Source organism: Sorex araneus, chromosome 5 (genome assembly GCF_027595985.1).
Source record: "Sorex araneus isolate mSorAra2 chromosome 5, mSorAra2.pri, whole genome shotgun sequence".
NCBI lineage: Eukaryota > Metazoa > Chordata > Mammalia > Eulipotyphla > Soricidae > Sorex > Sorex araneus.
The window spans coordinates 109,013,302-109,117,224 of NC_073306.1; the positions used below are offsets into that span (position 1 = coordinate 109,013,302).

The following is a 103,923-nucleotide window of genomic DNA, read 5'->3' on the forward strand; positions in this document are numbered from 1 at the left end:
GGTACATGTTATTACCGAACTATCATTGAATAACTTCATCTGTTATTTAGGTGATAATGATTTACAGGGAACAGAGTATAGATGACCTCAGATTATTATTATAGCTGTTATTGATGGTTGCTAAACTGAAGGGTGGTCATTCTGGAACACTGCCAGGTTTTACCTCAGTTTCCTGGCATAATGCTGATTTCCTGACCCTGAGAACACTGCTCCCCCACACACATACACCCCGCCCCCTTCCATGCTCGCCTTGCCTAGTGCTCTGATCCAGGCTTCAGTCTCTCACCCTTCACTTCTAACCCAGGAATGAGGCGCGGGCTCTGTTGTGGAGAGGTGAGCCTGAGCCCGCTCCATCCCTCCTAGAAGCTCCCGGGGCAAGGTGAAGTTTCAGTCTTCAGAATCCCCAGATCCACGGCAGCTGCATCCCACAATTTCCTCACTGTGCCAGGTCGAGCTGGCGGCCACCTCTCCAACACGTTCCTCATAGTTTCAGAAGTATGCGGGATATCAGGAGTGCCTTCCAGATCCTGGAGCCTCAGAGCGCACTGGACGAAACTGGACCGTAAACTGAGGCTCAGAGAGACTTGGCCAAGTGACTTCTGTCCCTTACGTTAGGTTCAGACTTGGGGCTCCAGGTCCCAGAGACATCCGTGACACCGCCAGGCTGCCCCTTTCCGGCCTCTCTCCCTGGCAACCACCCCAAAGCAGGGGGTGGGGGGTGTGACCGAGGCCACCCGAGCTCTCTTGATACAGGGGACCCCAAGTCGCGTCCCCTGTGCGGAGATCCGTGACAGCTTTGACTCCCTGGGGCTGGGGTGGGGGTGGGGTTCCTCCCAGGGTGCGGGGCCGCGGAGTCCCGGGGGCGGTGCGGAGCTTGCCCCATTGGGCGCCCCGCGGTGGCCCGTCCCGCCCCGGCTCTGCGCGGCCGAGCCTCCGCCCCGCCCCCCGGAGCCGGGTTCCCGGGGCAGCGGGCGCCGCGCGCAGAGCGCCGATGGGTCGGGCCGCGGCGGGGCGCAGCATGGCCCGGCCCGTGCAGCTGGCGCCCGCGTCGCTGGCGCTGGTGCTGTGCAGGGTGGAGGCGCGGGCGGCGGCCGGGGCCGCCGAGGAGCCCGGCGGGCGCGCCGTGTTCCGCGCGTTCCGCCGCGCCAACGCGCGCTGTTTCTGGAACTCGCGGCTGGCGCGCGCCGCCTCGCGGCTGGCCTTCCAGGGCTGGCTGGGCCGCGGGGTGCTGCTGGTGCACGCGCCCCCCGCCAGCCTGCAGGTGCTGCGCGACGCCTGGGGCCGCCGGGCGCTGCGTCCGCCGCGCGGCTTCCGCATCAGGGCGCTGGGTGAGTGCGGGCCCGGGCGGGGGGCGCGGGGGCTCGCAACCGAGGACCTTGCTCTCCCGGATGGGGATGCTCGGGCGCGGGGAAAGAACTCGGGGCTCTGCGCGCGTGCTGTGCCCCAGGTTGCGTCCCCGGGCACATCGTGGTTCCGCCCTGTGCATCCACCCCTGCCTCTTACCCCCCCCCCCCCAAAAAAAAAAAAGGCAAGGAAAGGGGAGCTCTAGGTGTACGGGAGAGGCGCTGCGTCTCAGGAGCCCGAGCGGAGGCCAGGAGACCGCGATTCGAGTTTGGCTTTCCGAGGCGCTTGGGAAGAGCACCCCAGGGCGCTGGACAAAGCCACCCTTATATTGCTCGCATTGCGACCCTTCCAAACCAGCTTTTGTATGTTTTTGTCTTGGGGCCACGCCCGACGATGCTCAGGGATACTCCTGGCTCTGCACTCAGGAATTACTCCTGGCGGTGCTCAAGGATCCATAAGGTACTGGAGATCCAATCCGGGTCGGACGGCTACCCTCAGAGTCGCCCAGAGGGTAGTCTGAGGGACACCTATGAGGGCACTCCGAGGAACACTGTACTCTCCGAATCGCTCCGCTCCCCCCCACCCCTCTTTCTAAATGGTAGACTTGGAGCCCTCAACCGTGTGGTTTTCCTGCCCTGCTAGGGTGTTGTGATCTTGGACCAGGGCCTAGCTGAAATGTAGGGGTCCTTAACTGCGGGTGGGGCGGTGGGGGTGGATAAATGACGAATAGCGCCCTGGACACGCTCCGACGTAGGTAACTAGAGAATCTAAGCAGAGTTCTCAGAGAAAAAGAGATCTGCGTCCCAGTCTTCAGAAAGTGTGAATTTAGTAATTGGACCATATTACATATGGGATGCTGAGGATTGAACTGGGTCCGCCGAGTGCATGGCAAGTGCACTAGCCACTGTATATTGCTCCAGCCCCAGAAGTGTAAGGGCACAAGTGTGTAAGCCTCCGCCTTTTGCCCGAGGAAGTCTCATTGGAGAAACAAAACCTTTGGCCCGTGAGTGGCCTGTGAGCCTCCACTAATGGCTGGGGTCAGCCTGAGACAGCCTACTTGTGTCCATTCCTGGGGAGGCATTTGAGGGTGCTGTTGATGAGCCCTCAGTTGTCCCAGGCCTGAATTTTGGCTCCTACCAAGGACACCTTTCTCTGGATGTCCACTACCTGACGCTATGTGTCCTCTGTCTTTCTCCACTATCTGCTTCCATCTGAGCTGGACCAGAGAAGCAAAAGGATTGGTTTGATTCCCAGGGCAGAGAAGCGCTGAGGGCAGCTGGGGGATAGGAGGGCTGCCCGGGCCAATGAGGCCAAACCTGAGTTTTCCAGCTTTCTGGGGTGTTTTACACACTCCCCACCCCCCACTTCCTACCTTTTCTTCAGGGTAGACCAGAACTCATTGCAGAGACACGTTTCATTTCCTTTGACTCTCCGGAGCAAGGGAGGAAAATTGGTTTCTGGCTGAGGAAACGGGGAGCCAAGTAGCCAAGCCAGAGTTTTCTCTGCGGGAAGGGGTCTGTCTTCCAGACAGACTGCATGAAAAACTCTTTTCAGAGCCATGTCCTTGGCTTTTCTGGTTTGAATTAGCAAGTGTGTTCTCTGGTTTCCCACCGCCTTCCCGCGCGTCAGACTGGACTGCAAAGTGAGAGTCAAATTTGGGGGCCTGGGAGGGGCTCCCATGATGCCTCATCTGGCAGGGGGGGGGCAACAAACCTGAGTGCCAGGGGCCGCACAGTGAAAGCACATCAGGTGCCCCGACTCTGTCCACTGAACGTGCTTCTGCAAGGCTGCAGCAGGGAGCCTGCCTGTTGTGGAGGTGCAGGAGGGCAGGCTTAGTACCAGGTCCTCCGCTCAACTTGGTCTCATGGAATGGTTTGGAGTTTTTAATAGAGCCCTGAGAGAGGGGAGGGCACTTGCCTTGCATTAACCAGGGCCCAGGTTCGATTCCCAGCATCCCATATGGCCCCCCAGGCCCTACCAAGGAGTGATCCCTTGGCAGAGCCAAGAATAGGTCCCGAGGGGGCCAGAGCGATAGCACAGCGGGTAGGGCGTTTGCCTTGCACATGACTGACCCGGGTTCGATCCCTGGCATCCCATATGGTCCCCCAAGCACTGCCAGGAGTAATTGCTGAGTCAGAGCCAGGAGTAACCCCTGAGCATCGCTGGGTGTGACCCAAAAAGCAAAAAAAAAAAAAAAAAAAAAGAATAGGTCCCGAGCATCACCGGGTGTGGCCCACAAACCAAAAGGAATTAAATAGAGCCCTGAGAAAAAGTTGGACAAGGCCGGAGAGATAGTACAGAGATTAAGGTGCCTCCTTGCATTCAGCCAATCCATGGCACCGAGTATGGTCCCCTGAGCACTGCTAGGAGTATGGCCCCAAGCACTGTCAAGTGTTTCCCCACTCCCCCAGCCCCAAAATAAAAGAACTTGGATGAAACTATCCATCAGTTAGAGCATTTTGAGAGGTAAAAATGGAAATTTTATTTGACAACTGTCAGTAGTTAGAAATGAGAGCAGGGTTAGCTGCCAAGTACTAGTCTAACTTAGGGTCCTTGAGTTACATCAAAGGAGGGACTGGAAAGGTAATACGGGAGGTGAGGCACTAACCTTATACTTCAGCCCAGACCTGGGTTCGGTCCCTGGCAGTACATATGGTCCCCTGGAGCACCATCAGGAATGATCCCTGAGCTGGGAGTGAGCCCTGAGCACTGCTGGTGTGACCAGAAACAAAAACCAACAAAAATTGAAGCAGAAGCAACACAGTCACAGCAGCTCTTGGATCATCTCAGGGGCCCAGAAAGTGATGTGGGCAGGAGGTGCTCAGGGATTACTCAGTTTCAGTCCCCTGGATTTCGACCAGGTGAAACAGGCTTCCCAGGCTAGGCGCTGGCACTGTGTGCCACCACCCTGGTTCAGATCCCTGACTCCACCTGGGAGTAGTAGTATTGGAGCACTGCTGGGTGTGGCCCCCAAACCAAACTCTCTCCCTCAGGAAAAAAAAAAAAAAAGACTTCAGGAAGGAAAAGGCAGTACTGTAGGTTCTTACTCAAAAATAGAAAAAAAAAAAAGATACACTTCTAGTAGATTTTAGGCTTTATGTTTTGGTGCTTTGTTTGTTCTGGGGCCACACCCTGTGATGCTCAGGACTTACTCCTCGTTCTGTACTCAGGAATCACTCCTCGCAGGCTCAGAGGACTGTAAGAGGTGCTGGGAATCTAACCCAAGTCAGCTGTGTGCAAGATAAGCATCCTACCTGCTGTTCTAGAGCTCTGGCCCATGTTGTTTGTATTATTATTATTATTATTTTTGCTTTTTGGGTCACACTTGGCAATGCCCGGGGTTTACTCCTTTCTCTGCACTCAGGAATTAATCCTGGCAGTGCTCAGGGGACCATATGGGATGCTGGGAATCGAACCCAGGTCAGCCGTGTGCAAGGCAAATGCTGTGCTATCGCTCCAGCCCCACCATGTAGTTTGTATTTTAAGGCTCATTTTCTTCCACGTAAAAACATTTGGCCATAGCGAGTGTAACTGGCCAGTTCAGACAGAAATGGCAGAGAGTGGGCGGGGCTTCTGGACCCAGAGCTCATAGAGCCATTTGAGCCCTCTATGAGCCTTGTTTGACCTGGGGGTGTAGGTCAAAGGCCTGGAGACATTTTTGCATGCTGGAGACCTACAGTCAATCCCTGGTACAAACTGGCTTCTTGTGCACCACGAGTAGAGTCCTGATGGGTCCTGGGCGTTGCCAGTTCTGTCCCTGCTGGCTCCCAGCATCTCTAGGTCAAGTGGCACCACATCACCAGGTCTGACCCCTCCGAGTAGCCCCCAGGCCCCTGCACTAGTGGGGAGGCCTCCCCAAAAGGAGATAGGAGGATGTACCCTGGGCAGGCAGACAGAGTGGCCTTAGACTCAGGCGCTGGATTGAGTTTCTCCCTCTAGGTTTCCAATTTGCTTCCAGGGTTGTTTTGTTTTTCACTTTGGACCATGCCATTGGTGCTCAGGGCTTACTCCTGGCCTAGTGCTCAGGGATCACTCCAGGAGGCAGAGTGATTTTGGGGGACCCTGTGGAATTCCTGGGATGGAAAGCGCCCCCCTGGCTGTGCAAGAGTCCCTGGCCACTTGCTTATTTTCATTGTCCTTGTGCATGTGCTGGTGGGGAGGCGGCATTATGGTTCCTGCCCTCTGCTTCTCACCCACATCTGTGCTTCCTGGTTGGGGGCCGTGGCTGAGGCTCCATTGGGGCTGTGGTGCTTGAGGGGGTCTGTGGCTGTGCTCACACAGGTGTGCTTGCGGGCACCTCTCTCTAGCTGGGGTGCTTGCTGGGGACCCGCCCCTTTTCTGTGGTGCTTACACACCCCTGACAGTGGGTGGCCGAAACATGGTTTCTTGCAGTGTTGGTGACTGTAGACAGCTGAGGTGCCACATCCATCAGCAGAGTTGCTGGGGACAGTGCTCGGTGTGGGAGGGGAGGGGAAGGGGGTGCCCGGAATGTGTGCCAATGAACTCAGGCTTGCTTACCAGGCAAGTGCGGCGCCTGTGCTGTTTCCCAAGCCCTAACTCTGCACAGAGGTTCCACTGGAGTTTATTTTCTGCCAAGTTTTGGGTCTTTTTTCTCTCCCTCCTCACTTTCTTCGCTGTGTCTTTACTCTGATAAGAAAAATGGTTGTTTTCCGGCTGAAAGCTTCTCCCCAAAAGAGGGTGGCAGTACCATTAGCATGATAATCTGGGGCTCTCTCTGCTTTTGTGCTCCAGCCTGGAGTGAGTTTTTTTTGTTATTGTTGTTTTAAAACTAATGACATTAGCAAATGAAAGGGGAGCTGAGCTGGTGGGGGGAGCCATCTGCCTACCCAGCTGCAGGTGGTGGGGGTGGGGACACCTGTATTTGTTTGGGTGAGTCATTTGCTGCCTGGGACCATCACTGCAGGGAGGTGAAAGGTTAATGATGGCTTCCTGGGGTGAAGAGAAAGACCACTTGTCCAAACAAGTTTGCTCCCTTCTCTGGAATGGATAACTTAGGTGCTCTTAGGGATTGCTCTGCACTCAGGGATCTGTCTGAGGGAGCAGCTGAAGGAAAACCATATGGGGGTGCCAGGGATCAAACCCGGATGGTCCCAGGTGCCCTACCCCCTGTACTATCACTGGAGCCCAATCTTTTTTTTTTAATATATTCTTTTATTGAATCACCATGTGTAAAATTACAAAGCTTTCAGGTTTAAGTCTCAGTTATACAATGCTCGAACACCCATCCCTTCTCCAGTGCACATATTCCACGACCAAGAATCACAGTATACCTCCCCCCCCACCGGAGCCCAATCTTTTTGCCTTTGTTTTTGTTTTGGGGGTTACACCTGGCTGTGCTTCAGGGCTTACTCCTGGCTCTATGCTTGGGGATCACTCCTTGGGGGACCATATGGGGTGTCAGAAATCCACCCTGGGGCGACTGTGAGCAAGGCAAGTGGCTTACCTGCTGTCCTATCACCCCAGCCCCCAGTTCATTTTTTTTCTTTTTGGGTCACACCTGGCAATGCACAGGGGTTACTCCTGGCTCTGCACTTAGGAATCGCCCTGACAATGCTCAGAGGACCATATGGGATGCTGGAAATCGAACCTGGGTCGGCCGTGTGCAAGGCAAATGCCCTACCCACTGTACTATTGTTCCACTCCACCCCCAGCCCCATTTTTAAAAGGAATATATTTTATTTTGGTTAGGGGGTCACACCTGCTCTGTATTTGGGAGTCACTCTGTGGTGCCAATGATTCAACTGAGCCTTCTGCATGTGAAACATGCTCTCCCATCTCTTTCCAACCCAAAGTATTTTTTTTTTGTCTTGGGCATTCCCAGTCTTGTGTGGGGTCACCAGGGCTACACACAATGGTGCTCAGGAGGCTGTGCAGTGCTGAGGATTGGGGATCAAACCCGGGGCCCTTCACCATGGCCTTCTGTTTTTTTTTTTTAATTGAATAAAAATGCCTGTGACTTTTACTATTTTTGTTTTCTTTTTGGGTCACACCCGGCAATGTACAGGGGTTACTCCTTGCTTGTAGATTCAGGAATTACTCCTGGCGGTGCTTGGGGGACCATATGGGATGCTGGGAATCAAACCTGGGTCAGCCATGTGCAAGACAAACGCCCTACCCTCTCTGCTATCACTCCAGCCCTGACTTTTAATTTTTTTAAATTTATGTTTATGTTTACTTTTATGAAAACTTCATGATTATGCTTCAGAAAGTCAAGTACGGGGGAGAATCGAGTATGGGCTCAATCTCCCACACCCCATATGATCCCCTGATTACTGCCAGGAGTAATTCCTGAGTGCAGAGCCAGGAGGAAGCCCTGAGGCATGGACCCAAACCATAGCAAACAAGCAAACAAAAAATTATGTGCCTGGGAATCAGCTTAACAAGAGGTGAAAGACACCCAGAGAAAACTATAAACACTAAAAAAAAGAAAATGAAATCGGGAACAAGACAATAGAAACACATCCACTGTCCATGGATCGGGAGGATTAATAAGGGCAAAATAACAATCCTGCCCAGAGCACTATTCAAATCCAAAGCCTTCCTTTAAACATTCCCATAACATTTTTCAAAGACATAAATCAAATGCTGCTGAAATTTATATGTTGTCATAAACCCCAGAATAGCCAAAGCAATCCTAGAAGAAAAAGATGGGAGACTTCCTTTCCCCAACTTTAAATTATACTATAAAGCTGTAGTGATCAAGACAGTGTGTATGGGAATAATGACAGACTCTCGGCCTGCTGGGGTAGAATCAAGAGCTGGAAGCCAGAGGCCCAGGTTTATGGGCAAGTTAATCATTCCACAAAGGGCAGAGAGTATGAAGTGGAATAAGGAAAAGCCTTTTCAGCTAATGGTGATGAGAAAACTCGCCAGTCACATGTCAAAAAAATGAACTCAGACCTCATTCTCACACCGTACACAAAAGCCAATTCAAAGGGGATTCAGGACCTTGAGATCAGACCTGAGTAGCTTGAGGAAAGCATGCGGAACTCTTCATGGTGCTGACTCTACGGTCATCATCAATGGTCTCATGCCATGGGCCAAGCAAACAGAAGCAAAGAAAACGGAAACGGACTGCAATGGCCAACGTCTTCTGTTTTTTTTTTTTTTTTTTTTTTTTTTTGCTTTTTGGGTCACACCTGGCGATGCACAGGGGTTACTCCTGGCTTTTCACTCAGGAATTACCCCTGGCTGTGCTCAGGGGACCATATGGGATGCTGGGATTTGAACCTGGGTCGGCCGTGTGCAAGGCAAACGCCCTACCCGCTGTGCTATCTCTCCAGCCCCCTGTTGTTTTAATCTGGACTCCCCTTGCATCTAGTGATATTGAGCACTTTTCATGTGCTCTTGAGTTTCCTCTGAGAAGTGTCCATCCACAGTCTATCACTGAACTGGCTTTTGAGGGTATGTGTGGGGGGACGGGGGTTATTCCTGGTGGGACGAGCCTGGCTCTGCGGGCCTCACAGTTCAGAGCATGGGCCACTCATTTGGTGCTGCTACTTCTGGCAGTGCTCAGGCATTGAACTGTGGGATCAAGCACTGCACTTGGGTCTTTGCACGTTAGGCAAGTGCTCCAGGCCTTTCAGTTATCTTTCTGCCACCTAGATTGTTTGTCTTTTGTTTGTTTGTTTTGTTTTTGTTCCACACTCAGCAGTGCTCCGGGGGCTCTTCCTAGCTCCATGCTGTGAAGTGACCCCCTGACAATGATTGGGGGTCCCTGTGTGCTAGGGATTGAAATAGGGTTGCCCCCTGCTGACAGTATTATGTGAGCATTGATCAAAACCCAGGACACTTTCTTCACCTCAAAAAGAAACCCAAGTCCACTCCCCATCTCCTTTTCCCCCAGTCCTTTTGGATTTGTAAATTTGCCAGACATTTCATAAAAATGGTATTATACAATATGGTCTTTAAAAATTTTTGGTGGGGGTGGGGCTGGAGCAATAGTGCAGCAGGTAGGGCGTTTGCCTTGCATGCAGCCAACCCGGGTTCGATTCCCAGCATCCCATATGGTCCCCTGAGCACCGCCAGGGGTAATTCCTGAGTGCAGAGCCAGGAGTAACCCCTGTGCATTCTCCGGGTGTGACCAAAAAAGCAAAAAAAAAAAAAATTTTTTTTTTTTTTTGGTGGGGACCCTACACATCCAGCAGTGCTTGGTGGAATCTCTCGGTAGCAGGGATCAGACTCGGGGCCTGGCTCGCAAGAGGTACATGCTCCTCCTGCCCTCTACAGCTGTTTCTAGCTTGGTGATCTTCCTCCTTTAGAAGCCAAGCGGATGGAGAAGTGGTCCAGTGGGTAGGGTACCAGCCTTGCACATGGTGTGACCCCGGCTTCATCCCCATCCCCAGCACCAGCATCTGATGTGGTCCCCCAAGCTCAGCAGGAGTAAGTCCTGAGCACAGAGCCAGGAGTAAGCCTTGAGCAAGAACAGCTATGGCCCAAAAAACAAAACGAAAGAAAGAATGAATTCAGTCCCCTTCCCAGACTGCAGGCGGGGTCCAGGGCCTGGTGCGACTGTGTTGCTGGGGTTTTTCCGGCCTCCTCTATTCATCAGCGCTGCTCCCCACTTCCTTTGATGCTGCTGTTGCTTTTCAGTGTGGGGCCCTGTGCTCCCTCTCCCTGTGAGGCTATCAGATTGCTACCAGACCTCTGGTTGGTTCCGGGGCCCAGGGAATGGCAGAGACGGCTGCTCTGGCTGCTCTCGCCTTCCTGGGTCCCATTCAGGCACTTTGCAGCTCTGACACATGGCGTTCTCCTCCGTCTGCTGCCTTTGACCCAAGCCGACCACGCAGGGCAGTCTCAGTCTGCAAAGCCAGAGAACTCACGGCGGGGTGCTTGTGGGCATTTGTCTGGGCATCACATCTGGGTGGTTGATGAGTCTCCCTGGCAGGTGTTTTGATTCCACAGTACTGACGAGAGGATACTTTTAATTGCTGCCTTTGTAGTGTTGGGGGTGCTGGGGAGAGCCAGTAACCTGAAAGTCAGCGTGGATCTGCCCCACTCTCCCTGATCCCAGGTTAGTGGCTTATCGGATCTGACAGGTCTTACTGCTGCGCGTCCCTCGGATTCTTCCTTCTGCTCCTTGGTCTCGGACCTCCTGTGAGCTCCGTATCCCACCTGGGTCACGGCTCAGGTTTCCTCCCCGTGGCTGGGGCTTCTGCCCTGCTCTATGCCCTCGGCTTCTCTCCTGAGCATAGACGGATCCAGGACATCTCAGACGCCGCAGCCCCAACCCTGCTCTCCATCTGCTCAGCCCTCCCACTGGGCCCCGTAGCTCAGCAGACAAAGCCCCGGTGCCTTTAACTTGTGCTTCTGGATGCTCCTGCTCCCGCCTGAACCTGCCCTTTCCCCTGCCCTCCTGGAAAGCACCTGCTTTTCTTAGGGTTCGAGAGAAGCCAAAGCAGTGTGGGATCTCGGAAGAGAGCCACCATGAGTTCCCTCAGCATGACCGTGGGCCTGGCAAGTGTGACATCTGCAGGTGTGGCCTCATGCAGGGCATCCTGGTGGGGTTCTCTCAGCCTCTGGGTCCTTGGCCTAATGAAAGATGCCCCTGGATCACGTGAAATCATCTTCCTTACCTAGAGCCTTTAGCCACACCTGTAAAATAGCTTTGCAATCCCGCTGGGTCGGTGTTTGATCACCTAGCAGAGGCCATAGCTTAATCCAGCTGACAGATTTGGGGTTTTTGCATTGCCCCCCACGTGTGCCCACATCAGGACTATCCTTCTATGTCTGTGCCTCCTGGAGGAAAAGCACAATATTCAGAAACATCCTTTCAGCATTAGAAACTTTTTAGACCCCTTCCATTTTCCCCCCATTGGTTTTTGGCTTTTTAACCATACTTGGCAGTGCTCAGGACTTACTCCTGGTTCTGTGCTCAGGATGACTCCTGGAGGTGCTTGGGAGACATTATGGGGTACCTGGAATTGAGCCTGGGTCGTGTGCATGCAGGGCAAGTGCTTTACCCCCTATGCTATCGCTCCTACCCGGGATTCTCATTCTTTTTTTTTTCTTTTTTTTGGGGGATCACACCCAGTGATGCACAGGGGTTACTCTTGGCTCTGCACTCAGTAATCACCCCTGGCAGTGCTCAGGGGACCATATGGGATGCTGGAAATCAAACCCGGGTCAGCCCCGTGCAAGGCAAATGCCCTACCTGCTGTGCTATTGCTTCAAGTACCCAGGGATTCTCATCCTTGAAGTAGCTTCTCTCCATGCATGGGGTTTATGCTAATCACTGCTAATCTAGCGCAAGGCTGGGGTGTAGCTCAGTGATAGGGCACAAGCTTCACTCCTCCCCGTGTTTAGTCTGTCTCCTCCTCCTTCCTGAAAAAGACATTTCTTTCTTTTTTGCTTCTTTTTATTGGGAAGGGGGCCTGGTAATTGGTCCATATTCCACAATGCCCAATAGGGGTAATGCTTGGGGGGCAAAATATGGTGCCAGGGACCCAACAGGGGCTGACCACATGCAAGGTAAGTGCAGTACTCCCTGTATGCTCTCCCTGACCCTTCAGTTTGGCAGCCACTCCCAGTGGTGCCTAGGGCTAACTCCTGGCGTTGTGCTTAGGGATCAGGATCGCTCCTGGTGGTGTTCCGGGGACCAAATGTGGGGCTGGATATTGACTGCGTGCAAGGTTGTACTATCTCTGTGTTATTATTATTATTATTATTATTATTATTATTATTATTATTATTATTATTAGTGAAATGTTAATAGAGACCACATATAGCAGAGTTCAGCAAGGTGGTGGGGACCTGGTTTTGGTGATTGGGCCAGTTCTCTGGGGCCACCAGGACCACACCCAGTGGTGCTAGGAGGCTGGGCTGTTGGGCCCTCTCACAGGTAGGCCTGTGAGCTGCCGCCTGAGCTCTCTTCACAGCCCCGTCTGTTCTTCTCTCTTGTCCTTCCTATTGGGTCCCAGTATTGAGGTGCTGGTCAGGTCCATACCCTTTGTCGTGCCAAGGCAGTCTGATGGAAGAAGACAAATCCTTCCGGGAATCTGCTGGGAACTCATGGATTAGTCGTTGGGTCTCTCAGTCTCCGTGCTCCCGGCTGCGGATGGCTCTCTTTGGATCTGTGGGTGGCTTGGCTCTGTGGACCGGAGGCTGCCCAGCTCTGGGCTTGGCACTGGCCGCCAGCTGGATTAGCACCCAAGTCATGTGTGTCAGGAGATGCAGGAAAATCCATGTGCTCGCACAGACGTTGCTTCAGGTACCTCCAGAAGCAGGGAAGTTGCTCCTGCTTAGGCCTACCCAGAATCTCCATTTCCGAATCGCACCCCTGCTTGCTGAGCACTGAAGCGTTGTTTTGCAGCTGTATCTTCTGAGCCTCTCCTGCTCACATCACTGTGTTTTAGGTCCACCCTGAGCAACTCTGGGTCTGGTGCTGCAGTGGTTGACACAGAGGGGCAGAAGCCTCAGGCCCTCACCTGCGTGACATTGGACAGCTGACCAGGAGTTCTGTTTATGCACATGTGCATGTGTGTTTTCAGAGAAAACTCCCGGGATGTGACCTCAGAGCCCTGAGCTGAGAGTAGGCCCTGAGCACAGCCGGGTGTGATGCAAAAACCACAACAATAATAAGGAAAAAAAAAGCAAAAAAAAAAAAAAAAAAGGAGAAGAAATAAAAATGAGCTTAGTAAGGAGCATATTTTACTCTTTTTGGTGGGCAGTGGGCCACACCTAATGGTGCTCTGGGATCACTCCTGGTGGTGCTCAGGGGACCATGTGTGGTGCCAGAAGTGGAACTGGGTTTCACCCTGTGCATGGCAAGTGCCCCAAGCACTATCGTATATCTCTGGCCAGAGAGGCACATGTGGGTGGGGGTGGGGATGGGGAGTCGTATCCTGACGTCTGTTTCCCTTGCTGGGAACCACAGACAGCTGAGCCTGCTGGACTTGGACACCTCTTCCCGATGTGTGGTTTTAGGCCTATGCCCCTGTCCGTATGCGGATGTGATGACTGGATGCAGGATAGTCCCCACACTGTCATGGAGATTGCTGTCTGCAGTGCTAATACATTGGAGAGGGTCTAGAACCCTCGTGTCCTTTGAGTAAGGCCACAGAAAGAGCCCCAGGGCCATGCCGTGCCTAGGATCTAATCCTGTCATTCATTGCTGATGACACATGTCTCACCTGCCCGCCCCCCCTCCCCACAACTTAAATGGAGGTATCGTGAGTTAGATTTATTATTTATGATAGTATTAATATCTATGCTTTAGGCGAAGGCTCCCTGAAGTGGGCCGTGGGGGATGGTAGTGGTAGCCTGGGGTATTAGTGGGGGTCATTGAATGAAAATAAGGGGGTGGTTGAAGGATAAAGAATTTTGTAAAGCCCTTATACATGTTTTGTCTGTTGTGTGACAAAGTCACAGTGATTATTTTCTAAACAAGCACACAAAATATGAGTCATACTGGCCAGTGGTCACACCTGCCACTACATCTTAGCAAGCATTGTGGGGTAAGCAGGTCACATTTCGTGGGCTGCTCCAGCAAGCAACTGAGTTTATATGCATGAATGCCTTGTTTACAGTGTGAGAATGTAAGTATGGCACTTCATTTAGATTTTTGGTATTTTTGTTTTTGTTTTGGGGCCACACCCAGCAGTGCTCAGGGGTTACTCCTGGCTCTGCACTCAGGAATAATGCATGGCAGTGCTCAAAGGACCACATGGGATGCCAGGGATGGAACCTAGGTTGGCTACATGCAAGGCAAGTACAGCCCTACCTGTTGTATTATTTCTACAACCTTTAGTTTAGTTTTTTTCCCCCCTGAATTGTTTGATTGTTTGCCAGGCAGTTAACATTAGTGCAAGGGCAATTAGTACTTACATTTTTTTTTTTTTTGCTTTATGGGTCACACCTGGCAATGCACAGGGATTACTCCTGGCTCTGCACTCAGGAATCACCCCTGGCGGTGCTCAGAGGACCATATGGGATGCTGGGAATCGAACCCGGGTCGGCCGCGTGCAAGGCAAACGCCCTATCTGCTGTGCTATTGCTGCAACCCCTATTTACATTTTTTATTTTATTTTATTTTATTTTATTTTTGCTTTTTGGGTCACACCTGGCTCTGCACAGGGGTTACTCCTGGCTCTGCACTCAGGAATTATCCCTGGCGGTGCTCAGGGGACCATATGGGATGCTGGGAATCGAACCCAGGTCGGTCGCGTGCAAGGAAAACGCCCTACCCGCTGTGCTATCGCTCCAGCCCCCCTATTTACATTTTTTAATTTGATACTTTTTGCTGTTTTTTTTTTTAGTTTTGGTCACTAGTGGCAATGCTCAGAGGCTCTTTCCAGCCTGTTGTTTGGTGGTTGATTCCTGTCATGTTCAGGGTACCAAGTGGTGTTGGGGATTAACTATGCGCCCCCAGAATGCAAAACTTGCAAAGCAAATTACATTATTGTTATATATTATATATTGTTATTATTAGATCACATACAAAGAAAATTCCATTATTTTTGGTCCAGTATGACAAATAATAGTTTACACATATTTTTATACACTTTCTTCTACTTACATCTTCAAGTGCTTACTAGTAATAAAATCATAGCAGATTGTGTCAGTGCAATATTATTTGAAATGTACAGGAAAATATTTTTAATATTTTCCTATTATTTTGTTATTGATCCATACTGCATGGTGCTCAGGGCTTACTTTTACCTCTGTGTTCAGGACTCACTCCTGTCAGGATCAAACCTGTGTTGACTGCATGCAAGGCAAGTGCCTTACCTGCTGTACTAGCTCCCTGGCTCCCCCTTTTTTGTTGTTACTTTTTGGGTCACACCCGGCAATGCACAGGGGTTACTCCTGGCTCTGCACTCAGGAATCACCCTTGCCGGTGCTCAGGGGACCATATGGGATGCTGGGAACTGAACCCAGGTTGGCCACGTTCAAGGCAAACGCCTACCTGCTGCGCTATTGCTCCGGCCCCTCCCCAGCCCCTTGTTTGAGGCTCTTCAGGGTTTCCTACATGTTATGAGCATATCATATGCAAACAGTTTTGCTTCCTATACTCTTTGAATGCCTTTTCCTTTTTCTTACCTAATTGCTCTGGCCAGACTTCCAAGACTGTGTGGGACAGAAGTGATGAGTGGGTGCCCTTTGTCTTATTGCTGATTTTACAGTTAAAATCTTTCCCTTTCCTCCCCATTGAGTAGGATATGTGTTGTGGACTTTTTAAGAGAAATTATTTATTAATTTACTTAAGTAAATTAATAAATAATAACAAAATAAAATAAAGACTTAAGTCTTTAAATTTTCTGGATTGGAAGACTGTCTATTTTGGTTTGGTTTGGTTTCTCAAGTTGTGCCCAGAAGGCCTGAAACTCCTCCTGGTGGGGGTTCAGTGCTCCGGGATTCTAGGGCTGCTCCCAGCAGTGCTTGAGAAAATATGTGGTGCTGGGGGGAGAACTGGGCTCGGCTGACTGCTGGGCGTGACCACTGGCCTCCTCCCTGGCAACTCTCTCCGGCAGTGCTCAGGGCACCAAACCTGGGGCTCCCAGCCCTTTGAGCTGCCTCCGCAGCCCAGGACTTAGTATTTTTAAGTACTTGTGTTAAGGACTGGAGTGAGAGTCCAGCGGGGAGGGCGCTTGCCTTGCCTGTGGCTGATCTGACTGCTATCTCTGGTGCTACACAGGGTCCCTTGAGTTGCACCAGGAGTGATCCCTGAATGCAAGGAGTGAGCCCTGCAGAACTGCCAGGTCTGAACTTAAAACAACAACAACAACAACAACAACAAAAAACAGGTGCTGGAGCGGTAGTACAGCGGGTAGGGCGTTTGCCTTGCACGCGGCTGGACCTGGGTTCAATTCCCAGCATCCCATATGGTCCCCTGAGCACCAGCCAGGGGTAATTCCTGAGTGCAGAGCCAGGAGTAACCCCAAGTGTGACCCAAAAAGCAAAAATAGAAAAAAAAAAAAAGGAAAAGAAAAGATTCATGCTAGGGTCCAGGTATATGGGAGAGGGGTTAAGACATTTGCCTTACAGTCAGACAACTCTGTTTTTTTGTTTTTTTTTTTAAATTTTTTAAATTTTTATTATATCACCATGTGGAAAGTTACAAAGTTTTCAGGTTTATGTCTCAGTTATACAATATTCAAACACCATCCCTTCACCAGTGCCCCTATTCCACCACCAAAATCCCCGGTATACACCCGCCACCACCCCCCCCAACTGTATGACTGATGAATTTCACTTCATTTTCTCTCTACCTTGATTACATTCCATATTGCAAAACAGAACTCACTATTGTTGTTGGAGTTTCCCCCCAAGGAAGACAGCCCTACTAAGGAAGCATTTGATAATTGGTTTGTCATTAAAAGATTGTATGTTTTCAGTTTTTAGAAAAGGTCACGCGGCTCGGATATGTTCCAGTCCCGCAACCCGGAGCCGTGTTAGTTGCTGCTCAGTGTCGCCAGGGCTCCATCCGGAGAAGGTGTGCCAGCTGTACCTCCTCCGTCTGGATCCCTGGTGTTGTTGGCCCGGATTCGGGTCCGGAGCATTTCTCTGGCCGCGTTGCTCACCAGACTGCCTGGCCTCTTCTCTGTTGAAGGTGGGAAGATGGTGCCGAGGGTGGGTCGAGGGCAGGACTTCCGGCGGCCGGGACCATTTGGAGTTCGGGCAGGCGCTGCCCCACTCCAGTGTCCCCCCGCGGCTCGGACGTGTTCCAGTCCCGCAACCCGGAGCCGTGTTAGTTGCTTCTCAGTGTCGCCAGGGCTCCATCCGGAGAAGGTGTGCCAGCTGTACCTCCTCCGTCTGGATCCCTGGTGTTGTTGGCCCGGATTCGGGTCCGGAGCATTTCTCCGGCCACGCAGACAACTCTGTTTTATCTCCAGCACTACCAGAGTTGACCCTGGCACTGGCAGATACAGCTCACCGCGCCCCACCCCCATGAATAAATGTTCATGTTACTTATTATTATTAGTAGTAGTAGTAGTAGTAGCACTGTAGCACTATCCTCTCATTGTTCATTGATTTGCTCGAGTGGGCACCAATAACGTCTCCATTGTGAGACTTGTTACTGTTTTTGGCATATCGAATATGGGTAGCTTGCCAGGCTCTGCCATGCGGGTGGGGTACTCTCAGTAGCTTGCCGGGCTTTTCGAGTATTATTAGTGTTATTTTCAGGATGTTGGCCGTTGATGGGATTACATGGTGCAGAGGGCAGTCCCTGGGTGTGACCTCCTAGCTACTGGGAAATGGGAAATCTGGGCAGAGGAAGCCTAGTCCCAATCCGAGCAGGCTTGGAGGTCTCAACCCCATATCCCACACACCTGGGTTCCTCTGCCGGTACTTTCATGCATGAGGCTCATCCGAATATGTGGAGAGGGGCCTTGAGCATGGCTGTGGCTAGGCTCTGGAGGTCTTTGACCGCCGGGAGCTCTGCTCGGGGCGGGGAGGGAAGCTGGAGCCCATCCCCTCTGAGGGGCCCCCGGGAAGACAGCCAGGCACGTGGGCAAGAGACTCTCTGTCAGGTAAGGCACTATCCCTTTCACTTACCACTTACAGCAGATAAGGCACTATCCCTTTCTGCCTTGGCTCAGGGAGCTTAGGTTTATTGAGTTACTCCCATCACAGTGCTCCCATTCCTCTGTGTTTACTTGTAATATCTTTCTTTGTGCTCAGTTGACTTGTAAATATTGTTTTTCTCTTCTCCTTAAGTCCTTTGCATAGTTAATTCAGAGCAATGTCCTTTTTGTATGGGCACAAGAAGACAATGCTATCCTTTTGTAACTTGAGAGTTAATTGACTCTGAATGATACTTTCCTCCTGAACATCTGTTCTCTCAACTTAAGTCTCAGTTGCCATTACTTCCTAGTATCCCAAAAGCAGGGTCTCGACGAGGGACTGGATGGACCCAGGGCAAGCTGTGAGCTATGTGCTACCCTGGCATTGAAATGGGCCTGGCCAAAGCACCATAATGCTTAACTATAAGTTAAGAGCATGGTCATGGACAAATGCTGTCATGATCCAAAAAGCAATCACTAGATTCAGACCCTGCTAGGGCTAGGAATGATTAATCCGGCCTGAGCACTGTAGTCTGAGTCTTGGCAAGATGTCCCTAGGAAAGCCACCCTATAAGCCTCAATGTATCTCTTACTGTGTCTATAGAAAATAATGAGTATTAAGAAGCAATATTAAGATGTTAATTAGGGGCTGGAGTGATAGCACAGCGGGTAGGGCGTTTGCCTTGCACGTGGCCAACCTGGGTTCGATTCCCAGCATCCTATATGGTCCCCTGAGCACTGCCAGGGGTGATTCCTGAGTGCAGAGCCAGGAGTAACCTCTGTGCATTGCCGGGTGTGACCCAAAAAGGAAAAAAAAAGATGTTAATTAAGATGTTAATTGAGTTATTGGACTAAGGAGATCAGAAACACCCCTAAGTGGTATTTTGCCCTTGAGCAGAAGAAGAGCTTGTGATATGTTGATTTTACTGCCAGATGGGATGTGGTGTCTACCCCCAATACAGACAGTTGGAGAGAGAAGGGAGAGAGACCAGGGCAGCAAAATTGAGCACTGAGACTAGCAAGGGGGACAGAGGGAGAAGAATGTAGGGGGAAGAATGCAGGAGCAGGCGTGTGGAGAGAGGAGAGACGAGGCTGCGAGAGGGAGCACAGAGAGATGAGCAGGAGAGACAAGAGGAGACGGGAATGAGGGGCCCAGTAAGACTGGACCAGGCGCGTGGGGAGAATGGAATAAACGGCAATTTATCACCAACCAGCTTGGCCCTCGTTTCCTCCTTTGTCCGCCCCACGGCCTGGGTCGCTCACCAAACCCGGGCGGCAAGAGGGAGAGCTGCCCATGGCGTTCCCTAGCTGCCCGGAGATGATACAGGAATGTTTCCATGCTGCTGAACTGTTGCTCTCTTAGGAATTGTTCCTGGTAGGGCTCAGGAACCATATTCAGTGTCAGGAATTGAACCTGGGTCAGCCATAGGCAAGGCAAGCACCCTACCCGCTGTGCTAGAGCTCTGGCCCCTTGACCTTGATTTTGAAGTAGCAATGAGCTGACACATCTTTCAAGATCCCATCACTGTCACTGTCACTATCATCCCGTTGCTCATCGATTTGTTCGAGCGGGCACCAGTAACGTCTTTCATTGAGAGACTTATTGTTACTGTTTTTGGCATATCCAATACCATGGGTAGCTTGCCAGGCTCTGCCATGCGGGCTTCATACTCTCAGTAGCTGTATCGTACTCTTTTTGCTTAGGTAACACGTTTATGGTACAAAAGGGCAGAGGGTGAAAAGTCGCCTTTCCATGGCGCTGGAGAGATAGTACAGAGGTCTAGGTGCTTGCCTTGCATGTGGCCAACCTTAGTTTGATCCCCTGCACCATATAATCCCCTGAGCACAGAGTTGCCCTAATAGCATCTAATATCCTAGTTCTCCCTCTTGGAGAACCTGACAAGCTACCAAGAGTCTATTGTCCGATCTGGAGAGCCTGGCAAGCTCCCCCTGGCACATTCATAGCCCACATACAGTAACAGATATATACATACCTCTCAGAGAGCCTGGCAAGCTACCGAAAGTATCCCGCCTGCACGGCAGAGCCTGGCAAGCTCCCTGTGGCATATTCGATATGCCAAAAACAGTAACGATAGGTCTCATTCCTCTGACCCTGAAAGAGCCTCTAATCCTTTAGAAAGACGAGTAAGGAGAGGCTGCTAAAATCTCAGGGCTGAGGGGGCTGGAGAGATAGCACAGCGGGTAGGGCGTTTGCCTTGCACGCGGCCGACCCGGGTTCAAATCCCAGCATCCCATATGGTCCCCTGAGCATGGCCAGGGGTAATTCCTGAGTCCAGAGCCAGGAGTAACCCCTGTGCATCGCCAGGTGTGACCCAAAAAGAAAAAAAAAATCTCAGGGCTGAGTGTAATAGAGACGTTACTGCTGCCCGCTTGAGTAAATCAATGAACAATGGGATGACAGTGACAGTGACAGTGAGCACAGAGTTAAGAGTAATCCCTGCACACCAAAGGTGTGGGTACTCCCCCAGTGGCCCCCCAAAAGAAAGAAAAGTCTTCCCCCTGGACCTGGAGAGATAACACAACAAGTGAGGTGCTTGCCTTGCACACTGCCAATCCAGGTTCAAAACCCGGTAGCACATACAATCCCCTAAAGCCACCAGGAGTGGTCCCTGGGTACAGAGCTAGGTAGAAGCCCTGCCGAGTGTGGCTCAAAATTAGAAGAAAATAAAAAGTCTCTCTCCTTTCCCTGCTTCCAGCCATTCTTCTTAGCTGTAGTGACCAGTTCCTTACTCCTTCAAGAAGTAATTATATATATAGCTATAATAATCGCTATAGCTAAAACTCCCCCCTTTTTAGAGTACTGTTAGCATATTACATGTATCTGTCTTTCCCTTGGAAACAAAAGGTTTTTTTAGGAAGGTCATTTTTTTTTTAATTTTTATTATATCACCATGTGGAAAGATACACAGTTTTCAGGTTTATGTCTCAGTTATACAATATTCAAACACCATCCCTTCACCAGTGCCCATATTCCACCACCAGAATCCCCAGTATACCCCCCGCCCCCACCCCCCACTGTATTAGGAAGGTCATTTTAAAACAGGAAATTATTAAGGGGTTTATAGCAGCGTAGCTGTAATGTGTAAAGAAACACCAACTGTAGTATGTAATTAGGTACTACATGAAAGTGTTTCCTAGCTAAGCGAGTTCGGGAACCTTTACACAAGTTTCAGGGGCCAGGGATGAGACTCAGGTGGTCAGCCACATGCCTTTGATTCTTGGCACCTTGTACCTTCCCTCAGGTGTCCTCACAGGCACACAGCAGGTAGTGTGACCCCAACAATTCCCTCAACAAAGTCAAAAGATTTCATTACTGGGAAGACTTCTGGGACGCCTGGTGCACTGTTTGCTTTTGTCCTAGAGGCCAAAGGAAAATCTAAGTCCTCTAACGTGGGAACCAACCCTGAGCCAGAGAGAATGCAGTGGGCAGAAACACAAGCCTGGCATGCAGGAAGCCCAGGCTCATCCCCAGCACCACCTGGTGCCCTGAGCACCCCCAGGAACAGCCCCCACACGCCATCACCCCATCTTACTGCCCCAGAACTACCCCTGACAGAGGTTTCTGGAAGGGGTGGAGTTTGACTTCCCTTGAGTTCACAGGGTTCCTAGATCAGAGGGCTTTCAAAGACCCCCTGAAGCTTCAGCTAACTGGTTCTAGAAGGGAAGAAAGACTTTAAAATTTTATGGGGCAAAGAATTCTTCAGATCAGCTAACATTTTTGGGGGTGGGGAGGGGCGAAGGGGGGAGGAGTGGCTTCCAACCAGGCTGGTGGTTCAGTATGAGGGTGTGAGAATGTGATGCAGATTAGACCCTGGGGTGCAGAGATTACCAAGGTCACCCCAGCTGTTCTTGGGGGCTTCTAGGACTGTACCCAGCAGTGCTTAGGAGAATTTGAGCAGGGCTAGCTGCAAGCACCTTACTCCCTGTACTTTCAAGCCCTAGTTCTGGTAATATTTGTTTGTTTGTTTGGGTCACACCCAGCGATGCACAGGGGTTACTCTTGGCTTTGCACTCAGGAATTACTCCTGGCGGTGCTCAGGGGATCATATGGGATGCTGGGAATCAAACCCGGGTTGGCCACGTGCAAGGCAAATGCCTTCCCCACTGTACTGTTGCTCCAGCCCCTAGATCCGGTAACTTTTTACAGTTGATGAAAAGTAGCTGAGAGCATTTGCTATGGTAAAATCTTTACCTAAACTGACTTCAAAGCCATTTTATCTGTTGAAACAAAATGTGCACAATTATCCTTTTTTTGTTAGTGCAAGACCCCTCTCACACTCTTTTTCTTTCTTTTTTTTTTTTTGCTTTTTGGGTCACACCCGGCGATGCACAGGGGGTTAGTCCTGGCTCTGTGCTCAGGAATTACCCCTGGCAGTGCTCAGGGGACCATACGGGATGCTGAGAATCGAACCCGGGTCAGCCGCATGCATGGCAAATGCCCTACCCGCTGTGCTATTGCTCCAGCCCCTTTAAAATTCTTTTAAAGTCAAAGCATGGCAGTTCTGAGTGATAGCACAGTGGGTAGGGCGCTTGCCTTGCATGTGGCTGACTTGGGTTCAATCTCCAACATCGAACACACATGGTCCCTGAGCACCACCACGAGTGATTCCTGAGCACAGAGCCAGGAGTAATGGTGAGCACTGCAGGGAGTGGCCTTAAACCCTAAATAAATAAATAAATCACTGTCACTGTTATCCCGTTGCTCATTGATTTGTTCGAGCAGGCACCAGTAACGTCTCTCACTGAGAGACTTATTGTTACTGTTTTTGGCATATCCAATATGCACGGGTAGCTTGCCAGGCTCTGCTGCTCGGGCTTGATACTCTCGGTAGCTTGCCGAGAGGGGCAGAGGAATCGAACTCGGGTCGGCCGCGTGAAAGGCGAATGCCCAACCGTTGTGCTATCGCTCCAGCCCAAATAAATAAATAAAATTTAAAAATTAAATTAAAACATGGGCGGGGTGGGGCTGGAGCAATAGCACAGCGGGTAGGGCGTTTGCCTTGCACGCAGCTGACCCGGGTTCTAATCCCAGCATCCCATATGGTCCCCTGAGCACCGCCAGGGGTAATTCCTGAGTGAAGAGCCAGGAGTAACCCCTGTGCATCGTCGGGTGTGACCCAAAAACAAAAAAAAAAAAAAAAAAAAAAAAAACCATGGGCGGGAGAGATAGTGCATGGTTCTGTCACCACATACAGCCCAGAGCCCTGCCAGGAGTGGTTGCTGAGCACAGAGACCCCAAACCCAAACCGAACCAAATTCTATTTCAAACCGTTACTCCCACTGCATCCCCGCCCCCATGGCTGTTGTGAGGATAGGGTTAGGGGGGAATGTGGGAGGTGAGGTGAGGTAGTGGTGTGTGAACATCTTGCTGCGGTGCTCTGAGTTCTCTGTGCACCAAGGGGTGCACATCCTGTTGTGGACTCACGGTACTCCTGGAGGACTCACGGTGCTCCCCGACATCTTGCTCCTATAGCGCAGAACTTCCAGGCAACAAGACCAGAATGGGGTGCTCCTTGGGCGTTGGTACAGTGCTCATGCACGAGCTCGCACTTGCACTGCTGTGAGTTGCCCTCACCCGGGCCTCATTGTGTCGGATGGGCAGGGCTCATGCAGCCCTGCGGGTGGACAGCAGAGCTGCTGGGAGTGCTCCAGGAGCCTGTGGACTCGGTACACAAGCTTGCACTATTTCTCCAGGCCCAAAATAATATTATAGAAATATTTGCCTTTTTGGCTCTTTGGGTTTTTTTTTGGGGGGGGATGGGGTGGAGTGGGGTGGTGGAAATATGAGGTGACATTTACATACCAAAAAAATCTGAGTGCAATGGGTAGGATGTTTGCCATGCACACTGCTGACCTGGGTTCGATTCCCAACATCTCATATGGTCCCCCGAGCACCGCTAGAAGTAATTCCTGAGTGCATGAGCCAGGAGAAATCCCTGAGCATCTCCAGGCATGACCCAAAAAGCTAAATTAAATAAATTCTGATCTTTCTTTTTTTTTTTTCTTTTTGGGTCACACCCGGCGATGCACAGAGATTACTCCTGGTCGTGCTCGGGGGACCATATGGGATGCTGGGAATTGAACCCAGGTTGGTCACGTGCAAGGCAAACGCCCTACCTGCTGTGCTATTGCTCCAGCCCTAAATTCTGATCTTTTTATGAATATAGTTCTGAGGGTTTTGTTTTGTTTTGTTTTGTTGGGGTGGGGAGTGAAATAAATTTACTTGGGAAATGAGGGAAGGGAAAGCGGTCTCTATTCTCCAGAGTGTCCGGAGTGGGAGAAGCAAGGTACCCCTCCTAGGCAGACGCCAGCCGTTTGTTCTGAGTCTTGATAAACATCAATGATTTGGTGACCATCTTCACCATTGCTGGAACAAATCCTCCACTCTGAAAGCCCTCATGGCGCCCTTTGCAGCCTCTCCACTGGTAGGATTTCTGGCTCTAATAGTTTTGTCCTTTCTGTTTGATTCTGGGCAGGGGCTGTGTGCAGTGGTGGTCAGGGCTTACTCCTAGCTCTGCTCTCAGGGATCATTCCTGGAAGGGCTTGGAGGAGCAGGTGGGTGCCAGGGATCAAGCATCCTGCCTGCTGAGCACCGCTCTGGCCCCGTGGCGTGCTCTAACAGGTGCAGCTTTCCCAGTCTGTCTTCCTGGTTTGCACCCCTCCCACCTCCAAATGCCATGAAATGCCTTTAGTGCTCATCCCATTAATCTTCTAGAGGTGACTTCAGTCACTCCCTCCAGAAAGACTTTGCATTTCTGTACTGCATTCTGCACTCACCAACAGGAGTCTAGGCCAGTTGTAACATGCCTGTGTAAGTTTTCATTTGTTTTTATTTGGGACCACATCACCCAGTGGTGCAGGGCTCACTTTTGGCTCAGCCTGCAGCCGTGAATCCTGGCAGGGCTTGGCGGAGCACATGGGTGCCAGCACCAAGCACCCTGCCTGCTCTACTGTTCTCTGGCCCCTACATTTTTTTTTTAATTTTTATTTTATCACCATGTGGAAAGTTACAAAGTTCTCAGGTTTATGTCTCAGTTATACAATATTCAAACACCATCCCTTCACCATTCCACCACGAAAATCCCCAGTATACCCCCCACCCCCACCCCCAACTGTGTAACTGATGAATTTCACTTCATTTCTCTTTACCTTGATTACGTTCCATATTTCAACACAAAACTCACTAATGTTGGAGTTTTCCCCCAAGAAATACAGCCCTACTAAGGGAGCATTTGATAATTAGTTTTCCATTAAAAGATTGTATGTTTTCAATTTTTAGAAAAGGTCACGCGGCTGCATTAGCGGCCACGCGGTTAGGATGTGTCCCAGTCCCACATCCCGGAGCCGCGTTAGTTGATGCTCAGTGTCGCCAGGGCTCCATCTGGAGAAGGTGTGGTGGCTGCACCTCCTCCGTCTGGATCCCCGGTGTTGCTGGCCCAGTTTCGGGTCTGGAGCATTCTCCGGCTGCGTTGCTCACCAGAACGCCTGGCTTCTCTGTTGAATGTGGCAAGATGGCACCGAGGGTGCCGGCCCCTACATTTGAAGTACCCTGCCTCAGTGTATAGGTGTGCAAAATGAATTTCGGCTGACAATGAGCTCGTCTAGGCGATGACTCTTTGCTCCCAGCCCTTCTTTCTCCAGCCTTTTGATCCTGGTCCCAGAAACCAGAGTCCATCAGAGTCCACGAAGCATAATGAATTGGTGCCAGTCCCAAGATACCACTTGCTCAGATGGAGCAGAAGGTATTTTTTATGAATGGGAATTGAGGGGGATTGCCGGGGGCCCTTGCTACTGATCTTGCTCTCCTAGTTTGTAATTGAGGCCACTTGGAAAATTGTACTCCCTGGAAATTTGCCCGCACTCAGCAGTGGGATTCTGGTTGTATCTACCTTTCCCACCCTTTAATCTGTCCTTTGTTTTTTAAGAGGGGACAGTCGGTTTGGTTCAGATGTTTTTTCCTTTTGCTGTAGTTTTCTTTTCAGCGAAGTTTGAAAAATTCATTCTGTTATTTCAGATTTAAATAAAAACAGAAGGACACTTCTATTGGGAGGGAAAAAATCGGTTTGTCATGTCTTTTTCATTTATATGGTGCTGGAAATTGAGCCCCAAATTTAGAAGCTTATTTTCAACTGCTAAACTTGTCAATTAAAAAAAAAATTCCCAGAAATCTGCTAGAATTTTTTTTAAAAAACTGTATTGATCAATTTGAAGAGAATTCACATCTTCATAAGGAGTGGTTGTGTCTTGGCATACGAAACAGTGTATCTGTCTTTCCTCTCACTGTGTCTTACAAATGTAAATTCTGACCTTTGATAGGCTGGAGTCTTTGAAAACTGTCTGAGAAACTCAGGGCCTTCCCATTGAGGAGGAGTTAACTGCAGTGGGGTGAAGCAGAGGAAAGTAAACGCCAGAGGATCCACTGAAATCCCCTATGATGAGGGCCACTGAGGATCAGAAACACACATAGGGGAAAGTTGACAGTGTTTGAGTGTTTTGGCTACACCCAGCTGTGCTTAGGACTTACTCCTGGTGGGGCTCAAAAGACCATCTGGGGATTAAACCAGGGTTGGCCACAAGCAAGGCAAATGCCTACTAGAAAGTCTTATCAAACTTATCAACCGTGGACAAAATGTCTTGAAAGGCACCAAAGATGACCTGGGTTGGCCGTGTGCAAGGCAGACACCCCAATTGCAGTCCTGTCTCTCCAGCCCTCCAGTGTCTATTTTTCTAACGTTGACACCCTGTACCAGATTTTGGTCACAGGTGATGATGTGCAGGTTGAGAAACTTTGTTTAAGGAGCAGCTGGGCTGTCTGCCCTTTTTATTTGGGGGAGGGGTGTCACAGCCAGTCAGAATTTTGGGGGTGTTGGCCACAGTGGTGTTCTTGGTGCCTACTTCCGGCTCACTCTTGGGTCTCCTGCATGTAAGATGGGTGCTCAGTCCTTTGAACTTCTCCTGGCCCATCACCTGACTCTAAGAGAAGCATTACACTATGGGCCCCTTCAATACTAATTATAAACGCAGAAAGGGCCCATCTGGGGACAACGATAACACCAGTAACCTGCTCACAGGATCTCAAGGCTGTTCTGTTTTAAATTGGACTTAGTGGTTTTTCCCTTACATTTCTTTTTCTTTCTTTCTTTTTTTTGTGAGGGCGGGAGAGTCACACCCGGCGATGCACTGGGATTATGCCTGGTTTTGCACTCAGGAATTACTCCTGGCGGTGCTCGGGGGATCATATGGGTTGCTGGGAATCGAACCCAGGTGGGCCGCGTGCAAAGCAAATGCCCTATTCGTTGTGCTATCGCTCCAGACCTCCCTTACATTTCTTACAGTTACATCTCCTTCTAAGGCTATGGTAATAAACTTTTAAAATATATATAATATATAAAGAGAAATTGTTTTTCTACACCCATCTGTGCTCAGGGCTTACTTCTCACTCTGCTCCTAGGGATCACTTCCTGCAGATTGGCGGGGCCATGTGGGGTGCCAGGGATTCAACTCTGGTCAACTGAGAGCAAGGCAAGAGCCCGCCCCCATTTGTGTCCCCTCTAGAGGCTACATGAATCAGGGGCAGGGATGTTAGGGGGTGCCAGTGTCCAATAGAGCCATCCCTGTTTGATTCTCCCAAATTATTCCCCTTTTCCCTCTTTAGCAGGGAACGGGGTAGGTCAGGATCAGGAACAGGAGTCCCCAACATAACTAACCCAGACAACATTGAACTAGGAAACTCTGAGTTTGCACAAACCCCAGTCTCTTTCTTCTGCCACTGTAGGAGAGAATTAGGACCTGCTCTCACCCTGCCTGCAATCCACCTTTTAGAATTTTTATTTTGAACAAAGTCCCAGAGCGTCAAATCCAGCCTATACTCTGCAGGCCTGTGTGTGTCCCTAGACCGGGCCAAGGAACTTTTTCTAATCCTTTCTGAGCTCTGTGTCTGGGACCCCTGGATGTTCTTCAGGCTCTCACTTGTCTCTCCCAGTCAACCTGTAATGTGTGTGGGCCCTCTGCCCGCCCTCACCCTCGGACCCCCGACACGTTGTTAAATGTTTTACTTTGAAAGCTCCTATGTAGTTATTGTATTCAGAATGTACACGGAATTTTAGATCAGAGACGGTTATTAGTTATACAATAGCCATGGCACAGTGCAGTGTGAGGAATAAATTACTGTGCCAACACCTCATATTGCCCAGTATTTACTCCCATGCAAGTCAGGTGGGAAATTCTTCTACATGGATGGCCAGACTCCTTCCGTGAGGAAGAGAGCAAAATCCTTTGCTTACATCCCAGAGGAAGAAGCTGTTGCTACCTTCTCTCCTGGGTGCTTCATGCGGCCAAGAGGCATCCCCCTCAAACCTTGGGGAACAGAGAAATTTCTCTGCCTCTCCATGGCTCTGCTTTGGAAGACTTTAGGCCTCCTTTTTTCTTTTCTTTTACTTTCTTTTCTCTTTTCTTTTCTTTTTCCCCCTCCCCCCCTTTCCTTCTCTTTTCTTTTCTTTTTGTTTTTTGACCATACCCAGCAGTGCTCAGGACTTACTCCTGGCTCTGTGCTAAGCGATTACTCCTAGGACCATATGGGGTGCCAAGGATTGAACTTGGGTCAGCAGCATGCAAAGCAAGTGTTTTACCCTCTGTATTATCTCTTCACCCCCAAGGCCTCCTTTCCTCTTGGATATAAATATACACCTTAGAGTTGGGCAGATCTCTCTCTGTAGAGGGCAAGAGAGTTACAAAATGCGCATAAGTGAAGGGGTGTTGGCTGTGTGGCATTTGGGAGAGGGGATATTTTGTATTTTTTTTTGGAGGGGAGCACATCCAGTGATGCTCAGGAGTTACTTCCTGCTCTGTGCTCAGAAATCACTCCTGGTGGGGCTCAGGATACCAGATGGGTTGTCAGGGATCAAACCCAGGTTGCTTTGTGCAAGGCAAGTGCTTACCTGCTGTACAGTCTCTCTGGCTCATGGTAGAGGTGGTATTTTAGGAGTAAATGGAGAGTCTCAGTCTTAAGACTTTCAAAAATGAAGAAGAGGGGTCTAGAGAGGCTGTCCATGAAGTAAGCCTGTTAAAAAGGTCAGTTGGTGGGGCTGGAGTGATAGCACAGCGGGTAGGGCGTTTGCCTTGCACGCGGCCGACCCGGGTTCGATTCCCAGCATCCCAAATGGTCTCCTGAGCACCGCCAAGGGTGATTCCTGAGTGTAAAGCCAGGAGTAACCCCTGTGCATCGCTGGGTGTGACCCAAAAAGCAAATAAAATAAAATAAAAAGGTCAGTTGGCACCCCTTTTCTGGCCTGAAACCCAAGAGGGTAATGGGGAAGTGGGGGAGAGAGAGAGAGAGAGAGAGAGAGAGAGAGAGAGAGAGAGAGAATACAGGTTTGGTTTTGTGGTTTTGGTTGTTTTACTTTGGTGCCAGGGGTTTGGACCATACTCAGTGATGTTCAGGGCTTACGACTGGCTCCACCCTCTGGGATTAGTCCTGGAGGGGGTTGGGTGGACCATGTAGGGTGCCGGGAATTCAATATAGGTCGACCACGTGCAAGACAAAGAGCTTACCACTGTCCTATCGCTCTGGCCCGGGTGCTCTTGTTTTAAGGGAGGCCGGGAGCTGTGACTGTGTGAATGGAGAAAGGGGGAATTCAGGTGACTCCAGCTGATGGCCCTGCCACTTTCCACCTGGACGTGCTCACAACAAATGCACCCAAGCAGTGCTTTGTACCAGAGTATTCCCCAAGATGCAGCCTTCGGTGAGGCAGAGAGGAGAGTGGACTGGCTTCCTGGGGAGCAGGTACTGGCTGGCCTTCTAGAAGCAGAGCTCAGGGGACTCAGGTCACAATCGGAGCGACCCAGACTACACAAGACCTGCAGCTTACATGCGATTTCCGGGGACTTGCTTCATGTTTTCTTTTTCATTTTTTTTTATTTTTTGAGAGGGGGAAGGCCACACCCAGCCATGCTGAGGGCTTACTCCCAGCTCTGCATTTAGGGATCACTCAGAGACCATGTGAGATGCCAGGGATTAAACCTAGGATGGTAGGGTGTAAGGCAAGCACCTTACCCACTGTAGTTCACTCCGACCCTTGTTTTCATTTCTCAGGCAGTGAAAATACCCTCCAGACCCACCTTGGTGGAGTCCACATCTGCCAGATGTAATCGGATGCCTGTATGGCCAGGATGGGGGAATCCAGAGTCTTGCAATCAGAGTTTATGTCCCTCGTGTCTCAGACAGCCTAGAAAGGCTTCTCTGTAAAGCTACTTTGAGGTGAATTGTATTCCCCAACGGCGCTTTTGTCTTCTGAAAGTTAATATTTTCAGGAGGCCCTGAGAGTCTGTAATCAACTTGAAAGCAGCTGGAGTGTGGCAGGCAGTCACAGAGAAGTGAAAGAGCCCCTTGAAACTTCGTGATGTTTTCCAGATAGGGGCTCCAAGGTGGGAGATGGGGGTGGGAGGCAGGGCAGCTCTGCTGAAGGGCATGGGGGAGTTTTCCCAGAGTTTTCCCCCACCTGACCCTCTGCCTGCAGAGGGAGGAAGGAGCAGGCGGGCTGCAGTTTTTGTGCAGCTTTGGGTAAAGCAGGAGGCCGGGCCCCAGATCTGAGTGCTTGCAGCCTCCTTGCAGGCCGCAGTGATTTTCTTCAGCAAATGGCAGGTATTCCCCATCCCCGAATCTAAGTGGGGCTCTTCCTTCCTGGCCTCTTTCAGCTCGGAGTTAATCCTACATTGGTGTTAACAGTGATACTGATTCATTGGTTGCATCTCACGAGAGACTTTCTTTTAGGAGAGATTGAAAGAGGCTGCCTCCCCCCACTCCCCTGGGTTTCCAGGTCTGTAACCTTAGACTCTCCCTTTTGAGAGTGAGCCTGTGCAGCTGTGACAGCGCCTACCTTGTCCCCTGTGACTTCTGCCTGCTGTAAGGAAACCCTCAACCATGGCAGTGCACCTACTGCAAACTTTTTAAATTTCATTTTATTCACTTTGCTAATACTTAGCATTGCTAAGATGATAACCTTTTTATTTAAGTTAATTTGGTTGGGGTGCCACACCAGCAGTGTTCAGGGCTTACTTCTGGCTCTGCGCTCAGGAATTATTCCTGGCATTGATTGGGGGAGATCCTATAGGGTGTGGGGGATCAAATCCACATAGGCTGCATGCAAGACAAATTCCTTACCTGCTGTACTCTCTCTAGCCCCACTGGTAATCTTTTTTTGTTTGTTTGATTGTTTTTTTTTTTTTTTTTTTTTGCTTTTTGGGTCAAACCCAGTGATGCACAGGGGTTACTCCTGGCTCATGAACTCATGAACCTGGTGCTCGGGGATGCTGGGAATCGAACCCGGGTTGGCTGTGTGCAAGGCAAATGCCCTACCTGCTGTACTATTGCTCCAGCCCCTGGTAATCTTTTTAAATAGAGTACCCCCAATACACACCCCCTAACGACCCCCCAACACACACACAAAACACATACACACCACACACATGTACACACACTTTACCCCAATTAGTGAAAAAAAAAAGTAATACTTGCTGAAACTTCTGCAGCTGCTTCTCAGGGTATGTTCCAAATTAACCCTGCTTCAGAAAAAGTGGAAGGCGCCTGCCATAAATGCCCTGCGTGTGGCATTCTGGTTTCAAAGCCCCAGAGGTGCTGAAATCACAGCATCCAGCTAGCCTAAAGTTCAGAGGCTTTCTTTTTTTTTTTTCTTTTTGGGTCACACCCGGCGATGCACAGGGGTTACTCCTGGCTCTGCACTCAGGAATTAAGTTTATTTAATTAAACTTAATTTAATTAAGCGGTGCTCAGGGGACCATATGGGATGCTGGGAATCGAACCCGGGTTGGCCGCGTGCAAGGCAAACGTCCTACCCGCTGTGCTATCGCTCCAGCCCCTCCAGAGGCTTTCTTGGAGCAGCAGTGAACGGAGTAAAGGGAGAAGGGGAGAGGGGCCCGGGCTCCCTGCTTGAGTCTACTGGCTGGAGGTGTGTTTTGTTGACACCCCTTTAGAAAAAAACCTAAAAGTGGAATGAGCAAGTGAGAGGTGGAATCTGTCTCAGAAGGTGGCGCTTGGGGGGAGGGGGAGGCGGGTGGGCCGGCTCGGGGTTTCAGCCAGGCCATCAGACCCCTCCCTGCACTCATGCTCTTCCTTTGCTCTGTTGGCCTCCCAGGTGGCCTGTGACACCAGGCCCATCCCCTCACGGGCCAAGTGCCTCAAAGCAGAAGGTGGAGGCACTTTTTCCTTGTGGGGCTTCCAGCCCCTGGAAAGGTTAGGTGCCCCAATTCCACAGTGATGTCATAGGTCAGGGTTGTTACTGAGGCTCATCACCTTTTCTGCCTAGATTGCCTTTCTCCTGCTCTTTTTTTGCTTTTTGGAGCCAGGCCACTCCAGCGATGCTCAGGGCTCTCTTGCCTCTGCACCCAGGATTCACTCCTGGCAGTGCTGGGACAACCATATAGGATGCTGGGGATAAAACCTGGGTCGGTGGCATGTAGGAAGCTGCCTTACCCACTATACTATCGCTCTGGCCCTCCTTCTGCTCTTAGCCTTTTCTGCTTCTACACCTAAGGGAGACAAGGGAAGGCAGTGGGGATTGTATCCTGGCTGTGCAAGCTCCGACATGAGGCAGAGTCCTGCAGTGACATACAGGCTGGTTTAGACTTCACCAACATGCATTATTTTCTCTTTGCTGAGGAGGTCATAGTCAGGACTAGTCTCTAGTCAAACAGACTACAGAAAATGATAAAACTCAGGATTGTCCCATAAGTACATCTGTGTGCCTAGCCAGCACCCCACAAACAAGTACTAATAGTGACATGGAAAATGGAATGATCTGTAATTTACTATTCCCAATTTTAGGGTCCAGAGAGATTGTACTGAGGGTAGGGCTCTTGCCTTGCAAGTATCTGACCCAGATTCAATCCTTAAACCCCATATTGTCCCTGGAGGTCACCAGGAGTTTTCCTGAGCACAGAGCCAGGAGTAAGCCTGGGGCCTTGCTAGATGTGGTCCCCACCCCAGAAAATATCCCTAATCTTGGAAGAAAAGATAAGAGTCTTGATAGTAAGAAAAGAATGTGCCAGGGGCCGGAGCGATAGCACAGTGGGTAGGGCGTTTGCCTTGCACTCGGCCGACCTGGGTTTGATCCCTGGCATCCCATATGGTCCCCCAAGCACCACCAGGAGTAATTCCTGAGTGCAAAACCAGGAGTAACCCCTGAGCATAGCTGTGTGTGACCCAAAAAGCAAAAAAAAAAAGAAAGAAAGAAAAGAATGTGCCAAATCTTATTGTGGGTATTTGGATGATCTGCCACAAATGCCCTTCAGCCAGCTATTGTCATTCTTGGTGAATCATTGAAGCCACTGGACTCTAGAAGGAGTCCAGTAAGTGGACATAGAGGATTAGAACCCAGCTCTGTATGCCCCTTCCAGAGCTTTCTTTATTACCCTGTGCTGCCACAGAAGTAAGGTACTTCTGCCTTCTGATGGTGCACCCCAGGCATCATCAAACTTCTTTGGAAAATAATATTTAGGGAGAGGGGCTCAAGATTACTGAGCTATCAGTTAGAGCTCTTATTCAGGTGTATGATTGCCTTCAACCGATGCTCTTCCACTGAGGGCACAGGCTGTGATCTTTTCACTGTTGTGTCCTTAGCAGCTGCCATGTAGTAAGTACTCAATAATATTTGCTGGATAAGTGAATAATCAGAGAACTGTGTCATGGCAGTGTCCGTGGGCCATGAGTGTTCAAGGCTAAATCACAGTTGGTCCATGTTCCTGAAGTGGGTGGGCTTTGTAGGAAGGAAGAATATATTTCCAGAGAATGGGATCCGAGAATAACCTGTGGGAAAAACAGTCAGCATTTAAGCTGGCTGAAATGACATGATTTGAAATGACTCTTTAGCATGAGACTCATTTGTAAATGTGAGGACTATATATATATAGAGGATGACTTCATTATGGGGACTGTTTATCACTTCACACAATAAATAGCCTTTGTGCTAAATTTCCCCTAGTTTTGGGACTGGAGAGATAGATTGTTTAGCAGGTAGGGTATTTGTCTTGCATACAACCTACCCCAGTTCAATCTCCAGCATCCCATATGGTCCTTTGAGCATTGCCAGGAGTGATTCCTGAGTGCAGAGCTAGGAGTTACCCCTGAGCACCACTGGGTGTGGTCCCAAAACAACAGCCCCCTTACCCACCAAACAATTAAGTTTCTTCTAGTTTCATAGATCTTCTATTTGTTTCTGTGACCAAGCTGAGATGAGCATTGCCCATTATGGCCTTTGCTGGTTTTGCCCCCCGTGTCTTGGGAAGAAGTACTTACTTCTACCTGAGATCAGCCCAGTTTGTCTCCTGAGCAAAGGAAACATATTCTGCACAACCATTTTTAGGGGAGGAGGCAGTTTATAACCTGTGCCCGTTCTGGGCTGATTCTTGTCCAAACCTGGTCTGGCAGACACAACAGACTCCCAGTGTTGTCCCCATCTGAGTCCTTGCAACCTTACATGGTAAAAGGCACTTTGGGTTATGAATTCTAGGAAGGTTATTCTGGATTATCTGGTTAATCCATTGTAATCACATGAACCCTTAAAAGTAGAGAATTTTCTCAGCTCCAAGCAGAAGTGAAAACCCCAGGGCAACTCAGAGAAGGTGGACATGTGACAAAAGATTCCAGCTGGTTTCTGAGGATGAGGAACACGACATAGCAAGAAGTACAGGTGGCCGCAAATTACAGCCACTTTAAGTTAAGGAGAGTTTCTCATCCAGTAGCCATCAAGGGTATGGGGACCTCTCCTCACTGGTAGTGAACTAAATTCTGCCCAAACTGGAATGAGCATGGGAGCAGATCTCCCCTGAGCCTCCAGGGGGAGCCAGAGAGACCTGGAGATGTGCATTTGGTGATGGAGATAATCCATACTTTGTGAAATTGTGCAGTTGTGCAGCACCATGCTTTAGTGCTGATGGTAACTTATTTTGACAACATTAGGAAACAAACTCCTGGGTAAAGTCATTAACTTATTCAGGAGGCTTGGGGACCAGAGAAATAGTACACTTGCCTTGCATATCGCCGACCGTGTTTGATCCCCTGTATCCCATATGGTCCCCCAAGCACTACAAGGAATGATTCCTCAGTGCAGAGCCAGGAGTAAGCCCTGAGTATCACTGGACGTAGCCCCAAACAAACCAAACCAACCAACCAACCAACAACAACAACAAAAAAAAACCCAAAACAAAGGACAGCATTTGGCCTAAGAACTTAGCTTCCTGAGTGTGAAGAGTTTTAGGAGTTTTATAAAGCCCACTGGACAAGGAGGATTAGTGTTACACTGGAAGCCTGCCTCTCTGGTGCTGGGGGAGAAGCAATTGGGATAGAGAAGGGACCATTATGACAAAGATAATTAGAAATGATCACTCTGGATTGGAACTTTGTGCTGAAAGTAGGTAGAGGAACAAACATGATAACCCCTTAGTATCTGTCTTGCAGATCATGGGAACTGGGGTGGGAAATGGACACTGGCAGAGGGATGGGTGTTGAGTCATTGTATGACTGAGACCTGATCATGAACAGCTTTGTAACTATGTATCTCACAGTGACTCAATTTCAAAAATTAAAATTAAAAAAATAAGTTATAGGCAAGTAGAAATGAAAAAAAAATTTAAAAGCCCATTTGTTGGGGCTGGTAGGGTGTTTGCTCAGGTACAATCCCCGGCATCCCATATGGTCCCCTGAGCACCGCCAGCAGTAATTCCTGAGTGCAGAGCCAGGAGTAACCCCTGAGCATTGCTGGGTGTCACCCCAAAAGCCAAAAATACAACAACAACAACAAAAACCCAACCAAAAAACCCTAACCATTGGTTTAAGTTTTTCCCATGCTTCTCTCCAGCTGGGAGATTTCTGCCCAAAGTAAGGGTGGTGGCCTTGTGGAGGAGGGAGGGGTCTGGAGGGTCAAAAGGCCCCCCAATGGGGGGTAGGCTCACCCCTGCTTTTTCTTCTTCCATAGCTTGTGCTGTCAACCAGATTGTGTGTGAGGTCTCTGTGATAATTGGGCAAAAACACGTGTAACTCCACTGGTAGTGGACTTCAGAGCATAATACAGCTTGCAGTGGAAGGGGCCCCTAATTTTCTACTCCTGGCCGATTGAAGTGTGGTGATTAAAGACGCCAGCACTAAAGACTCCTGGGGGCGGGCAGCCCAACCTTCAGAGGGACGGCCTTGGATCAGGGGGCATTTCCCAGAGGGGAAACCATTTGTCTAGGGGTCCAAAACAAACACCACCTGCTAGAGAAAGGATTTCAGCCTTCCTGGGCAAGGCTGGGACTGCCCCTGACATCTCTCTGCAGCTACTTTGAGTTGGTTTCTCCTTTGTTTTGAAGGTGGTGCTTGCATTCTTTTATTTTACGAAAGTGAAAGCTACAGGGAGAGGGGGCTTGGCCTTGGTGGTCTGAAAGCCTTTCTTCTTTTTGTTCCTGTTTGGTTTGATTTTCTACACCTATTTTTGAAGTTTGAACACAATAGAACTCTTTAAAGTGGGGGGCGAGGGGTAACTTTTACAGGGCCTCTTATCTCTGATGAGATGCACGTTGTTACCAAACACTTTGATTTTTTTTTTAAAGGTTCAGATTAATTTTATTGTTAAAATGGCAGAGGGGGGGGGATTCTAGCCTGGATGAAAGTACCATTTAAAATCAGGAAAGTTTCATGGGTTACTTAGAACAAAACATTCTTTTTAAACAGTTTTTATACTTGAGTGTATTTGCAGACTGTTTTCTTCATGCTCTATTGTCATCTCTAATGCACGAAGAAGATACCTTTCCCACAGTGTGATTCAATACAGGCGCCCAAAAGAGATGGTCTCAGATTTCATGTGTCCGGGTAATTAGCTGAGCTTGAGCGGCTCAGTTAAACTGTTTGAAGGTCAATAATGCATGAATTTCTGGCAGACTGCCCAGCCAACTCCACAAACATTCCTGTATAGGGCCTGGACCATTTTTATAATAAAGATGTTGTGTTTTTTTAATATTAAATAATATAAAATTGTTTGCCTCACTTTTAATTTTGTGGCAAATTGAATTGATTTTTTAGTGTGATACAGTAAGTTTTCATGTGAAAGCTTTCCAAAGAAACCTTTCCTTAGTTTAGTCTATTTTGATTGCACAGTCTCCGATGGACACCAAAGTCAAATTCAAAAGCCTTTAATTCAAATGTCAGAATTTAATGGCTTTGAGGAGAACTTTTGGGAATTTATTCAGATAGAACAGTGGGTAGGGCATTTGCTTTGCACTCGGCTGACCTGGGTTTGATTCCTCTGTCCCTCTCGGAGAACCCAGCAAGCTACCGAGAGTATTCTGCACACACGGCATAGCCTGCTAAGCTACCCATGGTGTATTCGATATACCAAAAATAGTAACAACAAGTCTCACAATGGAGACACTACTGGTGCCCACTCAAGCAAATCTACAGAGTGCAGTGCTACCTTAAAGCATAAGCTAAATGTCAATATTGTATGAGTTAATTTCCTCCTCTAAATGTAAGTTTATTTGCTTTTTGGGTCACACTTGGCGATGCACAGGGGTTACTCCTGGCTTTGCACTCAGGAATTACTGCTGGCAGTGCTCAGGGGACCATATGGGATGCTGGGAATCGAACCCAGGTCTGCGGCGTGCAAGGCAAACGCCCTACCCACTGTGCCATCACTCCAGCCCCTAAATGTAAGTTTTTTTTGGGGGGGCTTTTTGGGTCACACCCGGCAATGCTCAGGGGTCATTCCTGGCTCTGCACTCAGGAATTACCCCTGGCGGTGCTCAGGGGGCCATATGGGATGCTGGGAATCGAACCTGGGTCGGCCGTGTGCAAGGCAAATGCCCTACCCGCTGTGCTATCGCTCCAGCCCCCCTAAATGTAAGTTTTTATGTAAAACTTTATCCCTGAAATTTAACTAAACATTTAGGTAGCAAAGTAAACACACTCAACTTTAGTAAAGGGTTTTAAAAAAAATTCTTTTTCAACAGACAAAGTTTAGGACGATAAAAACAATCTGGAAGGTGCTGGAGAGAGATAATAAGCGGGTAAAATGCTTGCATTATAAATGGCTGACTCTGGTGGGTCCCTGATTTCCCATTTTGTTCCCGAGTCCACCAGGAGTTATCCCTGAGTGCAGAGTCAGGAATAAGCCCTGAGCACAGTCAGGTGTGCCCAAAAACAAAAACCAAAGAAAATTAATTAATTTTGGTTCTAATTTTCCTGTTTGGTACCTATTTTCTGAAATGGTCTTGGGTAGCACATCTCACCTTAAACGAACTGATGAACATATGACTGTGTTCTTTGCATAGGCATCATACACTGGAATGTTGAGACTGTTTTCTGTCCTGCTTCTGTTAGTTTATTTGCTCCCTGTCCCACCAACTCTGAGGGACTAAACTTGTAGAAATGGTCATTGTGCTGATGCCAAGACTCCCACTGAAGAGACGGGTTTGATTTTATTAAAGCTTCCAACGGAGGAGCCTGAGAGATAGTACAGTGGGGAGGGCTCTTGCCATGCACACAGCTGACCCAGGTGTGATCCTTTTTTTTTTTTTTCCAGGGTGGGGGAGGAAATCACACCTGGTGCACAGGGGTTACTCCTGGCTCTATACTCAGGAATCACTCCTGGTGGTGATCAGGGGACCATATGGGATGCTGGGAATCGAACCCCAGTCGACCGCGTGCAAGGCAAATGCCCTACCCACTGTGCTATCGATCCAGCCCAGATATTGACTTTCTTAATAACCCTTTCAAGGTTGTTATTATTAGGCACTGGGACACAATGACTGGTTGATGTGTATAAGCTTAGGTTCTGTGCATGGGAGGTTAATTCTAGTCTGTGTTTCAGGCTCCCCCAAGCTTGAAAGGGCCTACTTTGATTTTACTGTATGTCTTCATCTGTTGCTATCATAGCCCTGTATTTTCATTTGCTGGTTGGGCTTCTGCATGCTATATACATATAATTTTCCTTGAACCATTTTTCATCTCCTCCTCACCAGAAAATAGACTCTTAATGAATTATTCTTCTAAAATTCATGATAATTTGGCTCACTCTTTCTTGGAAATTAAAAAATTATCTACCACCTAAATCCTTTGCCAGTACAGCAAAAATATTGATAAGTAATATTGACGGGGGAAAGTCACATTAAATCTACCAGGTGCAAATCTGTATGGATCACCTTCCCTGGTATTTTTTATTGAAACCAGTCTTCCAGGCTGAACACTTGTTCACAGCATCCAAGAGAACAAGACTGTATAAACAGAGAGAACATTGTTAGGAACTGTTTACTCTGGCCCAGAGCCTTTCCTGGCCTGCTGATCCTTGCTCCAGCTTCAGGGTCAAAGGGGCCACAGCCAGCTGAACTTAATGGTGTTACTCCTGTTACTCTTCAATTACTACCAAGTAGTTGAGGATAAAGTTAAAGGGTGACTTTCTCTTACTGTGAAGCTAGCTATGTCTCTAACTGGGATAATTTCTATAGTGATTTTAATTGTTCATGAAAAACAAAGCAATTCCTATACCACTATAGGAATTAGAAATAACATTTCTGGAAGTGCTTTGAATTTGTTGTTGTTTGTTTGGGAACTCTACACTCCCTGTGCTCAGGGGCTACTCCTGGCTCTGGTGCTCAGGAATGGCTGGTGGCAGGACTCAGGGACCATATGTGTTGCTGGGGATTGAACCCAGATCAGCTGTGTGCAGGGCTAGTGTAAAACCCACTGTAAAATTGCTCCAGCCCCTTCATTTATTTTTTTATTTTTGCAGTGCTGGTTCTCAAATACCAGTCCTTATCTAAGTGTTTTTGGATTTTGCAAGCAGTGATAAAATCCTTTTCATTGAGATTTTTTTTTTTTTTTTACTTTTTGATGATACCTGGTGATGCACAGGGTTTACTCCTGGCTCTGCACTCAGGAATTACCCCTGGCAGTGCTCAGGGGACCATATGGGATGCTGGGAATCGAACTCGGGTCAGTCACGTGCAAGGCAAATGCCCTACCTGCTGTGCTATTGCTCCAGCCCCAGATTTTTGTTTGAATGTAAGAAGAAAAATTCTACTAAAATAGTTCTTTCTGAAAGATCGATCAGCACTTTCACTTTGATTTATAAATAATGACACTTAGAGAATTTGCAAAAAAGAAAAAAAAGAAAGAAAAACAACTCCAAGTACTCCTTCTCCCAGCTCCTTGAAAAATTTAGCCTGTTTGCACATGCTCCGCCGAAACTCGACCCAGGTGGCCACACTTTTGTGTGGCGAGATACTGCTGATCAACCAGAATCTGGAGCCTAACTAGACTACTTCCGGTTCCAGAAACTACTTGCAACCATGTCTCTAGACTGAACTAAGCCATAGCCCCACGCCGGCCGAGGACTGGAAATATCCTTTTTTCTCGTCGGGTGGCGTGGTGTCAGCCATAATATGAGGACTATTCATTAAGCAGGCACGAACTTGGTGGCTCGGGAAGGAGGGGGCAAAAATTCTATGTACTTGAAACAACGGGACTTCATATCTCTCCAGTCTCAGCAATGGAAAACTAATTATCAAATGCTGCATTGGCAGTAGTGCTGTCTTTATTGGGTGAAAACTCCAACAATACTGAATGTTGTGTTGAAATATGGAATGTAATCAAGGTAAAGTGAAAATGAAGTGAAATTTATCAACTAAGCAGGCAGGGATGGGGGCGGGGGGCGGGGAGTGGGAGGTATACTGGGGTCTTTGGTGGTGGAATATGGGCACGGGTGAAGGGATGGGTGTTTGAGTATTGTATAACTGAGACATAAACCTGAGAACTTTGTAACTTTCCACATGGTGATTCAATAAAAAATTAAAAAAAAAATTAGCCTGTTTTCCTATGAAAAGGGACAAAAAACATAAGGGAAAACAGGCTGCTTCAAGTCTAGTTCACAGATATAGGGGAGACCTAAATGCGGGCCCCCAGTAAATCCTCCTTGCTTTCTGGACACAAAAATGACCCCACAGGGGGATCCCACGTGTACTCTCTAGTCACTGAGTCTTTTTCCCATCACCCCATACCCCCCAACTTGAAGTTCAAAGTTAGTGGGTGAGGTAAGCCTGGAATATCATTGTGTGGCTAAGCAAAGCCCTTTCAAGTTTTGCCCTATATTACAATGGTCTAGGCTTTATCTTTTTAGAGAGACATTTTTTTCAAAAGTTAAATTTTTTAAATTAAGGGCTTCCGCTTCTTGTTTGAATGAAGGGCAGATAATCGGTATAAGATCAAGACATACACAAAAAAAGTGACTTTATGGTTGGGAGCTAGGAAAGGGAGATGTATAAAAAGTTTTTTTTTTTCTTTTTGGGTCACACCCAGCGATGCACAGGGGTTACTCCTGGCTCTGCACTCAGGAATTACCCCTGGCGGTGCTCAGGGGACCATATGGGATGCTGGGAATCGAACTCACGTCAGCCACTTGCAAGACAAACGCCCTACCCGCTGTGCTATTGCTTCAGCCCTGATGTATAAAAGTTTGAAGCTATTATTTTTATGGAAAGGAAGTGAGTAAACTTATATTAAAGAAGCATACAATATTTGAAATTGTGTCTGGTTGAGGTGGAAGATAATTGAAAGAGAAGAAATCTCAGACGCTGAGGGGGAAAGAGGGGAGAAATGAAGATGGGGAGAGAGGCTAAAGAGTTTTGGATGGCCGGCTTGGCCTGGAAGTTTCCAGCCACATTTCTTATCACTCCCTTTGAAATGCTAATTGTTAGCCTTTCACCTAGGTCTCTCAAAAAGCCAGAGATTCAGGCATTCCCCACAGGACAGCTACAGCCCCACTAAAAGGAGTCTTCCCTGGGCTGCAAAAGGAAACTGAGTTTTGTGCTGTAACCTCCTAACCCCAGGAACTCCCCAGCCTGCCAGAGAGAGAAGCTTAAGCAAACAAAGGAAACTTGACAAAGTGATGTTTAACAGTAGACTGTGACCTGTCAGCTAACAACAAATAGCAAGCCATCCCTATGGCAGTTTTTATTTATATTCATCCAGAGACGTGAAATACTATGAGCTAATGCCAGCTTTGGTTACAACTTTCACACCTTGCTGAACTACTTCCTAACACCCCAGACCCCACTGCCCAACACCCAATGCCTGTATTGACTTCACTGTCACAATTCTGCCAGCTTTCTTCTGACCACACCTGAGTCCATGCAGCTCTGGGGTCAGGATTAGTTGTTGAATGGTTAACATCGTCATTGCTCTTATTAACACTCTGATCTCAACATCCTTCACACATACACCATGGACAGCGTTTGTTAGAAATGCACCACCACAGAAGCTGGAGCCATAGCTATGGCACCTGCCCTGCACGCGAATGACCCAGCTTCAATCTCTGGCAACCCATGTGACCTCCTGGGCCCTGCTAGGAGTGATCCCTGAGCACAAAGCCAGGAGTAAGTCCTGAGCACCGCTGTTCAATTTCTCACATCCTGTATGGTCTACTGGGCTCTGCTAGGAATGATCCCTGAGCACAGAGCCAGGAGTAAGTCCTGAGCTTGCTGTTCAGTCTCTGGCATCCCATATGATCTCCTGAGCCCTGCTAAGAGTGACCCCTGAGCTCAGAGGCAGGAGTAAGTCCTGAGCACAATTAGATGACTCAAAAATAATAACAAAAACAGCATAAAGAAATGCAGAATCACAGACTCACTTCAGATATTCTGAATCAGGGACCTGAGCTATTTACAGAGGGTAGGCATTTGCCTTTCATGTGGCCGACCTGGGTTTGATCCCAGCATCCCATATGGTTCCATGAGCATCACCAGAAGTAATTTCTGAGTGAAAGCCAGGAGTAACCCCTGTGCATCGCCAGATACACTGTACACTGTCATCCCGTTGCTCATCGATTGGTTCGAGCGGGCACCAGTAACGTCTCTCATTGAGAGACTTATTGTTACTGTTTTTGGCATATCCAATACGCACGGGTAGCTTGCCAGGCTCTGCCGTGTGGGTTCGATACTCTTGGTAACTTGCCGGGCTCTCCAAGAGGGGCAGAGAAATCGAACTCCGGTCAGCCGCTTGAAAGGTGAATGCCCAGCCGCTGTGCTATAGCTCCAGCCCGCATCGCCAGGTATGACCTAAAAAGAAAACAAAAAGAAATCTAAAGACTTTCTTCATATTTTATTTTTGGGGCCATATGCAGCAGTAGTCAGGGCTTACTCCTGGCTCCATGCCCAGGATCGGGATGGGGAGACCATATGGGATACCAGGGGAATTAGCCCAGGTCGATATCATGCAAGGCAGGTACCCTGCCCATTGTACTATCACTCTGACATGTACATGTCTATGCATTTTAAGTAATCTTATTGCTACTCAGCTATTATACAAAAATGCTTTGAAAGATGAGACTCGCTTCAAATGCCATGTCTGTCCTGTCTTTTGATAGCATTTTGTGCTTTTAGTTACAAACTATCTTTTGTTTCTAGTGACAAATACTACACATTTGTTTAAAGTAAGGACCATAATTGTAAACTCTCTTCCATAGTTTCTATTACTGTATATATCATAATTCCATATTTAGTAAAGACCAATGAAATAATAATTGCAACAGCTATTCAGTCTTTTATATTCTTTGTTTTGTTTTGTTGGGTCACACCCGACTGTGCTCAAGGTTTATTCCTGACTTTGTGCTCAGGGGTTACTTCTGGGGAATATAGGGGACCACATGGGATGCCGGGCACCAAACCTGTGTCAGCTGTGTGCAAGGCAAGCACCCTATATGCTATATTATTGCTTCAGGCCCAATATATATTCTTTTTTTTTTCCCCTTTTGGGTCACACCCAGCGATGCACAGGGGTTACTCCTGGATCATGCACTCAGGAATTACTCTTGGTGTTGCTTGGTGGACCATATGGGATGCTGGAAATCAAACCCAGGTTGGCCACGAGCAATGCAAGGCTCTACCCACTGTGCTATTGCCTCAGCTCCGCCAATATATATTCTTGATTCATTATTTTCAAATGTATATATCAAATTTAACTTGCTTTTCTTGTTCTTGTTCTTCCTCCTCCTCCACCTCCACATCCTCCTGCTTCCTCCTCCTCTTCCTTTCCCTTCCTCTTCCTTTTTTCCTTCTTTTATTTTGTGTTTTTTTAAACTTTTTTATATAATCACTGTGAGATAGACCCTTACAAAGCTGTTTGTAATTAGGTTTCAGTCATGCAGTATTCCAACATCCTTCTCTCTCTTTTTTTTTTTTATCTCCCATTTAGGTGATGTCTTCCCAGTGCAAATGAACCCAATAGCTCAATCTCAGTTTATACCTTTGGCTGAAGTTCTTTGCTGTGCTATCTCTGATATGAATTCAGCTCAGATCATGGTAACACAGGAATCCCTATTGGAGCATTTGAAGATTCACTACCCAGGTAAAGTAATGTATTTTTCTGAATTACCAATTACCAATTAACAAGTAACAAGTAACCAAAAGTCTCACAATGGAGATGTTACTGATGCCTGCTGGAGCAAATCAATGAACAATGGGATGACAGTGCTACAGTGCTACGGTGTTACCAATTAATTGCATGTCTTTGGTTTCCCTTATTTGTTTTTATTGTAGTGTCACACCTGTAGTACTCAGAGCTACTCTCTGACTTCATGCTTTGAGATAGCTTGGAAACCATGCAGTGCTGGGGATTGAACCAAGGCCTCCCACCTGCAAAGCATGTATTGAGCTGTATCTTTAAAACCCCTGCTTTCTTTTTTTCCTTGTGTACATTTCCCACCATCAATATTCCCAGTTTCCCTCCCATCCCTACCTCCACCCCCACTGCTGCCCCTGCCTGCCTCTATGACAGGCACTTCTCCTTTTTCTCTTTCTTTCCCTCTGGATATTATGATTTGCAATACACATACTGAGAGGTTATCATGTATATCCTTTTATCTACTTTTAGCACTCAGTTCTTGCCTCCTGTTTCATTTTTACTCCTGGCTCTGTGCTCAGGGTTCACTCCTGGCAGGACTCCAGAGACTGCAAGTCAAACCCTGGTAACTGTGTGCAAGACAAGCGCCCTTCTCTCTGTACTATGCCTCCAGCCTCATATTTATTTAGTTAGTTCTTGGGCCACACTCAGGGATGCTCAGGGGTTACTCCTGGCTCTATGCTCTGTAATTACTCTTGGTGGTGCTTGGGGGACCATGTGGAATGCCAGGGATTGAACCCAGATTGACCATAAGTGCAAGGCCATCATTTTATGTGCTGTACAACACTGTTTTTATTTTTAATTATTCACTGCTTTTAGGGTCACACCTGATGGTGCTCAGGAGTGACTCCTGGCTCTGTACTTAGGAATCATTCCTGGTGGGCTCAGGGGACCATATAATATGCAGGGGATTAAACCTATGTCGTCCATTTGCAAGGCAAGGTTTTCCCCACTGTACTAACTCCAGTCCTGTTTTCTTTTTTCTTTCTATTTCTTTCTTTCTTTCTTTCTTTCTTTCTTTCTTTCTTTCTTTCTTTCTTTCTTTCTTTCTTTCTTTCTTTCTTTCTTTCTTTCTTTCTTTCTCCTTTTCTTTCTTTCATTTGTTCTTTCGTTTGTTCTTTCTTTCTCCTTTTTCTTTCTTTCATTTGTTCTTTCGTTCTTTCTTTCATTCATTCTTTCTTTCTATTTTGCTTTTTGGGTTACACCTGGCAATGCTCAGGGATTACTCCCAGCTCTGCACTCAGAAATCACTCCTGGCGGTGCTTGGCGGACATATGGGATGCTGGGGATCAGAGCTGGGTCTACTGCGTGCAAGACAAGCATCCTACCTACTGTACTATCACTTTGGACCCCTGTTTTTTATTATTAAATACATACATAAACTAGACATACTGAATTTTTAAATTATAAAATCTTTTTTTGTTTTGTTTTTGGGCCACATCAGGAGTTACTCCTGGCTCTACTCTCAGGAATTACTCCTGGCAGCTTGTGCTCAGGGCTTACTTTTTTTTTTTTAGTTTTTCTTTTTTATTGAATCACTGTGAGATCGACCCTTACAAATATGTGATGCCGAGAATCGAATTGGGTTGACCACATGCAAGGCAACTACCCTACCTACTGTACTATCACTCTGGCCCCTAAAGTCTCATTTTAGAGCCCTGTCAGAAGAAAAGCCAACGTCAACATATTTGATAGAATATCTTTCTTACTTTCCATATGAGTATTTTCAAAAATAGCACTTGTGGCAACAACTGTGACTCTGTAGAAAGGAGTGCAAAGCAGGAAAAGGGAAAAAAAATCACGGTCTCCCCACCTCATATTATCCCTTTCCTATTTCTCAGAGATGATGAAATGTCTTCAGTTTATGTATATTTTTATAAATTGTACTAGAATACAATACCACTGAGCAACACCTCTGCCCCCCTTCATTTTCTCTTGTCATTTTTTTGTTTGCGGGCCACACCCAGTGATTCTCAGGGCTTACTTCTAGCTCTTTGATTAGGGCTCATTCCTGGGAGTTCAGATATCATATGGGATTCTGAGGATCTACCCTGGGTCAACCGCATGCAAGGCAAGTGTACTATGTACAACTGTACTGTCTCTGGTCCAACCAACCCCCTCCATACAGTTTTTTTTTTCTTTTTGGGTCACACCTGGCAATGCACAGGGGTTATTCCTGACTCTGCACTCAGGAACCACCCCTGGTGGTGCTCAGGGGACCATATGGGATGCTGGGAATCAAACCCGGGTCAGCCGCGTGCAAGGCAAACACCCTACCCGCTGTGCTATTGCTCCAGTCCCTACAGTTTTAAGACTTTTCTTCACACACACCTGCCTGTGCTCAGGGCTTACTTTTTTTTTTTTTAGTTTTTCTTTTTTATTGAATCACTGTGAGATAGACCCTTACAAAGCTGTTCACGATTAGGTTTCAGTCATACAGTGTTCCTAGAACCCATCCCTCCACTAGTTCATATTTCCCAGCACCAGTGTCCCCAGTTTCCCTCCCATCTCCCCATCACTACCCCACAAACACACAGCCTGCCTCTATGGCAAGAGCTTTCTCTCTCTCTTCCTCTCTCTCCCTCCTTCTCTCTCCTTTTGGGCACTGGGTTTGCAATACAGATACTAAAAGGTTATCAGATATATCCTTTTACCTACTTTTACACTCAGTTCTTATCCAGCATGATAATTTCCAGCTATTATTGTCATACTAGTCCCTTCTCTATCTTACTCTCCGGGGGGATTACTTCCAACTCTCCACTCAGTGGTCACTCCTGGCATAGTTTAGAGGACCATATTAGGTGCCAGGGAATGAACCAGGTTGGTGAGCACCCTGCCTACTGTACTCTCACTCCAGTCACTTTTAAAAATTATTTTACTTTTTATACTAGAAAATTTCAAACACGTAAGAAGTTGACAGAATAGTGTAATGAGCTCATTTGTATTTGTTCTACAGTTGGAAGAATGACTTTCACTTCCAATTCTTCTTACTTTCCACTTACTGGCTGCTTTTTTTCTCCTGCCCCTAGAGGTTGTTTTTTGTTTTGTTTTGTTTTCTTCAGTTGTTTGGGTCACACCCGGTGATGCACAGAGGTTACTCCTGGTGGTGCTCAGGGGACCAGATGGGATGCTGGGAATCAAACCTGGGTCGGCTATGTGCAACGCAAACGCCCTACCCGCTGTGGTATTGCTCCAGCCCCCTGCCCCTAGAGTTTTAATATTTAAGCTGTGAGACCGCGATTGTTATAGACTCCCATGTTTGCTCCAATAATGTGCTCCTTAATAAAATGTAAACTCATAATGGGTCTGTCTAATTTAGTATTTGCATTAATTCAGATTTTCTCTAGTTAAGCAGTAAGTAATCTTGTTTGTTTTTGTTTTTCCTGGTTAGCCATGCCAGGCAAATGCCCTACCCACTGTACTGTCCTCCAGCCTTCATTTTATTTTTATTTATTTATTTATTTATTTATTTATTTATTTATTTATTTATGCCTTTTGGGTCACACCCAGCGATGCCAGGGGTTACTCCTGGCTCTGCACTCAGGAATCACCCCTGGCAGTGCTTAGGGGACCACATAGGATGCTGGGAATCGAACCCGGATCTCCTGCGTGCAAGGCAAATGCCCTACCTGCTGTGCCATCACTCCAGCCCCCTGGATTGTTTGTTGTGTTTAAAGACTTAAGTGTCTTCTTTAAAATATGTGTAAAACACTTGTTTTTTTAGGCATTGCAGTTCCACCTCAAGATATTCTCTATACCACTCTGGGATCTCTGATTAAAGAAAGGAAGATTTATCACACTGGAGAAGGGTACTTCATAGTTACACCCCAGACTTACTTCATCACAAATACAACCACTCAGGAAAATAAGAGGGGCCTCTCAGATGACAGTCACCCACTGCCAACCTCCATTACCTATCTTGTGAGCATGGGAAGCTGTGCAGAGTTAGCCAAAGAAAATACTTCTCCCCTTTCCCATTGTCAGTCTTGCCGGTGTTTCCCAGATGCGTGTGCTCAGGATGTACATGAGTTACTGGCTACTACTGAAGTGACTGGAAAAGGCCAGAAATGTCTCGGGGAATCCAAAGCTTTGGTACGGAATCAAGCAGTTTCAGTGTCAGAAGAGATTCATGTTCATGAGAACACCAAACCTGTGTCCTACGCAAAAGACCGAGAGAAAGGCAAGAAGTTTGGCTTTGGGCTCTTCTGGCGCAGTATATCCAGAAAGGAGAAGTCTAGAACAGAGCACACTAGTTTCTCAGCCCAGTTCCCACCGGAAGAGTGGCCTGTTCGAGATGAAGATAACTTGGATAACATCCCTCGGGACATTGAACATGAGATAATCAAACGTATTAATCCCATTCTGACAGTCGACAACTTGATCAAACATACTGCCCTCATGCAAAAATATGAGCAGAAAAAATATAATAGCCAGGGCACTTCAACTGATTTACCTATAGTCAGACATAAAAACTCTCACAAGGAGGTGCTTAAGAAAAGGCAGGGCTGGTCAGCGAAGCCTCGAAGGCAGGGCCATTTGCGTAGGGATAGACATAAGTCCAGGGGTCAGGGAAGCGATCCTAACCCTGAAAGAATTAGATTGCAGAAACAGCCCAAGCGCCTGGCTCCACAACCTACTTCCCAAATTAAAAGTGCAGATGAAGCTGTGGAGAAATCAGTTGGTGAGAATATGCCAATACTAGGTTCCCATGTGATTTATAAAAAGCAAATCAATAATCCTTTCCCGGGTTTGTCCCACAGAGGTGGGCCAATAACCAAAGGGCACAGTGTGCAGAAGACCAGTGATTTGAAACCCAGTCAATTTGGAACAAAGGGAAGGTCTGTCCGAAGGTCAGTGTCCTTGGCTTCCTCAAATGTCCTTACGGGTGATATCAAAAAGCAATATGCTGAACAATGCAATGATAAAATGAACGCAGAAGCCATTTATATGACTAATTTGACTGTCCAGCCTACCACTGATGAGCTCAAAGATCATCTCCTCAGTTACCCTCAACGTAGTGCTTTGCAAAATGGTAGCATGTGCCTGTTGAGACATGATGCATATGATGAAAGAAATAAGGCACTCCCTGAAGTGTTGGGGAAATGTTATTCTCACTTTGACACGCTAGGGGAGGTGGAAGAAGCACAGCATGACCTGCCATCTCCAGGGTCATCTTTTGAGAGAAAGTCCTCTGTTTGTAGATTTGTTGACAAAACAATGTATCAGTTTCAAAATCTTGCTCTTTTGGATTACTCAGTTGGTGTAAACCATGTGAAACCACCAGAGACCCAATACAGAGATTCAGGAGAACTCATTAAGAAGACATTTATTCAGGACACAGAGACCGCAAATCTGGAGAATGAAGGGCTTTCTGATGATGCCCAGATCTTCTATCGGAATGGAGAGGAGGAGGATGGTGCGTGCAGTTCATTGTATCTAGATGAAGATGACTTTTCTGAGGATGATGACTTATGTCAAATGTTGTCTGGCAACTTGTGGTATTCCTTCACAGGTGAAAGCAAAGAAAACCAGTTAGGAAAACTAAAGATGACTGAAAGACCTCTGACTGAGTACAACAACAATACACATAGTTTTGATCCTCAAATATTTAATGGAAGCAAATATTACAAACCCATCCAGTTGCTCACTAACCCAGCTGAAAACCAAAAACCTTCTCACTCTGCTGAAAGCCATGGCCTTACTCTGGGGACCCCATCCAGTTTTAACTATGAAGAAGAACCTAGTGTTGCTAAAATTGCACGGGCCTTAGTGCCTACTGATGGAAATATACTTGATTGCTATAGCAAAAGAAAAACCAGTTCTGAGGATGAAGCCCTTCAAGATACCCTGGGTGATGTGGCCAGTTGGAGCCCAAGTCTTCACAATCAGGATATGAAAAAACAGTCAACACAAAAGCTAGAACTTTTCAGTACTTCACATATGCCAGTGTTGGCTCAGAATATCCAACGTGAACACAGTCACTTAGAGGGGACAGAAAGCCATAGTATGGCAGGAGATAGTGGAATAGATTCCCCACGGTAAGTACATATAAAAGTATTTGATTGCCACTGTCTCACAGAAAAATGCAAACCAAGGGTCTTTTGAGTCACCGTGTGGAAGACCCTGAACAACTTTTTATTCGTTTTGGTCAACCTGGCTGTGCTCAGGGCTTATTCCTGGTTCAGTGCTCAGGGATCACTCCTGGCAGGACTCAGGGGACCATTGCAGTGCCAGGGATGGAAGTCGATTCAGTAGCACGCAAGGCAAATGCCCTACTGTTGTGCTATCTCTCTGGTCCCCTGAACAGTTTTTAAATGATATAATTTTGACATCTCTTATTGAATAAGCATATCAAGTCATAATAAAATCTTTTATATAATTGGATAGAATTCATTCTTAATGTAAGCCAAGATTCCTCTACTACTAAATCTTGATTGTTTTGGTTTGTTTTTGGTTCACACCTGGCAGTGCTCAGGGCTTAATCCTGGCTTTGTGATTAGGAATCACTCCTGGAGGTGCTCGGAGGACCATCTGGGATGCTGGGGACCAACCCAGGTCAGCCATGTGCAAACCAAGTGCCCTACATGCTGTACTCTCTACCTGGCCCTGAGAATTTATTGTTCTGACTAGATATCGGGTCTGAGAATTTTAGAAAATGTTAACATTGTATAAATTAGCTGCTTAATCATGGTATATGCTGTTGTGAATACTTTAAAATATAAAGAAAATTTTAGATTTGTAAAGCCTTCATACTGCTTCAGAATAACAGATCAATGTATAATGCGTTAAGAACACAGTTTCCCTTTGAAAGTAATAATTGCTACCATTTAAAATCTTTTTAGGACACAGAGTCTGGCATCTAATAATTCAGTCATTTTGGATGGACTGAAAAGACGACAGAATTTTCTACAGAAGTTTGAAGGCGCAAAGACCAGCCAAACGCTCAGCCCCAATTCCTTATTGCAACTAACTCCAGCCATAAATGTTTAGTTCTTATTTTTCTTTTAGGAAATTGTTTTTGTAAAAATGTACAGCATTGATATAGACTTCTAATCATTGACTATATAATAATCTCAAGTCAATCATATATACTATTAACCTCATATTTTGTTGTAGTTCCTGATTTTTTTAACATCTTATAGTTTTTTAAAAGCCTATTTTACTATGAATTTATTGGAAATATATAGATTACAATAAAACATGGAATTATTAGGACACTATTCAATGTAATTTTTTTTTCTTTTTTGGGTCACACCTGGTGATGCACAAGGGTTACTCCTGGCTCTACACTCAGGAATTACCCCTGGCGGTGCTCAGGGGACCATATGGGATGCTGGGAATCGAACCCGGGTCGGCCACATGCAAGGCAAACACCCACTGTGCTATTGCTCCAGCCCCTCAGTGTAATTTTTATCTGTCACTGTCATTGTCATCCCATTGCTCATCGATTTGCTCGAGCGGGCACCAGTAATGTCTCCGTTGTGAGACTTGTTACTGTTTTTGGCATATTGAATACATCACAAGTAGCTTGCCAGGCTCTACCTGCTCTGTCGTGCAGGTGAGATACTCTTGGTAGCTTGCTGGGCTCTCTGAGAGGGGCGGAGGAACTGAAGCCGGGTTGGCCACATGTAACGAGAACGCCCTACCACTGTGCTATTGCTCTAGCCCAATGTAATTTTTTTTTTTTTTTTTTTTTTTTTGCTTTTTGGGTCACACCGACAATGCACAGGGGTTATTCCTGGCTCTGCTCTCAGGAATTACCCCTGGCGGTGCTCAGGGGACCATATGGGATGCTGGGAATCGAACCTGGGTTGGCCGTGTGCAAGGAAAATGCCCTACCCGCTGTGCTATTGCTCCAGCCCCCCAATGTAATTTTTAAATAAAAAAAAAATTAAATGTATTTTTCAGTTAATAACTTCTCAAAATTCAAAGGATGCTATCTATCCCGTAGTAAGTTTTTCTATGTCAGGATTAATGTGTTCTTATGTTAAGTAGATCTCAGGAAATTTTGATAGAAAAATTTAAAAAATTGGGGCTGCAGTGTTAGCACAGTGGGTAGGGTGTTTGCCTTGCATGTGGCTGACCCAGGTTTGATCCCCCACATCCCATATGGTCCATCCATGCACTGCCAGGGGTAAACCCCTGAGCATTGCTGGATCTGACAAAAAACATTCAGAAAATGTTTTAGGGTTGCATAGACACTTTCTTTGCAGTTAAAGTCTTTTATCAGAAAGAATTTATATAGATGTATTACGTATTCTGCCATACATAATAGGCAACTGAGCTCCACTACCCCACCACCACGCTCCAGGCCGCTTTTCACACGCTTGGCCTAGCATCACTCATGAGCCAAGTCCCACGGAATCCAGGTAATGTGGAACTTTGTGATCTTGGACTCTGGCCTCAGCAGAACCTGGGAGCAGAGACCCTCTGCCTGCTTCTTCCAATCTCTGGTGACCCAGGGGTCACACCCATAAGCCACCTCCTGCAGGCACCCTATAATCTCATCGGCCACTCTCCAGAACTCACAGCTGCTTCTCCGGGAAGGAAGCATAAAATGAGGTCCCCATAACCATGCCATCAGTCTCTGAGCCAGGGGTGCCCCAAAGGGGGGGCGGTGAGAGCCCTCCCCACCTCAAGGGACCCAGCCCTAGCAGCCGACCTCCACTACCCCACCACTGCCACACTCCAGGCCGCTTTCCACATGCTCAGGCAAGCCTCACACATGAGTGAGCATATTCCTGGACCAAGCCTCTTGGAGAGCCCAGCAAGCTACCGAGAGTGTCCTGCCCCCACGGAAGAACCTGGCAAGCTCACCATGGCGTATTCTATATGCCAAATACAGTAACAATAACAGGTCTCATTCCCCTGACCCTGAAAAGAGCCTCCAATCATTGGGAAAAACGAGGAAGGAGAAGCTGCTAAAATCTCAGGGCTGGGATGAATGGAGATGTTACTGGCGCCCACTTGAGTAAATCGATGAACAATGGGATGATAGTGATATGGTGATACAGTGATGTATTCTGCAACAAGGATTTTTTTTTAATTTATTTATTTTTAATTAGAGAATCACCGTGAGGGTACAGTTACAGATTTATACACTTTTGTGCTTATACTTCCCTCATACAAAGTTTGGGAACCCATGCCTTCACCAGTGCCCATTCTCCACCACCCGTAAACCCAGTGTCCCTCCCACCCTCCCCAATCCCATCTCCCCCCCACCCCACCTTGCCACTGTGGCAAGGCATTCCCTTCTGTTTTCTCTCTCTAATTAGCTGTTGTGGTTTACAATAAAGGTGTTGAGTGGCCGCTGTGCTCAGTCTCTAGCCCTCATTCAGCCCGCAACTCCCTTCCCCCACATGGCCTTCGACTACAATGTAGTTGGTGATCGCTTCTCTGAGTTGACCTTTCCCCGGAACGTGAGGCCAGCCTCGAAGCCATGGAGTCAACCTCCTGGTACTTATTTCTACAGTTCTTGGGTGTTAACAACAAGGATTTTTTTCATCCAATCGTTGCTGTCATCCAATCCTCTCTGCAATTGGCTTGAACATGAACAAATGACTCTACATTATGACTGACAATGTCCCCAGTACCTGTGGCAGGGGGCATCTGATTCCTCTCTTATTTGAGGCTGATGAATCATATGGGAGTGAGAAGTTTGGATGTTTTCAGATAGTGGGGATTGAAGGGAAGCCCAATCTCACAGAATGGCCTGCCTGAGTGGTTCAGAAATCTAGAGACAAGATGAAAATGACTTAATTCAGATGTAATTGATCCATTTCCACTCTCCATAAGACCTCAGTAACCTTACTAGATTTTTTTTTCTGACAGGCCTTTTCAGACCAAGTAGTAAAATGGCCATTTCTCTTGGAATAATTAAATAGGAATGTGGAATAATTAAAACTGGGTAGAAGCTAATACTGATATGGTTGAGGGGATTTTTTTCCCCCTTGGATTTCTAAGTCCTTAAATGTCTAAAAATTTTCTTTTTAGTTTTGGGGTCACACTCAGTGGTGCTCGACTTACTCCTGGCTCTGCACTCAGGGATCACTCCTGGTAGGGCTCAGGGGACCACATGAGGTGCCAGGGATCGAATCACATACAAAACAAGATAAGTGCCCTACCCACTGTACCACTGTACCACTCTGGCCCCTAGAATTATTGAATAATTGAAAAATGTCTCTCTACAGCTCTCCTCATCCTGGTTATCTGTGAAGGCCAGAATGAAGCTCGGCACTGTGTATAGCTATCTCTCAACCCTGTGGCTATTGGAGAAGAGATCCAATTTGCTGCTCTGTTTTGCGGTGGTTGAACCACTCAGTACTGTCTGTTAAGGTTTCAGTGGCTTTGACAAATTTACCACTGCATCCTAAGATTAGGTATGGTTATAAGAACACAGACAGGGATGGAGAGATAGCACAGTGGGTAGGCCTTTTGTTTTGTTTGCCTTTGGGGCCAAACCTGGCGATGCTTGGGGGTTATTCCTGGCTCTGCATTCAGGAATCACTCCTTATGGTGCTTTGAGGACCATATGGGATGTCAGGGATTGAATCCAGGTTGGCTGTGTGCAAGGCAAGCACCTTACACTCTGTACATTGGCCCCAGTTTTTGGTAGTTTTGTGAGCAAGAAAGGTACTAAACTTCTCTGATTTAATTTTCTCATCTGTGAAAGGAAGATAATAATGATATCTACCACTAAGAGTATTGTGCTGTTTGAGGAAAAATCCATTCTTTGAAAGTGTTTAATGGAGGCACCTAATATTTTCCTATTTATGTGTATATTTTAATATATATGTTCACAAAATTTTCCTGATAGTTTATTATTGGTATAATTATAGGTCATTAGTACCTGATCAATTTTAGTAGTTACCCTGTTTTGAACCAATGTCAGGCACCTTTAGGTGGGGATTATAGAAAGTAAAATCCAGCTATACTACAATTGAGAAAAATAAGCAAAGCATGCTTATTGAAGACTTTGTTTTTAATTTTTTGGTGGCCCGCACCTGGTGGTACTCTGGGGCTACTCCTGGCTCTGCACTCAGGGATCAAACCTGGGTTGGCCCCTTGTAAACCAAATGCCTTACTTGCTATACTCTCTCTCCAGTCCCTGTTAAAGACAGTCTAACATGAGATCCCATTCCTTTATCTGGAACCTCAAACACATATGGATACTAAGTAGTAGGGTCATTTAAATTTGCCTTAGCATTTCAAAATTCCTAACTGTAAAAAAACATTCCTAGCAGGGGCCGGAGCGATAGCGATAGCGGGTAGGGCGTTTGCCTTGCACGCGGCCGACCTGGGTTCTATCCCCGGCATCCCATATATGGTCCTCCAAGCACTGCCAGGAGCAATTCCTGAGTGCAAAGCCAGGAGTAACCCCTGAGCATCGCTGGGTGTGACCCAAAAAGCAAAAAAACAAAACAAAACAAAACAAAACAAAACGAACAAAACTATTCCTAGCAGAATGTAACCCTTCTCTTTTGTTTTTTGCTTAATTCCTGGGTGATTCCTTGCTAATGTTTCTTTCAGTGACTGAAATTAGAGAAACACAACAAATGCAATACTTTCACATGTGTGAGCAGGAAGAGTGCTTGTCTTTCATGCAGCAGACTGGGTTCGATTTCTGGCACCACAAGGGTCCCCTGAGCACCGCTAGGAGTGATGCCTCAGCACAAAGCCAGGAGTAAACCCTGAGCACTATAGGGGATGACCACCAGAACAAAACCCAAAACAAAACAAATTCCAAACCTGTGGGTATTTACTAGAGGTATTTCTCCCTTGTGAAATCTTTGAAATACTTTATTACTAGTAGCCTTCATTTATTGGGTAATGGCGCCCTCTTCTGATATGACTGCTGCCTTCTACTAATTTCAGAACAATTGGCTTAAGAAACTGACCTCCCAAACATTTAAAGTTTTCCCTAATCATTTTAATTTGGAAACACACAAATAAATATTCATATTCTAGATGCATTAAGAGGTTCCTCTAGGGGCTAGAGAGAAACTACAGCGAATAAGGTGCTTGCTTTGATCGAGATCAACCCGGGTTCGATCCCTAACTCCCCATATGGTCCCCAAGCATCACAGGAGTAATTCCTGAGTGCAGAGCCAGGACTAAGCCTTGAGCATTGCTTGGTGTTCCTCCAAAACAAACCAAAAAGATTTCTCTAGTGCTGTCAAACCTCCAAGTGAAGGTAAAAATGTAAGCACCTCTGTTCATCTCTGCAGAACTGTTAAATCAGCCAATTCTTCTAATTTTCCTGCACTATGAGGAGGACTGGAACAATAGCACAGCGGGTAGGGGGTTTGCCTTGAAAGTGGCCGACCCAGGTTCGATTAATCCGTCCCTCTTGGAGAGCCTGCCAAGCTACCGGAGTATCCTACCCGCACGGCAGAGCCTGGCAAGCTACCCGTGGCGTATTCGATATGCCAGAAACAGTAACAAGTCTTACAATAGAGACATTATTGGTGCCCACTTGAGCAAATCGATGAACAGCGGGATGATAGTGCTATGACAGTACTATGAGTAAGGAAGGCAGTTTTATGTTTTACTAACAAATATAGTTTTATTTGGCCTTGATCCTGCCTAGCAATGGGAAAACCACTCCTACTCCTTCGTACATTTTCTCTTATTACTTCACTATCTTAGTCTCCAATATGTTGTCATCAACTTATAATCACCACTCATTTCTTTTTTTGTTTTTTGGGCCATATTCAGAAGTGCTTAGGGCTCTGAACTCAGGGACCAATCTTGGTGGGGCTTAGGAGACCACATGGGGTGTCAGGGATTGAACTCAGGTCAGCTGCATACAAGGCAGGTGCCTTACATGCTCTAGTATCTCTCCAGTTCTACTTGCCTCATTTCTGTGTGATAGCCTTTCAAAATGTTCAGTTCCTCATCTTGTAAGATTGTCATTTCTGTGTGATAGCCTTTCAAAATATTCAGTTCCTCATCTTGTAAGATTGTCATGCAGATGAAAAATGATAGATTCTTCCCCTTCTACTCTAAGTGGACTAAACATGAAAGGTCCAACTCTACAATTAAAAAAATTACTAGTGAGAAGCCAGTTAATAGTCTTTTTTTGGAAGGGGGGGCATTCTGGCAGTGCTCAGGGATTACTCCTGGCTCTGCACTCAGAATTATTCCTGGCAGGGATCAGGGAGCCACATGCAAGGCAAGTGCCCTCCCCGCTATATTATTGCTTCAGCGCCCAATGATCTTTTAATAAGGTAATATAGTTTAACTAGCATAAGTCAAATACAAAGGAAATTTTGTGTTTTGCATAGAATAGAGCAACAAATGGAGCACCTCAATTCATTTTGAGAAAAGTCAGGAAGGGATTGAATCACATCCTGCAGCACTGCCAAGATCTTGGCAGTGCTCCAGAAACTGTATGTGGTTCTAGGTATTGAACTCAGGTTTGATGTGCACAAGGCATGTACCTTAACCCCTATACTATCTCTCCAGATCAAAGTTTTAAGAAAAATTTGTCATTGACTTTTAAGATATTTGAAAAATATTCTTGTACTATGATTATATTTTGACTTGTACCTTTTATGTTTTTTACTTTTTTTGGGTCATACCTGGCATTGCTCAGGGGTTACTACTGGCTCTGCACTCAAGAATTACTCCTGGTGGTGCTCGGGTACCATATGGGATGCCGGGGATTGAACCCAGGTTGGCCATGTTCATGACAAACTCCCTACCCGCTGTTCTATTGTTCCAGCCCCACTAATACCTTTTAATTACTGTCACCTCCTCGGGCACACTCAGCAGTGCTTAGGGTTTACTCCTGGTTCTGCGCTCAGAGATTACTCCTGATAGGCTCTGGGGACCATATATGGTGCCTGGAATTGAACTGTGGTCAGCTACGTACAAGACAAAATGCCCCCTACCTGCTGTACTAGTGCTCCAGCCCATTGTCACCCCTTCTAACTCCGCCAAAAAATTTTACTCAGTTAAGAAATCTTGAGATTATTTATAGAGCAAGAAATATGGTGAAAAAAATGAACATGTATTTGCTGTCATTCCTATTCCCAAGTTTGCCATTTAATACTGATTTAGGGCATATACATAACTTAGCACCTCACTTTTTTTGGTTTTGGGGTCACAACTGGTGGTACTTAGGGACCACTCCTAGCTCTGTGTTCAGGTATTAATCCTGGCGGTGCTGGGGAACCAGCTGGGCTCCAGGCAAGCACCTTACCTGCTGTACTATCACTTCAGCCCTTCACCTCTATTTTTTGTTCCGTTAAGCCACAACTTGGTATTTATAGGCCTGGTTTAATTTACAGTTGCCTTTTCCACTTCACAGCCTAGTCTAGCAGTGAGGGATTTGCAATGAGTTTGGGAATCAGAAAGGCAGTGTTTGTAGAAGATCTGAAATCACAGGCCATTCTGAAAGAAGCACTAGTACACTTGTGAGTCTTCTGAATAGGAATATGATTCTATTCCTTTCCATTTTTTTTTTTTTTGGCTTTTTGGGTCACACCCGGCAATGCACAGGGGTTACTCCTGGCTCTGCACTCAGGAATCACTCCTTGCAGTGCTCAGGGGACCATATCGGATGCTGGGAATAGAACCCAGGTCGGCCTACCCGCTGTGTTATCACTCCAGCCCCATATTCCTTTCCATTTTCACACCTGCTGTATAACCTCTGAGGAGAGACTTTAGTTGCTAGAACTTCATCTGTAGTTTTCTATCATAACATCGGCATATACCTATTTCAATTTTATATGAATTTTTTTAAATTTTTGGGTCACACCTGGCGATGCTCAGGGGTTACTGCTGGCTCTGCACTCAGGAATTACTCCTGACATTGCTCAAGGGACCATATGGGATGCTGAGGAACAAACCCAGGTCTGCTGCAAGCAAAGAAAATGCCCTCCCTGATGTACTATCGCTTTGGCTCCTATGTAGGATTTATTAGCCACATCCATTCCCATTCCTTCTCACAACATCCTACTGTAGTGCTTCAGAGGTTTGACAGTGGTAGATGGGGACTGGGTTTGAGGGACTGCTACAAATAGGATTTAGAAAACAGGTTTAGAGATGCTGTTTTTCCCTATCAGCAACAAAAAATTTGAAAGTTTTGCTTTCTAGGACTAATCAATATCTGACTTGTAGCAACTGGCCATTTTGCTAAGACTCGCTGGGTACTCGGGCTAAAAGGCTGGAGTGTTCGCTATTAAGTGGGTTATGCTTTGCCCCTGGGCACCAGCACCTCAAGTAGCAATTGAAGACTATGAAGAGATAAGGAAATGGCTCTAAGGAGACAGCAAGTAACTGTAAGGAAGAAAAGGCCTGGGCTGAGGAAAGCAACCCTTCATCAGCACCAAAAGTAGTAGGTTAATTCCACAGCCATCAAGTCCTGACGCGATAACATCGTGTCATTCACTGCAAATAGCATTTGTCGAAAGCATGCCAAGTTATATAAAAAAAGAATTCCTACTTTCCCTCCTTTTTTTTGGCTACACCTGGCGATGATCAGGGTTACTCCTGCTTCTGAACTCGATTTACTCCCGGGGGTTCTCGGGGGACCATGTGGGATGCCCGTGATGGAACTCGGCTCGGTCGCTTTCCCGGCTCTAATGTCTCTCTGGCCTCCAAACTGCCTCCTCTTTTAAGTTTCTGGGGGAGCATCTTCCCCAACAGCCTGGCAGAGAAGCACAGCGGGCGACTCCAGACTCCTGCCGGTCCTGGCTGCCACTGACTTGAGTGACTCCAGCCAATTCCCTTCCAGAGGCTCAGTGAGCTCCAGGTCGAACGGCGAGTGTGAGGAGGCCCTAAAATGAACCAGAGAACCACGTGGGTCGGAAGAGCTTAGTCTCTGGCAACCCACTCGCGATCCCGGCCTTCACCTCTCTAGCCCCATTCCAGACCCTTTCCCAAGAACGGCCGGAGGGGGGGCGGGGGGGCGCGACTCCGACGAGCCCAGCCGTTAGGCGTTAACGCCTCAGTCCGCAGTGGGCGGGGTGGAGGCCTGCAGTTTCCGGCATTGCGTGGCGCTCCCCTCGGGTCTCCGCACGGGCCTCGGCGCACGCCAGCCCGCCTCACGCGCAGGCCCGTTGAGGGGCCGCCCAGCCCCGGCGGGGGCGACCCCGCCGAAGCAGGGCATGCCGGGAAGCCCCCTGCCTCGGCAGTTGCATGCTGGGAAGCCCCGAAAGTTCTCCTTGGTGCCGAGGAGAAAAGTTCGGGGTGGGGGAAGGGGCGAGAACGACACCCCCCGCCCACAACTTCATGCTAATCAGTCCGCGCGTCCTTTACGGGGATTGGCCCGGGTTTTTTGCTTGCGGCCAATCAATTCGCCACACGGGCGGGCCTATTGAGATATCGCACCCTCATTGGCTGCGCGGTTGCGTCGCCAGGAAAGCGTTCCAGTGGAGAGCATCCTGGATTATTTATTCCCCGCCGTGCGGTGCGTGTTCCGGAAGTGACGCACGGCCCCGGCCGGGCGGCCGCCCTGCCCCCGCTTCCTTTCACGCTGTTGCTGCCAGTAGGTGGTTGTGGCCACCGTGCCAAAGGGGAGGCGGCGGCGGCGAATGATGCCTGGGAAACTCCTCTGGGGGGACATTATGGAGCTGGAGGCACCTTTGGACGACACCGAGAACCAGAAGAAGGAGAGGCAAAAGGTGCGCCGCGGAGGGGACGCGCCTCCTTTCGGGGTTGCGGCGGCTCGGGCGGGGAGGGGAGCTGTCCCTTGATGGCCTGTCACAACTGGGCCGGAGCATCCGGGGGCCGCTCCTTGGGCCTCCCGCGCCCCTCAGAGGTGTCTGCGGGCCCATCCCCGCCTCAGAACCCCTCCCCCGGGCACGGACGGCTCCGGGCTGGAGCCTGGCCTCGCGCGGCCCCTCCGCCCTCCTGGCCGGCGCCGACGAGGTGGGTCTAACTCAAGCTGCCATCGCCGCGCGAATGTCCCTGCCCGCTGCCCCCCGCCGCCGGCGGGCCCTGCCGTTCGGCCCTCGTGGGCTGACTTCGAACAGGACCGCCGGAGACGTTTCCTTCACCGCGCTGTCGCCGTCCCCCGAGGGCGGCGGGGCTCGCGTCGGCCTGTGATGGAGGAGGCCGGGTGGGCCTGAGCGGCAGGACCAGGCTTTCCCGGCCGCGGGTTGGGTTCCAGCCGCGAGTCGCGATCGCGCCTCGTTGGTGCCAGACGCTTGGCTTGAGCCCTCGGAGCGTCGCGGCAGAACGCCTGGGTTACGACGGGGAGAAGGGCGAGAGGAAGAATCGCCGGGCGCGGCCGGGGCGCCCACCGTGCACAGGTAGAGTTGGCGCCGGTGCCGCGAGGAGGAGTGTGAGGTGGTCGATGTGGGTTGGTACAAGGTGCCCGCGTTAGACCCCGAGAAAAGAACCCCCCTCCTTAGTAAGGAAAACCAGGCGTGCGCGCGCGCGCGCGTCTGTGTTTTGGGGCGCTAGTGGGCTGACGTCCCTTCCAATGACTGTTTTCGTGTTCTTGGGATAGAGGCTCAAGAAGTGGGATTGTTGGGTCCTCTGAACACTCGGCTCGTGTTTTTTCTTAAAAAAAAATCAATTAAAAAATCTTCTCCTTTAAAAAATGTTGTCATTTAGATAACATGGTTGCAGTAGTGTTAAAATTTTATGGGACTGGTATGCAAAGATTACTGCCCCCTCCCCCCAAGTGCCCACGACCCTCCACCACTGTGCCCTGTTTTATGTCTAGTTCACCTATTCATTCCTCTCTGCCCCCGGCAGCAGTTGTTGTCCTTTTTAAATTTTTTATTTAAGCAAGATCGTTTTGATTGAAAAATATTTTGAAAGGTGTGAGGGGAGAGAAAAAAAATATGCGATCAAGAAAGAACACTGGCTTCCCCAGAGTGGAAATAAGCAAGCAAAGAAATAGACAAGAAAAGGAGATTTATGTAGTCAAGGGAGAACATAGGCTTGAAGAACAAACCTTTTTTTTGTTTTTTTTAAAGTCCTAGTTATATATAATGTATGGCACGCTGTCCTAGCCATTATAAAGTACAGTTTGATGGCGGGCATTCAGCTTTTTCTGCAGCCAGGACCATGTTTCCAGAATGTTTTCTCCTACCAGATTGGAACTGCCCATCAGACCCCAGCCCTTCCTCCTGCCCATTCCTCAGCCCTTGGCACCCACATACTACTTTCTAAGGATTTTGTCATGATGGAACCTCAACTGGAATCGTTAAAGGAGTTATTTGAATTTTGAATCCTCTTGAAATGTTTTTCTTTTTATCTCAAAGTCCTACTCCTCCTCTAAGGTTTTATTTATGACTGTTGTAATCATGTTGCTGTATCTGGACAGTAATCTCATTCACCCCTGAAGTCTTCTTTCCAGTGCTTAAGCATTCAGTTAGCACTTACGTGTTCTTTATTTTCCCTCTATCCCAAATATTTCCCAGAGATTCTTGAGGAAAATGCGTTCTTCTCCCTCTCCCATTTTTTACTGCACTTGGAAATCTTGGTGCCACTCTAGCATTTGTACTTGTCAGAGTGGTGTTGTATTCGAGCATTAGCCCTCCCAGCTATTTCTCCTGCTTTCTTACTTTTCACTATGCTCTTGTAAATTGGTGCCTTTCACTTAGGCCATTTTCCAGAGTATTTCTAGATTGCCCTTTCTGGAAGATAAAAAGATAAAGAAACAGATTAAAGACTAAGACAAGTAGAGCTAATTAGGACAGTGATCTGGCATTCACATGTAGATAGTTTTGGGGTTTTTTTTGTTTGTTTAAATTGTTAGGCCACACCTGGTTTTACTCCTGGGCTATGCACAAGGAATCCTGATAGGACTATATGCTAAGTCAAGTGTCTTAATTAAGTGTACTATCTGTACAGCCCCATTTCAGATTTTTTTTTGGGGGATGAGGTGGGGGTGTCATACATGGCCCTACTCCTGGCTCTGCACTCAGGAATTACTTCTGGCGGTGCTAGGAGGACCATATGGGATGCTGGGGATCGAACCTGGGTTGACCCTGTGCAAGGCAAATGCCCTACCCACTGTACTATAGCTTCAACCCCCCCCCCCCCATCTTTCATGTTATGTATATTGAGATGTAGAACCTGGCCTTAGGTTCTCAGAAGTGGAATGTAGGTAAGGAAGGGAACTGGGAAGTGTTTATTGAAGGTATGAAAGTCTACAAAGAGAACAGATTGAAAAGTAGTATGAGAGGACGAAGATGAACCTTTTTAAGATAGAGGTATGAGGATAAGGAGGAAACCAGGGAAGTGAAGAGTTTTAAGCACTAGGGATTTAATGTGGAACAATCTATTTGATCACCTTGGCTCATTGCTGTGCTTGAACCCAGAGGTTCTCACTTTACCTTGCTTCATCTCCCTGAAGTGCAGGCCTAGGAGCAATTCAAACCCCAAGACTGACTATAAATAGCCTTGTTTTTGTATAGACTTTCTTTTGGGGAAATGTGTGCTAGTTTAACTAGAGATCAAATCATGTAAACATGTAACTATATTTTTGTTTACATTTGTTTTTAATTTTTAAATTAAAAACATTTTTGGCCACATCCATAAGTGATCAGAGCTTACCCTGGCTCTATACTCAGTCCCTTGCTGAGGTTCGAGGGACCATCTGGGGTGATGGAGACAAACTCAGGTCAGCTACGTGTAAGACAAGTGCCTTACCTGCTGTACTGTTTTATCTCTCCAGTTTTTACTTTTTAAAAAGAATTCTTTTTGGACCACACCTGTGGTTGCACAGTGGTTCCTCTCAATTTGGTGCTTGGGGTCATTTTTTTGTATGTGTTCAGGGCACCCTGGAGTATTGGCTTTTGAACCCTAGTCATTTTCTGCTTCTAGCCACTGCTACCTAATTAATTTTGAACATCTGACCAAACGATTCTGAAGTGCTAAATTTTTTGTTTTGGCTTTTTGGGTCACACCAGTAATGCTCAGGGGTTACTCTTGGCTTTGAGATCAGGGGACCAAATGGAATGCTGGGAATAAAATCAGAGTTAGCCACATGCAAAGCAAGCACCCTACCTCTGTACTATCTCTCCAGCCCCTGAAATACTAAAATTCTAAATCAGTTTTTGCTTCTTGCAAAAATTAAAGCTGTGGCGAACAATTTATATTTTGTTTTTTTTTTTTTCTTTTTTTGGGTCACACCCAGCAGTGCACAGGGGTCACTCCTGGCTCTGCACTCCGGAATTACCCCTGGCGGTGCTCAGGGGACCATATGGGATGCTGGGAATCGAACCCTGGTCGGCCTCGTACAAGGCAAATGCCCTACCCACTGTGCTATTAGTCCAGCCCCAAGGCAAATATCTTTATCCCTGTATAGTCTTTGGCCTGAATAAGTGTTTCTTTTTAAAATTCAAGTAGGGGGCTGGAGAGATAGTACGGCAGATAGGGTATTTGTCTTACTATGGTTCCTGAGTTTGCCAAGAGTAATCCCTGGGCACAGAGACAGGAATATGCCCTGAGTACAACCAGGTGTGGCCCAAAAAAAGTTACATTTTAGAGAACTTGATTTTTTTCATCTGGGATTAATAATGTATTTGTTTTCCCATAGGAGTATAATAATTGAGTTTTGCATGAATTATATAATTTTGTTTTTTCTTTAACCTATTGTCAGTGTTCAGAGATGTGAAATAAACAGTGGCTTTCAAGTTAGGTAGAACTTGATTCCTAGCACTTCCACATGCAGGAAATCCCATGTGTGAGTCTTCGGCAAGTCTAAGAATTTTTTTTTTTCCTGCCTGTGATATGGAAAAGAATATAGACTCTCAATCCCTTATCCAAGGTCCTTGGGTCAACCTGTGTTTTGGAATTCAGGATTCTGGGAATTTTTCTTTATTTCTTTTGGGTTTTTGGGCCATACCTGGAAGTGTTCAGGGCTTAGTCCTGGTGTGCTTAGGGGAACATACGGGGTGCCAGGGATCGAACCCCATTTGGCCAATGGGCAAGGCACATTTCCTACCCACTATACTATCTCTCTGGTCCATCTGTAAACTTTTAGATGGGTAATGTATCTGTGGGGTTTGGGATCCCCAATCTGTAATTAAACATTTTAATATTAACTAAACTTTTTGCTAAGTGGAATAATAAAGATTATGAGTAGCCTTGCATGGGTCCAGAGATATAGTACAACAGGTAAAATGCTTACCTTGCCATTGAACTCGGGTTAATTCCCAGCACTCCATAGGTTAGGTTCTCTAAATCCTGCCAGGAGTGATTCCTAAGTGCAGAGCCAGGAGAAGGCCCTGAGCACCTCCGTGTGTGGCACAAAAACAAATAATTAAAAAAACCCAACAAATAGCCTTGCATATGTTCAAGCCAAATTTTGTCACCAAATGAGTTCAAGTAAGGTTTTGCCACCAGATGAGTTCAAGTAAGGTTTTGCCTCCAAATGAGTTATAAAAAAAAAAAACAACCTTTTGGTTTTCAGAGCTTTGTGGATCTTGGAAATTTGGATAAAGGACTATAGGTCTATATTTCCTTTATAGGGTTGTTAAAAGAATTTTTAAAAAGCTAAGTGTGCATTACAAATTGCTGGATAGGTAGTCAATACTTTCTTTTTTCTGTGAACATATTAGAAGTATATAGTTTTAAAATTTATGGATCCAGAGTTCATCTTTTTCTGGAAAGGTGCTAATTTGATATTTGTTATGTCTTAGGGTGGAATAGAGAGGGCCTAGATGCCTCGATTAAGAAAGGTTGCTAGTGGGACCGGAGCAGTAGTTCATCGGGTAGTACGCTTATGTTGCACGTGGCCAAACAAGGTTTGATCCTCAGCATTCTGTATCGTCACCCAAGGAGCACCAGGAATAACCTCTGAGGTGCCAGCAAACCTTTCAAGATAATACTAGATTGTGTTTTGTTGTTTAGGGAGTCATGCTTTAACTATTCTAGAGTCTTAAAAGTAGCCCTCACGATACAGGAATGTCAAAGAGCTAGAGCACATGTGTGACATGTACAGGGCCCCAGGTTTGGCCCCTTGCTCCTTCCGAGTACTACCTCCCCAGCAAAGGTCTCAAGAACCAAAACAAACAAAAAGAAGATCTTGAGAGTTCTTTGTCAGTCTATTTTCCTCTCCCCCCTCCCCACAGAGTGATAGAAGGAAGTCAAGACATCGCCATGACTCAACTGAGAAATCAGAAGCAAGAGAAAATGGTGTCGCAGATGACCTGGATGCACCCAGGCCCAAAAAGGCTAAAATGAAAGAAAAGTTAAATGGAGACACTGAAGGATCTAATAGACTTTCGGATGAATTTTCTAAATCTCATAAGTCAAGAAGAAATGATCTGTCAAATGGAGATATTGATGAATATGAAAAAAAATCAAAGCGAGTGTCATCCTTAGATAATTCTACTCATAAATCAAGTGATAATAAACAAGAAGAGGTATGGACACTTTTTGTTTTGCATTTGATGTTATCCTTGAAATATTTCAAGGCTAATTATACTCCTTAGTTTAATTAGGATTGATTCTATAATCTACTTATTGTTTAATATTCTTTTGGATCAGGGAATCTGTGCAGTAGAAACTTGAGTCTTTTCATCTTCCATGGTCTCTATCATCGTGTTGTCTTTTTCTGGAGGCATATTTAGGAGGTAGTAATTTTATTTTATTTTATTTACTTATTCTTTACTTATTATTTCTTTACTTATTTATTAGTTTTTGGGCCTGGGGCCTGCTCAGGGTTAACTCCTGACTCTGCACTCAGGAATTACTTCTCGTGGTGCTCAGGGATATCAGGGATTGAATACAGTTGACTGCATGCAAGGCAATATCTTTTGGTTTTAGTTTTATGTTTTTGGTTTTAGGGCCACACCTGGCTATGCTTAGAGGTTACTGCCAGGGGTACTATATGGGATGCCTTGGATTGAATCCAGGTCAACCACATGCAAGTAAACCACCTGCCCATTGTATTACCACTCTGGGCCCTAAATTTCCAGTCCTGGGGAGCCGGAGCAATTGTACAGTGGGTAGGGTGTTTGCCTTGCACATTGCCGACCCGGGTTTGATCCTCAGCATTCCATCAGGTCCCCCAAGCACCACCAGGAGTAATTCCTGCATACAGAACTAGGAGTAACCCCTTGGATTCATGAATTGACTTGACTTTGTGGAATAAAGTACATAAGGGCTGTTGATTTTGTATGTTTTGCCTTCCATTCTGTCTGCTTCTGTTACAATAGTAAATGTTTATTTTTGTCTTTTGGGCCACATGTGTTATGGAAGCTTAACTCCTGGGTCAGTGCTTAGGTTGCTCCTGATGGTGCTGCTTGTCACTATAATACTTTGCCTTTGAACCCAGGCTATCTGCATTGAGCTGTCTTGTAGGCTCACTTTTTTTTTTTGGTTTTGGGATCCTATCTGGTGATGCTCAGGACCTACTCTTGGTTCTGTAATCTAGGAGATAATTCCTGGCAATCTTGAGGGACCATATTGGATGCCAGGAATCAAACCTGGGTTAGCTACATGCAAGGAAAGTGCCTTATCAGTGTGGCCCCCCCAACCCACAATAGTAACTTTTATTTATTTATTTATTTTGCTTTTTGGGTCACTCCTGGCTCTGCACTCCGGAATTACCCCTGGCGGTGCTCAGGGGACCATATGGGATGCTGGGACTCAAACCCTGGTTGGCCTCGTGCAAGGCAAATGCCCTACCTGCTGTGCTATCATGCCAGCCCCCACAATAGTAATTTTATTTTATTTTATTTTTCTTTTTGGGTCACACCCAGCGATGCTCAGGCTTTGCAGTCAGGAATTACTCCTGGCAGTGCTTGGGGGACCATATGGGATGCCGGGGATCGAACCCGGGTCGGCCGCGTGCAAGGCAAACGCCCTACCCACTATGCTATCTCTCCGGCCCCACAATAGTAATTTTAGATCTTATTGTAAATTAAAAAAATTTTTTTAATTAATTAATTTATTTATTTTGGCTTTTTGGGTCACATTCGGAGATGCTCAAGGGTTATTTTTTTTTTTTTTTTGCTTTTTGGGTCACACCTGGCGATGCACAGGGGTTACTCCTGGCTCTGCACTCAGGAATTACCCCTGGCCGTGCTCAGGGGACCATATGGGATGCTGGGATTTGAACCCGGGTCGGCCGCGTGCAAGGCAAACGCCCTACCCGCTGTGCTATCTCTCCAGCCCCTCAAGGGTTATTTTTGGCTCTGCATTCAGGAATTACTCCTGGTGGTGCTTGGAGAACTATATGGTATGCTTTGAATCAAACATACATCAGCTGTGTGCAAGGCAAATTCCCTACCAGTTGTACTATGACTCCGGCCCCTGTAATTCAGTTTTTTATATATATATATTTTTTTGCTTTTTGGGTCACACCTGGCGATGCACAGGGGTTACTCCTGGCTCTGCACTCAGGAATTACCCCTGGCCGTGCTCAGGGGACCATATGGGATGCTGGGATTTGAACCCAGGTCGGCCGCGTGCAAGGCAAACGCCCTACCCGCTGTGCTATCTCTCCAGCCCCTCAAGGGTTATTTTTGGCTCTGCATTCAGGAATTACTCCTGGTGGTGCTTGGAGAACTATATGGTATGCTTTGAATCAAACATACATCAGCTGTGTGCAAGGCAAATTCCCTACCAGTTGTACTATGACTCCGGCCCCTGTAATTCAGTTTTTTATATATATATATTTTTTTGCTTTTTGGGTCACACCTGGCGATGCACAGGGGTTACTCCTGGCTCTGCACTCAGGAATCACCCCTGGCTGTGCTCAGGGGACCATATGGGATGCTGGGATTTGAACCCAGGTCGGCCGCGTGCAAGGCAAACGCCCTACCCGCTGTGCTATCTCTCCAGCCCCTGTAATTCAGTTTTTTAAAGCACTTTATTTTTGGGTCTCCCAGCTAGTGCTCAGCAGGACTGGGTACTCCACTGCAGGGATGTTCTGGGTATTGTGTTGCCAGGGATTTAATCAGCCAGCTGCTTGCAAGTCAAACACTTGAAACCCTGAACTGTCCCTTCAGCCCTGGTAATGCAGTCTTTTGTATTTGGTGGTGGGTGTGTGTACCTGTTATACTCTCACTCTGTCCTGCTGTTTTCATTTTTAACGTTCAAGTGAAATTAAGAATAAATGATCTGGGCTGGAGAGATAGAGTGCTTGCCTTGCATGCCACCAACCTTGGTTCTGATCTCCAACACCCCATATTGTTCCCTAAGCATTGTAGGAGTGATTTCTGAAGACAGGCAGGAGTAAGCCCTGAGCATCACTGTGTGGCCTAAACAACAACAACCAAAAATAAGCTAAGGAAAATGGTTTAAGAAATCTCTTCTTTTAGATTTTAACATTTAAGGAGGTGTAGAAAATATAGTATAGGTCCATATTCCTGGACCTTTTGTTAGTATCTGTTTGAATGTTATTTGTTGGAGGCCATACCTACTGGTTCTCAGGTTCTTCCCAGTCATTCTCCTGGTACTGCTGGGTAGGTGAGGGAGGCTGTGCAGGGTCTGTATGAACCTGGCCTTCTGTATATGAAGACCTGAGCCATGTCTATATATATTCCTTTGTAGCTATCGTTTATTTTGGCACCAAACTTCAGCAATAGATTTTGAAAATACAAAGATTAGGCCAAAGATGTTCAATGGTAATCTCTGGGTTCAATCCCTAACACCACACACACACACATGCACAAAAGCAGGGGAGAGTGGGAAGATGAACAGGGAAAAGCCACAAGTGATAAAGCATATTTAGCATGTGTAAAACCATTGTGTGTAATCTCTGGTACCATATGCCTTCCCCCACCACTGCCTGTTGTCTTGTTGGTTGTGGTTAATACCCTCACCCCGGTCGGCACTGCTAATCTGAATTCTGCTGTGATAGCACCTATTAAAAATACAACTGGTAGCTGGAGAGAATATGGAGTGTAGAGTGCTGTCCTTGCATACAGCTGACCAGAGTTCAATCCCCGGCACCATATACAGTCCCCTGAGCAATGACACAAGTGATCTTGACCATTGAGCCAGGAATATGTCCAGAGCACTGGTGGGTATGACGTCAAAGCTAAAATAAATAAAAATTAAATGAAACATATTTTGAGAAAATACATAAATAAGCTTGCTATTTAAAGGAATTTTTAAATTAAATTAATTTCCTATTTATCTTTGATATTAATCTGTTACAGGCTTTACAGATTATGAAGATTTGTTAGCTCATTTAGTAAAACTAAATGTTAAATGAGGAGATTATAAATGCCTAGTCTACCGTGAACTTTAGTTAGAATTTTGATTTTATTTTGACAGAACCTAACCCGTGAACAGAAAGAAGGTGCTTTCTCCAATTTTCCCATATCTGAAGAGACCATAAAACTTCTGAAAGGTATTATGACTTTTAGTGGACATATGTCTAAAAAACCTATATTTTGTATTACTTTTGTCCCTTTTCTGACCTAAAGGAGAATTAAAAAAAGAAATAACTCTTCATTAGTTGCAGGTATTTCTACATCATCCTTTTTTGTTTTGTTTAGTTTGACTTTAAAGAAATATATGTATTCGTCAGAAGTTCAGACTTTTTTTTTGGGTAATTCCTCTTTGGGTAGAAGTAATGGTAAATATCTCTAGGTGGTATTTCTTTAGGCAGACATTGAGGAACCAGATTATCATTTTCAAATATATATATTTTTAATGCTTGTCTTAAATATTTCAATGAAATCTCATTTTACAGGTCGAGGGGTAACATATCTCTTTCCTATTCAAGTTAAAACCTTTGGTCCTGTATATGAAGGAAAAGATTTAATTGCTCAAGCACGTACAGGAACAGGAAAGACATTCTCTTTTGCCATTCCCTTGATTGAAAGACTCCAAAGAAATCAAGAGACGATTAAAAAAAGTCGCTCACCGAAGGTAACCTTTACAGGGAGTGAAAGGTTTAAATATTACTTTCATAGAAAGGGAAAGGAAGAATTCAGGTTTGATTCAAGTTGTACCCCAAGATAGAAAAGTTAGCCCTATAGCATAAAGTAAAAATTTGGGTCCTAAAGCAAAAATATGTTGCTTTTTAACATAAATCTCAAGCAAAACTAGTTACTGCTTTTAACTATACATGGATCCATGGATGTCTTTGATAAGTGTATTATTAAACCAGACTGTCTTATTTTAGGATTATCTATAGAGTTAGAATATTTGGTGATATTTTTCTTATTTTTTTTTTTTTTTGATTTGCTTCTAAACATGAAGTTGCTAGGTATTCATTTTGGTCATATACTGAACGCTTTACTGTTTGACTTCTTTAGATGAGTATTATAGAAGGGGAATTACTACTCCCTATGTTACTGGGATTCCTGGGTAATCTGTTTTCATATATAAAAAAGACAGAAAGGACGAGTGAAATTTTAGTCTAAACTTTAACCTTTTTTGTAACCTGTTCTTTATAAGATTCCTAAATTGAAAATAATCACTAATTTAAACAGATATGTGACTAAAAGTGGTTTATTCTTTGAATGATTTGAATACTATAAAAGTGTAAGAGTAAATCCCCATATGTGATTGTTATGTATTTAATATGTAATTAAATTATAAGTGTTTTGGATATGATTGTCTAACAAGACAATTTTTTTTTAGAGAGTTCTATTTCTTAGGTGAAATTAAGACTGCAAGGTATATAAACAATATAGTTGCAATCTGCCTAAATTTTTCATGTGGATTGGAGAGACAGTATAGTGGATATGGTGTTTGCCTTGCACACAGCCTACCCAGTTTTGATTCCCGGTACTCCCTATGGTCCCCGAGCCATGCCAGGAGTGACCCCTGAGCACGAGCCAGGAATAAACCCTGAGCACAGCTGGATGTGCCCTACCCCCACAAAAAAGAAGAAAAGTTGTTAGGCTTTGGGGCCTGAGAGATAGTTGAAAGGGCTGAGCACATGCTTTGTGGGAGGACTGGTTGTGATCTCAGCACTCCAGGGCTCTCCAAGCACTGTGGGAGTGCTCCGAAGGCATCCAGCTATGAGTAGCTCCAGCACTGCTAGCTGTGGTCCAAAAACAGGTTTTTGTACTAGAAATACTAGAGATTCAAAGGTGCTGGGGAGATGTTTCAGAGGGCTTGAGCAGATACTTTTCCTGCCAGAGACCCAGATTCAATCCCTGGTACCATATGGTCCCCTGAACACTGCTGAGTGTGACCAAAAATCAATAATAAAGACTGGAGATTCTAGCTTCATTTCTTTTTTAATCTCAGGCAGGACCCTGAACTTCTCTGATACTTAAGTTTTCTTATTGGTAAAATTGGGATGTAAAGTAGGTTTTTGTGAGGATCAAATTAGATAATTCATGGAAGAAACTAATTCTTGGCATATATTCATTTAACAACTGTGTTTTCTGGGAGGAATTGTGCCAAGGAATTAGTATCCCAAACCGACAAATTCCTGCCTTAAAATGGCTCTTAACATTTAGTGAGTAAAACATAATAAGCAGATAAATAAAACACAGATATTTCATATGCTGTAAGTACTAGGGAGAAATAATTAAGCAGTGAGAGAAAATATGAAAAGAGGGCTAGGAACATCAGTGAGGAAAAGGAATTTTGGAAAGAACTCTGATAATGCTATGCATCTGATAAATTCTTTTACTATAAAAGTAAAATTTTACTATAATTCTTTTGCTATAAAAGTATAATTTTGCTATAAAAGTAAAAGAAAGAATGGAAATAGTAAGGGATGATTAATAAATATAGGTTATTATTTGTACTGTTTTTCTTTAGATACTGTAAGATTAATGTTGACGTTCTTGGTTTTAAATGCCCCCTAAAAGTTTCAGTTTAAATCCTGACATATCTAGAAAAGTTCTTTTTATTTTTCACACCTCTTGCTCAGGTACTTGTTTTGGCTCCTACAAGGGAACTGGCAAACCAAGTAGCTAAAGACTTCAAAGATATAACTAGGAAACTCAGTGTGGCATGTTTTTATGGTGGAACATCATATCAAGGCCAAAGTGAGTAAATATATATGATATTACCACAGAAATCTCCATATTTAAATGAAAATACATATTGTGACCATTTTTAATGTTTTACATGTAACTGATAATTTTCTCCTTTCACAGTTAACCATATCCGAAATGGTATTGACATCTTGGTTGGAACACCTGGTCGTATCAAAGACCATCTGCAGAGTGGCCGATTAGATCTTTCTAAACTGCGCCATGTTGTGCTTGATGAAGTGGATCAAATGTTAGATTTAGGTTTTGCTGAACAAGTTGAAGATATTATTCATGAATCTTACAAAACTGGTATGTCCTAATTCAAAATTAGCAATTATATTAGCAATTATTCTCTTATGTGGAAATTTAAGAATTTAAAATTCTATTTTTATTGTATTCTTTTCAGGTTTTTGTTTCTTTTGGTTCTGGGGCTCGAACCCAAGGTTCATCACACATGCAAGGCTGGTGCTTTACCACTATGCCACCCCTGGCTCTTATTTCTAGTGGGTTTTTATTTATTAGTTTGGGGATTAGAGGGCACACCTGCAGTGCTCAGGGATCACTCCTGGCTCTGTACTCAGGATCATGCTTGATGGGCTTGGGGGACCGTATGGGATGCTGGGGCTTGAACCTGGGTAAGCCATGTGCAAGGCAAGCGTCCTACCTACTGTACTATTGCTCTGGCCTCTGTTACCAGTGTTTTAATAAAATTAAAGTCATTTGGTGTCTAGTTTCTTCTTTAGCAACAAAATATTTTAATATACTTTAACTGTTTTCTTAGCTTTTTATCCTTTCTCCTGTGCATTATATTTATTTGTCCAGTATTCTTAAATTGTCACCTTCCTGGTTTAGTTGTCTTCATATTTTCCCCATTTTCCCTTTTCGTAATTACAGTAAAATAAGATTGTTTAAAATCAAGTTTTGAAATTTTTATTTCTTTAAAGATTGGGGGGAATTTTAAGAACTAATATATCACAGGCTATTAAGAAAGCATTTTTATTCTTTTTTTACTATTTAAGATTCTGAAGACAATCCTCAGACTTTACTTTTTTCTGCAACTTGCCCACAGTGGGTATACAAAGTTGCAAAAAAATACATGAAATCCAGATATGAACAGGTTGACCTTGTTGGAAAAATGACTCAAAAGGCTGCAACTACTGTGGAAGTAAGTAGCTTTCCAGCATGATAGATTTTAACTTTTGGTTCATATTTTAAAGTGTGTGGTGCCAAATACAAGTTTTGGGTATGAGTTCAGGCCAGGTCTTTATTTTTGCTTTTTGTCAATAAGGTACCTCTGTTTTCTTGTAGATGGAGAATGAGGGGCAGATAAAATAAGTAAAGGGGGAAAGTGCTGATCAGTCAGGTCCTAATAAGAGTTAGACAAGCAGCCACAGAAGTAGAATTAAAATACATTGAATTTGGGGCTGGAGTGATAGCACAGCGGGTAGGGCTTTTGCCTTGCATGAGACCGACCGGGGTTCTTTTCCCAGCATCCCATATGGTCCCCTGAGCACCGCCAGGGGTAATTCCTGAGTGCAGAGCCTGGAGTAACCCCTGAGCATCGCCGGGTGTGACCCAAAAGGCAAAAAAAAAAAAAACCCAAAACATTGAATTTGACAAAACCAGGTAATAGATATTGAGTAGAAAAGAATAGTGCTAGGATAATTTGTGTAAACATAGGTAGAGAAAAGTTATGTCCTTATTTCATACTCTATGCAAGGAAAATACCTGGAAGTTTTTAGAAAGGCCTTAACTTAATTCAAAACTGGACCAAAGAGAGCTCAATGAGTTATAGTACAGGCTTTGTTATGGGAGTCTCAGTTTCAGTCCCCAGCACCAACCACACAATCTCCTGAGACTTCAGGGTAACCCCCACACAGAACAGTTGGGTATGGCTCCCAGCCCACCCCACCCCTGATATAACAGTGATGTCACTGAATAGTTTACTAAATTTAGGAAAGGGAAGGCCTTTCCAAAAAAATCAAATACATAAGGGAAAAGGTTGATGATTTTGAATTAATGAGTATTTAAAAAATCTTGGGTTTTTTGTTTTTGTTTTTAAAGAGAAATACAGGGGCTGGAGCAGTAGTACAGTGGGTAGGCCACTCTCCTTGCTCATGGTCCGCCTGAGTTTAATCCCCAGCATCCCACACGGAGCCCCAAGCCTGCCAGAAGTGAATCCTGAGTAAGAGTCAGGAGTAACCCCTGAGCACTGCCTGGTGTGGCCCAACCTTCCCCTCCCTCCGCAAATAAATAAATAAATAAAGAGAAGTACAGATAAAGATGTAAATTTAAAAAGCAGGGAGCTGGGCTAGTTTGATAGTATAGCAGACAGGGTGTTTGCCTTCCACATGTCCAAACCAGGTTTATCCTTAGGCACTGGGATGATCCCTGAAAGTAGAGCCAGGACTAAGCCCCGCCTGAACATCACCAAGTGTGACCAAACCCACACTTAGAAAAAAAAAATTTTTTTTTTTTTTCCCTGAGTCATCTGGGCCTGGAGAGAGTGTGCAACAGGTAGAGCTCTTGCCCTGACTGCCTTTGGGCTGGTGCTGGTCTGTAGTCATAAAAAGGTTGAAAACCATTGTTCTACTAGCGTATTGTCAGCTGCTGGTTTACAGTGAAAATGTTGATAATCTCATATATTTTTCTGTTTGATGTGTATGTAAATAAAAATGTACTAAATAATAGTCCAGGAGTACAATTTTTGGAATTTTCTTGGTTTGGGACCATACCTAACTGTGCTCAGGTGTTACTTCTGGCAGCCTCAGGGACCATATGGGGGACTGGGGATTGAACCTGGGTCAGTTGTATTCGAGGCAAGCGCCCTACCTGATGTACTATCACTCCAGTCCCCATTTCTGAAATTTAGAAGAATGAATTTGATAAAAAACAAAATTACAGAACTGGAGAGATAATACAGGAGGTAAGATATTTGCCTTGCTTATATATATCTGTGATAGCTGTGACCCTGGTTCAAATCCCCAGCACCACATATGGTCCCCTGAGCACTGCCAAGGGGTGGTCACTCCTGAGCACAGAGCCAGGAATAATCCCTGAGCACTGCCAGGTGTGGCCCATAAAAACAAATGGGTTAGAGTGATAGTACAGTAGGTCGGCAGTTGCCTTGTATGCAGCTGACCCAGGTTCAATCCCCAGCATCCCATATATATAGTGTGCAACCCCCCCTACTCCCCTCCAGTATCCCTAAGTGCTGAGACATGTGGCACTGAAGATCACAAATGGCAGAGCCTGGGTTGGAGTTGCCTTTCATGCAGATCACCCTGATATGGTTCGCTGGGCACTGCTTACGGTCCCCTGACCACTACCAGGAGTGACCTTCGAGCACTGCTGGATGGGTCTCATACCCCACACTTTCCCCCCGGAAAGCAAAATAAGACGAATGTCATTGTCATTGACTTTTAGCTCTTGGGACAAAGCCAAAGCCAGGGATCACACTCATGGCATGGCCTTACACTTCCAAGATACGTGATCTGCCTCTGAGCCACATCCTGGCCCTTGCCTCCCCATCTTTTTCTTTTGAGGCAGGGAAGGAGTAAGGCTATGTCATAGGTATTTCAATTGATTCTTTTTTGTTTTGTTTCGTTTTGCTTTTTGGGTCATACCAGGCAATGCACAGGGGTTACTCCTGGCTCATGCACTCAGGGGACCGTATGGGATGCTGGGAATTGAACCTGGGTTGGCCACATGCAAGGCAAATGCCCTACCCATTGTGCTATCGCTCCAGCCTTCAATTGATTGTTAAGTTTTTTCCTGTGGTGCTTTTCCAGGTTCTATAATTTATATGTATGTATGTACATGTATATGTTTATTTTAAATAATTGTACGCACAATTCCAGGGATATGACTTAATTGGTCGAACATAAACCTTTTGCAGGGAAAATAACTCAGAAGTGCTGGAGTACATACTTTTTATTTGGAAGTCTCAGGTATAATCCTTTGGAGTAGTCACCAGTACCTAGCTGGGAGTAACGTAACCCCACCTTCCACCCCCCCATTCCCTCACCCTCACCCTGCTCTCCTAACGAAAAAATAGAACATACCTTGCATGTGTGAAGACCTGAATTCTATCCCCAAAACATGCATGGCCCCCTGAGCACTGCTGGGAGTGGTCTAGTAGCCCCCAATGCATGGCTAGGAGTGGCCTCCACAGTAAAACTAAAGCATTTTATATATATACACACACACACATGTTTGTGTGTATATACATGTATATATAAAATATATGTATATATAATATGAAAATATTTTACATGTGCAGTATAATTTTTTTCCTGACATTTTATCATGAAACTGTATACAATAGAGTTTACTTCTGGCTCTATGCTTAGGAATCATTCCTGACTGGATTGGGTGACCATATGAGCTTCTGGGGATCAAACCCAGGTTGGCCATGTACAAGGCAAGCACACATACTATTGCTCCTGCCCTGTCATAAAAGTTGAACATAACAGCAAAGTTGAGAGGATTTTATAGTGAACACCTGTATACCCACAGATCAGTTTCCCAAAGTGGGTGACACTCCCTGGGAACTGCTGCGATGGTCCAGGGAGGGTGATAGAGTCTCCAGTGTTTTTTATTTGCCTAAAGAAGGTATATTCTAAAACACTAAAATGATTTTGTGTGTGTGTGTGTGTGTGTGTGGCAGTAGGCCAAGTAAGGAGGGAAAGCTCTATTACAGGTTTTCAGTTTTTTTTATTTGGGGGTAATGCCTGGTAGTGTTATGGGATCATGCAGGACTGGGATTGAAATTAGTGACTCCCACATGCAATGGATGTGTTCCAGTCTGTTGAGCTGGTATTCCTTGCACAACTCTGATCTAGATCCTTCCATTAACATTTTACTCTTATTTGGGGCCTGGGAATATTCAGTGGTAAAGTTCCTGTCTTTCATGTGTGAAACCATGAATTCTTTCTTCAGTGCTACTTCACAGACTAAGTATGATCCCAGTAGCAAAAGTTCAAATGTTTCAAAAAAGAGCTGAAATAAGCCTACAACAAAGCATTTAAGAGGCTGGAGATGCAGTAGAATAGGTAGGCTGCTTGCCTTGCACACGGCCAACCCAGGTTCGATCCCTGGCATCTCATATGCTCCCCCAAGCACTGCCAGGAATAACTCCTGAGCATCACTGAGTTGGCCCAAAAAAACCAGCAAAAACCAAACATTGTGAGCACTGCAACCAAATGTATTTGCCGCCTAGTTGCAATAGGAGTAAAGGAAAGCAAAGGGGCAAAACACAATGAAAGCGTCCTGTTAGAAGCTTAAGTTGTTTTTTTTTCCAACTGTATTTGCTTAATCAAATCCCTATATTCCATCTCTGTAACCATCTTAGTTTCTGATTCATTTCAAATTGCAGAACTCAGTATACTTACATATATAACTTTTTTTTGGCTACGGAGGGGTTGTTCCTGGCAGTGCTTGGAAAGCCATGCAGTACCAGAAATTGAACCCAGGATTCCCGTGTGTAACGCCTTTTGAGCTATCCCCTCAGCCCACTGCATTTTTTTTTTTTTTTGTGAGGGTTGTGGGCATACCTGGTGATGCTCAGGGCTTATTTCTGGCTCTGCACTCAGGGATTACTCCTGGCGGTTTTGGGGACCATAAGGGTGCTGGGATCAAACCTGGGTCGACTATGTGCAAGGCAAATACCATATCTGCTGTACTACCGCTCTGGGCCCTATCCATGCATATTTTTAATTGGAGTTCAGTATTGGTTATTTTATTTTGGTTTCTTGGTCACAGAACTCAGGGGCTACTCCTGGCCATGCATATAAGGGGTATAATATACAATGCTGGGGGTTGAATTGTTACTGGCTGCAAATGCAATGCAAGACCTTAACTTCTATATTATTTCCTCAGCCTTTATTTTGGGGGTCTTCCAGATGCTCAGGGGCCTAGGGCCACTCCTAATAATGCTTTTGCCAATTGGGTTTGGCAGTTGTTTGGACATAGAGATAGAATGATGCAGGGTTTTGTTTTTTTGGGGTTTGGTTTTGAGGTTACATAGGACTTAACATTCCGGGATCACTTATAGTAGTGCTTTGGGTACCACATGGAATGCCAGAGACCAAACTTGGGTAGTCTTTGTGCAGGACAAATGCCCTCCCCACTGTCTTTCTGGCTTCAGGATAGTGTACCTTCTAAAAATTTTTTGTTGTTTTGGTATGGGGCCACACCTGGGCTATGCTTGGGGATTCCTCCTGGCTATGCACTTGGGTTGCTGGGGGATTGAACTTGGGTCAGTCACATGCAAGGCCAGCACTCTACACACTGCATTGTCTTTCCTGTTTCCAGTGCTATAATTTTTTTAAAGATAAGATTCACGGGGCTGGGGGCTGGAGCAATAGCACAGTGGGTAGGGCATTTGCCTTGCACGCGGCCAACCCAGGTTAAATTCCCAGCATCGGGCAACTCAGAGAAGGGAACAGCAAGTAAAATGTGGTTGTTGGTCATGTGGGGGAAAGATGATGCGGGCCAAATATAGACTAGAGACTGAACACAATGGCCACTCAACACCTTTATTGCAAACCACAACACCTAATCAGAGAGAGAGAACAAAAGGGAATACCCTGCCATAGTGGCAGTGTGGGGTGGGGGGAGACGGGACTGGGGAGGGGGGGAGGGATGTTGGGTTTACTGGTGGTGGAGAATGGGCACTGGTGAAGGGATGGGTTATCAAACTTTGTAAGGGAGAAACATGAGCACAAAAATGTATAAATCTGTAACTGTACCCTCACGTTGACTCACTAATTAAAAATAAACTATTAATTAAAAAAAAAAACAAAAAAAAACAAAAGCAAATCCTAAAAAATAAATAAATAAATAAATAAATTCCCAGCATCCCATATGGTCCCCTGAGCACCGCCAGGGGTAATTCTTGAGTGCAAAGCCAGGAGTAACCCCTGTGCATCGCTGGGTGTGATCCAAAAAGCAAAAAAAAAAAAATTTCATGGGGCTGGAGTGATAGCACAGTGGGTAGGGCATTTGCCTTGCACTCGGCCTACCCGGGTTCGATTCCCAGCATCCCATATGGTCCCCTGAGCACTACCAGGAGTGATTCCTGAGTGGATAAGCCAGGAGTAACCCATGTGCATCGCCAGGTGTGACCCAAAAAGCAAAAAAATAAAAATTAAAAGATAAGATTCACATACAGTAAAATGCAAAAATTTAAGTATATTTTCATTTTTAATTCATGTAAATGTGTTAACTCAATCTATGATAAGATACATTTTATCATTCTCTCAGAAAGTTTCCGTCATACCCCTGACTAGTCAGTATACAAGTTCTGTTCTGATTTTTTTTTTTTAACTATACATTAGTTTTGTCTGTCTGAAAAAAAATTCTTCCAGGAAGGTCAATTTTTGGACATATAGGGGAAAAAATGTAAAATCATTTTTCAGTTTATTGAAGCATGGCAATCTTTCTTCACAGCATTTGGCCATTCAGTGCCATTGGTCTCAAAGGCCAGCAGTCATTGGAGATGTCCTTCAAGTCTACAGTGGATCTGAAGGGCGAGCTATTATTTTCTGTGAAACCAAAAAGAATGTAACTGAAATGGCAATGAATCCGCACATTAAACAGGTATTCTTTTCTTTTTCTTATGTTTGCTTTAATTCAGATTATAAGGATGAATCAATGAACAAAAATTTTCCTTTATGGACCAGGTTTGATCGTCATTCTCATAATTAATGTTAATTAAAAAAGGAATTACAACCATTTTTCTCATGATCTGTTAAGTCATGGTGGAGTTCTATCTTTTTTCTTTAGGAAGATTTTCAATACTTTGAAAATGAATTTCTATAGACAAGAGTTGGTATTTCAGGGCTGGAGCGACTAGAGCAATAGCACAGCGTGTAGGGCGTTTGCCTTGCATGCGGCCGACCCAGGTTCCATTCCCAGCATCCCATATAGTCCCCTGAGCACCGCCAGGAGTAACCCCTGAGCCTCTCCAGGTGTGACCCAAAAAAAGAGTTGGTATTTTAGAGCTGTATTATAGAATGAATCGCATATACTTATGAATTGTGTAGTATACTAAATCCATCTGTTTTTACTTCTTATGGTTTTTGGTTTTGGTTTGATTTCTGGGTCACACCTAGCAGTGCTTAGGGCTTATTTTTGCCTCTGCATTCAGGGATCAGTCCTGTTGGGGCCTGTGGGACCATAAGGGGAGCGAGGGATTGAATCTGGGTTGGCTTTGTGCTTCTGACCCGAAGTCTATTTCTCCAGCCCTTATTTTTACTTTTGTTGTTTTGAGCCATGCCCAGTGATGCTCAGGGCTTACTCCTGGCTCTGTGCTCAGGGATCATAGTGTTCCAGAAACATAGGAGGTGCCAGGGATCGAATCTGGGTCTGTTGCATACAATGTAAGCATCCTGCCCACTGTACTATCTCTCCAACGCCAGTTTTACTTTTTAGAGTAGAAAATTTCACACATACATACATGTTGACAATACAGAATAGTGTAAAGAACTCATGTATTCTTCAGCTGCAACAAATACTTTATATTCGTAGTTCTTTATAGTCGTAGCTGTATGATGGTTCATTATTTGGACTTAATGATGTGATGCTTACCGGACTTAGTATTGCTGGTATTATATGTGCATTTTTTTTTAAGTGTGTGTCTGGAGAGATATGGGTTAAAGCACTTACCTTGCATTCAGCTGATCATAGTTCAATCTCCAGTGCTACATATGATCTCCTGAGCACTCTCTACAATAGATGTATCATGGGTAGGGACTTGTCTGCATGTGGCTTACTCAAGTTCAATCCCGGGGCTGGAGCGATAGCACAGCGGATAGGGTGTTTGCCTTGCACGTGGCCGACCCGGGTTCTAATCCCAGCATCCCATATGGTCCCCTGAGCACTGCCAGGGGTAATTCTGAGTGAAGAGCCAGGAGTAACCCCTGTGCATCGCCGGGTGTGACCCAAAAACCAAAAAAAAAAAAAAAAAAAAACCAAAAAAACTCAAGTTCAATCCCTAGCACCTCATATGATCCCCTGAGCATCTCTGGTTGTGGCCCAAAAACCTTTGAGGGGGCGGAATATCCATTGAACTGTTTTTTTTTTTTTTTTTTTGCTTTTTGAGTCACACCTGGCAATGCACAGGGGTTACTCCTGGCTTTGCACTCAGGAATTACCCCTGGTCATGCTCAGGGGACCATATGGGACTCTGGGATTTGAACCCGGGTCGGCCGCGTGCAAGGCAAACGCCCTACCCGCTGTGCTATCTTTCCAGCCCCTATCCATTGAACTGTTAACGAGGAATTATTTGAGACTGTTAATAAGGGAAAACGTCAGCATTTTTTGTTACATATTTTTAGTAATGTTTGTGTTATTAAAAAATTGTATGCATGCATTATAATGAAAAGTGGGAAGATTAAATTTTTTAAAAGGTTTAGACTATACGGCTTATTATTGTGCTATCAATTGAAAGTATAAACCATACACTTCATTTACCCCTTCTCCCCCCCTTTTTTTTTTGGAATAGAATGCTCAGTGTTTACATGGGGATATTGCACAATCTCAACGAGAAATTACACTGAAAGGCTTCAGAGAAGGTAGTTTCAAAGTTTTGGTGGCAACAAATGTGGCTGCTCGTGGTTTGGACATTCCTGAAGTTGATCTGGTGATTCAGAGTTCTCCTCCACAGGTAGGAAATGAGAATTGGTTTTGGGAGAGTAAAGGAAGCTATATAATTGCTATTTTATTTACAAAATAGATAAAATTTATTTAAAATAAAAATTTATTTACATTTATTTATTTTTTTTATTTTTGCTTTTTGGGTCACACCCAGCGATGCTCAGGGGTTACTCCTGGCTTTGCACTCAGGAATTTCTCCTGGCGGTGCTTGGGGGACCATATGGGATGCCGGGGATTGAACCCGGGTCGGCCGAGTGCAAGGCAAACGCCTTACCCGCTGTGCTATCGCTCTGGCCCCTAAAAATTTGTTGACAAAATAGAATAGCTATAATATATATGCTTTGGGTGTTGAAAATAGGTCATCTTTTCCTGCTCTTCGCCATTATTTGTTAGTGTGGTATTAAAAATTTCCTTTTTTATTTTTAGGATGTTGAGTCCTATATTCATCGTTCTGGACGCACAGGTAGAGCTGGCCGGACAGGGATTTGTGTATGTTTTTATCAGCCAAGAGAAAGAGGTCAACTAAGATATGTGGAACAAAAAGCAGTAAGTAGAGTTAAATTATTTCAAACTCATTATCTTAAGTAGTGCCTTAGGAAAGAGCTCTTTTTATGTTTATTCATACAAACAGATTTTTATTACTTTTCTCAGTTTAAACCACTTGGTATAAAACATGTGGAGAGCTAAATTTATATTAGCTGCTAGACTTTGTTTCAATATATTGTGAAGAAGAACCAATGTACTCATTTTTCTCTTGAATTCTTCCTCGATACTAAAATCAAAATTGTATTTGATTTTAACACCTTTTTAGGGGCCATAGTGATAGTGATAGAATTCCCGGGTATGACCCCCCCAAAAAAAGCCATAAAAAAATCACAAACCATTAAGACCTCTTTAGTTCAGCTTTGTAAATTGCTGGCTGTGACATTATCTTAGTAAAATTAAGATTTTTTTGAGTCATCACATTTTATTAAGTGATGATACAGTAGAAATTCACATTTTTGTAGTTTCAATTTTTTGTTTTCATTTTCTTTTTTTAAATTAATTTATTTTTTGCTTTTTGGTCACACCCAGCGATGCTCAGGGGTTATTCCTGGCTCTGCACTCAGAAATTACTCCTGGCAGTGCTTGGGGGACCATATGGGATGCCAGGGATTGAACCCAGGTCAGCCTCATGCAAGGCAAACACCCTACCTACTGTGCTATAGCTCCGGTCCTCATTTTCATGTGTTTTTATATTATCTGTAAAAGAAGATTAGGTAGTAAGGGAGAAGTGATATGTAAATAGTATTATAACAGGGGCTGTTAAGCTTTTCTTAAAAACTTTTTATAATTTGTAATTGGTGACTTATTAGGAAAAAAGATTTTTGGATCCACTAGAGCTTGGCACTTAAAACCAAGAAATGGAAATTCAAAAAACTATATTAATTTAGGAATTGATTATAAAGATTTCCATTTTTCTTTAATGTAATTCTTTCATTTTCAGGGAATTACTTTTAAACGTGTAGGTGTTCCTTCTACAATGGATTTAGTTAAATCTAAAAGCATGGATGCCATCAGGTATGCTTTCTGACCTTGCTGAATGATTTTTTTTCTTTTGTATTAGGCTATTGTTTAATAAGCTCTCCTAGAGACTATATATCAACAATATCAAATATCAAAAAATTTAATCACCAGTTTACCAGCAGATATTTAGTTATATTAAAATGTGACAACGTTACTGTACTGTCTTTTCCCATTCTCTTTAATTTTTTCTCTTTGTGTTGACCAAGAAAATTTACTATTTTTAAACCATAGGTCTCTGGCTTCTGTTTCTTATGCTGCTGTTGATTTTTTCCGACCATCAGCTCAGAGACTGATTGAAGAGAAAGGGGCAGTGGATGCCTTGGCTGCAGCATTAGCCCACATCTCTGGCGCATCAAGTTTTGAACCACGATCTTTGATTACCTCTGATAAGGTAGAAATCTGAGAAAAAATGTAAAATTGAGGGAAGGAAAATGGGAAGTCTTCATTTGTCCAGTGCTTTGTGTTAATCAGTACCTATTCTTTATTTTGTAAGTTGCCATGGAACCATGCAAAGTGAGAAATAGATTGCAGTTAGCAGAGTTCCATACAAACTAAGGATTGTCTGTATATGCCACAACAAGCAGCAGTGCTCAGAGGTTTCTACTAGCTTTGTCCTTGATGATCACTCCAGGTGGAGTTGGATCGATCTCTTTGGCGCAGACCCAGGCCTTTTAGCATGAGAGACATGTGCTCTGGTACTGAGCCACATCTCTGGACCTTTCCTGTTTTTCATTTATTTTTGTTGGCCGTAACATGGGCTGACTGAGTGCAAGATAAATGCTTTACTTGCTGCTATCACTCTGGCCCCTGGCAAGATTTTTAAAATTTTGGCATACATCCAGCAGTGCTCAGGGCTTACTCCTTTCTCTCTGCTCAAGGGTCACTCCTGGGAAGGCTGGGGATAGGGGATGTGGTAGGCAGACACACCATATATGGTACCAGGTTGGCTCAATGCAAGGTAAGCATCTTACGCACTACCATTTCTCCAGCTCCTGCAAGAAATTTTTTTTTTCTTTTTTGGGTCAAACCCACCAATGCCTCAGGAATTACTCCTAGCAGTGCTCGGGGGGACCATATGGGATGCTGGGAATCAAACCTGGGTTAGCCACATGAAGGCAATAGCCCTACCCACTGTGCTATCACTCCAGCCCCCTGCAAGAAATTTTTTAGGGGACCAGAGAGTGTGAGAAATAAGGCATCTGCTTTATATGCAGCCAAAATTTATTTAAATCTCCAGCACCTCATATGGTCCCCTAAGCACTACTAGGAGTGGCCCCTTAACGCAGAGCCTAGAATAAGCCTGACCAATTCCATGTGTGGCCCAGAACCCCCTCAAAAAATACAGTGTTGCGGGGCTGGAGTGATAGCACAGCGGGTAGGGCCTTTGCCTTGCACTTGGCCGACCCGGCTTCAAATCCCAGCATCCCTGAGCACCGCCAGGGGTGATTCCTGAGTGCATGAGCCAGGAGTGACCCCTGTGCATTGCTGGCTGTGACCCAAAAAAAAAGCAAAAAAAAACCCCCAAAAAACAGTGTTGCTTAGTTTAGGTGTTAGCTGCATCACATCAGAAGGTATATTGTTCTGGTACTAGTAATGCCTAGTTGGATCACTTAAGATAGAAACTGACACGTTTCTACCATAAAGATGTATTTTACTTGAGTAATTTGTTAGTAATCTGTATGGTTATATACTTAAGCTCCGAGTATTTTTCTTTAATTTTATTTTTGTCAAGTTGTTCACAATTATTTATTACATTCAATATTTCAATACAGTCCCACCACCATTTTACCTTCCCACCACCATTATTTCAAATTTTCCTTCCACAACCCAAGCCTGCCCGAAAGGTAGATGTAAATAATTTATTTTGTATTGCTTAGTTCTGAGTAATCGACTAAAATTGATCCAAAAAGGTTTCCTTAAAAGAAAGTGTGAAAATTGCTGTATCTCACCTTGGATCCATTAAGTCCCTGTAGAAGAAATCACTAACATGTTGTTACATGTTACAGTTTGAATATTTATCAACACTGGTTACCTTCTCTTTTACACCCTATCAGATGTCACGTGCTACTCTTGGTATATCAGTGGCATAAAGTATGAGATGATGTGCATGCGGTCCAGGATTTCTAAAATTTTAATTAAGGCGCTAGAGCTGGAGTTAAATCTTTAACTGGATGATGATTTTGGGGTCCCAAGTTGTCTCTAAAGACTGATTTGAGCCATACAAAACACTTTAAAAAAAAAATATATATATATATATATATATATATATATATATATATATATATATATATACTACTGGCATTGAACCCGGAGCTTCACAAATGTGAAGCATTAATTTTGAGTCACATACCCAGCACTTAATACTTTCTAAAACTTGTTTGATAGTGTCACACATAGAGGTGTGTAGGGGCTGCTCCTGACTTGATGCTTGGGGCTGCTCCTGTTGGTGCTCAGGGAATCATCAGTGCTAAAAATTGAATCTGAGGTTCACACATGCAAAGAATATACTCCAGCCTTTTGGGCCATCTTCCTGGTTCCTAACAATACTGTTGTATGGTTTTTGCATTGTCAGGGAGTACATCCACTGAGACACATCTCTGGCCTTAAATAATACTTATTCTTCTTTTTTAATATTAAAGACGTTTTTATTCAGATATCATGAGTAAACAATACTTTATTTAATACTTATTTTAATTGAATCACCATCAGATAGATCATCACAAAGCTATTCATGATTGGGTTTCAGTCATACAATGTTCTAGCACCCATGCCTCCAGCAGTGTACATTTTCCACTACCAATGCCCCCAGTTTCCCTATTATCCTCCCAATCTCCCCCTCCACCTACCTGCCTTTAAAATGGAGGCACTTTCTCTCTCCTTTTGTGCATTATGGTTTGCAATACAGGTACTAAGAGGTCATTGTATTTGTTCAGGGTGTTAAGTATTCTTATTAGGAAAGCATAGCTGGAGTAGCGTTTTTAACTCGGTGGCAACTTTGGGGTGTAGAAATGACTGCTGGGGCTTCTGGAAGTACAGGGAGATGGGAGGAAGCTTATCTCAACTCCAAGAAAGCCTGCAGATTTCAGTCACAAAACCTGAATACCCAGATTCTCAGCAGTTTAATCTTTTTTTTTCCCCTTCATGAAGTCTCTTTATTTTTTTTCTTTTTGTGTCACACCCAGCAATGTGCAGGGGTTACTCCTAGCTCATGCACTCAGGAATTACTCCTGGCAATGCTCCGGGGACCATATGGGATGCTGGGAATCGAAACCGGGTCAGCTTCATGCAAGGCAGACACCCTACCTGCTGTGCTATCGCTCTAGCCCCATTTTATTAGTGAATCACCGTGAGGTATAGTTATAGACTTACAAACTTCTGTGCTTGCATTTCAGTCATACAATGGTCAAGTATCCATCCACAAGTATCCACCAGTGCCCATTTAGCAGTATAATATCTTGGTGAGGTCCATCCTGAGATGGTGGAGTCCAGCTGGGGGCATGGTAGCATTTTTGAATTGTAGGAGCAAATGGCTGCCAGGGGCTACCAGGCTTACCTGCTTCCCTCCAATCTACTCTGGTCTGTTGAACCTTGCATGGGTCTAAGATTAGCTGTGGATTTTGATCTCTTTCGAGACTTATTTATGGGTCTCTGAAGCAAGACTGATAAATGAGCTGGAGGTGTTTTGTTGGATGTGGCTCCCCCAGACCCAACTCTTGGTGGTTTACTTTCTCAGGAAACTTAGTCCTGAGTTGTTGGAGTCTGGCCAGAGGTACAGGTGATTTTGGAGTATCAGGAAGCCTGAAGGCACCTTCAGACTGCTGGTAGCCCTCTGTCCCCTAGGCCCCAGAGGCAGCAGCCACAGTGGCCGCAGCAGGAACCACGGTCAGGGCCAGGGCTGCTATTATTTAAGTCCTGGGCACTCTGGCCAGGCTGCAGTCCCCAATCCAGCAAAACCTGACCAGATGACACACGCCCCCATCCTAGGTCTCCACACAGTTGGCGCTCAGGGAGACTTTTCTTTGTAATATGCTTTGGGTGGCATGGACTGGTCTGGGTAAGAAGTGGTGGGGCTGCCACCTGGGTGGTTTAGGGTACCCATGTTGAGAATTGTGGCACCCCCTCAACTCCGGGACCGTGCTCTACAGTGCTGCCAAGTTGGACAGGAAGAGCTCTATTAAGACAAGTTAAAACTCTGCTGCAATCTCGAGCATCAAAAGCTGCGGTGGCTCCATCCACTGGCAGCTGTTGCTTTAATGGCGTTCTCCCTAAGACAGAATATCCAGGGGAATCCCATTCACTTACGTAGAAATTTTATGACCTCCTGGGCTATTCAGAGTGTTGAAAGCTGCCGTCCCTCTGCTAGGGCTGATGCTTGCCACCATCTTGACTGGAACCCCCAAACAATACTTCTTAAGAAAATGTTAAGAGGGCCTGGAGTGATAATACAGTGGGTAGGGCATTTGCCTTGCACGCAGCCGACCCAGGTTTGATCCTCAGCATCCCATATAGGTCTCCTAAGCATTGCCAGTGGTAATTTTTGAGTGCAGAGCCAAGAGTAACTCCTGGGCATCACGGAGTGTAACCCCCACCCCCCCAAAAAAAAAAACAAACAAAAAAGCAAATGCCAAGAGGCTGTAAAGAGTTTCAATAGGCTGAGCATATGCTTTGCATATGTGATGCCTAGGTTTAAATCCTGACACCATATGGTCCCCCCAGCACTGCTGGGAGCAGCCCCCAAGCACTGATCGAGAAGTAGTCCCTGACCTCAGCTGGTGTGGCCCCAAATCAAATCAAATAACATAATATGTTGAGGAAAGGGCCCTGGACCTCATTAGGTGTGCTGACTCCCACCACAATAAAAATAAGTATAAAGAGGGGCTAGAGTACAGCGGGTAGGGCGTTTGCCTTGCATGCAACCAACCCGGGCTTGATTCCCAGCATCCCATATGGTCCTCTGAGCATGGCCAGGGGTAATTCCTGAGTGCAGAGCCAGGAGTAACCTTTGTGCATTGCCAACTGTGACCCAAAAAAGCAAAAAAAATAATGTAGAGATACTTTTTTCTTTTTTGGTTACATCAGTGGAGCTCAGGGCTTGTTTTTGGGTCTGCACTCAGAAATTATTCCTGCCGGAACACAGGGGACTGTGTGGGATACTGGGGATTGAACTGAAATTGGTTATGTGCAAGGGAAGCACCTACCCACTGTACTATTGATCTGGCATGCTATTATTCTTCTTTATGCTCATTATCTCTGAAATTCTGTACCTTTGCTTATTTGTTTACTGCCTACCACCCTTCAGTTGTCTCCACACATATGCTCTGCAGTGTAATTTCCAGGAGAAAGGATGGTTTAGCGTAGAGAGATTTTTATAGAGTGAATAATATTTAGGTAATATTCTATAAAATAATATTATTCATTTTATAGAATGAATAATATTTAGGTAATTAGACTTATGTCATTTCTTGACAGCAATTTTTAGCTCCTTTGGTGTTGCCTTAGTTCCTCGATATCATGTTACTTTTCTCTGATACCCTAGTTTGCTTAATTCTCTGTTCAGGCATGGTGGTTAGAATTAATTATACTCTTTATAGTCAGAATTTCTATACTAAGTTCTTATAGTAAGAACTATTCATAAGAGAATGTTATTTTCATTCTAAATATATTAACCTTCTGTTAAAAGAAATTTCAGACGACTTAATTTTTTGGTAATTGTGTTAAACTGCTCCATTGGTGTGTGATTAAATCATGAGAGGCTGTAGAGTTGTAATATGTTCTGGGTTTGCTGCTACACATACACATAATGTGACTTTTATTCCTTAAGGGATTTGTGACCATGACTTTGGAAAGCCAGGATGAAATACAGGATGTCAACTGTGCTTGGAAAGAACTTAATAAAAAGCTGAGTAGTAATGCTGTGTCCCAAATTACCAGAATGTGCCTCCTAAAAGGAAATATGGTAAGTTTTTCTAGATAGGAGGCTACTTACACAGAAGTAATGTGTTGTAGATTAATGTACTATTGTAAATGTTTTTAAAGACGAAGATTATGTTTTCCCCTATTTGAAGCCTAAACTTCTCTTTGGTGTAGTTTGTTTCTAGTTTTCAGTTTGGGAACTTAATTAAATAAGCTATTCGCTAGAAAGCTGTACATCATTCTACATAGTTTGCTTATCTAAGACCCAACTTTCTGTGTTTTGTTGTTTCTACCCTTGATAAATACGTGTGATAATTAATAGCTCTGAAATTTAGAAAACACAATATTGGATTTTACATGGCCTGCTTTTGGTTATTAATGAGGGCAGTGAGGTGAATTAAAGGAGAGAGAGGTAAATATATATGAGAAACTGTGTATATACCATATATATGAACTTTTCATATACATAGATGAAATGGGAATAAAATTGTCATTTTGATTAACTGAATTTTATGACTATGAGAATATTTGTGTAACTTTACTACATGATGTTTTTGTTTTTGTTTTTGCGGAAGATGGACCACATTGATGGTGCTCAGGGCTTAGTCCTGGTTCTGTGCACAGTGGTCACTCTTGTCAGTGCTCAGGGCACTGTATGCTTGGGATCTGCTACATTTGAGGCAAATGCTTTACACCTGTACTATGTGGCCCTTATATGAGTCCAGTATTATTTAGAATTTATTAACTCATTTTCTGGAAATAATCATATCACAATTTTCATACTTCCTTTTAACATTTGTGGCAAGTGTGAGAAGTACACATTCAGAAAAATGTGGAGGAGAGGGAAATATAACAGATACTTATTTTTTCACATAGTTATTTTATTTAAAAAAATTTTGGGTTTTTTTTGGCTATATCCAGCAATGCTCAGAGGTTACACTTGACTCTGCACTCAGGACTTTCCCCTGCCAGTGCTTGGGGGACCATATGTGATGCCAGGGATTGAATCCTGGCCTAGTCAGCCTCATGCAAGGAAAGTTTCCTACTCCCCATACTGCGGTTCTTGGCCCCTATAACTGATTTTTAAACCAAATTTTTTATTGAATTGCTGTTTTATTTTGGGGCCATACCTGGTGGTGCTCAGGGTTTACTCCTGGACCTGAGCTTAGGAATAACTCCTTGTGGGCTCGGGACATGGGGTGCTGGGGATCAAACCCAGGGTGCCGTGAGCAGTCAAGTGCCTTAGCCACTATATTATCACTCCAATCCCATATTCTTAGTAATTGTTTAATTAACTTTCAGTTTATTGGCAACTAAGACTGAAGAGGAACTTTGGAAGAGAAACTTGATGTAATAAAATTTTGTTTTCTTAGGGGCTTGGGGTGATTTGAGCCACATCCAGCATTGCTCCCCATTACTCCCAGATTCTGTGCACAGAGGTTGCTCCCTGTGACTCTCGGGAGACTGTAGTGCTGGGAATTGAATCAGGGTTGGCGTCATATAAAGCAAGGGCTTCCACTCCTTGTACTACCTCTCCAGTCTGTATACTAAAATTTTCAAATAAGTAATTAGTTCATTTTAAAAGGAACATGAGACATTTTAGTACATTGGAAATTTTCTAGGGAATCCTCTAGATTGTTAGTACAGTTTTTTTTTTTTTTTTTTTGTGTGTGTGTGTGTGTGTGTGTATAGGGCTGGTTAATGGTTCTCCAGGTACTATATGGTGCCAGGGGTTGAACCTAGGCTTCTGCATGTTCAAGCATACCGTTGGGCTCCTTGCGCCATCTCCCATGCCCAAGTAGCAGTAGGTTTTTTTTTTTTTTTTTTTTTTTTTTTTGCTTTTTGGGTCACACCCAGCGACGCTCAGGGGTTACTCCTGCCTCTGCACTCAGGAATTACTCCCGGCGGTGCTCGGGGGACCATATGGGATGCCGGGGATCGAACCCAGGTCGGCCGCGTGCAAGGCAAACGCCCTACCCGCTGTGCTATCGCTCCGGCCCCAGCAGTAGGTTTTTATTAACTTGTGTGTTTAGTTAATTTTGAGATCTAGGAAATACAGGAAGCAGCCATTTTGTGTTATCCATTATTATGTGTTAGCTGTTGGACTATGTATTAACTATGGCAATCATTGGACATACCTAATCTTTAATTAATATGAGATTACCAGCAGTTATCAGCAAATTGAAAAGATTCACTCATGTATCTGTATAAAAATGTTTTTATTTTGCTTTTAGGGTGTTTGCTTTGATGTTCCCACAACTGAGTCAGAAAAGTTACAGGTATGTAAAATTCTTTTATCTGTTAAATAATTATTCTCTAAAGGAGGGATTAAAAATAAAAGCATAGTCACAATATATCCTGCCTAACTCAATGAAAAATTCCTTTTTATGAAGGAAGGATATGGGGAAGTGGGTTGGGCCAAACCCAGCTGTGCTCAGAATTTACTCCTGGCTCTTTACTCGGGGATCACAGAGACTGTTCTGGTGGGCCCTGGGGACCAAAAGCGTTGTTGGGGATGCAGGCAAGGAAGTGCCTTACACATTGTGTTATTATTTTGGCCCCTGGAAAATTCTTCAAAATATACAGTCTCTTTTATAATTTGATACATTTTAAAATTAGGAATTTTTTTTTTCTTTTTGGATCACACCTGGCGATGCACAGGGGTTACTCTTGGCTCTGCAGTCAGGAATTACCCCTGGCAGTGCTCAGGGGACCATATGGGATGCTGGGAATCGAATCCGAGTCGGCCTCGTGCAAGGCAAACGCCCTACCTGCTGTGCTATTGCTCCAGCCCCCAAATTATGAATAACTTTTAACAAAAATAGGTTTGTCTAATGAATTTTTATGTAGCCTTGATACACCTTTAATAGTTATCAACTGTGGCCACTTTTATTTCATACTTATTTTCAAATACTTCTCTTTTCCTGTAATTTTTTTTTCTCTTTTTCCTTTTGGGGCACATCTGGCAATGCAGGGGCAGGAGAGGGTTACTCGAGGTCAGTGTTTCTGGGTCACTCTGGGTGATGCTTAGGGGACCAGAATGTTGGGGATCAGACCAAGTGCATATGCTTTTGTTGTGGTAGAGTATATGCAAAAGCAAGCGCCCTGCCACGCAGTCACATCTTCCACTCTATAATCCACATCCCTCTCCTGCATTTTTTTTCTTCTTTTTAGGTCCCATCTGGTGATACATAGGGGTTACTCTTGGCTCATGCACTCAGGAATTACTCCTGGCAGTGCTTGGAGACTATATGGGATCATGGGATGCTGGGAATCAGAACCTGGGTCGGACACGTGCAAGGCAAATGCCCTACCCGCTGTGCTGTCACTCCAGCCCCACTCTCCTGTATTCTTGAAACAAATGTTAAGCATTGTTATTTTACCATAAACATTTGTATGTATATATTTTGATTTTAGGGCCATACATGGTGATGCTTGGGGTTTACTTCTGGTTCTGTGCTCAGTGATCACTCCTGGCAGACTTTGGGGGGGGGGGGACCATATAGGGTACCAGGGGTTGAAATTGGGTTGACTGTGTGCAAGGCAAGTACCTTATTTGCTGTACTATCTCTTCTGCCCCGATTATTCTAATTTTAAAATCTTTTCAAAAATGAATATTTTGTGAGTACAGTTCTATGTCAGCTGTGGCATTACTTAATTTTAATAATTCTGTATTACTTGGCTATTAAAAATGTAATTAAAATAAAAATTGCTTGGGGCTGGAGCGATAGCACAGCGGATAGGGCATTTCCTTGCATGTGGCCAACCCAGGTTCGATTCCCAGCATCCCATATGGTCCCCTGAACACTGCTAGGAGTAATTCCTGAGTGCAGAGCCAGGAGTAATCCCTGTGCATCGCTGGGTGTGACCCAAAAAGCAAAAAAAGTAAAATAAAATAAAAATTGCTCCTCTTTCCTTTCTGTTTTTTTTTGGGGGGGCGGGAGAGGGAGGCCACACCTGATGATGCTTGCGGGGGCCATATGGAATGCCAGGGATCCAACCTGGTTTAGCCATGTGCAAGGTAACTGTCCTACCTGCTATTGTTCCAGCCCTGAGACAAGTTTTCAATCATCAGCTTTTCCCTTTTTGCTTCTGTCAATATACCTGCTAAAAACAATACAGTATTTATAATCAACAACCTCTTTTTTTTTTTAAGAGGCCAGTACTCTTTCATTATGTGTTGATTGACTATGAATTTAAAGTTTCAGAATGGGCTGGAGTTTCTCTTTAGCATTAAATATATTTGGGGGGATGGGGCTGGAGAGATAGCACAGTGGGTAGGGCATTTGCCTTGCACGCGGCCAACCCGGGTTCGATTCCCAGCATCCCATATGGTCCCCTGGGCACCGCCAGGGGTTGTTCCTGAGTGCATGAGCCAGGAGTAACCCCTGTGCATCGCCAGGTGTGACCCAAAAAGAAAAAATAAATATATTTGGGGGCACTTGACTAACAGTGCAGCAGGCAGAGTGCTTGCCTTCCACATGGCTGACTGGGTTCAATCTCCAGCATTCCTTATGATCCCCGAGCACTGCCAGCTATAACTGGAGTACTGCTGGCTGTGCACCCAAACCAAAATAAATGAATTAGAAAATATGTTTTGGTTTTCTGGCTTTCAGTTTTCCATGCACTTTGATTTTGGGTCTGTCTTGGCAGTGGTCAGTGCTTATTCCTGACTCTGCACGGTGCAAGGGAGATGTCCTGTCCTCTGTACTATGACTCCAACCCCATTTTTCCATGCACCTTAAATTTAATAGATAGGTGACTTTTTAAGTCTAGTTTTTTTTTTTCCTTGCTTTTTGGGTCACTCCTGACTAATGCACTCAGGAATTATTCCTGGCGGTGCTCGGAGGACTATATGGGATGCTGGGATTCGAACCTGGGTCGGCTCCGTGCAAGGCAAACGCCCTACCCACTGTGCTATCACTCCAGCCCGTAAGTCTAGTCTGTAATGGGTAATAGTCTCCTATACTTATGTGCTTGTTTATGGTTTGTATTTTATATTAATTTTGTGAATTCTCCCCAACAGGCAGAATGGCATGATTCAGACTGGATACTATCAGTGCCAGCCAAATTACCTGAAATTGAAGAATATTATGATGGAAACGTATCTTCTAATTCCAGACAGAGGAGTGGCTGGTCAGGTGGCCGTTCTGGCCGGTCTGGCCGGTCAGGTGGTCGATCCAGTGGCCGTTCTGGTAGACAGAGTCGACAGGGGAGTCGGTCAGGAAGTCGACAAGATGGTAGAAGACGAAGTGGGAATAGAAATCGATCAAGAAGTGGGGGCCACAAACGAAGTTTTGACTGAGTATTTGATACTTAATTTACCAGTGTGAGCTTGCCTATTTCTGCCTAATCATGTACATTATCCACCAAAAATTAGGTCATCATAGTTGAGGTATGTGTCTGCTATTCGCAAAGAAGTTGGTCATATTTTTTTAAAAAGTATTTCACAAGAATGGTTGTAAACAGATCTACTTATCCAGTTATACCTTTGAATAAAAAAAAATGCCTTTTATTGTCTCTTCTTACTATGTGTTAAGAATTTTCTCAGTTTACTATTATTTTCATTTCGGGGGTGGAGTTTGGGGCCACAATGGGCGGTGCTCAGGGGTTATTCCTGCCTCTGCACTTACTCCTGGCAGTGCTCGGGGGACCATACAGGATGCTGGGGATCAAACTGGGGACTACTGCAAGTGCCTTACATGTTTCACTATCTCTAGATAGACCTTTTTGGGCATCCAATGAAGAGTTTCAGGAAATAGAGTGGGAAAGATAAGGTAAATGCCGGTAGGGGAGAAGATGTATTTATTTTATTTTTTTGTCTTTTTGGATCACACCTGGAGATGCTCAGGGGTTGCTCCTGGCTCTGCACTCAGGAATTATTCACGGAAATACTCAGGGGACAACATGGGTTGCTGGAGATCGGATCTGGGTTGGCTGTGTGCAAAGCAATTGCCATAACCCAGTGTACGATCACTCCAGGCCCCAGGGGTACATTTCTTGTAGGTTGGCTTCGTTATTTCTGACTCTGACCCACTCTGCTCTTACAGTCTTTGTTTATATAGCAGTCACATAAGATGGTGATACAAAGGTGGGTTAAACATTAACAAATCAACAAAGAGAGGTAAGGCCACTCCTCCAGGAGATTAACTGAAGGATAAAATCTAAGGAGATTTCTCCAGATTGCTAGGAGATCTGCATAAGGGCCTTGCTAGGAGATCTACATAAGGGCGAGATCCCATCCAGGGTGTGTTGCTTTCTTCTTTGCTCAGCTAGTAATCCACTTAATTAATTCTAGTAAATCTACTTCTAATATTTCTAGCAATGTCATTCTGTATGAACACAGTAAGAGAGATATCAAACTTAAAGTTTGGTTCTTCCTGAGGACATCTCACTATATATTCTAGACTACAGTCCTCAGGTCAGGTTAGTCTTCCTAACCCCAAGCAGGGTCCTAGTCTTGTCATTACTTTTGGATCATGACAACATTTGTCTATGACCATGTTCTCAACTTATAGTTGAGTATTGTGGCACTTTGGCCTGGCCCATTTCAATGCCAGGGTAGCTCACAGCTTGCCCTGGGTCCATTCAGTCCCTCGTTGGGACCCTGCTTTTGGGGTGCTAGGAGCTAAGGGCAACTGAGTCGAGAAAACAGATGCCCAGGAATAAATATTATTGGAGTCAATGAACTCTTAAGTTACAAAGCATAATATTAACTGTCTTCCTGTGTCCATACAGAAAGGACATTGCTTTAAGGTAAACTAAGTTCCCTGTGGTAAGGCTGAAAGGACAAACCCAATGTTATCCTATACTTTTCTGGACTCTCAGTAAATTTTAAAAACCATAGTAGGGGCTTGAGCCATAGCTTAGCAGTGGATAGGGTGTTTGCCTTGCACGCGGCCAACACAGGTTCAATTCCCAATGTCCCATATGGTCCCCTGAGCACCGCCAGGTGTAATTCCTGACTGCAGAGCCAGGAGTGACCCCTGTGCATCGCTGGTGTGACCCAAAAAGCAAAAATATAAAATAACCACAGTCCTGTTCTGGGGATGAGGCTCAGCAGTAGAGCACTTGCCTTGCATGTGTGAAGCTCAGGGTTCAATTTCTGGTACCCACAAAACAATCTTTTGCATGTATTGTTTTGGAAGATGGGGCACATCCAGCAATGCACAGGGCATACTTCTAGCTTAGTGGCTAAGGGTTGTTCTTTGTGGTGCTAGGGATAAAACTCAGGCAATAAAAATTAACTGCCTACACCTCAGCTCACTAAGCTCTGTCCATGTCCATTCTGTTAATTTTTTTTTTTAGAATTAGTAATATCCACTGTTGAAAAATTTGGAAAAATTGTGAAGTAAATGGAAAGGGGAAAAAACTACCCAAAATCTTAGTTTTGAAAAATCAACATTCAAGTAGAACCTCACATTCTTATTTTATTAGACCCATTTCTTCTATTAATTTCATACAGATCACTAAGTCTAGTACAACAGTGTGGTCACTTTTTTTTTTTTAGTTGAAAAGTCCATTCATGAAACTTTTATTCCACTTACATGAACTTAACACACGTGTTCCTAACAATTATGCTTGGATTGTTCATGAAAATTTCATAAGACATTAAGCAAAGCTAACCATCATCTCAAGTTATTTCCCTGTTAACTATTTTTACAGCACATGCATGTTAGGCAAGTATCAAAAGAAAATCACAAAAGCAAAAAAAAAAAAACCCTAAAAAAGTTAAATACATGATTTTTTTTTCAATTTTTTTTTCTTTTATTAATTCACCATGTGGAAAGTTACAAAGCTTTCAGGTTTAAGTCTCAGTTATACAATGCTTAAACACCCGTCCCTTCACCAGTGCACATATTCCACCACCAAGAATCATAATATACCTCCCCCCTTCCCCCCACCTCCCCAGCCCCCCACCCCGCATGAGTAACTGGTAAATTTCACTTTACTTTCACTCTACTTTGATTACATTCAATATTTCAATTAAAAAATTCACTATTATTGATTTGGAGTTTCTCCCCCCCTAAAGTCGATCTGCTGAAAAGAAAGCATTTGGTAATTTGTTTTCCATTGCTGAGAATGAAGAGATATGAGGTCAGGAGGCCGCACTAGCAGCAGCATAGATTTTGGATTTCTGTATTTTTTTTTTTTTTTTTTTTGCTTTTTGGGTCACACCTGGCAATGCACAGGGATTACTCCTGGCTCTGCACTCAGGAATCACTCCTGGCGGTGCTCAGGGGACCATATGGGACTGGGAATCGAACCCGGGTCAGCCGCGTGCAAGGCAAACGCCCTACCCGCTGTGCTATTGCTCCAGCCCCTGGATTTCTGTATTTTAGTAACTAAGTCTAGTGAAATGTCTGCCAGGAATCACAACATTGTAAGCTTATACCTTTCAGCTACTTTATATTCCACATATGAGTGCGATCTTTCTATGTCTGTCTCTTTCTTTCTGACTCATTTCACTCAGCATGATACTTTCCATGTTGATCCACTTATATGCAAATTTCATGACTTCATGTTTTCTGACAGCTACGTAGTATTCCATTGTGTAAATATACCAGAGTTTCTTTAGCCAATCATCTGTTTTCGGGCACTCTGGTTTTTTCCATATTGTGGCTATTGTGAACAGAGCGGCAATGAACATGGAAATGCAGATGTCATCTCTACTATATCTTTTTGCCTCTCCGGGATATATTCCCAGGAGTGGTATTGCTGGGTCAAATGGGAGCTCAATTTCTAACTGCTGTGCTTGACATACATTGACATACATGAAGTTATGGATATCAAGCAATTCATTTTTACTGCATCTTTACTTGTACACTTGTTCTTAGGTTGCCTAAAACATTTAAATACAAATAAAATGTAGCAAAAATAAAGCAAACAGCAGGTAACTTTACAAATAATGGAATGTGAACCATTTCCGCCCTTGTCCACAGTAACTTGGGTCACAGCTCTCTCTAGAGACACTTCTGCAGCTGCAGCGCAGGTGTGCACGAGCTTCAGTAATTCAGACACAAGTCAACATGCAACATCCAAGAGATAATCACGTTCCACTATAGCCTGCTAAGTGCTCCAAACCTTAAGGTACCCACAGTAACTACACCTGTGACTGGAACCAATTCTCCCTTTTAATCCCCCACCAGGACAAATCAATATGAAGGCAGTTTTCTTGCTTACACATGGAAGCAGTTTTAACCCTGGCCCTTGTGTAGCCACAATGTACCAAAAGTACTATGCCATTTATAACTTGTATGAAAGTTCCACATCCCCATATTGGCCACCTTAAGATGATAAAAACAGAGAACTCCCTAAATGTTAACTGGCTCTACACCCCTAATATTAAACATAAAAGCCACATGGGAAATACAGAAATTCAAATAGAAGTAACAAACTTGTCATAAATCGTAAAGAAAAAACTTTGTGGGACAGCATGGATGACAAATGTCTACAATGTAAATTTTATTTTATTTTATTTATTTATTTTTTTGTTTTGTTTTTGGGTCACACCTGGTGATGCACAGGGGTTACTCCTGGCTCTGCACTCAGGAATTACTCCTGGCGGTGCTCAGGGGACCATATGGGATGCTGGGATTTGAACCCGGGTCAGCCGCGTGCAAGGCAAACGCCCTACCCGCTGTGCTATCACTCCAGCCCCTACAATGTAAATTTTAGAATGAGGCAGACAAAAGTTGGAAGGCCGGTTAATTTTCCCCTCCTCCTGCTTCAGCTTCATCTCCTTGGGTATCCGATGTCCACAATGTCAAGTTGTCTCTCAGTAACTGCATTATTAGCCTGCTGTCTTTGTACGATTCTTCACTTAATGTATCAAGTTCAGCAATGGCTTCATCAAAAGCTGTCTGCAAGAGAGCAGGCTTTCTCCGGGGAGTTCAGAATCTCCTAATAGAACACAGAGAAGTTAAGGGCCAGACCCAGTCTGATAGGATGTGTTGGCTGCATTTCCTTTTTGCTGATTTCAAAAGCTTCTTGGTATGCTTGTTGTGACTGATCCACAATCCCTTTCTTGTCATCACCAGCAGCGACCTCCGCCAAGTAATGGTAGTAGTCTCCTTTCATTTTCAAATAGAAGACTTTGCTCTCAGCTTGTGAAGCTTTGGGGATCAAAAACTTTTCCAAAAGAGACAGTACATCATTGCAGATATCTCTCAGCTTGGTCTCAATTTTCTCTCTGTATTCTTGAGCCATCTGCTGCTTTTTCTCAGCACCTTCCGTCTTTTGCTCAATATTTTTTTTTAACTGCCTAGGTGTTTTATTTTTATTTTAATGAATCACCATGAGATACAGACTTACAAACTGTCGTGATTACAATTACATTTCAGTAATACAATGTTTGAGTATCCATCCCTCCACCAGTGCCTGGGATAGAGAAGGGACCGCTAAGTAAATAATGGTTGGAGGGCTCACTCTGGATGGGAGATGCATGCTGAAAGTAGGCTGTGGACCAAACATGATGGTCGCTTATGGTCACTTAGTACCTGTATTGCCTAGGCTTTTTTTTTTTTATTGAAAGAGAAAGATCACAGAAGAGACAGAGGTGCAACAAATAGGGATGAAAGATGAATCAAGAAGACTGAGACAAACGAATAAAAGAAGCTAAAGGAACAAGAGGAAGATCATGGGTGTGAGTGAGTTCACGCAGGTCCCAGGTATACTGCAGACCCCAGGCTCTTTTGCTCAATATTTAACACAACCCTCCAAGATGACCTACGGGCTCCTACAACATTTTTTTTTTTGCTTTTTGGGTCACACCCGGCAATGCTCAGGGGTTACTTCTGGCTCATGCACTCAGGAATTACCCCTGGTGGTGCTCAGGGGACCACATGGGATGCTGGGATTCGAACCCGGGTTGGCCGCGTGCAAGGCAAACGCCCTACCCGCTATGCTATCACTCCAGCCCCCTACAACATTTTTTTTTTCCAATATCAAGTTTCAGTTTATCAGGATAGAGAACATCCATGTCATGAGGAACAGTCTGCAAAAAATGCTGGAAGGTAAACCATTTCCTGATACACAGTGCCCCCCATGCCCCCACCCCCCCATTTAATGCTAAGTGGAATTCAGTAGCCTTTTTATTTCAAATTTATGTTTTGTTTGTTTTTGGGGGGTTCTAAAAGCAATTTTTGATATAGGTTTGGTAATTTGGGGAAAGTAGCACATTGAATTGACTTTTTAAAAAAATATTTATTTTTTAATTAGTGAGTCACGGTGAGGGTACAGTTACAGATTTATACATTTTCGTGCTCATGTTTCCCTCATACAAAGTTCGAGAACCCATCCCTTCACCAGTGCCCATTCTTCACCACAAATAAACCCACCATCCCTCCCAACCCCCCCAATCCCATCTCCCCCCACCCCACCCTGCCACTGTGGCAGGGTATCCTACAACATTTTTTTTTTTTTTTGCTTTTTGGGTCACACCCAGCGATGCTCAGGGGTTACTCCTGGCTTTGCACTCAGGAATTGCTCCTGGCAGTGCTTGGGGGACCATATGGGATGCCGGGGATCAAACCCAGGTCGGCCGCGTGCAAGGCAAACGCCCTACCCGCTGTGCTATCGCTCCGGCCCCTCCTACAACATTTTTATAAGCAACAGAGAGAAGATTCCTCTCCTCATTGGATAACTCAGCTCCTTGCTCAGTTGCAGACTTCATGCAGGCTGCCATGTCATCATACCGCTCAGCCTGCTCTGCCAGTTTGGCCTTCTGCACCAGCTCATTTTTATCCATGACTGGATGTTGTTCTGGGTCCCCAGGGGGCAGCGGCAGTGGATAGGCTGGGGCTTGGCGGGCTCTGGGCGGCAACGGCAGTGGTGAGGCTGAGACTCTGTCAGTTTGGTTACTTTTGAATCAAAAAGGACCTTTTAAACATATTTCCTCTTGGAAATTTGAGCCTGTGCCCATGTGTTGGTATGCTACCAAGAAACTCCAGTGCTTTATATACTTTAATAATTTTTGATTTATTAGTATTTTTCTTTAAACATTTAGTGACGAGAAACATGTCCCTGTATTATATTGACAGCAACATCATATAGGGCAATATCCTATCATCTTTTGTGGTTTTTATCAAGCCGACTGCAGCTGCTTTGAGGCAGGGACTGGGTCTTTGAGGTCCACAGCCCAGTGCTGAAGTAAACTGGTTGACTGAAGCCATGCTTGCACCACTTCCTTCACATTTAGTAGCAGAGTGGTTTTGCTTTTTTGGGGTCACACTCAAAAGTGCTCACTTGCTCTTCCCAGCCCTGAGCTCTAGGGGTCCTTTTTGGCAGTGCTTGGTGGGTAAATCATGCTGGGGATTGATCCCTGGTCTCCTGCATACAAAGTGTGTGCTCCATTACTCCTTTGAGATATCTCTCAGATGCCTGGAATTGCTGTTCTGCCTGGGCATGCACTGCACTATAGCACTGTCATCCCATTGTTCATCGATTTGCTCGAGCGGGCACCAGTAACATCTCCATTGTGAGACTTTTTGTTACTATTTTTGGCATATCGAATATGCCACGGGGAGCTTGCCAGGCTCTGCCGCGAGGGTGGGGTACTCTTGGTAGCTTGCTGGGCTCTTGGAGAGGGGCGGAGGAATCGAACCCGGGTCAGCTGCGGGCATGGCAAACGCTCTACCCGCTGTGCTATTGCTCCAGTCTGCCTGGGCATATAGAGTAAATTTATTTCAAGAAATTCCTCCACCCCATATGACATTTTATGATGGATTAACAACTTGTGACTATTTGTACCAGGCACTGTCTGAAATCTTGATACAAATGAGGGCGAGTGAAGTATTAGCATAAATTAAGGCACAGTGCATATTTACATAAATGTATTTGCTGCTGGTGATGAGGGTGGGGGATTGGGCCACATAAAGCGGTGCTCATGGGTTACTCTTCGCTCTGCACTCAGGAATCACTCCTGATGGTACTCCAGACCTTACGGGATACCAGAGACAGAACCTGAGCCAGCCACGTGCAAGGCAAAACACCCTTACCCACAGTACTATTGTTCCAGCCCCCAATGTATCTTTTTCTTTTTTTTTTCTTTTTGGGTCACACCCGGCGATGCTCAGGGGTTACTCCTGGCTCTGCACTCAGGAATTACCCCTGGCAGTGCTCAGGGGACCATATGCGATGCTGGGAATCGAATCCAGGTCGGCTGCGTGCAAGGCAAATGCCCTACCCGCCGTGCAATCGCTCCAGTCCCGCACCCAACGTATCTTAAAAATGGTCTTAAACCTCATTTATTTATGTATGCCCTTGTAAACTTTCCTTAAAGTGTTAAGAATGTCGGGTAGGACTGGGGTTAAGGTGCTTGCCTCGCAAACGCAGACCCTGGTTCAAGGTGTCCCCCCAGAGCAACCCAGGAGTAATCAATTCCCTGAGCACAGGGCTATGAATAAAGCCAGAGCACTGCATGGTATGACCCAGCACTACCCCCACCCCCTCCCCACTTCCCCCAGTAAAAATAAAACCAAAATGCTGTTTTGTTTCATAAAAACAAATGACCAGGGCCTGTGCGATGATGGCAGTGGGAAAGGCGTTTGCCTTGCATGCAGCCAACCTGGGTTTGCTCCCC

The 103,923-nt window shown here is 45.3% G+C and overlaps 2 protein-coding genes and 1 pseudogene across 3 annotated transcripts; 2 read left to right on the forward strand and 1 right to left on the reverse strand.

The window, feature by feature from the left end:
• Positions 1-1,018: 1,018 nt before the first annotated feature.
• STOX1 (storkhead box 1) lies at positions 1,019-51,477 on the forward strand. Its single transcript, XM_004617109.2, has 4 exons — positions 1,019-1,328; positions 44,122-44,274; positions 48,053-50,366; positions 51,171-51,477. The coding sequence occupies exons 1-4, from the start codon at positions 1,019-1,021 to the stop codon at positions 51,316-51,318; spliced, it is 2,925 nt and encodes a 974-aa protein (XP_004617166.2). The 3' UTR covers positions 51,319-51,477.
• Positions 51,478-60,772: 9,295 nt separating this feature from the next.
• DDX50 (DExD-box helicase 50) lies at positions 60,773-95,869 on the forward strand. Of its 2 annotated transcripts, none has more exons than XM_004617110.2 (15): positions 60,773-60,959; positions 66,372-66,665; positions 70,531-70,606; positions 70,952-71,130; positions 73,097-73,214; positions 73,326-73,511; positions 74,222-74,367; positions 80,655-80,804; positions 82,711-82,872; positions 83,289-83,408; positions 84,349-84,422; positions 84,660-84,819; positions 90,250-90,384; positions 92,576-92,620; positions 95,368-95,869. In XM_004617110.2, exons 1-15 carry the CDS (start codon positions 60,870-60,872, stop codon positions 95,644-95,646), a joined length of 2,214 nt encoding a protein of 737 aa, XP_004617167.1. In that variant the 5' UTR covers positions 60,773-60,869; the 3' UTR covers positions 95,647-95,869. The 2 variants fall into 2 exon arrangements, with proteins under 2 accessions (XP_004617167.1, XP_054996437.1); XM_055140462.1 differs by lacking the exon at positions 60,773-60,959 and adding an exon at positions 60,988-61,589.
• A 4,138-nt stretch (positions 95,870-100,007) lies between these two features.
• Positions 100,008-102,126, reverse strand: LOC101545175 (14-3-3 protein zeta/delta-like; annotated as a pseudogene).
• Between the last annotated feature and the right edge of the window lie 1,797 nt (positions 102,127-103,923).

What these genes read in the sequence shown, in the direction of transcription:
- STOX1 (XM_004617109.2), top strand. Translation starts at nt 1,019, where the DNA reads ATGGCCCGGCCCGTGCAGCTGGCGCCCGCGTCGCTGGCGCTGGTGCTG. An exon ending in CTTCCGCATCAGGGCGCTGG is followed by an intron (nt 1,329 to 44,121) that starts GTGAGTGCGGGC and finishes TCTCCCATTTAG; the next exon opens with GTGATGTCTTCCCAGTGCAA. An exon ending in AGTGGAATAGATTCCCCACG is followed by an intron (nt 50,367 to 51,170) that starts GTAAGTACATAT and finishes AAATCTTTTTAG; the next exon opens with GACACAGAGTCTGGCATCTA.
- DDX50 (XM_004617110.2), top strand. Translation starts at nt 60,870, where the DNA reads ATGATGCCTGGGAAACTCCTCTGGGGGGACATTATGGAGCTGGAGGCA. An exon ending in AACATCATATCAAGGCCAAA is followed by an intron (nt 73,215 to 73,325) that starts GTGAGTAAATAT and finishes CTCCTTTCACAG; the next exon opens with TTAACCATATCCGAAATGGT. An exon ending in GATATGTGGAACAAAAAGCA is followed by an intron (nt 83,409 to 84,348) that starts GTAAGTAGAGTT and finishes TTTCATTTTCAG; the next exon opens with GGAATTACTTTTAAACGTGT.